General features: G+C 40.7%; 2 protein-coding genes across 30 annotated transcripts; one reads left to right on the forward strand and one right to left on the reverse strand.

The window, feature by feature from the left end:
* Positions 1-12,715: 12,715 nt before the first annotated feature.
* Positions 12,716-45,007, reverse strand: ZNF605 (zinc finger protein 605). 18 transcript variants are annotated; one of them, XM_070769255.1, is made up of 9 exons: positions 44,733-44,920; positions 42,054-42,086; positions 40,372-40,446; positions 40,149-40,270; positions 39,344-39,367; positions 38,101-38,261; positions 21,524-21,644; positions 21,194-21,286; positions 12,716-17,773 (listed from the first exon to the last, which is right to left on the reverse strand). In XM_070769255.1, the coding sequence occupies exons 6-9, from the start codon at positions 38,113-38,115 to the stop codon at positions 15,978-15,980; spliced, it is 2,025 nt and encodes a 674-aa protein (XP_070625356.1). In that variant the 5' UTR covers positions 38,116-38,261; positions 39,344-39,367; positions 40,149-40,270; positions 40,372-40,446; positions 42,054-42,086; positions 44,733-44,920; the 3' UTR covers positions 12,716-15,977. The 18 variants fall into 18 exon arrangements, with proteins under 18 accessions (XP_070625356.1, XP_070625355.1, XP_070625352.1 ...); XM_070769254.1 differs by having other exon boundaries at positions 39,317-39,367; XM_070769251.1 differs by having other exon boundaries at positions 39,132-39,367.
* Positions 45,008-45,098: 91 nt separating this feature from the next.
* On the forward strand, positions 45,099-115,928 carry LOC109571051 (zinc finger protein 26). Of its 12 annotated transcripts, XM_019977189.2 has the most exons (8): positions 45,099-45,181; positions 50,713-50,863; positions 51,028-51,080; positions 51,520-51,764; positions 69,356-69,482; positions 69,720-69,815; positions 71,961-73,040; positions 110,351-115,928. In XM_019977189.2, the coding sequence occupies exons 1-8, from the start codon at positions 45,178-45,180 to the stop codon at positions 111,808-111,810; spliced, it is 3,216 nt and encodes a 1,071-aa protein (XP_019832748.2). In that variant the 5' UTR covers positions 45,099-45,177; the 3' UTR covers positions 111,811-115,928. The 12 variants fall into 12 exon arrangements, with proteins under 12 accessions (XP_019832748.2, XP_070625337.1, XP_070625336.1 ...); XM_070769230.1 differs by lacking the exons at positions 45,099-45,181; positions 50,713-50,863; positions 51,028-51,080; ... (2 more) ...; positions 69,720-69,815; positions 71,961-73,040 and adding exons at positions 87,930-88,168; positions 88,382-89,864; positions 93,022-93,214; ... (1 more) ...; positions 106,955-107,081; positions 108,349-108,444 and having other exon boundaries at positions 109,838-115,928; XM_070769231.1 differs by lacking the exons at positions 45,099-45,181; positions 50,713-50,863; positions 51,028-51,080; ... (2 more) ...; positions 69,720-69,815; positions 71,961-73,040 and adding exons at positions 87,930-88,168; positions 89,752-89,864; positions 93,022-93,214; ... (1 more) ...; positions 106,955-107,081; positions 108,349-108,444 and having other exon boundaries at positions 109,838-115,928.
* Positions 115,929-144,179: the final 28,251 nt, after the last annotated feature.

Below are 144,179 nucleotides of genomic sequence, written 5' to 3' on the forward strand. Positions count from 1 at the left end.
GGTTCCATATATTCTTTTCCACTGGTCAGGTACTCCTGTCCACTCTCAGCTGGTGTTCTGCATGCACGTCTGTGTCTGAAGGTGTATTCCTGATGTATCCATGGAGAGAGATGTATTCCACATCCACCTACTCCTCTGCCACCTTGTTCTAAATTTTACTTTTGCAACTGATTCAACACTGTTTCCAGGAACAATCTTACACATTTCCTTGTCCTCCTGTAGATGTGTGTCTGTGTGTGTGCGTTAGTCACTCAGTTGTGTCTGATTCTTTGCAACCCATAGACTGTAGCCCTCCAGGCTGTGTCCATGGAATTCTCCAGGCAAGAATATTGGAGTGGGTAGCCATTCCCTTCTCCAGTGGATCTTCCTGCTCCAGGGATTGAACCCTGGTCTCCTGCATTGCAGGAAGGTTCTTTAACCATCTGAGCCACCAGGCAAGTCCATGAATGTGTATTCACCAGCAAAAAATCACAAGCAAAATGGAAAGACTAGCAACACATCAGAAGGAGTTTACAATAATCACACAGAATTAGTATCCAGGGATATTAATATTAAATATATTAAATAAAGATGTATATTCACCAGCAATGGATAAGAGCTCCCATTAGTCCAATGTTCACACGTTCTGTGAAGAACTTTTGCTTATAGGTTTTCAGAAAGTCTTTATTTATATGTTATTTATTTAATATATGAAGGCAATGGCACCCCACTCCAGTACTCTTGCCTGGAAAATCCCATGGACAGAGGAGCCTGGTGGGCTGCAGTCCATGGGGTCGCAAAGAGTCGGACACAACTGAGCAACTTCCCTTTCACTTTTCACTTTCATGCATTAGAGAAGGAAATGGCAACCCACTCCAGTGTTCTTGCCTGGAGAATCCCAGGGACGAGGGAGCCTGTGGGCTGCCATCTATGGGGTCGCACAGAGTCAGACATGACTGAAGTGACTTAGCAGTATTCAAATACATAAAAATGTCTATTGTGTACATATAAAATCACATGTGTATTGCCTGATCAATTTCTGTTCACATTTTGAGGATTTAAAAATCTGTATCTATGACAAAGACAAACTTGTAAACTTCTTTTTTTAAGGCCCATGTGTAGTATTTTTTTTATCACTAGATCATTTTTTAGAGCAGTGTCAGTTTTACATAAAAATTGATTGCAAAGTACAAAGAGTTCCTTTATATCCTCCATCCCCTATCTTCAGTGTCCCCTATATTTACACTTTATATATATATATATATATGATATTATACGTGTTTCAATGCCATTCTCCCAAATCATCCAACCCTCGCCCTCTCCCACAAAGTCCAAAAGACTGTTCTATACATCTGTGTCTCTTTTGCGGTCGCATACAGGGTTGTCGTTACCATCTTTCTAAATTCCCTATATATGCGTTAGTATACTGTATTGGTGTTTTTCTTTCTGGCTTACTTCACTCTGTATAATAGGCTCCAGTTTCATCCACCTCATTAGAACTGATTCAAATGTATTCTTTTTAATGGCTGAGTAATACTCCATTGTGTATATGTACCACAGCTTTCTTATCCATTCTTCTGCTGATGGACATCTAGGTTGCTTCCATGTCCTGGCTATTATAAACAGTGCTGCGATGAACATTGGGGTACATGTGTCTCTTTCATTTCTGGTTTCCTCGGTGTGTATGCCCAGCAGTGGGATTGTTGGGTCATAAGGCAGTTCTATTTCCAGTTTTTTAAGGAATCTCCACACTGTTCTCCATAGTGGCTGTACTAGTTTGCATTCCCACCAACAGTGTAAGAGGGTTCCCTTTTCTCCACACCCTCTCCAGCATTGATTGCTTGTAGACTTTTGGATCGCAGCCATTCTGACTGGTGTGAAATGGTATCTCATTGTGGTTTTGATTTGCATTTCTCTGATAATGAGTGATGTTGAGCATCTTTTCATGTGTTTGTTAGCCATCTATATGTCTTCTTTGGAGAACTGTCTATTTAGTTCTTTGGCCCATTTTTTGATTGGGTCATTTATTTTTCTGGAATTGATGAGCTGCAGAAGTTGTTTGTATATTTTTGAGATTAATTGTTTGTCAGTTGCTTCATTTGCTATTATTTTCTCCCATTCTGAAGGCTGTCTTTTCACCTTGCTAATAGTTTCCTTTGATGTGCAGAAGCTTTTAAGTTTAATTAGATCCCATTTATTTTTGCTTTTATTTCCAATATTCTGGGAGGTGGGTCATAGAGGATCCTGCTGTGATTTATGTCAGAGAGTGTTTTGCCTATGTTCTCCTCTAGGAATTTTATAGTTTCTGGTCTTACGTTTAGATCTTTAATCCATTTTATTTTTGTGTATGGTGTTAGAAAGTGTTCTAGTTTCATTCTTTTACAAGTGGTTGACCAGTTTTCCCAGCACCATTTGTTAAAGAGATTGTCTTTAATCCATTGTATATTCTTGCCTCCTTTGTCAAAGATAAGGTGTCCATAGTTGCGTGGGTTTATTTCTGGGCTTTCTATTTTGTTCCATTGATCTATATTTCTGTCTTTGCACCAGTAGCATACTGTCTTGATGACTGTGGCTTTGTAGTAGAGCCTGAAGTCAGGCAGGTTGATTCCTCCAGTTCCATTCTTCTTTCTCAAGATTGCTTTGGCTATTTGAGGTTTTTGTATTTCCATACAAATTGTGAAATTGTTTGTTCTAGCTCTGTGAAAAATACCGTTGGTAGCTTGATAGGATTGCATTGAATCTATAGATTGCTTTGGGTAGTATACTCATTTTCACTATATTGATTCTTCCGATCCATGAACATGGTATATTTCTCCATCTATTAGTGTCCTCTTTGATTACTTTTACCAGTGTTTTATAGTTTTCTATATATAGGTCTTTAGTTTCTATAGGTAGATATATTACTAAGTATTTTATTCTTTTCATTGTAATGGTGAATGGAATTGTTTCCTTGATTTCTCTATTTTCTCATTATTAGTGTATAGGAATGCAAGGGATTTCTGTGTGTTGATTTTATATCCTGCAACTTCACTATATTCATTGATTAGCTCTAGTAATTTTCTGGTGGAGTCTTTAGGGTTTTCTATGTAGAGGATCATGTCATCTGCAAACAGTGAGAGTTTTACTTCTTATTTTCCAATTTGGATTCCTTTTATTTCTTTTTCTTCTCTGATTGCTGTGGCCAAAACTTCCAAAACTATGTTGAATATTAGTGGTGAAAGTGGGCATCCTTGTCTTGTTCCTGACTTTAGGGGAAATGCTTTCAATTTTTCACCATTGAGGATAATGTTTGCTGTGGGTTTGTCATATATAGCTTTTATATATACACTTATATACACATATATACACTTTTATATAACTGAAGTATAGGGCTCCCCTGGTGGCTCACGGGTAAGAGTCTGCCTGCCAATGCAAGAGATGTAAGAGATACGGGTTCAATCCCTGGGTAGAGAAGATCCCCTGGAAAAGGAAAGGCACCCCACTCCAGTATTCTTGCCTGGGAAATCCCATGGACAGAACAGTCTGGCAGATTACAGTTCATGTGGTCGTTCAGAATCAGACACGCCTTAGTGACTAAACAACACACAACAACAGTCAACAATTACTGTGGTATATTTGTTACCTTTGATGCACTAATATTGATATATTTATTATTACTATTATTGAAGCCCACCATTCCCTATTGCAAAATTCAGACTTAATTTTTTCTTTTTTCTTTTTTTTTGCAGGCTTAAGTTTAAGAAAGGAGGGAAAACCAGTAGGCCATTGAGGTATGTCTTAAATCAAATCCCTTATAATTATGCAGTGGAGGTGACAAATAGATTCAATGGATTAAATCTGGTAGACACAGTGCCTGAAAACCTATGGACAGAGTTTGTAACACTGCACAGGAGGTGGTGACCAAAACTATCCCAAAGGGGGGAAAAAATGCAAGAAGGCAAAGTGGTTATCTGAGGAGGCTTTACGAATAGCTGAGAAAAAAGAGAAACAAAAAGCAAGGGAGAAAGGGAAAGATATACCCAACTGAATGCAGAGTTCTAGACAATAGCAAGGAGCGATAAGACAGCCTTCTTAAGTGAATAATGCAAAGAAATAGAGGAGAAAAAACAGAATGGGAAAGACTAGAAATCTTGAAACGAGATGCCAGTCCAGGTTCAATGCACAATACTGGATGCTTGGGGCTGGTGCACTGGGACGACCTGGAGGGATGGTATGGTGAGGGAGGAGGGAGGAGGGTTCAGGAGGGGGAGCACATGTATACCTGTGATGGATTCATTTTGATGTTTGGCAAAACTAATACCATTATGTAAAGTTTAAAAATAAAATAAAATTAAAAAAAAAAGAAAGAAAATTAGAGATATCAAGGAAACATCTCATGTAAGGATGGGAATGATAAAGGGCAGAAACAGTAAGGACCTAACAGAAACAGAAAATATTAAGAAGAGGTGGCAACAATACACAGAAGAACTATACAAAAAAAGTCTGAATGACCCAGATAGCCATGATAGTGTGATCACTCACCTAGAGCCAGACATCCTGGAGTGTGAAGTTAATTGGGCCTTAGGAAGCATTGCTATGAACAAAGCTAGTGGAGGTGATGGAATTCCAGTTGAGCTATTTCAAATCCTAAAAGATGATGCTGTTAAAGTGCTGCACTTAATATGCCAGCAAATTTGGAAAACTTAGCAGTGGCCACAGGACTGGAAAAGTTCAGTTTTCATTACAATCCCAAAGTAGGGCAATGCCAAAGAATGTTCAAACTACCATATAATTGCACACATTTCACATATTAGCAAGACTATGCTCAAAATTCTCCAAGCAAGGCTTCAGCACTAAATGAACTGAGAATTTCCAGATGTACAATTTGGGTTCAGAAAATGCAGAGGAACCAGAGATCAAATTGTCAACCTACACTGGATCACAGATAAAGCAAGGGAATTTTAGAAAAACATCTATGGGGAGGGAGGAGGGAGGAGGGTTCAGGATGAGGAACACATGTATACCTGTGGCGGATTCATTTTGATATTTGGCAAAACTAATACAATTATGTAAAGTTTAAAAATAAAAATAAAATTAAAAATAAAATAAAAACATCTACTTCTGCTTCACTGACTACATGAAAGCCTTTGACTGTGTGGATCACAACACACTGTGGAAAATTCTTAAAGAGATAGGAATACCAGACCACCTTACCTGTCTCCTGAGAAACCTGTACACAGGTCAAGAAGCAACAGTTAGAACTGGACATGGAACAACAGACTGGTTCAAAATCGGGAAAGAAATATGACAATGCTGTATATTGTCACCCTGATTATTTAACTGCTACATAGAGTATACCATTCAAAATGCTGGGCTGGATGAATTACAAGCTGGAACCAAGATTGCCTGGAGAAACATCAACAACCTCAGATATGCAGATGATATCACTCTAATGGCAGAAGGTGAAGAGGAACTAAAGAATCTCTTGATGAGGGCGAAAGACAAGGGTGAAAAAGCTGGCTTAAAACTCAACATTCAAGAGGCTTCCCTAGTGGCTCAGTGGTAAAGAATCCACCTGCTAATGCAGGAGACACCGGTTCAATCCTTGATCCAGGAGTATGCCACATGCCTCAGAGAAGCTAAACCTGTGCATCACAACTACTAAGCCTGTGCTCTAGAGCCTATGAGCTTCAACCACTGAAGCCCATGTGCCCTAAAGTCTGTGTTCCACAACAAGAAAAGCCTCCATAATGAGAAGCCCATGCACCACAACTAGAAAGTAGTCCTCATTTGCCACAACTAAAGAAAAGCCCATGCAGCAACAAAGACCCAGCACAGCGAAAAAATAAATAAATAAAATCAGGGCCTGAAAGCAACATCTGTACACCCAATGTTAACACTGACATCATTCACAACAGCTAAAATGGGTAAACAGCTCAAGTGTCCATCAATGGATGAATGGGTTAGCAATATGGGATGTATATATACAATTGAATATTATCCAGACTTAAAGGAAATTCTGACATTTGCTACAACATGGATAAACCTTGAGGACACTGTGTTCAGTGAAATAAGGCAGTCACATAAGGACAAATACTTTACCATTTCACTTGAATGTTACCTAATGTAGAAAGTAGAGAGGAGGTAACCAGAGGCTGGTGGAAGGGGCCTTGGGACATTTAATGGGTACAGAAGTTTAGTTTTGCAAGATGATAAGAGCTATTGAGATGGATGGTGGTAATATATTCAAAATATTATGAATATACTTAACACACTGGAATTGTTGTTGTTCCATCACTAAGTCATGTCCGACTCTTTGCAACCCCATGGACTGCAGCATGCAAGGCTTCCCTGTCCTCCACTACCTCCTGGAGTTTGCTAAAATTCACGTCCATTGAGTCAATGATGCTATCTAACCATCTCATCCTCTGTCACCCTCTTCTCTTCCTGCCCTCAGTCTTGACCAGCTTCAGGGTCTTTTCCAATGAGTCGGCTCTTCGCATCAAGTGACCAAAGTATTGGAGCTTCAGCTTAAGCATCAGTCTTTCCAATGAATATTCAGAATTGATTTCCTTTAGGATTGATTGGTGTGATCTCCTTGCAGTCCAAAAGACTCTCAAGAGTCTTCACCAGCATCACAATTTGGAAGCATCAACTCTTCTGCTGTTTTCAGACTTAAAATAGTTAGGGTGGTGCATTTTATATTATATGTATGTTAGCACAGTTTTGCACATAAAAAAGTAAGAGGCCTATGCACTATTTTTTACCTCAGTCTTATGAAGAACCTTGGAAACAGTGAAAGCAGGCGTAATACCTATTTTAGTCAAAACTCTCTTGATTGCAAGACACAAAATGCAACTAAAGCAGAAAAGAAACTTAGGAAACAGAGAATTTGAGTGTAGCTACCTCAGGGGAAAGTGGGTCCAGACCTCAAATGACACTAGGGACTTTCCTTAGAGTCACATGTCTGCTTGATTCTTGGTAATGATTTTACTTATTTATTTGACTTTGCTGGGTTTTCGTTCCTGCGTGGGTTTTTCTCTAGCTGCGGTGAGTGGGGGCTACTCTCTAGTTTCAGTGTGTGGGCTTCTTACTGCAGTAACTTATCTTGTGGCTCACAAGCTCTAGAGCACAGGCTCAATAGTTGTGCCACATGGGCTTAGGTGCTCCATGACATGCGGGATCTTCCCGGATCAGGGATCTAACCCATGTTTCCTGCATTGGCAGGCAGATTCTTTAGCACTAAGACACCAGGGAAGCCCTCTACTTCATTTTAAGTCTTACAACTCTCCACCCTGGCTGATGGCTGGGTTCTCCCTGCAAGGAGAGGGGATGGGTAAGAGCAGCTCTGCACTCAGAGTGAGGTCACTTCTCAGCACCTGTTTATATGGTTTTGGTAAATACACTTCTTGAGTCACCTGCCCAAAACCTGGGCAGTCACTCGCCACTGGGATAGAATACAGCTGCAGCTAGGCAGGCCAGAGTGCTGCCCAAAAGTAAGTAGAGTGTGCCAGGATTCCAGGCCCCAAAACAGGATGAAAGGACTGGACATACACTGCAAGACTCCACAACCCCATTTTAATTTACAGATAGGAAACTAGAGCTCAAAAAAGTTTAATTTGTCAAAAACTATGCAATAGTAAAATGGCTAATAATCCAAATGAGATATGCCTTTTGTGATCTTAATTTTTTCAGACCCTCAACCTTTCCAGCTTTAGTTTGTGACAAATGCCAGTAAGGACTTTGAGGTATCCGAATAAATTAGCTGACTTATACAGGGATGAAAATAACATAATTAACAGTAGTATAACAGAGAGCACTTCATGTCTAGGGAGATGGAGGAGTTCACGCCCAATCCTGCCACCTGGTGGGACTGTGGTATCAAAATAGCTTAGAGCGAGTGTGGAGCAGCACACTAAATAGACAAATGTAGGAGAAACAAGGGAGGCACCAGACACAGCTCACCTGTCACCAGCACAGCACTGACTGCACCAGAGCAGGTGGTTTCTCATTGCTTCCATAAGGAAAGCTCTCAACAAGGCAAATGAATGACATATAACACCCATACTTAGGCATGAGTCAAAGATGGGACCTGATGTTCAGTTCAGTTCAGTTCAGTCTCTTAGTTGTGTCCTAGCCTTTGTGACCCCATGGACTGCAGCACACCAGGCTTCCCTGTCCATCACCAACTCCAGGAGCTTGCTCAAACTCATGTCCATCGAGTCGGTGATGTCATCCAACCATCTCATCCTCTATCATCCCCTTTTCCTCCTGTCTTCAATCTTTCCCAGTATCAGTCTCTTTTTCAATGAGTCAGTTCTTCGTATCAGGTGGCCAAAGTATTGGAGCTTCAGCTTCAGCATCAGTCCTTCGATAGAATATTCAGGACAGATTTCCTTTAGGATGGACTGGTTTGATCCCCTTGCAGTCCAAGGGACTCTCAAGAATCTTCTCCAACACTATAGTTCAAAAGCATCAATTCTTCGATGCTCAGCTTATCAATTCTTCGATGCTCAGCTTTCTTTATGGTCCAATTCTCACATCTTTGATGCTCAGCTTTCTTTATGGTCCAATTCTCACATCCATACAAGACTACTAGAAAAACCATAGCTTTGACTATACGGACCATTGTTGGCAAAGTAATGTCTCTGATGCTTTTTTAATATCTCTGCTGTCTAGGTTGGTCATAGCTTTTCTTCCAAGGAGCAAGCGTCTTTTAATTTCATGGCTGCAGTCACCATCTGCAGTGATTTTGGAGCCCAAGAAAATAGTCTGTCACAGTTTCCACTGTTTCCCCATCTATTTGCCATGAAGTGATGAGATCAGATGCCATGATGTTAGTTTTTTGAATGTTGAGTTTTAAGCCAGCTTTTTCACTCTCCTCCTTCCATCAACAGGCTCTTTAGTTCGCCTACACTTTCTGCCATAAAGATGGTGTTACCTGCATATTTGAGTTTACTGATATTTACCCCAGCAATCTTGATTCCAGCTTGTGCTTCATCTAGCCTGGCATTTCGCATGATGTACTCTGCATATAAGTTATAAGCAAGGGTGACCTGCTTACACCCTTGACGTACTCCTTTCCCAATCTGGAACCAGTCTGCTGTTCCATGTCCAATTCTAACAGTTGCTTCTTGACTTGCATACAGGTTTCTCAGGAGGCAGGTAAAGTGGTCTGGTATTCTCATCTCTTTAAAATTTTCCACACTTTGTGTGATCCATACAAAGGCTTTAGCGTAGTCAATGAAGCAGATGTTTTTCCAAAATTCTCTTGCTTTTTCTGTTGGCAATTTGATCTCTGGTTCCTCTGCCTTTTCTAAACCCAGCTTGAACATGTGGAAGTTCATGGTTCACATACTGAAGCCTGTCTTTGAGAATATTGAGCATTACTTCGCTAGCATGTGAGATGACTGCAATTGTGTGGTCATTTGAACATTCTTTGGCATTGCCCTTCCTTGGGATTAGAATGAAAACTGACCCTTTCCAGTCCTGTGGCCACTGCTGAGTTTTCCAAATTTGCTGGCATATTGAGTGCAGCACTCTCACAGCATCATCTTTTAGGATTTGAAATAGCTCAACTGGAATTCCATCACCTCCACTAGCTTTGTTCAGAGCGATGCTTCCTAAGGCCCACTTAACTTCGCACTCCAGGATGTCTGGCTATAGGTGTGTGAGCACACCATCATGGTTATCTGGGTCATTAAGATCTTTTTTGTATAGCTCTTCTGTGTGCTCTTGCCACCTCTTCCTAATATCTTCTGCTTCTGTTAGGTCCATACTGTTTCTGTCCTTTATTGTGCCCATCTTTGCATGAAATGTTCCCTTGGTATCTCTAATTTTCTTGAAGAGATCTCTAGTCATTCCCATTCTATTGTTTCCCTCTATTTCTTTGCATTGATCACTTAGGAAGGCTTCTCATCTCTTCTTGCTATTTTTTGGAACTCTGCATTCAGAGGGACATATCTTTCCTTTTCTCCTTTGCCCTTCACTTCTCTTTTCTCAGCTATTTGTAAGGTCTCCTCAGACAACCATTTTGCCTTTTTTCATTTAGCAAGGAAATTAAGACAGGACAGCACCAGACGTGTGATGTGGGATCTGGGCCTAGCTGTGACATCTCTGCTAAGACTACCCTATATTCAGTGGGGATGTGGATTCAGCATCTGATGGGTTTCCAGCTTGAATTGTCTATGGCCCTACCCAGACCCTCCTCTTCAGAAGGTGGAGGGTAGGTGTGGGTGAACCTTCTTATATATGTCTCATCTCTTTTTTCTTGAAAGTTATGCTCTTGGTATGGCCAATCTCTAAGTATCCTATGCTTGTTTAAAAAATTATTTATTTCTGGCTGGGCTGCATCTTTGTTATTGCTTGAACTTTTATCTAGTTGCAGCAAGTGGGGGCTACTTTCTAGTTGTGATGTGTGGGCTTCTCATTTTAGTCACTTCTCTTGTTATGGTTCTCAGGGTGTTTAACACAGGCTCAGTAGTTGTGACACACAGGTTTTGATGCGTGGCAGATGGAATCTTCCAGGATCAGGGATCAAACCCATGTTTCCTGCATTGGCAGGCAGATTCTTTATCACTAAGAAACCAGGGAAGCCCTATCCTTCTCTTTTAAAACTCAAGAGGATTAGAGGAGTCCCCAGATTAGTTTGTAAAAGAAACAGACTATTTTTCTCTGTACAGACCCCAGGACCCACGCAGGTGAGCTAAGTTCTGGGCAGAGTATGAACTCATACCACCACTACCAACTGCTTTTTCTCTGTGACAAGTGTATCTGCATCATGACAGGTTGGAAAGTGGTGTGAGTTCAGACTGTTTGGAATACCTCGTTGGCAAGGAAACTAGAGTTTACTGTTCCTAATGATCACACTCACACATATGAATTCATCAAACTGTTTACTCAGTATATATAGATGGGTACAGATGTTTTCCTTTCAAATGCAGCACTGAGGAAGTATCAGCAGCAGGCGTGATTTGACACCACCATGTTCTGATCTCTGGATGCCCCAAGTCAGGGCAGAACCTGATCCTCAACAAGGGGCAGCAGCCTGGCTTCATCATCAACCACTGACCCCACCCTCACACGGGAGCACATGGTCCTGACTAGACATCACCATCACTGGATGCACTCTGCTTTCTATTAATGTTATACCCAGGAGGACAAAAATATATGATTTGCTTTTGTGCTCATAGCTGTCTGGTGATGTCATGGTTTGGGGACACATCCATACCACTTTGGATGGCTGCAGTACCAGCATCTCATCTCTGGTTTCATTGTTTCCTTCACATGGTCTCTAACAAGTAAGTGAAAGTTAATGCACTTTGCACATCTTTTTGTGAGTCTGAGCTTGATGTTTTTTAATGAACAATTTAAATGAGAGTAGTGCTTTAATTGAGATCCTCAATTTACAAACGTCACCTTATTTGTGTTTCTCTCCTTTTCATCTCACCAGTAACTGCTTCACAGCTACATTATCTTTGCTGGGCACCTTTAATGATTTGGGGGCTTCCCAGGTGGCTCAGGGGTAAAGAGTCCACCTGCCAATGCAGGAGACACTGGTTTTATCCCTGTGTCAGGAAGATGCCCTGGAGGAGGAAATGGAAACATACTCCAGTATTCTTGCCTGGATAATCCCATGAATAGAAGAGCCTGGAGGGCTACAGTCCATGGGGTCACAAAGAGTCGGATACAAAGGAGCAATTGAGCACACATGCACAAATATCTAAATATAATGATGTAGGTATTCAGGCATTAAATAAATTTGTTCCTAGTGTACTTCATCTTAGCATTTTAAAAGTCTTGATAACAAGATGTCAAGACTGCCTGGATGAATTGTGTAGTAATTGTGAAAAAAAGCTACAAAGAGCCCACAGAGAAAATAAAGAGTAATCATATAGCATCACCAAATCTGCAGACTTGGCCCTGGAACAAATCCACTACTTACCAAGGTGACTTGATATGGAGATTGAGCTTGCAGTGTTGAGAGGAATCTATCCCATGTGGAAGAAAAGCATACTTTAACTTGCATTTCATTCTTTTGAGCTAATCATGACATATCAAGGTCACACTGCCTACTTCTAAGTTATAGACAGATATCAGGACACAAACAGAATTTTCTAAGATAATCAGAGTGAGAAGGGCTTTTCCCTTCACTATGTGGCCAATAAGGGTCAGGGGAGAATCTCAATGGGGTAAACCATTTCACTATCATAAACAGATCACAGAGCACTATTACAGACAGGCCATTTGTGTGCAGTAGCAGAAAATGACCGGGTGCAAAAGGATACCCGATAAATGACAGGGAGCGTGCTACACTGGATCTATGCTGGCCTCTTTAACAGTCTACTTCAGCCTAACTTATTATGCTTCACGTAGGGCTTACCAAGCGGCTCAGTGATAAAGAATCCATCTGCCTATGCAGGAGATGCCGGTTCAATCCCTGGGTTGGTAAGATCCTCTGGAAAAGAAAATGGCAACCCACTCCAGTTTTATTGCCTGGGAAATCCCATAAACAGAGGAGCCTGGAGAGGCTACAGTCCATGGGGTCACAAAGAGTCACACACACACATGAATCTATACCTTAAGAACCTCTGTTTTAATCTTAGGAAAGTTGATTTTCAATTTGGCATGGTGTCTGTGATGGAATCTAGTATGGAGCCTTTAAAGAGGTTCTCTGGGGGTGATTCTGAATCCTGAAATGGGAAATCATGTGTATAGATGACAGACTGTGAATTATACAGAATTAAAAAAAGCCAAATATGGAATAAGAGTATTTTAATTGCACAGCACAAGTTTTTAAAATAAGAGTACAGGGAAGTACAGTACATTATTCCTTTCTTTCTTCACTCAGTAATGAGTTACCTTTTTCTTGCCCATACATATTTAACAAAAATAATAATGCTTTCTTGTAAGGTCAACCAACCCAGAGGTAGCACAAAGACCTCATGATGTTCAGTCTATTGCTGTGAGACCACCGGCATATGGAGCAGATGGTAACAATCTCCAGAGTCATTTATGTTTGCAGCAAAACAAAACACACAAAGAATTTATAATTTTTTACTGAATTATTAAAACACAAAGAGAAAATACTGATCTTGAGTGTGAGAAATCTCAAAAGATGTCAGCCTATGCCCCATGGACCAGTAACTGATACTCAAAATTTGGTCAAACGTTCATCATTTGTAACAAACGTTATACTTAAAATGATTAACTCAAGAATATTTAATAAACAAACTATTTACAGAAGTGTGTCTAGAATTAAGAAAATCAACCAGGGATGGTGAAGTCCCCAGAAGCAATTAACAACACCCTTATGTCTGATGAGCAGGGGGAGGGTCTGTGGTGAACATAGGAGCTTCAGCCACATGGACAGACACCCCCAGATGTGTGCCAGCAGGAGAGAAGCAGGGGTGACACACACCTCGCCTCTCCAAACCTAAGCAGAAATCCTAGGAAGCAGTGCACTCCCTCTGGGCGTACAAAGAAAGGAGGAAAATGGTGTGGACATGGAGAACACTCAGAGAACATGAGCACATGTACAGATCCATAACACAGACACTTTTCATCATATAGCTGCTAAAGATACAAGTCATCCCACATCTCTGACTCAGACAACACAAGTCTCTTCAACTATTTTTATAGATTCATACTTAAGTACTACTGTAGCACTTTACTTCTAAGTAGATCTTAACCCAAGGTATGCTGTCATTAGTTTGGTTTAAAGCAGTTCATTACCTTTTTAAGGAATTTTAAAATAAAGACAAAAATCTTTCATATTCACCCATGCATTCACCATTTCCAGAACCTTTCATTTCCAGAGTGGTGTTTTCCTGCAGTCCCCAAACTTCAATGTTTCCTGAAGGCAGGAACTCTCTCTGATTTTGCTTTTTTGAAGTCCTTTTTGGTTTCGTTTTTGACAGGCAATTGAACTCCAGGCTGTGGGGCAGGGGAGGTTCTTTATTTTCTTTTGTAACTTAACAGCATCATTCTGCTGTCCTATAGTTTGCATAGTTTCTGACCAGAAGTATATTGTAATTTTTTGCTCTGTGGGTGTGTCCTGTCCTTTTTTTTCTCCAGGCATTTTACAATTGCTCAATTAAAAAAAATTTTTTTTTGACTGGGCCACACGTCATGGGGGATCTGTTTCCCACAAGGGACTGAACCTTCACTCCTTGAATTGGAAGGCAGACTCCCAGCCACTTGGCCACCAGGGAATTCCCAACAATTGTTCTCTTTAACTCCAGTTTTCATCAACTGACTGTGATGTCCGTTGGCATCTTTATGTTTCTTCTGTGTTGGGTTCTTTGAACTTCTTGAATATGTGCGTTTATACTTTTCATCATATATGGGTATTTTTCAGCCATCATTTATTCAAATCCCTTTTCTGCCGCCTCTCACCTCTCTCCTCTAGACCTTCCATTACATGTATATTACACCACTTTTAACTAATTTCCTGTCCTCCTTTCCCCCCACCCACAGTGTTTTTCTCTGGGTATATCATTTGATAATTTTCATTCTTACTCTTCAGATTCATTGATTTCTTTCCTTCTTCTATGTCTAATATGTTCTTAATTCCAGTTGGGTTTTTTTATTTTTTATTTTTCAGAGTTGTTCTCAACCTGAGAAGTTCCATTTGAGCTTTTAAAAGTGTATCTTACACTCCAGGTTTCATCAAATTTATGTTTTCTTCTACTTTATACTTACAGTAGCTATTTGAATATACTTGTCTACTACTTCCCATCAATTCAGTCTTTCCTCTTTCTATTGACTGATTTTTCTTGTAGTTACAAGTCATATGTTCCTGCCTCTTGGTGTGCCAGGTAAGTTTCTGGATGTCAAACACTGTGGGTCCAGAGTAGCTTTTAATCTAGGTTAAGTGATTCTCCACTGTCCCCAAGACAACTCTGTTCTGGAAACTCCCCTTGATGCCCCTGTGCAAAAAGCTGCCTCCAAGTGGCTGGTGGGAACACAAACTGTCTCAGCCTGTGCTAAGCTCCAGGGCTTGTTCAGCTCCCTGCTACCCAGCTCCTCTCAGAGTCTCAGTTTTCTTCCACACACATGCAAATAAGGACTAAAGCCAAATACTCAAAGAGGGACTCACTGAGGATTTATACAGCCTCCTCTCTGGGGAGCTCCTTCTTACCCAGCACCCTTCACCTGCAAATTCTAGCTACCGAGGTTCCTCAAATGCCAACTCAGAAACCCTCTTCAGTTCAGCAAGACCATGTTCATTCAACTCCCTGACCTGCAGCCTTGACAGTGGCCCCCAGGTAGTAGGCTGGGCAGTCGTGGGGCTGTCCTTATTTTGTCCACCTCCTGCCAGGGATCATAAACCTGCACTTGACATATGTCTAAAAACCACTATTTCATAAATGGAGTTTCTAGCTGTTTAAAGCAGGAGAGTTTATGTGGTTCTTATTATACCACCCTAACAGAAAGCAGAAAGAAGTCTTCACACCTCAAACACAGCTACCACTTTAAAAATGCCTATTCTCTTACAAAAATTTATATACAATAAACATAACCTTCTTAAAGAATTATTTCAACAGGGATCATGCTTATCAAATTCTTCAATGTACTAAGACTACTCCTCTGCATGAGACCTATAGTATATAATACTCAGTTACTTCCTTTGTGTATGTATTATCTAGTGTACTCTGGGCTACAATTTCCCAATGAAATTTTCACTCACTTGTTACAACAATTGATTTTTTCTCCTGTTTAGGTCTTCTAAAATTTAATAGCCTGGCACTTTTGACTGAAAGGTCTATACTTAACACAATACTGATAAGACTTCCACACTGAGGAGCCATCAATATGCCACAAGTTGTGTTTCCTGGGAGAAGACTTTCCTATATCGTCTACTTAACAACAACAACAAAAAAAGGTTCTCTTTCTAAATTCTATGTGGTAAGACAGTCACTGCAGTGACAGAGTTTCTCTCCCATACATGTCCTTGGAATGTCAGGGACCTGACATCTGATGGCAGACTCCCCACACTCACCACATTCACCCCATGTCTACAGCATATGACTTCTCTGATGAATCAGGAGCTGCGCCTTCCTGTGGAAGACAGTCCCACATTCACTGCATCCATAGTACTTATCCCCTGTATGGATCCTCTGATGCCTCATAAGGTGTGACTTCCTAGTGAAAGACTTCCCACATTCCTCACATTTATAGGGTCTCTCTCCTGTATGAATTCTCTGATGTATAATGAGCTGTGCCTTCTCAAAGAAAGCTTTTGCACAGTCATTGCATCCATAGGTCTTCTCTCCTGTATGATTTCTCTGATGTTTAATGAGCTGTACTTTCTGAACAAATGCCTTTCCACATTCACTGCATCCATAGGGTTTCTCCCCTGTATGAATTCTCTGGTGCCTAAGAAGCTGTGGCTTCCAGGCAAAAGCTTTCCTACACTCACCACATTCGAAGGGTTTTTCTCCAGTATGGGTTCTCTGATGGTGAATGAGACTTGACTTCTCACTGAAGGTTTTCCCACATTCACTGCATTCATAAGGTTTCTCCCCTGTATGTGTCCTCTGATGGGACACCAGGCTGGACTTCTGGGTGAAGGCTTTCCCACAGGCACTACATTCATAAGGTTTCTCTCCAGTGTGAGTTCTTTGATGTGTCAGGAGCTGTGACTTTCCAAAGAAGGTTTTTCCACATTCAACACATCCATAGGGTCTTTCTCCTAAATGAACCTTTTGATGTTTAATTAGTTCTGACTTCTTAAAGAAGGCTTCCTCACAATTACTGCACTGATAGTTCTTCTCTCCCGTATGAGTCATTTGATGTTTAACAAGTTGTGGTTTTCTGATGAAGGCTTCACCACATTCACTGCATTCATAGGGTTTCTCTCCTGTATGGATCCTCTGATGCCTAATGAGGAGTGAGTTCCTGCTGAAGGCTTTTTTACATTCACTACAGGCATACGGCTTCTTCCCTGTATGAACCCTCTGATGAGTTATAAGCTGTGACTTCCAAAAGAAGGCTTTTCCACAATCACTACATCTGTAGGGCTTCTCGCCTGTGTGTGTCCTCTGATGTGTAATGAGCTTTAATTTCTGGGAGAAGACTTTCCCACAGTCACTGCAGCCATAGGGCTTCTCTATCGTATGGGTTATCTGATGTCTTTTAAGCTGTGACTTCCTGCTGAAGGCTTTCCCACAGTCACTGCAGCCATAGGGCTTCTCTCCTGTGTGAGTTCTCTGATGTAAAATGAGCAGTGATTTCCTACTGAAAGCTTTCTGACATTCCCCACACCCATATGGTTTTTCTCCTGAATGAGTCCTTTGATGAATAGTGAGCAATGACTTCTGGGAGAAAGCTTTCCCACAGTCCCGGCATCCATAGGGCTTCTCTCCTGTATGAGTTCTTTGATGTATAATGAGCTGTGACTTTTTATTAAAAACCTTGCCACATTCCATGCACAAACAGACTCCTGTGTGTGGTATATGGCTCATAATGAGTCCTGGCTCTTTACTGCTGACTTTTCTACATGTATTGCCATCAGAGTATTTTATTCCACCATAAGTTCTGGCAGGTTTAATACAAAATAATAATTTCCTATTAAGCTCATCAAGTTTCTTTCTTTCACAGTTACTTTTTAGAATAAGAAAATCAAAAGGATCCTTCAGACTTTTTTCACCTGTGCCACATTTATGGGATCTCATTCCTAAATGATCAAAGTTAATACCTAAATGAAACATTCTCTCAAAGATGTCATATTCATGGCCTCTCTCCAAACTTTTAAGCTTGTCTTGATTATCCTGATGCCACATTTTGAGATTATTATCTAGCCAGACTTTTTCTAAAAAGGAAAAAATGAACCATACTGTGTAAATTTCCCTAATCATTAAGCTTATTGAACAAATCTTCGGAAATGGAGCATGAGCCCAGTCCATTAAAAAAAAAAAAAAATCTCCCACATACAATATCTACTTATTAGGCTTTGAACTTTTTAATAGAAATGAAAACAGATTTTGAAATTACAAATGTTTATAAACACAAACTTTAAAATAAGGAAAAATGAAATATATTCAAGTGATCATGATGAGATAAAAAAGACAAGCAATTTCTAATCAAACACTGTGCTCATTCCACAATAACCTACTGATTATCTTCTATATGCCCAGACATTATTAACAGAAATCAGAAAAGGGCAAGTAGGTACTCCCATGAGGGAAGACTGAGTACTTCTGAGTATCACAGTATCAGATGTACTGAGTATCAAAGTGCAGAGAACAGCAAGATTAATACACAGTGCTGAATGTCACACAGGAAGAAACACTGAATACAATGACAGCAAACACAGGATATCAACTTTCATGTCTGAAAGGTGAGATATGTTAGTTTTCTGTACTATCAGTACATTCAAAAAGCATCCTCATTCAAAATCATCACCCAAATCACTGATATCTGCAATTTCACCATCATGAGAAATACTTTTTTGGAATTATCTAAGAGTTCTCCAGAGCTCAGCATCAACACCTTTATTAAGGTTTCTGATACTTTAATTGAATCATCATCTATATACTGAATCTGTATATGATGTAAATTACTCAAAACCACAAGTATACTTTGCATAATATTAGGACAGTTTTCTTTTTTACCCTGTAAGTACAGTTATCTGTGATCTCCCTTAATGATCTTTTAAGCTTGTTTACTTTATGATATTCTTTACTAAGAATGTGAGATAATACTCCCAAGATGAAAAAAATACGGCAAGATCTCAAATATAAAGCAATCACTCTTTTTTTGTAGGATAATTTATCTGGGGAGGGAAATAGCCTCATCTAACAACCCTCAGATATATCAGAATTTCAGAGGAAGAGCTAACTAGAGCTGTGGATATGGAGGAGAAAAAAAAAAGATTCAACGTTTTGAGCTTCAGTGAGTAAAAGATGATAACACTGTTCATGGGCATTTTAAAGACTAGAGAGGGAAGTTAGATACCATTTATATAAGCTTCTCATATAAGTGTGAGACACTTATATGTCCTACAGACATATAAGTGTGAGATACTCTTTAAGAGTTTATAAAAAATTGTCTCATTAAATGTAAGAGTAAAGAAAAATAAATTTTAATTCAAATCAAGGAATAAGATTAAGATATATATCCAAACTAATAAATTAAATGATATAAAACCATACTGAGGTTAAACTGTACCAAAAAAAATTATTAAAGAAATTTTTAAAAAATCTTGGCACTTTGGCAAACACATAGACCATGTTTTACTAGTATCATCCTTGGTAGGGGTACAGGTCTGTTTCCCCACATCTCTGTTTCTGTTACACTCTGATTCATTCAGCCTTCATTTCATCCTATTTTTCATTTGATATTCCCACTTCAAGGCTCATGCCCTCCCAATTCTAGTCTCCACACATCAATCTTTATAAAATGTACTCTAACCTTTTGCTTAAACCTCTTGTTTAAAAACCTTTGATAAATCTGGGCTTTTAACACAGCATACACACCCCTGCATGCCTGGCTCCTTCCAGCCCTCAACTTCCTCTCACAACACTGGGCTCCTCCCTGCCCCCAGTGACCCCAAAAGCCTCTCCCTGCCCAGCTTCCAGTATGCCTATTTCATATCATTTTAAGGGCACACTAACAAACACCCTGTTTATTCTCTTCATAGCACTTATCAGATAGGTAATCACCTTACTTCTGTCTCTCCCACTGGAATGTAATGAAGGTAGGGAACAGGTTTGAGTTTTTCACTGATGTACTCCCACTACATAGTACATACAAGCCCTCTATACAACCCTATTCACTTATCATTAAACTTCTAAAGCAATTCCTTTCTATATAGTTAATCCTGATAATTAACTTTGCATTTTGACACAAATGTATTATGTTCAAACTGAATTATTTTATATTATCTTCTAAATTATAATTCCCTGGTCCTGCAATGTTATTTCATGACTCATACTTTATCTCAACTCCTCTCATTTCACTAAATAGCAGTGGTTCTAAATTAATGGAGGAACATAAAGTCTATCTTGACAGCTTTTCCAAACTACGCATACCCAGTCCTAATCATCCATGTGAATGGTGCCGACATCTGTAATTTGAAGTATTTTCCCAAATAAGATGAAACACTTACTTAGATGAAAACCTTTGTACTAAAGAAATTATTTGAAAAATAAGACAGATCCTGCTTTACCTGGCCTCACAACAACCAATTAATGAAATATTTAGTAATTACACAGCATAAATGTCATAAAGAACAGAGAATAATAAGTTAGTTACCATCTTTCTATGTAGGGAAAAAACCTCAAGACCTAATTAGTTAAGAAATTATAGATAATTATAGATAGTGTGTGATCAGACCCAAGTTCCTACAATACTGCTCAGTAGGTAGAGATTTCAGAAAAGGCTGGGAGTCAAGAAACACTGTGGAAGTGAAAAAATAGAGCTTAAAGAGGGGGAGGGTATCTAATTGAAAAAGTGTGCACAAAAGCCCACATGCAGAGAAACATGTGAAAGACACAAGGAAGGAATTACTTCAACTGGAGTCAACTGTGACCTCTGGGCACAGGAAAAAACTTCACAGATAAGATGCTGCCATACTGTGAGGGTCCTCAACTCAAATGGAGGTAAAATATATCACACAGCAAGTCTTAAACCCCCGCAGACCATTTGAAGGGATAAACAAGAAGCTTTAGAAGCTAAACATCAAAGGCACCAGAAAGATGCCCTGGATGCTGACCCTGAAGTTCTTATCTGCAAGGAGGCAGGAAGAATGCTTTTAGGCATTAGACTTCTATTCTCTGTCCATGGACTCACAGTCTACTCTATGTGAGTTTGAAACAGAAATTTGATAAATTAGGGAGAGAAAAGCAAAATAATAAAGGAAATTCAAAGGTAACAGCATCACCTAAAACAGGAAAAAATTATGAATTCTTAAAGAGGAGAAAAGAAGCCTACCTCTGCAGGTGGGACTGGGGCAGGAGAGAAGAAAAAGTCAACTGGGGAAACTCAAAGAAGGGTCTGATCAAGAATGCAAGGTCCTGAATGACTGTGCCACTAGAGGCACATTTCATTACCAGCTCCAAAGGGGACACATCCCAATGTGGAGATCAGGACACAGAGTCCTGAGTCAACTCCAAAGATGGAGAAGCTTTAACCAGAGTTATTTACAAATAACATTTCAAAAGTACCAATCTATCATCAAAAACCTGAGATTTAACTTTCGCTGTCTGCCACTAAACTGATTATTTCTCACCTGAGAAGTTTTGACTTAGGATTTCTTCATCTAATAACCATGGGTTTTCTTGCTCCAGCTTGAAGATCATCTCAGGTTTGATAACTTGATAACCTGTCAATTGGAAACACAGAGAGTCCCAATTGCTTGGGCTGAGGGGACTCTTAAATATGAAGACTATTTCACCTCAGAGGCTATAAAACAAAGAAAGCAAATAAAAACTTTTCACTTGGGTGTCAAAATCAAAGACTCTTTGACATGTGAAACTTAAATCCAAAGTCAGTAATATCTTAGAGGTATGTGCATATCCAGTTACCGGGTATGCACTGTACTACATGAGAATGTTCTTACCCAATAAAACTAGATTGCTATAGTTCTCCAACATCACGTCTCTGTACAAGGTCTTCTGAGTAGGATTAAGCAGCTGCCACTCCTCCAATGTGAAATTCACAGCCACATCTTCAAACGATATCTAAAAAAGTATAATCCCTGTTAAATCTGAAGTCATTCTCTTTGCTGAATGTAGGCTTCCTTTTCTACAGCAACAAGTGGCCTGAAAGCTGGACCCATGATCTCCAACTCCTGGAAATGTGCTTTTGTTTAACCCTCACTGCCCCACGTCCTGAATATGGGCTGGATTTATCAAGTCACTTCCACTGAATGGAATAGGGTAGAAGTAAGGGATCTCCCTTCCAAGACCAGGTTACAAGAGGACATGACTTCTACCTTGGGAACCCTCTCCTGCTCTCTTTCGGGAAGTCCAAGGGCCACATGGTGAGGCAGCTCTGTGTACAAGCCTACGTGGCAAGGACCAGAGGTCTGCCAACACCCATGTGAGTAAGCTTGAAGTGTGTGACCTTCATACCACAGCAATTCTCAACATTTTGAAGACAGGGTCGTGTGAGATTCTCCACTAGAACCAAATGGGTGAGCCACTGGCAGATTCCTAACTCACAGAAACTGAGATAAATGTTTAAACTTCAGCCACTGAGGTTTGGGATAATTTTCTCTACACAGTAAAATGATATCCTAATCTTGCACTATTATACTTTGAGAGAAAAACAAAAGAGTTATTAAAATATTCATCATTATGAATTCATAAACTTATCCACCCATCTACCCATAGGATAAGAAGTTGGAATAGGCTGTCTTTAAACAAGCAGTGTTTCTCAAAGAAGGTGCCACTGGGATTTGGGAATAATTCTTAGCTGGGCAAGGGCTTCCCTGAGAGCTCAGTGGGTAAAGAATCCACCTGCAATGCAGGAGACACAGGAGATGTGGTTCAATCCCTGGGTCGAGAAGATTACCTAGAGAAGGAAATGGCAACTCCAGTGGACAGAGAAGCCTGGTGGGCTACAGTCCATGGGTCACAAAGAGTTGGAGAAGACTGAGCGACTAAACCACTTAGCTGGGCACATTTGCCCCATGCGGTGCAAGGCCTAAGGGACAGGAATGGTTCTTAGTCACTGTCAGAACTAAAACCACATCTACCTTTCTAGAACACTCTGCTCCCTTTGAGCAGTACTGGTCTGAAGTAGGAACTAGCTATCCTTTAGAATGCATGTTTTTTCCAGCAATTAAGGGGCCTGCAACTATGCCAGGTGCTAGAAATATAAAGATGAGTAGAAAAACATCATATTCTCCTATACTTTTCAGTCTTTTCTGGCCAGAGGCAATAAGGCATTTCAGAGGCCATGATACAAGTACATTCAGGGTATGGGGATAAAAGGCAAAGGAACCAGAATATCCAAAACAATTTGGAAACAGAACAGCAACATTGCAGGACTCACATTACCTGGTTTCAGGACTTCCTATAAATGCACATGATAACAAGGTGGTATCAGTGAGAGGTTACAGATGTTGGTGACCAGAAAAGAACAGAAAGCCCAGAAGTGGACCCCCACAGGTAAGCTCCCTGGCTTTTGAGAGGTGCACATACAATTCCTCGGAGCAGGGAGTTTTCAGCACATGAGCTAAAGTAACTGGATACCCACAAGCAAAAGAACAAACCTTGATACACATTACACCTTACCAAAAAATCAACTCAAAAAGAATCACAGGGCTTCCCTGGTGGCTCAGTGATAAAGAATCTGCCTGCCAATGCAGGAGACACAGGTTCAATCCCTGATCCAGGAAGATTCCACATGCCATGGGGCAGCTAAGCCTGTGTAACACAAATATGAAGCCTGTACTCTAGATCCCAGGAGCTGAAACTACTGAGCCCACGTACTGAGACTACTGAAGTCTACAAGCCCTAGGGCTTGTGCTCAGTCATAAGAGAAGCCACCGCAATGACAGGCCCATGCACCATAACTACAGAGTAGCCCCGACTTACCACAATTAGAAAAAAGCCCACACAGCAACAAAGACCCAGCACAGCCCAAAACAAATAAACAGATTTTTTAAAAAAAAGGAACACAGACCTAAATATGAAACACAAAACAATGAAATTTCTAGAAGAAAACAAGAGACAACCTGCGTGACTGGATTTTGCAATGAGTTTTTAAATACAACACTGAATACACATGGTCCATTTAAGAAATAATTAATAAAACTGAACTGTTTCAAAATTAGTTTTTTTTTTTTTCTCTATGAAAGGCACCATTAAGAGAAAGAAAAGACAAGGCACATACTAGGTGGAAATAGTTGCAAATCACTTATCTGAGAAAGCATGTTAACGGGACTTAACAACACTAAAACTATAACATCATTTAAAAAATGGGCAAAAGATCTTACCATATGCTTCACCAAAAAAGATGTAAGATTGAAAATATATGAAAAAATGCTCAATATCATCTGTCAATAGGGAAATGCAAATTAAAACAATAGAGTTGCTACTACATCCCTATCAGAATGGCTAAAATGAAAAAGTAACAGAACAGAACTGACAAATGACAGTGAGGACGCAGAGCTACAGCAACTCCCGTTCATGCTGTGGGAACACAGGGCAGGGACTCTGGACACTTTCATAGCTTCTCATAAAGTTGAACATACACCTACCCAGCAAGACCATTTGTAGGTATTTACCCAAATAAACTAAAAACTTATGCTCACCCAAAAACTTATGTTCAAACCTATATGCAGATAAACACAGCCTATTAAGAACTGGAGGCAACCAGGACGTCCTGCACCAGCAAACAGAGAAGCAAACCAGTGTCTCCACATATAGGACCTACTGTATGAAGCCATTCAGCAAATGAAAGGGGACAAACTGGGTCTTCCCTGGTGGATCAATAGTAAGGAATCCTCCTGCTAATGCAGGAGACACAGGTTCGATCCCTGATCCAGGAAGATCCCATATGCCAAGAAGCAATTAAGTCCGTGCACCACAACTATAGAGCCTGTGCTCTAGAGCCTGGAAGCTGCAACTGCTGAAGCCTGTGTGCCTAGAGCCTGTGCTCTGCAACAAGAGAAGCCACCACAATAAGAAGTCTTTGCACTGCAACTAGAGAGTAGCCCCCACTTTCCACAACTAGAGAAAAGCCTTGCAGCAATGAAGACCCAGCACAGCTAAAAGAAAAAAAAAGAACTCTTCCCTGAAATCCATCAGGGAGTTTGCATCTTTTGAAAAAGGGATAAACTACTGAAGAATGAGCAAAAAAAGTCAGTATGAAAGGTTATACACTCATGGTTACATTATCTAACATTCTGGCAAAGGCAAGACTATGGAGACAGAGAACAAATCAGTTATTGCCAGAGGTTAGGGATGCAAGAAGGTGACACCCAGGAATTTTGGGAGAGAGAGAACTATTCTGAGTCCTGACTGTGAGGTTAATTACATGAATTTATACATGTTTTAAAACTCACATGAGAATTCCGGCTCAGAATTTTTCAGGCTTAACTACAAGCAATTACAAAGGCTCTACCTGACAGGTTGTAGGGCAGGAAGTTGCCCTCCCACCCCAAACCCGACACCCAGCCTTAAGGGCGCCACCAGCTCCAAAGATAACTATACTGGGCCCCATTACTGAGTGTGCAACTGGCACTGATGTAGTATCTGTGTGCCCCTGCTGGCCTCCACCCCCAGCCGTGATGGAGACTGTGGAGACTGCCATGGTCAGGGTTGGAACACAGAGGCATGTTGGGGACGCTGAGTCTCTCACCTCATGAGCTACAGCTGACCCCACAGCAAGCTTCAAACCCACATAAAACAAGCCCCCCATGGGGGTGACACATTTGGACGAAACCAAGTTCTGTTCCTAACAAGACTGATGTCAGCTGTGTGGATGCTCACCAAAGAGAGTCTGGAACTGCCCCCGTCCAAAGCAAGAGACATGTTCAACCCCTTCTGGATCCAGGACAGGATGCTGTGGAGACGGACACTGTCCCAGGCTGGGCCCACATGCGTGTGCTGCCATGTTGTCAGAACGGGCCAAAACATTGAGGAAAGCTGTCCCACCTTCCAGATGCTGGACAAGATGGAAAACACTGCCCCAGGACAGGCTCCTGTGCCAGGATGTACTCCACAGGTGGACCTCGCTGGGCTTCTCATCCCATCCAAAGGGTTTCACTGGACCCTGACACTTTCCTGGGGTCTGCTCTGGCCATCCTTGTGGGTTCCCCCAATGCAAATCACACTCTCAGGCTCCACCTGACCACATTTACTTCCTTTTTGGGTTTTGAATTCACTGCATCTGATCACAGCCCCAGATTTGCTGTGGGGTTCAGTGAGTGTCTTAATTAACAGTTTAAGGAGAGACATAAGGGGCTGATGAGAGGTCAAGGTAACCCCAGTCTGGAGCACAGAGCTCAGAAAGGCAGCCTGGGACCCAGTGCAGCAGCTCCCATGAGGGCCCTTCTCACTATGCTGGATGCCTGGAAAGGCTGTCTGCAATCACAGTCCTCCTTTCACAGTCACTGATACCTCAGACTCTGTGGGAGCCACTGTGAGAGCCTTCCACTCCCTGCCACACCGTCCTGAAGACTCAACAAGTGGGAGATCATGTAAAACCATTTTATTTAATTTTTTTTAAATTTTACATTATTTAAGAAATTTACACCATGCTGTGCAGTATGTGGGATCTTAGTAGTTCCCTGACCAGGCATCAAACCTGTGCCCCCTACATTGGGAACATGACTTCTTAACCCCTGGACTGCCAGGGAAGTGCCCATGTAAAACCATTTTTAAATCTTTTAAAATCTCAGGAGTTTCTGCTAACCAATTCTTAAACATGATCGCTCCACTTAAATTACATAAAAATATCTGCCCCTCTGTGTAGGGACAAAGAGTCTTTCCAGATAGAGTCTGGATAAAAACAGAAGATGATTTCTTTCAAAGTTTTGATTATCAAATGAGACACACTGATGATAACAGAAAAAAGAAAATAAAGCCCAGCACCAGGAGAGGCACAGGGGAGGGAGAAGTATATAAATGATCTTTGTTTTTCAGACTTGCTCCTAGAGCTTTCCCTTTCTCCTGGGGAAAAAAAAAAAAAAAACAAGAAACAAAAGAAACGACTCCTGTGTTGCTCTGTCTGGATGCAGACTGACACCTTTCCGGCCTTCCTGTCCTTATGGGGCTGCTGGCCAGAAGCACAGGGTGGCCTTGGCCCATGCACTTCCCAGACACCACCGCCTGGGTGCTGTTGCCACCCCATGAGGTGGGAGGTCCTGGACAAACAGTTTGGAACTAAGCACCCCAGGCAGTCCCTCACAAACCAAGGACTGAACTAAATTATTCAGACCAGGCTGATGTCCTGGGAGGCCCACAGAAAGGCCCTGTTTAACCTCACTGCCTGATGAAAATGTATCCTGCTTGGGGACTCTGGGATTGCACTCCTAGTGTGTACCCCCAGCTATGGGAACCCCACTGTCTCAGCCCCGGCAGGTAGGCATTCCAGCCAGCTTCTACCTGCTTCCAGGGCTGTGCTAAGTGAACCACTGTCCTGTGCCAGATCACAAAAGACTCACAAAGCAACTCCAGAAGCCTCCTGATGGACTGAGACAAGCCTTCCTGATTCAGAAACAGCTAAGACCACCTGGGAGGCAGTCCTCATCATCCTGCTCCAGGGTCTTCCTCAGGGCCCTGTCTGCTGCTGCCCCAGGTTAATTCCCTGGTTCCTGTCTCAGTCCCTCCAAGTCTGACCTGCTCAGGTTCATGATGGGGGAGCCTGTTTCTCACTCAGGTCCTGAAAAAATTAAGCGGTGGAACAGAGGAGTCTGGCTCCTGGTTAAAAACCTACATGTGAATCCTCAGGTCTCACCACAAGTCACAAGGGGTTATCTCCAGGCCTCCTGGGTGATGCTGCCCCCACCTCCACCCCCAGACCTGAAGCACAACCTGTGCTCTCCCCAAGACTCGAGGGGTGAGGGGTGTACTATGTCTACCTGGAGCTTCTGGCACAGGCCTTTCTTGGGTACCTCGCTAAAATCCCCTTGTGGTGGCAGGGCAGAGTGGGATGGCAGGCAGGGAACCTGAAGACACTGTCCCTACTCTGACCCAGTATCCTGTACTTTCCACTCCCACCTCCTCTTCCCCTCCTTCTAACCCCCAAGTCCATAAACCTGCCAGAACCTTTTGTTCACGGCTCCCAGGCAGTGAGGACAAGACACCTCTACAACCGTGCTGAGCTATCCACACACGGTCAAGGCACCATTCACTCCTCAGGAAAAGGTAATGGGAAGTTAGCACCTTCATCAGCATCTGGTTCTCACCTGTGCCATCACAGCAATTAGAGGCTTTGATACCATCACCCTGATGCTGCAGTTATCAGCAGCTCAGCCCTCTCAGCTCTGTTGAACTCCTGACTCAGAACACAGCAGGAACAGGGAAAGGCCTACAGTAGTTTAAACAACAGAATTTTTAAAAGAAGAAAAGAAAGGGAGGGAGGCAAAGAGCATGGAGGTTAGCTAGGTGGATAGGAATCGCTTTGAAGAGACACTGCAGTCCTGTTTCTTGAGTCAACAAAGTCAGGAAGAGGGGTTGGGGAGGGATGAATTGAGAGTCTGGGGTTAGCAAATGCAAGCTATAACATACACATATATATAGGATAGATAAACCACAAGGCCCTACTGAATAGCACAGAAAACTATATTCAATATCCTGTGATAAACCATAACGGAAAAGAATATGAAAAATATGTGTGTGTGTGCGCATGTGTGTATGCACTTCCCAGGTGGCACTGGTGGTAAAGTGTCCACATGCCAATGCAGGAGGTGTAAGAGACACACTTTCGATCCCTGCATCAGGAAGATCCTCTGGAGGAGGGCATGGCAACCCATTCCAGTATTCTTGCCTGGAGAATCCCATGGACAAAGGAGACTGGCAAGCAATTGTCCACAGGGTCACAAAGAATCAGACACAACTGAAGCGACTTAGCACACATACATACATACATACATACACACACATACATATAAATGTGTAACTGACTCACGTTGGTGTACAGAAGAAACTAACACAACACTGTAAATCACCTATACACAGATCAAAAAAAAGTCAGGAAAAGGAGCTAAAAGCAGACATCTTCCTGTCCAGCTTTTGCCAACAGAAGCCAAAAAACTCCTAGCTAAAGTGTACTGAGGGATTCCCTGGTGGCCCAGTGGTAAAGAATCCACCTGCCAATGCAAGAGACATCGGTTTGATCCCTGATCAGGAAAAATCCCACATGCTGTGAAGCAGCTAAGTCCATATGCCCCAACTACTGAGCCTGTGCTCTAGAGCCTGGGAGCCGCAACTACTGAGTCCATGTGCCACAACTCCTGAAGCCCGCATGCCCCAGATCTTTTTTTCTTGTTAACAACCAAATCTTTTCTAAAACGAAGTTTAATAACTCAAGAATGTCTTTCTTATAGACCTGGGAGGTGTCTCTGAAATCAGCCAGGAAGACACATCCCTGTCTCCTGTTCTCTGGGAGAACAGCAGCCTGACTGGCCTGACTGGGGCATCTGGTTCCAAGCTGGAAAATTACCTCCCATCATAAAGATATGAGAAGTGTATTTTTCCTTTGGGTGAAGGAAAAAAGCTAATACAGTAGCCACTCCACTTCTCCTCAATGAAAGAAGCTACTGCAATGAGAGACCTGTGCATCACAACTAGAGAGCAGCCCCCACTCTTCGCAACTAGAGAAAAGCCTATGCAGCAATGAAAACCCAGCACAGGCCAAAATAAATAAATAAAATTTTTTTTAAAATGTATTGAAATTCCAACTGAGAGAATATTTATGGAGGCCGTTTTAAGGTTTTGTAACAACCAATTCTGCAAGATGATTCAGGTTTTCTTCCCTAAAAGCAGAACAGAAGTAGGGTGTGGGCCCAGGCCTGCTGTCCACTCCCATGTCCTCCACCTACACTGAGGATCCCCGCAAGGAATAGCCCTCGGAAATATGTTCACCCATTCCAGGACGTCATTCACCACGACATCTACATAAACAGTTATCCAAGCATTTTCTTTACATGTAATCATCAGGAAATGTTTGCTTCTGCTAAGTCAGTAATAGTCTGCTTTCTGACAGAGAAAACCATGCAGCTATTCCTGTTTCTCTTTCTATGGCAGCTTCTGGGGACACTTAAGGAAGCTTGCGGCTCAATTCCAACAGTGCAGGGCCTTACTTCTCACATGTCTGTGTCCCAACTTCAAGATTTTTGTATGATTCTATGGTCCACCTTGTATTTCTTTTGACCACCTTCCTTTCCAAGTTTACGTTTTCTCTGGCTTTAATTTAAATGTATTTAAACCTTTCCTGTTGGTTGCAGAAATGCCTGGAAGGAAGATGGCGGAGGAGTAGGATGGGGAGAACACTTTCTCCCCCACAAATTCATCAAAAGAACATTTAAACACCGAGTAAATTCCCCAAAACAACTTCTGAATGCTGGCAGAGGACATCAGGCACCCAGAAAACCAACCCAAGTCTTCGAAAGGAGGAAGGAAAAAATAGAAAAGACAAAAAAAGAGACAAAAGAGGGAGGGATGGAGTTCTGTCCTGGGAAGGGAGTCTTAAAAAGAGAGAAGTTTCCAAACACCAGGAAACCTTCTCACTGCCGAATCTGTGCTGAGCCTTGAAAGCGCAGAGGGCAACATAACAGGGAGCGAAAATAAATAAACAATTAAAAACCGCAGATTACGAGCCCTACGGTAACTCTCTCAGCGGAGAAGCAGCACAGACGCGTGCACACGCCACTAGCAAGCGGGGGCTGGGCAGGGAGGCACAGTGTGGGCTGCATCGCTTAGTGTAAGGACCTGGCCTGAACACCCCGAGCACTATCTGAGTGAAATAATTTGGGCTGGCAAACCAGACTGTGGGATATCTACCATGCAAAAAGCCAGCCCTAACCTAAGACACTGCCAGGCCCACACACGGAACAAAGGACTGAACAGAGATAGCCGGCTACAGACCATCCCCCTCCTGTGACAGGCAGCCAGAGCCGGAAGGAGGCATTCGCAGCCCCAGAGAGACATTATCTATAAAACTGTAAGCAGGCTTCTTTGCTAACTAAAACTTCTTGGGGGTCTGGATGGTCAACATCTGTCTGAGAAGGTGCGCCGGTTGTACACCTAGATAACTGAGCTGTGGGGAGGCGATAAGTCACAGCAATCGCGCTCGCCAAACACCTCGTCACCTGAGCTGCTCGGACCTGGGAAAGGCACAAAACGCAGGCCCAACCGAGTCTGCGCCTCTGAGGACTACCCGAGTGCCCGAACCTCAGCGGCTTGGACCTGGGAGGTGCAAGCAGCCCAGAGCCTGCCACAGATGGTTCCTGGCGGAGCAGCCTAGAGCCTGAGCAGTGTGGGCAGGGAGGCTACACGCGCCGTGAGCGGGGGCAGACCCAGTGTGGCTGAGGCACTGCAAGCACATGCCAGTGTTATTTGTTTGCAGCATCCCTCCCCACAGCGCGACTGAACAAGTGAGCCTTAAAAAAAAAAAAAAAATGTCCTCCACCATCCCCTTTGTGTCAGGGCAGAAACCAGACACTGAAGAGACCAGCAAACAGAAGAATCTATAACAGAGGGAACCGCCTTGGAAGCTACAGGCAAAGATTAAAACTCTGTGGTTAGTACCGACTATGTAGGAAGGGGCCTATAGATCTTGAGAAATATAAGTCGGACCAAGGAACTAGCCGAAAGTGAACTGAACCCACAATACCCACAACAAAACTAGAGAAAGTCCTAGATATATTTTTACTATTTTTACAATCATTCTTTCTTTTTTTTAAAGAATTTTAAGTCCTCTATTATTCCTTTAATTTTCACTTTTATAACTTACTATTACTTAGCAAAAAAAAAAAAAGACCTTATTTTTTTTAAAGCAAACTTCATTTATATATTTTTTTATAATTTTTTGACTTTTTTTTTCTTCTTTTCTTTAACATTGCGTTTTTGAAATTCCAAACTCTACTCTAGATTTTTAATTTTAGCTTTTTTGTATTTGTTATCAATTTTGTACCTATATTTTTTTATATAACTTTTTTGACTTTTTTTTTTCCTCTTTTTCTTTCTCTTCTTTTATATAACATTGTATATCTAAAATTCCAAACTCTACTCTAGATTTTTAATTTATGCTTTTTGGTATTTGTTATCAATTTTGTACCTATACTTTCTTTATAATTTTTGTGACTTTGTTTTTGTTTTTTTTCTCTCTCTTTTCCTTCTTCTTTTCTTTAACATTGTATTTTTGAAATTCCAAACTCTACTCTAGATTTTTAATTTCTGCTTTTATGTATTTGTTACCAATTTTTGTACCTTTAAGAACCCAATCTTCAGTACTCATTTTTCACTTGGGAGCAAGATTACTGGCTTGACTGCTCTCTCTCCCTCTGGACTCTCCTTTTTCTCCACCAGGTTGCCTGTGTCTCCTCCCTAACCCCTCTCTACTCTACCCAACTCTGTGAACTTCTGTGTGTTCCAGACGGTGGAGAACACTTAGGGAACTGATTACTGGCTGGATCTGTCTCCCTCCTTTTCATTCCCCCCTTTTATCCTCCTGGCCATCTCTGTCTCCTTCCTCCTTCTTCTCTTCTCTGTATAACTCCGTGAACATCTCTGAGTGCTCCAGTTGTGGAGTGCACATAAGGAAGTGATTACTGGCTAGCCCACCCTCTCCACTATTGATTCCACCTCATCTCATTCGGGTCACCTCTAATTCCCTCCTCCCTCTTCTCTTCTCCATGTAACACTGTGAACCTCTCTGGGTGACCCTCACGGTGGTCATTTAACGTAGATTTTTTAACGTTTTTTTTTTAACATTTAACGTAGATGTTTTATCAGTGGTGCTGTATAGAAGGAGAAGTTTTGAAACAACTGTAAAAATAAGACTGATAACTGGAAGCAGGAGGCTTAAGTCCAAACCCTAACTCCAGGGAACTCCTGACTCCAAGGAACATTAATTAACAGGAGCTCATCAAACGCCTCCATACCTACACTGAAACCAAGCACCACACAAGGGCCAACAAGTTCCAGGGCAAGACATACCAAGCAAATTCTCTAGCAACAAAGGAACACAGCCCTGAGATCCAAGATACAGGCTGCCCAAAGTCACTCCAAAACCATAGACATCTCATAACTTATTACTGGACACTTCATTGCACTCCAGAGAGAAGAAATACAGCTCCACCCACCAGAACACCGACACAAGCTTCCCTAACCAAGAAACCTTGACAAGCCACCTGTACAAACCCACACACAGCGAGGAAACGCCACAATAAAGAGAACTCCACAAACTGCCAGAATACAGAAAGGACACCCCGAACTCAGCAATTTAAACAAGATGAAGAGACAGAGGAATACCCAGCAGATAAAGGAACAGGATAAATGCCCACCAAACCAAACAAAAGAGGAAGAGATAAGGAATCTACCTGATAAAGAATTCCAAATAATGATAGTGAAATTGATCCAAAATCTTGAAATCAAAATGGAATCACAGATAAATAGCCTGGAGACAAGGATTGAGAAGATGCAAGAAAGGTTTAACAAGGACCTAGAAGAAATAAAAAAGAGTCAATATATAATGAATAATGCAATAAATGAAATTAAAAACACTCTGGAGGCAACAAATAGAATAACAGAGGCAGAAGATAGGATTAGTGAATTAGAAGATAGAATGGCAGAAATAAATGAATCAGAGAGGAAAAAAGAAAAACGAATTAAAAGAAATGAGGACAATCTCAGAGACCTCCAGGACAATATTAAACGCTACAACATTCGAATCATAGGGGTCCCAGAAGAAGACAAAAAGAAAGACCATGAGAAAATACTTGAGGAGATAATAGTTGAAAACTTCCCTAAAATGGGGAAGGAAATAATCACTCAAGTCCAAGAAACCCAGAGAGTCCCAAACAGGATAAATCCAAGGCAAAACATCCCAAGACACATATTAATCAAATTAACAAAGATCAAACACAAAGAACAAATACTAAAAGCAGCAAGGGAAAAACAACAAATAACACACAAGGGAATTCCCATAAGGATAACAGCTGATCTTTCAATAGAAACTCTTCAAGCCAGGAGGGAATGGCAAGACATACTTAAAGTGATGAAAGAAAATAACCTACAGCCCAGATTATTGTACCCAGCAAGGATCTCATTCAAATATGAAGGAGAAATCAAAAGCTTTACAGACAAGCAAAAGCTGAGAGAATTCAGCACCACCAAACCAGCTCTCCAACAAATACTAAAGGATACTCTCTAGACAGGAAACACAAAAATGGTGTATAAATTTGAACCCAAAACAATAAAGTAAATGGCAACGGGATCATACTTATCAGTAATTACCTTAAACGTAAATGGGTTGAATGCCCCAACCAAAAGACAAAGACTGGCTGAATGGATACAAAAACAAGACCCCTACATATGTTGTCTACAAGAGACCCACCTCAAAACAGGGGACACATACAGACTGAAAGTGAAGGGCTGGAAAAAGATTTTCCATGCAAATAGGGACCAAAAGAAAGCAGGAGTAGCAATACTCATATCAGATAAAATAGACTTTAAAACAAAGGCTGTGAAAAGAGACAAAGACGGTCACTATATAATGATCAAAGGATCAATCCAAGACGAAGATATAACAATTATAAATATATATGCACCCAACACGGGAGCACCCCAATATGTAAGACAAATGCTAACAAGTATGAAAGGAGAAATTAACAATAACACAATAACAGTGGGAGACTCTAATACCCCACTCACACCTATGGATAGATCAACTAAACAGAAAATTAACAAGGAAACACAAACTTTAAACGATACAATAGACCACTTAGACCTAATTGATATCTATAGGACATTTCATCCCAAAACAATGAATTTCACCTTTTTCTCAAGTGCACATGGAATCTTCTCCAGGATAGATCACATCCTGGGCCATAAATCTAGCCTTGGTAAATTCAAAAGATTTGAAATCATTCCAAGCATTTTCTCTGACCACAATGCAGTAAGATTAGATCTCAATTACAGAAGAAAAACTATTAAAAATTCCAACATATGGAGGCTGAACAACACGCTGCTGAATAACCAACAAATCACAGAAGAAATAAAAAAAGAAATCAAAATTTGCATAGAAATGAATGAAAATGAAAACACAACAACCCGAAACCTGTGGGACACTGTAAAAGCAGTCCTAAGGGGAAAGTTCATAGCAATACAGGCATACCTCAAGAAACAAGAAAAAAGTCAAATAAATAACCTAACTCTACACCTAAAGCAACTAGAAAAGGAAGAAATGAAGAACCCCAGGGTTAGTAGAAGGAAAGAAATCTTAAAAATTAGAGCAGAAATAAATGCAAAAGAAATAAAAGAGACCATAGCAAAAATCAACAAAGCCAAAAGCTGGTTCTTTGAAAGGATAAATAAAATTGACAAACCATTAGCCAGACTCATCAAGAAACAAAGGGAGAAAAATCAAATCAATAAAATTAGAAATGAAAATGGAGAGATCACAACAGACAACACAGATACAAAGAATCATAAGAGACTACTATCAACAATTATATGCCAACAAAATGGACAACGTGAAAAAAATGGACAAATTCTTAGAAAAGTACAACTTTCCAAAACTGGACCAGGAAGAAATAGAAAATCTTAACAGACCCATCACAAGCACGGAAATTGAAACTGTAATCAAAAATCTTCCAGCAAACAAAAGCCCAGGTCCAGATGGCTTCACAGCTGAATTCTACCAAAAATTTAGAGAAGAGCTAACACCTATCCTACTCAAACACTTCCAGAAAATTGCAGAGGAAGGTAAACTTCCAAACTCATTCTATGAGGCCACCATCACCCTAATACCAAAACCTGACAAAGATCCCACAAAAAAAGAAAACTACAGGCCAATACCACTGATGAACATAGATGTAAAAATCAATAACAAAATTCTAGCAATCAGAATCCAACAACACATTAAAAAGATCATACACCATGACCAAGTGGGCTTTATCCCAGGGATGCAAGGATTCTTCAATATCTGCAAATCAATCAATGTAATATACCACATTAACAAATTGGAAAATAAAAACCATATGATTATCTCAATAGATGCAGAGAAAGCCTTTGACAAAATTCAACATCCATTTATGATAAAAACTCTCCAGAAAGCAGGAATAGAAGGAACATACCTCAACATAATAAAAGCTATATATAACAAACCCACAGCAAACATTATCCTCAATGGTGAAAAATTGAAAGCCTTTCCTCTAAAGTCAGGAACAAGACAAGGGTGCCCACTTTCACCATTACTATTCAACATAGTTTTGGAAGTTTTGGCCACAGCAATCAGAGAAGAAAAAGAAATAAAAGGAATCCAAATTGGAAAAGAAGAAGTAAAACTCTCACTATTTGCAGATGACATGATCCTCTACACAGAAAACCCTAAAGACTCCACCAGAAAATTACTAGAACTAATCAATGATTAGTCAATACTAATCAATGATTATAGTAAAGTTGCAGGATATAAAATCAACACACAGAAACCCCTTGCATTCCTATACACTAATAATGAGAAAACAGAAAGAGAAATTAAGGAAACAATTCCATTCACCATTGCAATGGAAAGAATAAAATACTTAGGAATGTATCTACCTAAAGAAACTAAAGACCTATATATAGAAAACTATAAAACACTGGTGAAAGAAACCAAAGAGGACACTAATAGATGGAGCAATATACCATGTTTATGGATTGGAAGAATCAATATAGTGAAAATGAGTATACTACCCAAAGCAATCTAGAGATTCAATGCAATCCCTATCAAGCTACCAACAATATTCTTCACAGAGCTAGAACAAATAATTTCACAATTTGTATGGAAATACAAAAAACCTCGAATAGCCAAAGCTATCTTGAGAAAGAAGAATGGAACTGGAGGAATCAACCTACCTGACTTCAGGCTCTACTACAAAGCCACAGTCATCAAGACAGTATGGTACTGGCACAAAGACAGAAATATAGATCAATGGAGCAAAATAGAAAGCCCAGAGATAAATCCACACACATATGGACACCTTATCTTTGACAAAGGAGGCAAGAATATACAATGGATTAAAGACAATCTCTTTAACAAGTGGTGCTGGGAAAACTGGTCAAAAACTGGTCAACCACTTGTAAAAGAATGAAACTAGAACACTTTCTAACACCATGCACAAAAATAAACTCAAAATGGATTAAAGATCTAAACATAAGACCAGAAACTATAAAACTCCTAGAGGAGAACATAGGCAAAACACTCTCTGACATACATCACAGCAGGATCCTCTATGACCCACCTCCCAGAATATTGGAAATAAAAGCAAAAATAAACAAATGGGATCTAATTAAACTTAAAAGCTTCTGCACAACAAAGGAAACTATTAGCAAGGTGAAAAGACAGCCTTCAGAATTGGAGAAAATAATAGCAAATGAAGCAACTGACAAACAACTAATCTCAAAAATATACAAGCAACTCCTACAGCTCAATTCCAGAAAAATAAATGACCCAATCAAAAAATGGGCCAAAGAACTAAATAGACAGTTCTCCAAAGAAGACATACAGATGGCTAACAAACACATGAAAAGATGCTCAACATCACTCATTATCAGAGAAATGCAAATCAAAACCACTATGAGGTACCATTTCATGCCAGTCAGAATGGCTGTGATCCAAAAGTCTACAAGCAATAAATGCTGGAGAGGGTGTGGAGAAAAGGGAACCCTCTTACACTGTTGGTGGGAATGCAAACTAGTATAGCCACTATGGAGAACAGTGTGGAGATTCCTTAAAAAACTGGAAATAGAACTGCCTTATGATCCAGCAATCCCACTGCTGGGCATACACACTGAGGAAACCAGAAGGGAAAGAGACACGTGTACCCCAGTGTTCATCGCAGCACTGTTTATAATAGCCAGGACATGGAAGCAACCTAGATGTCCATCAGCAGATGAATGGATAAGAAAGCTGTGGTACATATACACAATGCAGTATTACTCAGCCATTAAAAAGAATACATTTGAATCCGTTCTAATGAGGTGGATGAAACTGGAGCCTATTATACAGAGTGAAGTAAGCCAGAAAGAAAAACACCAATACAGTATACTAACGCATATATATGGAATTTAGAAAGATGGTAACAATAACCTTGTATACGAGACAGCAAAAGAGACACTGATGTATAGAAGAGTCTTATGGACTCTATGGGAGAGGGAGAGGGTGGGAAGATTTGGGAGAATGACATTGAAACATGTATAATATCATGTATGAAATGAGTTGCCAGTCCAGGTTCGATGCACGATACTGGATGCTTGGGGCTGGTGCACTGGGATGACCCAGAGGGATGGTATGGGGAGGGAGGAGGGAGGAGGGTTCAGGATGGGGAACACATGTATACCTGTGGAGGATTCATTTCAATATTTGGCAAACCAATACAATATTGTAAAGTTTAAAAATAAAAAAATTTTAAAAAAAAGAAATACCTGGAAGCCTCATCCACCCACAGGTAAAACGACTGGAGGACAAACAACTTACCTGTGACTTCATCATCTTCCCCAGTTCTGGAAAATCTGTTCTCTCTGTGACTTCTCTCTGTCCTGATACTCTGAACCTCTGGTCAAAGATAGGAATGCACCCCAAGTCCTGAGGCCTCTTCTTTCTTATCTCACACAAGTCTTGATCCTGAGACCCATGGCCTAGAGTTGCAATGGGAATCTTATTTGAGATGATGTCATTCATTTGGGGACCTCAATCTTGGTTCTCTATAACTGGGAACTCAGACGGGCTATTTGCTAGCGCTAAGGAACAAGATGGAGAGTGAGCTACTGGCACATGTCAATCGAGCCAACCACAGCCAGGCCAGGCCTGCAGCACACTTTGTGCTCTGCAGCCCAGCTCCCACCTGGGAATGCCTGACGGGAGCCACCTGCCTTGTTGGTTCAACCAAAGGCTCCAGGGGAGCCTAACACTTGAAACCATTCTGCAGGGGCAGCAATAAAGTCTGGAAAGACAGTCCTGGCTCACTGACCCTGCAGCATCTTTTCCCGAGGGCACTTAAATGAAATGCCTGGCACTGGTGCTACAGAATAAAATGCAACTCACTTCCAGGCAAGATAGGGGACAGGAAAGAGCTTTTAGATCAAGATGGAGAAGCATCCTGGGGTGCTGGCCCTCTACTCCAAAATCAGTCTTGGAGCCAAAGGAAAGCATAGATCAGAGGAACTAAAAGAAATGGCCAAAAGAAGGTATGAGACCTCAGGGGAGACAGGCCTTGGGGAAGCTGACACTTGGGTGTGGGTTTGCAGCTGATCCACAGGGTTACAACCCAGAGTAGACACCACAAGAAGAGAGGCCTAAAGGAACCTTTACCATCCTTTCTTTCTGACCTCACGCTCGGGCAAACACTGCCTGCTCCTCCCTCAGAAACCAGCACAACAGCCCAGGCCATGGGCTCCCAAGGGGTGACAGGAGACAGATCAAAATCTCTGCTGAGTTTAGGCATCATAGAACTGGCAAGGCTCCCAGCTGCCTTCAGGGACATTTGCATCTCCCACCTTCCCATGTACCCTAGAGAAACTGCTCCACAGCCTGCTTCTTTCTAAGGTCTCTGGTCCCTGCTCAGAAGAGCTGCTTGCAGAGGGGGTGATATGGGGCTATCCAATGGTTCTGAGGTCAACACTGCTGGCCCTGGGGCCCCTTCCCTCCCCTCTGCTTCCAAGGCCTGGTCTCAGCCCTTCTCTAATACAATTACTGGAGCAGGAGAGTAGACAGATAACACCTTTAGGGTGATCCAGCTCAGAGTCTGTGAGGGTGAACAAAAAGAAAAAGACCCCTCAGATCCCTATTTCAAGAGCATTTACTGTAGAAAACGTGTAATTACAAAATCTTTCTCTGCCCCTTTGGGATGTACGTAAATCTTTTCTAAAACTAAGTTTAATAACTCATCAGTGTCTTTCTTATGGACCTAGGAGGTGTCTCTGAAATCATCCAGGTAGACACATCCCTATCTCCTGGTCTCTGGGAGGATAGCAGCCTGACTGGCCTGACTGTGGCACCCAGGTCCAAGCTGGAAAATTAACTCCCATCATAAAGACATGAGAAGTGTATTTTTCCTTTGGGTGAAAGCAAGTAGCTAAAACAGTAGCCATTCCAACTATCAGGTAAGTTTAGGATGAACTGTGTGTGACAGATGATCCCTTAAGACTGTGTTGCAGGTCTGTCTAGCAGGTTGTACCTGCATGGCTACAGAAAAGAACACCATCTCTTCCTGTCTCTTGCAATATTTTTAGCAGATTGTCTAAAGTGGACATCACATTCTGGTTTAATTTTTATTCAATAATAAAACTATTCTTTCTCTTCTATTTTTGTGGAGAAGTTTTCTGGATTGGTTTGTTAAACTGTATCCACAAAGAATCAAATAACCACATAAATAAATACAACTACTACTTTAAAAACTTTTTAAAAGATCACAAACTGTAAAACAGAGATCACCTTAGGCAGAATTATCGGAATAGATGGACCAACAGTTAAGATCAGCATGATCACAAATAAAATACTACATCTTCATGCACACAAATACTTACACTTTCAATTTCTCCACCACTCATGAGCCAGGTCACTGACATCAGCCAGACACCAGATCAGAGCCAAGGACGCCACAGGGGCGGGGTCACACAGGGATGTGATTTCCTTCATGAGGGTACACCTGAAAGGAAGTGTCCAAAAACACAGTTCCTGGTAAACCTGGGGACACGAGGGACAAACTCTGTCTCCTTACTGAGATCTGTCCAGTGCTGTGGTCCAAACCTGTGGTCTGGGAGTGACTGCTGGGCACCCGCTGAGATGTTCGTGTTCCTGGCTTGGTCCCCAAAGGCTAACAGGCTGCAAGGAAGACCAGATGTGATGGACAATCAATGGACACTTTTCCAGAAAGTAAACTGAGAAAGAAGAGAACATAATTCCTACAGGAGATCCAGAGCAGGAGCCTGTTGTTCTATTAAGAATGGCGGGAAGGGGAAGGAGGCATCCTGAGTGTCCCAGTTGAAGAGAGAGAGATGTGTGGACTCATCCTTCACAAGTGAGGGCAGAAAGTTATGCCTGGGTGTCAGCACACTGCCAGGTTTTGCTCCAGGGCCACTAACAAGAGTGGAAAGAACATTGGCCCCTTTGAGGTCCTTCCTGCCACCCTCAGGGTTGGGCTGAGGGCTGGAATCAGACAAAGGAAGTCTGCTTTCATCACCACCTGCTTAGGAGCCCCAAACTGCTCAGTCGGCAAGGGAAAGAGAAAGGAAACCCAGGAACACTGCTCAATGCCGGCCAGACCACAAACCAGCTCCCAGCATCGTCGATCGAGGGCCTTGAGAGATCAAGAGAAGACACAGGCCAGGGAGGGAGGGCAGGTCCCAGTGTGGACCAGGTACAGAGAGGACCTGCAGTGAGTCAAGAACCAGCGAGGCTGGAAAGACAGACTGGATTTTGAATTTTGACTGAAACAGTGGTAGAGGGCAGAACAAGGGCATCCAGGGCAGGAAGAACTCCTACTGGTGGGAAGGGAGAGTAATGCCATGGGTTCTGCCCACATGTGGGTGCAGCGGACACAAAGATCAATGTCCCCCAATGAGACTGGACTCTCCTCAGTCCAGTGTGAAAAGCGTGGTGCTTGAGAACAGGTCTCTCAAGAAAAACTTCCTTTGAGAGCAGAGAGTGACACCCAAGGGAAAAGCACCTCCTCCTGGGACATGCAGGGAGCTCTTTGGGGCTCCTGGGCAAGGGAATGTCCCAGTGGTCTAGGAGGCTGAGGGAAGAGACTCCAGAGTCAATGCTTTCCAAACCTGGGCTCCTTGAGATGCAGGCCCACCTGCCCTGGAAGCATCTATCTCATCTGGACCCCTTTTGGGTTGATGCACAGGAGCCCTCCTGCAGCTTCTCTGGAAAAGGGGACGTGCTGACTGTACTAACACACAAAACAGTCACTCTGTTTCTCCCCCAGGATCCAACATACTCCTGCACTCTGTTCTCACATCCACATCAGATCTCTCTCACTCACACACTCATGCTCACACTCTCTCTCTCACACACACACACACACCCCAGTGCATACACACACACTCACAGTCTCATTTATGGCTCAGGAAAGCAACAATTTGTTAAGGGTCTCTTACTACTGGGCCCTGCTCTGGACACATGGGAGAGACCACAAAATAAGACAGATGATCCCTGCCCTCTCAGGGGGGATACAAACATCAAAAAAATTTCTGACTGTCAGAGAGCTCAGAAGAAACTTCAAATGTGACAGACAAGTGGGTACATGGAGGATACTCCTTGGAGATGACTCTTAGCTGAGCCCTGAGGAGGTAGAGCCCCCTTTGGAAGGCCATAGGCCAACCACACCCATGTAGGTGCATCAGACACAAGTGGGAGGATTCAGAGTCAATGGGGTCACTGAGAATTCTTAAGAAAACATTCAAGTAAAAGGAGCCATCACTCACCAACAAGGCCACACAGGTGCTGGATGAGAGGGGCTAAAGAACAAAAGACAACATAGTTATTGAACAGAGGTCACAACCTGAGAGTCTTGCCCACACATGATCCATCCAAACCCCAAAACACCACGCTCACAGGCCCTGCAATCACCAACACCCACAGCCCCTAAAACACACGTTCCAAAGACCACCTCAATCACACTAACTGACCACCTGAGAATTCCCCAGCCCCAATAACTGAACACAAACCACTGACCCTCACGTGTCCACCATCCCTCCAGGGTGTCTGGGCCATCAGTTAGACACACTGTGGGTCCCCAACACTCTTCTTGCAAAGCTCCCAATCACCAACAACCAGTGACAAAACCAATCCACAGAAGTATGTGAATCAATGAATCCCAAAGTCTCTCACCACAGCTTAATCCCCAATCAGACAGTACAGAACCGTTTGCTCCTGGTCACAGCAGGCTCTCCCTCACTCAGCCCTGCGCATAGCCACAGGTATCCCAACAGACCCCTTAGTTGACTACAATCCCAGAGCCCCTTACCTCCGATTCCCACAGGTTTCTCAGTGTCACCAAGAAACCCCATCACTGGCTCCTCCAAATCCCACTCAAAAATCTCCAGGCTCCTCGTTGACTAGAAACTGTCACTGGAATCTCACATGCTGAGTCCCAAAGGACACCTGCAGACCTCCCATCACTCCCTTCTATGGGTACCCACCCACTCACCTTCACAGGTGCAGGCTTGCTAAATCCCATCACCACCTACCACCTAAACTAGCCCCCGTCACTAACCCCCACAGTGGTCCCCAGCCCCTCATCACATAGGGTTGCCAGCCACTCACCTCCTTGATATCCACTCTCTAGTCCACCCTGTGCTCACCCACCACTTGCTGATATCCCCACAGCTCATCACTCTGCAAGGGCCTCCAGAGCCATACAAACACCAACACCCCCAGCCCCTCCAACAATGCCAAATACCATCCCCGTTTTCCACTCACTCATAACCCCCAACAGGCCACCTATCAACTTAAGCGCAGACCCCCAACACTGATACACAGCCCCCAACCTGACATCTCGGTCACCAGATCCCCAAACACAGACCCAGACCACTCACCAGCCCGGGCCACCCTAGTCACTCCCCTCCACTAAAAAAGCTACCACTAAACTGTCAGGCCAAAACAAATAAAGGGCTTCCCTGGGGGTCCAGTCGTTAAAGAGTCTGCCTTGCAATTTAGGGGACACCAGCTCAATGCCTGGTCAGGGAAGATCCCACATGCCTCAGGGCAACTAAGCCCACACACCACAACTAATGAAGCATGTGCTCTAGAGCCCAGGCTCCACAACAAGACGAGCCACCACAAGGAAAAGCCTGAGCACAACTGAAGAGCAGCTCCCACTTGCCACAACTAGAGAAAGCCTGCATGCAGCAACGAAGACCCAGCACAGCCAAAATAAATAAGTGAATCTTTTAAAAAATGCAGACTTGGCAAAGAAATATTTCACTCCAAGAATTTATTATCATGGGTGGTGCAGGGTGCTGAAGTAGGGAAAACGCTGTGGCCCTAAGAGGTAGAAGCATTTCGGCAAGGTGTCAGGATGCCGGATCAAAGGGCAGGGTGACCAGATGGCAGATGACAGGACATTTCACCAGAGGCTGGCCATTTCTCAATGGGCGGGCGGCCGGGGGTGGTGGGGTGGGGTGTCAGGGCTGTAAGGCTGCTCAAGCTGCAGTGCACCAAAGTTCAGGAAACTGTGGGAAGAAGAGAAGCTGAACCAAAGAAGTTTGGTTAATAACTGCTTTGATGTGTGAGGACAAACAGTTCAGCTAATCATTGATGAGGTAAAGGATGAGAGGAGTTGGTATCATATTTATCCATGGCCTTGTCACAGGTAAACAAGAGAGTCCTGTGAGGGGAACAGGGTTCTTTGCAAGAAGGTGTTTCCTTGAACCCTGGGAAGGGGAAGACTTCTTAACCTTTCTGTTTTCCAGGAGCACAGGGAACAAAGTCTAACACTGCAGCAACCAAAAGGCCTGTCAACGAAATCCTCAGTTCAACCACTCGGAGCCCTCTCAACGCTGCCCAAACAGACTCCCCTCAAGGGCCTTATCATTCATCCCTTTGGGTCCAGTCCCCAATCCAAGGCACCCAAATCATGGATCACTAGAGCCTTAACTATTCCTACAAACCCTCAATCCACTTCCCCAGTGCACAGTGACACCAAGCAGCCCTTCATTCACTCCAGAGGGTGACCTCTGGGCTCCCTCTCTCCCAGCGCCTGCTGTCGCCGCCCCCGCTCCCCGCCTCCAAAAAAAAAATCCTTCCCTCCACTGGTTTCACAACAATTCATCCCTTCCTAACCCCAAATTATTGATTTCCACAGACATTCCAATATCTCAACCCTCAAGTGACCCCCAAATTAATCAGCTTCATGGTCTGCTTCACAGTCCCTTCATCGCCCACCACCACCGGAGGCCTCTCCCGGACCCCCAAATCTCCCTCCAGACTCCCACACCACCGACACTTACACCCAACCCTACAGACCCCAGTCCTCCAAACCTTGCCCCTCATCCCGCTCCCTCCCGCTCCGCTCTGCTCTGCCACCTCTAGCCCTTACCCCGCGCCGCCCCGCCCCCTATGCCGCCCTATGCCCCTCCCCCACAGCCTCACCCGCAACGTACCCCCGCACCTGCACCGGAATCGAAGCCTGCGCAGCAGGAAAATCCTTCCGAGCCTCCCCCAGTTCCCGGCTCCGGAGCTGGTTCGTACACACGCCGGCGTCGCCCCAGGCCGGTCCGCGCCGGGGTCATCACACGGCCCCAGTCGGACGCAGAGGCCACAAGCAGCCCACAGCCCCGTCCCCGCCCCAGCCCCAGCCCCCCACAACCTTACCCCTCTGGTCTACAGAACCGAGGCGGACGCGGCTGGGCCTCGGCAGTGTCCACGCAGAACTACATTTCCCAGAGTCCCACTCGCTTTAGAACTACATTTCCCAGAGGGGCTTGCGGCGCGCCCCCCTGAGGGACAGGTGTGCTCTTTCCTGTTGCAAAACGCTTTGTGGCTGAGCTGTAAGGTACAGGGGGCGCTTCCTTCATAATCTGCACACAGTCCTTTTCATTTTTGATCATGCGTAAGTGTTAAGACGCTTCAGTCATGTCTGACTCTTTGTGACCCCATGGTCTTTAGCCTACCGGGCTCCTTCGTCCATGGAATTCTCCAGGCAAGAACACTGGAGTGGGTTGCCATTTCTTTCTCCAATGCATGAAAGTGAAAAGGGAAAGTGAAGTCGCTCAGTTGTGTCCGGCTCTTGGCGACCCCATGGACCGCAGCCTACCAGGCTCCTCCGTCCATGGGATTTTCCAGGCAAGAGTACTGGAGTGGGTTGCCATTGCCTTCTCCATTGGTTGCTTTAGGTGCAGTTAATCTTCAGTTCCAGGGTACATTTGTTCCCATTTCTTTGAGGCCAATTCTCAGCACTGTGGCAACAGGACCCATTATGTTGTGGGTACAGTCTGGTCATCATGTAGTTAACTTTTTCACCCTGGTGTTTTTCGTATCTATAAGACTGCTCCCGGGATATGATTCAGAATATTATCTATAGCCCTTGAGAAAGAACTGAAGGTCCTTGACTATGCTTAATGACTATATTATTATTATTTGATCTCCTTTGACTGTTTTCCTTTGTTTCTGCATTTCTCATTTCTCCAATTAAACTTATTCTTTGACTAAAGTTTTCCACAGACAAAAGGCAGGCAGAGGACATGGTGGGTAAGGACTCTAGGGTCCTGTTCCATTTCAAAACCACAGAAAGAGAATGGAAGATCAGGGAAGCTGAGACTGAGAAGAAATTGTTATAAAAAAGACAATTTTTAAATGGAGAAATAATTTTTCTAAGCATATTCCATATAAATCAATGAACAAATTCAATATCTAAAATGATCTGTTTCCAAGATTGGGAATAAAATAAATAGGAGTACTTTTCTACCCAAAGCTTAGAACTTAAGTAGAAAAAAAAAATTAGACATGCAAGGAGGAAACAAAGAATGACGTGCTATAAAGGCCATAAGAATAATTTACATGGTTCAGATTACAAGTCCTACTGCAGTTCATAAATATGGTGAGATCAAAATTCACTGGGACAGACAAGAATGAATTTTGAGGCTTTGCAATATGACTTGAGCATTGAAAATGTCACACAGTGCTTTCTCATGCTGTGACTGTCCCAGGATGAATTCATGTATCAGGGGAATCAGTAATTCTAGAAATAGAGGACCTAAGAAATTTTATTTTTGCCTTCCTTACATCCATTCCTTTTCTTCTGATAATTTATCTCAATTTCTCTTTAGGAAACAAGCTTTCTCCTATGCTTGATCTATGTGGTTTCAGTGGAGCTCCAGACAAGGAAGTATTGGTTTTATACAATAAGCCAAGGGCTAGATCATTGGTCATTGTGACTCTTGTTCAGGGAAAGGAGACTGACTCTGTGAGAGTCAATCCCCATATATTTTCCAGAACTATTATGAAAGAAGTGTCAGTTTTCCTCTGCTACTTCATGAGGAAAGTTTGACTGAAAATGAGGCCAACCAGAAAGAATGGAGAAAGGGAGAAAGTAGTGTAATGCTGATTGAAGTTTTGAGTCAAGTCATTCCTGAAGCCTACTGCCTGTTCCTTTCAGTTATTATATAAGAGCTATAATTTATTTTATAATTTACACATTATATTGGAGAAGGAAATGGCAACCCACTCCAGTATCTTGCCTGGAAAATCCCATGGACAGAGGAGTCTGGTGGGTTACAGTCCATGGGGTCGCAGAGAGTCAGATCCGACTGAGCGATATATAATACCTATGTTATATACATTTATGATATCTTCCCAGGTGGTGAGGGGGAAAGAAAGTACATTTATATACATTACATATATGTTTATATATTATATATATACATTTATATATGAGAGCTAATACATTTTCTCTATTAGTTTAAGCTAATCTGAGCTATATTTCTGGCATTTGCATCCAAACGAATCTTAAAAATTTTAATGCATTAATTAAGCATGGTTTTTCTGATCTCACAGAGACAACAGTGAGTGGTGGTTTGAACCAGAATCTTAGTTCCCTGCTTCCCTTAGTTCCCAGTTCAAGAAATGAACCTGAGGTAGCTGGGGTGAAAACCAGGAATTCTAACCACCAGAGGTTAGAGGCTAGATTTGAAGCTTCTCTGGCTCTTGTCCCTGTTGAAAAACAAGTGTTTCAGGGAGACAAAAACTTGAAAACAGGCACAAAATTTATTATTAGGGACACAGCATAACATGTGAGAGAGCACACAGAGAAGCATTTTATTTATTTAAGACAAAAACAGGGCAGAAACATGCACCCAGAGAAGAGGGCGGGCATCCTGCTTAACAAGGAGTGTGCCATCCGAGGGTGGTTCTTCTGGGTCTTTGTTTTTCTCTGGCCAATTATCTCGCTTCTTTCTCCCCATCTGACCTGGACCAGAGCTCTCCCCAATTTGCATGTACATCTTTTGGCCTATTATGGGATAGCACCCCCTTCCTTTTTGACCCCTGAGGAGCCTTTCTGTGCATGCGCGGTCAGGGCAGGTCTCCTTGATCTCAAAAGTGATAGACGTGGTCGTCTTATCTATTTTCTTCAGCAGAGTTCGGCTCCTGCCTTAAACTGTTTGCTTTTTAGTGTCAAGGAAAACAAAACTTCAATTTACTCATCTTGACAAATTCCAATTGCTCAGCCCTGTAGCCCATCTACCTTGTACTTCATTTCCAGCATCAATTCCCATGCCAATTAAAACAAATGACAACAAAAACCTAAGCTAAATCGCTGAAAAATACAGAAACAAATAGGTATGCATTTATTCATTGTTGTAGCTTTACTTCCTTTTTGCATGCAGTTGCCCCGATCACTGTCCCTAATCTTCTATGAATAGAATGGTTATCTCTGTGTTGTATTCTATCATACCTTACACACTCTAATGTTCTCCTTAGTTTCCTCTTTGCTATACACTGTCATTAATTATTCTTACAGCTATCTATTTCTGTCACACACTTTCCCAAGACTTCCTGCCATTTCATTATAAACCAATATCAATCCTAGGACCTCGTCCCTAAAAATAGTTCTGCACTGTTTTAAGGCAGTAGCAGTTTTATATTATAACAAAAGGTTCAGAATTATGAATAAGGGGAATTAATCCAATTCCCCTTAGAATTAGACTAAGGTCTAATATGGTAAGATCTCAAAAGACAGTAGGATTAGGGATTATTCATTTAAATTTACTTAAATGACATAAAATGACAATTCAAATGGGAGAACAGCCTAAGAAAGATCTTAAGTGCTGAGTTTCCTTCCATCAGAGAACAGGGCATAGAGCATTAGGGATTTGTTAAGAATACAGTTTGTTTGGGAATTTTATGAGATCATAATAGCGACTGAGCAGTTCTGGGTTCAGATAGAAAGGCAAGATTAAATTGAAGGTAAGTGGAATAAAAGAGCTCAGGATTTGGATTTCTAGTGATGTAGACATTTACAGTACATTGCATTTTCACTTCAATTCAGTTCAAAGTATTTTCTAATTTTCCTGTGATTTCTTCTTTGAGTTAGCAATTACTTGAAACTGTGTTTTTTCATTTCCAAAAACCTGGGGACTTCCTACATTTTTCTAGGGTTTATTTCTAATTTAGTTCTACCATTGTCAGAAAATATACTTTTAATGGGTCAGTCTTTTCAAATTTATTGAGATTTATTTTGTGATCCAACATAGGACTATCTTGGAGAATGCCCCATGTGCATGTAAAAGTTATGTATATTTAATATCTTTAGTTACAGTGTTCTATATATGTCAGTTACTTTGAGTGGATTCACAGTATTATTTCACTTTTTTTCTGTCCTTGCTAATTTTGGATAATTTTTTTTCTTTTATCTTTACTATTTCCTCTGCTTTGCCTTTTTTAGGTTTACCTTGTTTGGGGTTTTTTTTAATATATATATTTATTTATTTTGCCTGCTCTAGGTTTTCATTGTTGTGTGGGGCTTTCTCTAGTTGTGGTTCACAGGTTTCTCATTACACTAGCTTCTCTTGTTGCAGAGCACGGGCTGTAGGTGCCTGGGCTTCAGCAGTTTCCCCAAGTGGTGGCAGGAGTTGCTGCTCACCTCCTTTGGCGTGCAGGCTCAATAGTTCTGGCACCTGGGCTTAGTTGCCCCGAGGGATGTGGGCTCTTCCTGAAACCAGGGATCTAACCTATGTCCCCTGCATTGCAAGGCAGATTCTTAACCACTGGACCACTAGGGAAGCCCTAGGCTTACTTTGTTCTTTAGCTTTTTGAGAATTCAATTCTTATTGTTTTGTTTTTACTGTTATAACTACTATAATTACTTATGCTATGCTATGCTTAGTCACTCAGTTGTGTCCAACTCTTTGCAATCCCATAGACCATAATCCACCAGACTCCTCTGGCCATGGGATTCTCTAGGCAAGAATACTGGAGTGGATTGCCATTTCCTACTCCATATAATTACTTAAGATTATGAAATCTCCTGTCATCATTGCTCGTAGTTTCTCCCACAAATTAATGCATAGTGTTGTCTACAGTTTTGTATTTCCCTATTTGCTGTCAGTTGAAGATAAGACTTTTTAAAAACAATTTTTTTTCAGACAGAAAGACCTTTTTAAATTATGCTTTCAATTTATAGTTAATATTGCCTAGCATATCAGTAAACAAAGGATATTGCAGCCTTCAAGCCATCACATTACAGCTACCTGACTGTGAGCCTTGAGGGGGTCTCAGGATGAGAAAACACAGACTACTGGCCCCAGATAGCTGAGGTGCATATCAAAGGAATGATTTCAGTGAGCACAGATTATTGTATCTTCCCATAGATGGAAAAGCAGTAAATCCCTTAACTTGAGCTATCTAGTTTTCTTTAATCAATAGTCTTTTGATGTTCCAACGACTAGATCTTTGTTGCAAAAACTCCTACCTATCCTGACTTCCCCTTGCCTCTTCAGAGCAGTCCCCTCTCAGAGTTATCTGAGCTGCTGTGTCCCAGGCTTAAGTCCTCAGTTTTGCCCACAGAATCAAACAGAACACTAACTTTCAGGTTGTGCATTTTTTTCCAGTTGACTATTGTTTGCTCTGTCTTAGACAACCGCACGTTTGTGTGTCCCAATATTGATGTACTTCTACTTCTCATCTACTATACTTTCTCCTCTATAAAGTTGGTAACTATTATTTCGTGCACTGATATTCAGTATAACACTGATATACTATTTTATAACCCTGTGCACTGCGCCTCATAGTCTCACACGGTGTCGTTCTCTGCTGTGCCTTCCTCTACGAACTCTACCTGGTTTGGCCTCAAGACCGAACCACCGGCCACTGTCCAGACGCTAGCTCTTCTCTGAGCAGCGGAGGAAACGACCTATACCGACTCTCTTAGAGCCCGCCCACCTTTCCCATGAGGCCTCGCCCGTCTATCCAGGTCCTCTTCCTGCACAGAGGATTCTGGGAGATGTAGTTTTCTGCCCGCCGCTGGTCGTCACGTGACGTACTTCCGCCTGCGCCGCCCTGCGGCTGTGAAGGAGTACGCGCTTAACGGGCTGTATCCGTCAGGGCTTCTGTGCTCAGGGGCGGGGCGGGGGCGTTCTGTTACAGAGACTGCGGAGCTAGCTGAGACGCGAAGTTATCCTGGCCCAGAAACGTCCTGTGCGAAACAGGATCTTGACCAGCTGAGCCCCCACGGTCGATCCCGGCGTAGAAGCAGCCAGCCCGGCCTCGGTCCCTCCTGCATCAGAGCTACAGAGCGGTACAAACTCATTGTCCAAGTTCCCTCTGCCCGGGCCCGGAAGCCCCTTCCCTAAGAGGGACTCAGCCCCGGAGGGGCAGGTGCCTGGTGCCCGCGGACCCCCTCTTGGTGGGCGGGGTGGGACCAGCAGGGATATCCTCAGAGTTCGGTTCTCTCCTCCGCAGCCTGCACGAAACAGCCCGGGATGGCCACCAGGTTCCCTACAGCTTCGTGTTCGGTAAGTAGGGACTTTTTCACTTAAGAAAGCTGACTCGGCCGTGAGGGCGGACCTCTTCATCCCTTCACGGTCACACCAGGGCCTGAACTCACATATTCCCCGCCATCCCCCTGAGTCTCCAGAAACGTTCCTTGTCTTCTGGCACTTGGTGTCCGGTGCCCTGTCCGTGGGCAGTTACTCTGCTTTGTTGTCTACAGCGGACCCTGAATTCTGAGGGCAGTGAGGGCCCTTGTGAAGGAAATGATCCTCTATCGTTTCAGGTTTTCCACACACAAGTATAGAGTTGTCTTCGCGTCCAGATTTCAGGGCATCAGCAGGGAAATTATCTCCTTTTTGTTCATTAGCTTGTTCAGATGTTTGTATACTGAGTACCCTCGTGAGCTGGATCCAGAGATTGATGCTGGCAGTGCAAAGAAATCACGTACGTTTCTTGTTTTAGAGGAGCTGTGGTCTGGCGCACAGAGTCGTTGGGCAGGATGGCGGGGAAGGAGTTTAAGGATTCAAAGCGGGAAGGAGCAGTGTTGTGAGAGGAGAGAGCCAGTGGACCCTCTGGACCGTGCAGGTGGTTGGAGGACTGAACCAGAGGGAGACTTAACAGCGAATGCTGAAATCCTGAGCTGTTGGTACACCGGTGATGTGTCCGGTCTTGAGAACACTGTTGGAAGAAGTATCCAGGGACAGAGTGTATGTAGCTTTTTTTATTTTTCCCTTTCCTTCTTTTAAGATTTATTTATCTTTGCCTGTGGCTGGGGGTGGTGGCGGCGGGGGTAGGTCTTCCTTGCTGCTCCGGCTTTCTCTAGTTGCAGTGAGTGGGGGCTACTCTCTAGTTGCAGCGTCTGGGCTTCTCATTGCGGTGACTTCTCTTGTGGTGCACAGGCTCTGGGGCAAGCGGGCTTCAGTAGTTGCAACATGTGCGCTTAATAGTTATGGTCCCTGGTCTCTAGAGCAGGGGCTCAGTAGTTGAGGTGCAAGGGATTAGTTGCCCCGAGGCATGTGGGATCTTCCTGGACCAGGAATCAAATCCATGTCCTCTACAGTGGCAGGTGGATTCTTTACCACTAGACCTCAGAGTGTAGCTTTGTAGGTATTTTAATATGTGGTGCCTACAGTTGAGTCTGTAGCTCAGGTGGGAGTTTTCAACTAACATGTACCGATTAAAGGCACCTATGTTAGTGCCTTTAACAATAGGAGTTATAGGTATAGGAGTAGAGCACCAAAAAGGACCAAATAGAGGCCTCAGGACAATGACAAGGGCTGCATTAAAGAGGGGCTGGGGTGCAGGAGAGGTGAGAGAACATTTGGAGAGTGGTTTTTCCCCTACAAACTTGAGAAAAGAGAACTTCTTAGAAGCCATGATGTGAAATTCCTTGAAAGTATTTCATAAGGCCAAAAGGTGCTTCTTGGATTTCAGAATTTATAGGTCTAAAGCACTTTTTCCAGAGCAAACAGAATACCGGGTGTGCTACAGATATTCACCTCCTAAGAGGTGAAGGAATTGCATTAGGCTGTGGACAGCAGGATGTAAAGAAGTGATTAGTAATAGTATAGGTGGTGGTGGTTGTTCAGTCACTCAGTCATTTCTGACTGTTTGCGACCCCATGAATTACAGCACACGAAGCTTCCCTGTCCTTCACTATCTCCCAGAATTTGCTCAAATTCATGTCCGTGGAGTCTGTGATGCCATCCGACCATCTCATCCTCTGTCACCCCCTTCTCCTGCCCTCAGTCTTTCCCAGCATCAGGGTCTTTTCCAGTGAGTCGGCTTTTCACATCAGGTGGCCAAAGTATTGGAGCTTCAGCTTCAGCATCAGTCAGTCTTTCCAGTGAATATGCAGGGTTGATTTCCTTTAGGAGTGTAGGTGGCACTAATGGTAAAGAACCTGAGTGCCAACGCAAGAGACAAAAGAGATGCAGGTTTGATCCCTGGGTCTGGAAGATCCCCTGGAAAAGGAAATGGCAACCCTTGCCAGTATTCTTGCCTGGAAAATCCCATGGACAGGAGCCTGGTGGGCCAGAGACCATGGGGTCAGAATGAGTCAGACATGACTGAAGCGACTTAGCACATGGACAGCAGGATGTAAAGAAGCAATTAGTAATAGTACAGTAATAGTATTTTTTTTAGGTGATCAAGTATGACAGGAAGGGTTTTGGTGTCAGGGGGAAAGGATTTCATTAAGGTGGCCTGAGGGATACAGTTAACCTCAAAAACCAATTAACTTTTTGTCTTTAAACAATAATTATACAGAAAGTACAATGAGAGAATGTATTTGCAATAGCAATTAAGAAATATAAAATAAATGAACATTATAAGTGTACTGCTGCTGCTAAGTCGCTTCAGTCATGTCCAGCTCTGTGCGACCCCATAGACGGCAGCCCACCAGGCTTCGCCTTCCTTGGGATTCTCCAGGCAAGAACACTGGAGTGGGTTGCCATTTCTTTCTCCAATGCATGAAAGTGAAAAGTGAAAGTGAAGTCGCTCAGTCGTGTCCGGCTCTTGGCGACCCCATGGACTGCAGCCTACCAGGCTCCTCCGTCCATGGGATTTTCCAGGCAAGAGTACTGGAGTAGGTTGCCATTGCCTTCTCCATTATAAGTGTACAGGACCTATTAATAAAGAAGACTTTACAATTATTGAATAACATTAATAGACACCACTCTTGGCCTAGGCACTTTGTGTGTGTGACATCATTAAAGTCTCAGGGCCCTTTGAGACAAGTATGTCCCCATTGTACAGCTGAGGAAACTGGTGAGGCTGCCCACAGTCCCAAACTAGTAAGGGAAATGAGACGAGGGTGGCAGAGCTAAGATGCAGACCCACGCAGAGTGTCTTCAGAGTCAGTGCTCTTATTGCCCTTAGGACCTAAGAGACTTTGACAAATGTAAACTGTATTTCCTTATTTTTGAGTGCATGTATTTAGCAAACATTTATTGACTCTTATGCCAGGTAATTTTCTAGGGTGTGTAGGGATGAACAAGATTAACAGGGCCCATAACCCCATGGAGGGTGTGGGAGGTGGTAAGACATATCAGAGGAACATCATGAACAAAACTGTGGGTGTTTGTGCACATGAGAGTGGCTGGGTGGCTACTTGTCTTGGGGCAGCATTTAAGCAGAATCTGATTGACAACTTGATGATCATGGGCAGATGAAGGCACAGAACATGACGCATTCCAGGCTTTGGAGGCAGCTAAGTTGGTGGCCTTGCCGTGAGAACCAGCAGATGCATTGTGTAGTGGAAAGAAGGCATATGGCCAGAATGGGGAGCATGTGAGAGCAGGGCTAGCTTGTGAAGGGCCCTTTAAGTGTGCAAACGATCATCTGGAGAGCCCAAGGAGTTTATTGTATTTTATGTTTTATTTTGAAATGATTTCAAAACTAAAGAAGTGGCAAAAGTAGAATAAAATAACCTCCTGTATTATATTAAAAAAAAAAAACACTCTTCACTCAGATTCCCCCATTGTTATTTTGCCAAGTTAGCTCTGTTATTCTTTCTTTACTTGTGTATGAGTGTGTTTGTGTATGTGAATTGATATAAAAAGAACCACAGAGACTGAAGTTCAATGTTACTTTCTACCAGAGTGGGTTTCCCCTTTGCTTTGTTGTACAGATGGGGAGTGACTGATCATTTCATCTAAACAGGCATCAAGCTGGTTTGGGACTGGATTGCTGCTTTAGTTGAATCACCTTGTTTTCAAGGGTGTGCTGATCGCAGGCTCCTTCCTCGCGTACTTTGTGCCCTTGGTGCCTCGAAACCATGGGAGAATCAGTCTGCCTTTCCTGCTCAGTTCCTGCACTGACCACGCTCAGCAAACACTTGGTGGGAAGAGCCTGCTGTCCAGGGTGGGCACCGCAGGGTCTACTGGTTTCTTTTTCTCTTGGTGTCATCCTCTGTCTCAGCTGAGCCCACCCTGCCTATTCTCAGGCTGGACAAATGCCCTCAGCGAAGTAAACAGCCAGAGCACTCTTAGCTTATCTCGGAAGAGCTCTCCCCTCTTTGGAATTTGGCTCATTTAGTTCTCCTTTCATCCGTGGGTCTCGATGTTCATGGATTGTAATTTACCATTAATTTTCTAGTTGTAGCAGCTATAGTCCAAATGTATAATTTTATTTATCGTGAATGAGTATTAGAAAATACTTACCATTAGATGAAATAAAATGCAATATCTTCGTATTTTGATAATACATTGAAATTATAAATTAATTTGTTGAGATATTTATACCATATTGAATCTATATATCATAAATGTTACTCAATTACTCAGGTCCTTGTAAACTCAGGTTTCTTTTTTCTTTTTTAAAAAAATATGAATATATTTGAAATATAGTTGATACACCATATTATGGTATTTTCAGATGTACTACATAGTGATTTGACATTTGCATACATTATGAAATGATCTCCGCCCCAAGTCTAGTAATCTGTCCCCATATGATATTATTGACCATATTCTTTATGCTGAATCCCCATGGCTAATTTGTTCTATAACTAGAGATTTGTACCTCTTAATCCCCTTCACCTGTTTCACCATCCTTCCACCTCTGGCGACCACCTTTTTGGTATCTGTATTTATGTGTCTGGTTTTGTTCTGTTTATTTGTTCATTTAATCTTTTAGATTCCACATGTAAGGTCATATGGTATTTGTATTTCTGTCTGATTTATTTCACTTAGCATAATACCTTCTAGTTCTAGCCATGTTGTTACAGATGGCAAGATTATGGGTTTTCTTTTAATGGATGAGTAATATTCTAGTATGTGTGTGTGTCTGTGTGTTGTATGTTTATCTATTCATCTGTCAGTAGATACATTGCTTCCTGTATCTGGGCTATTGTGTTTTCTTTTTTTATTTTTTAATTGATGGATAATTGCTTTACAGAATTTTGTCGTTTTCTGTCAAACCTCAACATAAATCAACCCCCTGCCTCTTGAACCACCCTCCCATTTCCCTCCCCATCCCACCATTCTAGATTGATGCAGAGCCTCTGTTTGAGTTTCCTGAGACATATAGCAAATTCCTGTTGGCTATCTATTTTATATATGGTGATGTAAGTTTCCATATTACTGTCTCCATACACACCCTCTCCTTACCTCTCCCCATGTCCATAAGTCTGTTTTCTATGTCTGTTTCTCCATTGCTGCCCTACAAATAAATTCTTCAGTACCATCTTTCTGCTGCTGCTGCTAAGTCGCTTCAGTCATGTCCGACTCTGTGCGACCCCATAGATGGCAGTCCACTAGGCTCCTCTGTCCCTGGGATTCTCCAGGCAAGAATACTGGAGTGGGTTGCCATTTCCTTCTCCAACGCATGAAAGTGAAAAGTGAAAGTGAAGTCGCTCAGTCGTGTCTGACTCTTAGCGACCCCATGGACTGGAGCCTACCAGGCTCCTCCATCCATGGGATTTTCCAGGCAAGAGTACTGGAGTGGGGTACCATCTTTCTAGATTCCATATTTATGCATTAGTATATGATATTTATCTTTCTCTTTCTGACTTACTTCACTCTGTACAATAGGCTCTATGTTCATCCACCTCATTAGAACTGATTCAAACACATTCCTTTTTATGGCCAAGTAATATTCCATTGTGTTTTTGTACCACAACTTCATCCATTCATCTGTCGATGGACATCTAAGTTGCTTCCATGTTCTAGCTATTATAAATAGTGCTGCAGTGAACCATGGGATACAAGTGTCCTTTTCAATTTTGGTTTCCTCAGGGTATATGCCTAGGAGTGGGATTGCTGGGTCATATGGTGGTTTTATTCTTAGTTTTCTGAGAAATCTCCATACCATCTTCCGTAATGGCTGTATCAATTTACATTACCACCAACAGTGCAGAATGGTTCCCTTTACCCCACACCCTCTCCAGCATTTGTTGTTTGTAGACTTTCTAATGAGGGCCATTCTGACCAGGGTGAGATGATATCTCATTGTAGTTTTGATTTGCACTTCTCTGATGATGAGCGATGTTGAGCATCTTTTCATGTGTTTGTTAAGCATCTGCATATCTTCTTTGGAGAAATATCTGTTTAGGTCTTTTCCCCACTTTTTGATTGGGTTGTTTTTCTGGCATTGAGTTGTACGAGCTGCTTATGTATTTTGGAAATTAATCCTTCGTCAGTTGTTTCATTTACTATTATTGTCTCCCATTGTGAGGGTTGCCTTTTCACCTTGCTTAGAGTTTCTTTTGCTGTGCAAAAGCTTTTAAGTTTAATCAGGTCCCACTTGTTTACTTTTGTTTTTATTTCCATTACTCTAAGAGGCAGGTCATAGAAGATCTTGCCTTGATTTATGTCATCAAGTGTTCTGTCTATGTTTTCCTCTAAGAGTTTTATATTTTCTGGTCTTACATTTAGGTCTTTAATCCATTTTGAGTTTATCTTTGTGTATGGTGTTAAGAAGTGTTCTAATTTCATTCTTTTACATGTAACTGTCCAGTTTTCCAAGCACCTTTTATTGAAGAGGCTTTCTTTGCCCCATTGTATATTCTTGCCTCCTTTGTCAAAAATAAGGTACCCATAGGTGCAAGGGTTTATTTCTGGGCTTTCTATCTTGTTCCATTGGTCTATATTTCTGTTTTTGTGGCAGTACCTTATTGTCTTGATGACTATAGCTTTGTAGTATAGTGTGAAGTCAAGAAGCTTGATTCCTCCACCTCCATTCTTCTTTCTCAAGACTGCTTTGACTATTCAGGGTCTTTTGTATTTCCAAATGAATTGTGACATTTTTTGTTCTGCTGCTGCTGCTGCTAAGTCGCTTCAGTCGTGTCCGACTCTGTGGGACCCCATGGACTGCAGCCTACCAGGCTTCTCCGTCCATGGGATTCTCCAGGCAAGAACACTGGAGTGGGTTGCCATTTCCTTCTCCAGTGCATGAAAGTGGAAAGTGAAAGTGAAGTCGCTCAGTCCTGTCTGACTCTTAGCAACCCCATGGACTTCAGCCTACCAGGCCCTCCATCCATGGGATTTTCCGGGCAACAGTACTGGAGTGGGGTGCCATTGCCTTCTCCCTTTTTGTTCTAGTTCTGTGAAAAATACCGTTGGTGATTTGATAGAGATCTCATTGAATCTGTAGATTGCATTCGGTAGTATAGTCATTTTCACAATATTGATTTTTCCTACCCAGAATATCTCTCCATCTGTTTTCTGTTTATGTCATCTTTCTTGCTTTCTTTCATTAGTGTCTTATAATTTTCTGTGTACAGTTCTTTTGTCTCCTTAGGTAAGTTTATTCTTAGATATTTAATTATTTTTGTTGCAGTGGTGAATGGGATTGAGTCCTCAATTTCTCTTTCTGATTTTTCATTGTTAGTATATAGGAATGCAAATGATTTATCTGTATTGATTTTGTATCCTACAACTTTGCTAAATTCACTGATTAGCTCTAGTAGTTTTCTGATAGTCTCTTTCAGGTTTTCTATGTGCAGTATCATGTCATCTGCAAACAGTGAAAGCTTTACTTCTTCTTTTCCGATCTAGATTTCTTTTATTTCTTTTTCTTCTTTGACTGCTGTAGCTAGGACTTCCAAAACTATGTTGAATAATAGCAGTGAAAGTAGACACCCATGTCTTGCTCCTGATCTTAGGGTGAATGCTTTCAGTTTTTCACCATTTAAAATAATGTCTGCTGTGAGCTTATCATATTTGGACTTTACTATGTTGAGGTAAGTTCTTTCTGTGCCCATTGTTTTGGAGAATTTTAATCATCAATGGGTGCTGAATTTTGTTAAAGGCTTTTTTTACATCTGTTGAAATTATTGTATGGTTTTTATCCTTCAGTTTGTTAATATGGTGTATCACATTGATTGGTATGCATGTATTGAAGAATTCTTGCATCCCTGGAATAAACCCAGCTTGATCATGGTGTGTGAGCTTTTTAATGTGTTGTTGAATTCTGTTTGCTAAAATTTTGTTGAGGATTTTTCATGTGTTCATCAGTGATATTGGCCTGTAGTTTTCTTTTTTTGTGTTGTCTTTGTTTGGTTTTGGTATCCGGGTGATGGCCTTGTTGAATGAGTTTGGAAGTGTTCCTTCCTCTGCAATTTTTTGAAAGAGTTTCAGAAGGACTGGCATTAGCTCTACTCTAAATGTTTGATAGAATTCTCCTGTGAAGCCATCTCCTGTGGGCTTTTGTTTTTTGGGAGATTTTTTATTGCAGTTTCGATTTCAGTGCTTGTAATTGAGTTGTTCATAATTTCTGTTTCTTCCTGGTTCAGTGTTGGAAGATTGAACGTTTCTAAAAATCTGTCCATTTCTTCCAGGTTATCCATTTTATTGCCATAAAGTTGTTCATAATAGTCTCTTATAATCTTTTGTATTTTTCTGTTGTCTATTGTAACCTCTCCTTTTTCATTTCTAATTTTGTTGATTTGATTCTTCTCTCTATTTTTTCTAGATAAGTCTGGCTAAGGGTTTGTCAATTTTGTTTATCTTCTCAAAGAGCCAGCTTTTAGTTTTATTAATCTTTACTATTGTTTCTTTCACTTCTTTTTCATTTATTTCTGCTTGGATCTTAATGATTTCTTTCCTTCTACTGATTTTTGGGGGTTTTTTTGTTCTTTTTCAAGTTGTTTTAGGTATAAAGTTAGGTTGTCTATTCAATGTTTTTCTTGTTTCTTGAGGTTGGATTGTATTGATATAAACTTCCCTCTTAGAACTGCCTTTGCTGCATCCCATAGGTTTTAAGTTGTCATGTTTTCATTGTCATTTGTTTCTAGGAATTTTTTTATTTGCTCTTAGATTTCTTCAGTAACCTGTTCATTAATTAGAAGCATATTGTTTAATCTCCATGTGCTTGTGTTTTTTACAGTTTTTTTCTTGTAATTGATATCTAGTCTCATAGCATTGTGGCCAGAAAAGATGTTTGATATGATTTCAATTTTCTTAAATTTACTGAGGTTTGATTTGTGACCCAAGGTGTGGTCTATCCTGGAGAATGTTCCACGTGCACTTGAAAAGAAGGTGTATTTTTCTGCATTTGGATGGAATGTCCTGAAGATAATGAGATCCATCTCATCTAATGTATCATTTTAAGACTTGTGTTTCCTTATTAATATTCTGTTTTGATGATCTGTCCATTGGTGTTAAAGTCTCCTACTATTATTGTGTTACTGTCAATTTCTCCTTTTATGTCTGTTAGTGTTTGTCTTATGTATTGAGGTGCTCCTATGTTGGGTACATAGATATTTACAATTGTTATGTCTTCCTCTTGGATTGATCCTTTGATTATTATATAGTGACCTTCCTTATCTCTTGTAATCTTCTTTATTTTAAGGTCTACTTTGTCTGATATGAGGATTGCTACTCCAGCTTTCTTTTGCTTCCCATTTGCATGGAATATATTTTTCCATCCTCTCACTTTCAGTCTGTATGTGTTTTGAGGTCTGAAGTGGGTTTCTTGTGGGCAGCATATATATGGATTTTGTTTTTGTATCCATTCAGCTAGTCTGTCTTTTGTTGGAGCATTTAATCCATTAATGTTTAAAGTAATTACTGATATATATGTTACTACTTCCATTTTCTAATTGTTTGGGGTTGATTTTGTAGATCTTTTTTCTTCTGTTGTATTTCTTGACTGTATAAGTCCATTTAACATTTGTTGTAAAGCTGGTTTTGTGGCCCTGAATTCTCTTTAACTTTTGCTTGTCTGAAAAGCTTTTGATTTCTCCATCAATTTTGAATGAGATACTTGCCAGGTAGAGTAATCTTGGTTGTAGACTTTTCCTTTTCAGTACGTTAAATATATGCTGCCATTCCCTTCTGGCTGGCAGAGTTTCTGCTGAAAGATCAGCTGTTAAACGTATGGGGTTTCCTTTGTATGTTACTTGTTGCTTTTCCCTTGCTGCTTTTAATATTCTTTCTTTGTGTTTAATCTTTGTTAGTTTGATTAGTATGTGTCTTGGCATGTTTCTCCTTGGGTGTGTTCTGTATGGAACTCTTTGCACCTCTTAGATTCGATTGACTATTTCCTTTTCCATCTTGGAGAAATTTTCAGCTATAATTTCTTTAAAAATTTTCTCACGCATTTTCTTTTTCTCTTCTTCTGGGAGCCCTATAATTCAAATGTTGGTGTGTATGATATTGTCCCAGAGATCTCTGAGACTGTCTTCAACTCTTTACATTCTTTTTACTTTATTCTGCTCTTCAGAAGTTATTTCCACCATTTTATCTTCCAGCTCACTGATTCATTCTTCTGCTTCAGATATTCTGCTATTGATTCCTTCTAGAGTATTTTTAATTACCGTAATTGTGTTGTTTTTCTCTGTATGTTTATTCTTTAATTCTTCTAGGTCTTTGTTAATTGTTTCTTGCATTTTCTCAATTCTGTGTTCGAGGGTTTTGATAATCTTTACTATCATTATTCCAAATTCTTTTTCAGGTAGTTTTCCTATTTCCTCTTCATTTATTTGAACTTCTGTGTTTCTAGTTTGTTCCTTTATTTGTGTAGTACTTCTCTGCCTTTTCATTGTGTTTTTTTTTTTTTTTTAACTTATTGTGTTTGAGGTCTCCTTTTTCCAGGCTTCAAGGTTGAATTCTTTCTTCCTTTTGGTTTCTGCCCTCCTAAGTTTGGTCCAGTGGTTTGTGTAAGCTTTGTGTAGGTTGAGATTTGTGCAGAGGGCGAGTGAGGTGGTACTCCTGTCTGCTGATGATTGGGTTTGTATTTTTGTCTTGTTTGTTTGGATGAGGCATCCTGCATGGGGTGCTACTGGTGTTTGGGTGATGCCAGGTCTTGTATTCAAGTGGTTTCCTTTGTGTGAGTCCTCACTATTTGATACTCCCTAGAGTTAGGAGTTCTCTGGTAGTCTAGGATCTTGGAGTCAGTGCTCCCACTCCAAAGGCTTAGGGTTTGATCTCTGGCCAGGAATGAAGATCCCATAGGTAGTTTGTTATGGCATTAAGTGAGATTAAAACAAATACCCGAAAACAAGAAACCAAAGATGAACCCCAGACAAATGGCAGTTACAAAATCAGGCAAATAATAATTAAAATAATGGAATATACAAACACACCTATAAGCACAGTCAAAACAGTCCAACAAAAATAAAGTACAGTAGATTGACCTAGTGAACAAAAGAAAACAAAAATGATATCTACCAGTTAACACAACTTAACTAAACCAAAAACTGGAAAATGAAACTAATGCAAGGTGCAAGTGGGAAATAAAGCAGTGAAACCAAAACTAACAAATATGAAAAGAGGGAAGAAAAGAAAAAATAGATATGTAAAGTTAAGCAGAGGTAGATAAAGAAGATTTATGTACATTAAAGATTAATTGTAAGGGGAAAAGAACAATAGGGAAGGCAAACAGTGAGTAAATGTAGAAAAAATAATAATAGGCTTAATTTTTTTAATTAAAACTAAAAAAAGAGAGAGAAAAAGAGAATAAAAGCAAAACTCCACAGAACCACAAAAGGCCAACATGGAGGCAGAGTTTTGTAACAACAATAAGAAGTGTGACTGAAAAAAAAAATCTCAAAAGCTTAATTAGATTCCATAGGGCTAGTAAAATTGGCAACTACAACAGAGGGAAAAAAGAAAGAAATCCAAAAGAAACTACCAAATAAGTAAAAATATAAGAATAGTAAATATTTTTCTTGAGTCAGTGCTGTCAGCATTCTTTCCCTTGCTGGGAGACACAGTCCACCTTGCCCCACTAGGGTGCCTTCCAACACTGCACTGGTTTCTGGACCTGATGTGGGGGGCAGCTCAGACTCTAATCTGGTCCTATTCCTCTGTGTTATTGTCTCCAGTGTCCACAACTATCAGAACTAGTGTGTTTTCTTTTGTGGGAGCTCTCAATGTCCTTTTATATATACCATAGATACAGAGTCTGCCTAGCTGATCATGTGAATTTAATCTGCAGCTGGTACAGCTGGTGGGAAGGTTTTGGGTCCTCTTCCTTAGCCACACTGCTCCTGGGTTTCATTTGTGGTTTTACTTCCACCTCTGCATGTGGGTTGTCCACTGGGGTTTGCTCCTGAGTCTGCCTTGGAGGACTTGGGTCTGCCCCAGTGAGGGCCAGGTGTGGAAGTAGTGCAGCTGCTTGAGTCACAGGGGTTTTGTAAGCATCAGGTACTCAGGGGGGTTGGCAGCTAGGGCAGCAGGAAATATAGTGCTCTAGAAAGGGACTGCAACCAGTATTGGCCAATACACTCCATCATTCTTGCCTGAAGTTGAACGGTTCTGTGAAGACCTACAAGACCTTTTAGAACTAACACTCAAAAAAGATGTCCTTTTCATTATAGGGGACTGGAATGCAAAAGTAGGAAGTCAAGAAACATCTGCAGTAACAGGGAAATTTGGCCTTGGAATACGGAATGAAGCAGGGCAAAGACTAATAGAGTTTTGCCAAGAAAATGCACTGCTCATAACAAACACCCTCTTCCAACAACACAAGAGACGACTCTACACATGGACATCACCAGATGGTCAACACCGAAATCAGATTGATTATATTGTTTGTAGCCAAAGATGGAGAAGCTCTATAGCGTCAGCAAAAACAAGACCAGGAGCTGACTGTGGCTCAGACCATGAACTCCTTATTGCGAAATTCAGACTGAAATTGAAGAAAGTAGGGAAAACCACTAGACCATTCAGGTATGACCTAAATCAAATCCCTTATGATTATACAGTTGAAGTGAGAAATAGATTTAAGGGACTAGATCTGATAGAGTGCCTGATGAACTATGGACTGAGGTTTGTGACATTGTACAGGAGACAGGGATCAAGACCATTCCCATGGAAAGGAAATGCTAAAAAGCAAAATGGCTGTCTGGGGAGGCCTTACGAATAGCTGTGAAAAGAAGAGAAGTGAAAAGCAAAGGAGAAAAGGAAAGATATAAACATCTGAACGCTGAGTTCCAAAAAATAGCAAGAAGAGATAAGAAAGCCTTCTTCAGCGATCAATGCAAAGAAATAGAGGAAAACAACAGAATGGGAAAGACTAGAGATCTCTTCAAAAAATCAGAGATACCAAAGGAACATTTCACACAAAGATGGGCTCGATAAAGGACAGAAATGGTATGGACCTAACAGAAGCAGAAGATATTAAGAAGAGATGGCAAGAATACACAGAAGAACTGTACAAAAAAGATCTTCACGACCCAGATAATCACGATGGTGCGATCACTCACCTAGAGCCAGACATCCTGGAATGTGAAGTCAAGTGGGCCTTAGAAAGGATCACTACGAACAAAGCTAGTGGAGGTGATGGAATTCCAATTGAGCTATTCCAAATCCTGAAAGATGATGCTGTGAAAGTGCTGCACTCAATATGCCAGCACATTTGGAAAACTCAGCAGTGGCCACAGGACTGGAAAAGGTCAGTTTTCATTCCAATCCCAAAGAAAGGCAATGCCAAAGAATGCTCAAACTACCACACAATTGCACTCATCTCACACGCTAGTAAAGTAATGCTCAAAATTCTCCAAGCCAGGCTTCAGCGATATGTGAACCGCGAACTTCCTGATGTTCAAGCTGGTTTTAGAAAAGGCAGAGGAACCAGAGATCAAATTGCCAACATCCACTGGATCATGGAAAAAGCAAGAGAGTTCCAAAAAAGCATCTATTTCTGCTTTATTGACTATGCCAAAGCCTTTGACTGTGTGGATCACAATAAACTGGAAAATTCTGAAAGAGATGGGAATACCAGACCACCTGATCTGCCTCTTGAGAAATTTGTATGCAGGTCAAGAAGCAACAGTTAGAACTGGACATGGAACAACAGACTGGTTCCAAATAGGAAAAGGAGTTCGTCAAGGCTGTGTATTTTCACCCTGTTTATTTAACTTATATGCAGAGTACATCATGAAAAACGCAGGACTGGAAGAAACACAAGCTGGAAACAAGATTGCCGGGACAAATATCAATAACCTCACATATGCAGATGACACCACCCTTATGACAGAAAGTGAAGAGGAACTAAAAAGCCTCTTGATGAAAGTGAAAGTGGAGAGTGTAAAAGTTGGCTTAAAGCTCAACATTCAGAAAACAAAGATCATGGCATCCGGTCCCATCACTTCATGGGAAATAGATGGGGAAACAGTAGAAACAGTGTCAGACTTTATTTTTCTGGGCTCCAAAATCACTGCAGATGGTGACTGCAGCCATGAAATTAAAAGGCGCTTATTCCTTGGAAGGAAAGTTATGACCAACCTAGATAGCATATTCAAAAGCAGAGACATTACTTTGCCAACAAAGGTCCGTCTAGTCAAGGCTATGGTTTTTCCTGTGGTCATGTATGGATGTGAGAGTTGGACTGTGAAGAAGGCTGAGCGCCGAAGAATTGATGCTTTTGAACTGTGGTGTTAGAGAAGACTCTTGAGAGTCCCTTGGACTGCAAGGAGATCCAATCAGTCCATTCTGAAGGAGATCCGCCCTGGGATTTCTTTGGAAGGAATGATGCTGAGGCTGAAACTTCAGTACTTTGGCCACTCATGTGAAGAGTTGACTCATTGGAAAAGACTCTGATGCTGGGAGGGATTGGGTGCAAGAAGAGAAGGGGACGACAGAGGACGAGATGGCTGGATGGCATCACTGACTCGATGGACATGAGTCTGAGTGAACCCTGGGAGTTGGTGATGGACAGGGAAGCCTGGCGTGCTGCGATTCATGGGGTCGCAAAGAGTCGGGCACGACTGAGCAACTGATCTGATCTGATTCTTGCCTGAAGAATCCCACTGACAGAATCCTGGCAGGCCACAGTCCACAGGGTCGTAAATAGTTGGACATGGCTGAAGTGACCTCACGCGCATAGACGCAAGACTTTTTCTCTTGTGGCAGCTCTGCCCCAGTGAGGGTTGAATGTGAAGGTGGTGCAGCTGTTTGGATAGTGGGTACCCTGGTGGTGCCAAGTGTGCAGGGACACAGACTGCCTCAGCCATAGGAGTTATTGGCCCTATCAGAGTCTTTTTCAAGACCTTGATAGCTGGTGATCAGAAGGCCTTTTCGCTAGTCTTTCTCTATAGCTCCACCTGTTCACACATTTACAGGGCTCCCTTGTCTAGGGTCCTTCTCTGTTGTTGGGCACGTCAGGCACATAGAGGGGTCCCCCTGGCTAGGGTCCTACTCTGTAGTTTGGCACATGAGTCACTTAAAGGAGCACCCTGGGTGGGGTCCTACTCTGTAGTTCAGTGTGTCAGGCGCTTGATGGGTTCAGCTGCCAATGCTAGCATGTAGGGAGATAGAGGCTATGGCGATGGCTTCACCCACTACACATGACTCAGCAGTATCGCCTTGCTTCCATGTCTGCCTGGCTTTCCTCCACAGGCATTTCCCACCACAGTCTCCTCCCTCACATCCCCTCAGTCCATTTCTCTGCAGTCAACAGCAGCCCTCGCCCTGGGATTGCTCCACAATCCTATGCACCAGCTCCCAGCCACTGTGCCTTCTAGGGGACCTGTGTCCCTGTCCAGGGTACATATGGCTGTGGCAAGGACTGTCTGATTTTCATTCCATTTAAGCTGCCACAGATCAGCTGTTTCACTCTCGGCCTTAAATGTTTCTCCTCTGACCCAGACAGTTGCCCCAGTGTGGAGATCGGACCCCTGCTTCAGTTCCCCCACCCTCTGAGGGCAGGTCCAGTCCTAATAATACACCTGTTTCTCCCCCTAGTTCCTTCATCCTACGAAGTTTTGCGTGGTTCTCTATATTCTTTTCCAGTGGTCAGGTACTCCTGTCTGCTGTCAGCTCGTGTTCTGCAAGCACTTCTGTGTCTGAAGGTGTATTCCTGATGTATCCGTGAAAAGAGATGTATTCCACATCCACCTACTCCTCCACCATCTTGTTCCCTATTGTGTTTTCTTTTTCTCTACATTTATGTATTTTATCACATGTATTTTTGGTTATGTTTTTCTCTATTTTTAAGTTTTATTCCTGAATACTTTATGTCAATTTGTGTTGTGGTTTTTCTTATTACATTTTCAAATTGGTTACTGTTGATGTATCAAATAGCTATTGCATGTTGATTTTGTTAAAAAATTGCTGCCCTCTTGATGTGTCTTCTTGATTTTCACGTTATGCCAGCTGTTTCTCTTAGGTTTTTTAGTCAGAAAATCATGTTTTTAGACAATGAGAGTAGTTTTTCCTCCTTGCTTAATGTTTATCACTGGTATTTTGCTTTGTGCCCACTGTGCCAGGTCTTCTTGGACAGCACTGACTAGTAGAGTTGATATGAAGATTTCAACTTGTTTCTGAAGAACAATTTCAAATTGTTCCTGATTTTAGAGGGAACACTTCTAATGTTTCACACAAAGTATGATATTTTTTATAGGCTTAGGGAAATTACTTTTACCTGTACTGAACTGAATTCTGATTTTTGAAGGTGTTAAGTTTCATCATAGTACTTTGTTTCTCTATTGAGATAATTGTTTTCCATTAATGTACTAATGTTACTTATTTTTTTGTTACAGTTTTGTTTTTTTGTAAAGTTTGGACTGTCCTTTAATTTTTTGGAATAATTTCTTTCGTAAACTATTGTTTATGCACGTATAGGATTCATTTTAATGTTTTTATCTAAATATTTGTTAGTATTTTTATCTAGGTTTTTAAAAAATATTCATTTTACTTATTTGACTGCACTGGCACTCAGACAGTGTCATGTGTGGGAACTGTTCTCTGAAGCCCTGCACCACTGGGATCTAGTTCCCTGAACAGGAGTTGAACCAAGGCCCCCTGTATTGGGAGTGCAATCTTAACCACTAGGTTGCCAGGGAAGTCCCCGTTAGGTTTTGGGTTTTTATTTTAGGATTTATTTATTCATTTATTTTTGGCTGTGCTAGGTCTTCATTGCCACTCTCGGGCTTTCTCTAGTTGTGGTAATTGGGGACTATTCTCTAGTTGCAGTGCTTGGGCTTCTCCCTGAGGTGGCTTCTCTTGTTGCAGAGCACAGGCTCTAGAGTGTGGGTTCGGTAGTTATTGATCGTGGGCTTAGTTCCCCTGTGGCATGTCAATCTTCCCAGACCAGGGATTGAACTTGTGTCTACTGCATAGGGAGGCAGAGTCTTAACCATTGGACGCCTAGAGAAGCCCTAAGTATTTTTAACAAGTGAAATTGTGCAAGTTGTGCTGTCTTGCCTTCTCTGTGAGATTATACAAGTTTATATAATGAGTTTACCATCATTTCCTGGCTCTACATCTATGGGAGAAATTTTCTGTTTCTTGGATATTGATAAAACTTACTTTTATAGGTAGTGTGGGGCTGTTTACTTTATGGAGAGGCTATACCTCTGATTACTATTTCAGTATATTTTATGATCATGGACTAATCAGTCTGGTCTTCCTAATTCTTTCTGGGAAAATTTTGACTACTTTGATTTTCTAGGAAAGTTTCTATCTCTTCTAAGTTTTCATATTTATTGGAACAAATGTATAAATACAGTCAACTCTGCTGTCATGTTTGCTTTAAAAATGTAAATTTGTTTCAATATGTTAGGGAATGCTGTGAGCTTTCTGATTTCAGGCAAGCCTATTTTCACCATTTTATAATAAACTACAGTGCTTCTGACACAAACATCGGGTCTTTTATAAGGTACAGTGCCATATTCGTGGTGGTATTTATATATTTCTTAACCATTAAACATGTACAAAACTCTACTGTTTTTATTAAGATTTTTTATTTTCTTTTTTTCATGTGTGGTGATAAAGGTGTTACACCCCAGCCCTGTTCTTCCCATAAGCCTGAGACTTTCATAGTGGTGATTTTTTTTTTTTTGTAAATACATACCACATTATAGCAGAACTGCCTTTGTATAGTGATTGCTTGCAAACTTTAAAATCGCTTCTATATCCTAGATTTTATGCACATAGTCTTGGTCATAATAATTTTCTTATCCTTATTTCTTGATTATGCGGTCATAATAATTTTCTTATCCTTATTTCTTGATTATGCTTGTCCCATTAAAAAAATTTTAGTAGTTCTTTTGTATTTTATTTTTATCAAGCTTAAAAATAGTAAAAGGCTTAAAATAGGGCTCCTGGTTGACTGCTTCCCCCACCCCCACCCCAGCCCCAGCATAGATGTTTGTTTCCCTCTACAAGACTAAAACCTTCTTGAGACCAGAATGGGTTTCACTCATCCTGAAATCTTCAGAACCCAAAAGATTATGTGGCACATGGAGGCTCAATTATTAGTAGTATTTTTAATTCCCTCTCAAAAGAAGTGGTGGCCTGGGCACAGGAGGCAGACTGTGGAGGATATTCTCCTTTCCTAGGTCCTCTACAGCTTCTCCATGTCTCCAACTGTAATTGCAGCCTATTGAGTAATGTGTGTGTTGTTACAGGAGTTGTTGTCATTCACGGATATATCTATGGAGTTCAGCTGGGAAGAGTGGCAGCTGCTTGATTCTGTGCAGAAACACCTGTACCGGGATGTGACTCTGGAAAACTATAGTAACCTGGTGTCTGTAGGTAAGTACAGCTTCATGAGCCTGTACAAGCCCAGATCATGAGTCATAAGTCACCATTGCCTTTTCTTTTGTTGATCTACCCTGAAGCCTCTGGAGGTCACATGTTTTTAGCCCCTACTGAACCCTCAGCTCCTCACTGTCATCTTCCCCAAGTGCAAACAAGCTGCTTTCTTTCCTCCCTCCTGACCTCTTAGTCCTCAGCAGTCTGACTACATTCTCTATGACTTTCCCTTAACAGGGTATCATGGTACCAAACCTGATTTAATCTTCAAGTTGGAGCAAGGAGAAGAGCCATGGATCATAAACTTCGAGGTTTCCCATCAGAGCTGTCCAGGTGGGTGAGCAGATACCATGAAGATGGGAGGTGGGGAGTAAACCATGTTGGCATTCAGGCAGTGTCATGTGTGGGAACTGTTCTCTAACCTCTTGTACCATTGGAGCAGCTCAAGATGAGCCCAAGAGTCCTCAGGTGAGGGCTATCACTTTCCTCCCATGACTCCAAGAGGCTGGTGGGCTGTTCTGTACACACTGCTCAAAGGTTGCTTTCTGGGTTAGTTTCCTTCCCTCAAGCACATTCCTTACTGTGGTCATGGGCCTTATTTTCCCTTTTGCCTCTGCAGTTAATTCCCTCAACTTTACCTGCAGTCTTCTCCTTCTCTCCTCTTGACCATCTTAGGAGGTTTCATTGCTTCCTTCACTCTTCTCACACTAGTCATTTGGAAATTACAACTCTTACCTTCTTGAGCACTTTTCTTTCTTTTTCTTTTTTGCCACACCTCATGGCTTGCAGGATCTTAGTTCCTTGACCAGGGATAGAACTCATACCCCCTGCAGTGGAAACATGGAGTCTTAAGCACCAGACACTGGGGAAGTCCCTTGGGCACTTTTCTGAAAAGAATTCTGAAACCTAGCCTTAAGTGGTTTTTATCACCTTATATTTGTTTCCCTGATTACTCTTTCTCTTCCCTTTCAAGTTGTCCAAGTTTGAGCTTCTCCTCTATATCGTAACTCTGGAAGGACTCTTCCATCCTGAAAATTGAACTTTTTCTGCCCAGTGTTGTAACAGCAGAGCTGTCATCCCCTCCTCTCTTCTTCCTGCACTCTGGTTCCAGCTTTATATGCTTCAGGACAGAGCTCTTGATCTCCCATTCTGCATTCTCAGTGGCAGAAATTGGAAGACACTTCTGAAATTGCTCTTCCTCTTCAGTTTTCCCACCATTTTCTTTTTTGGGGAAGAAAATGTTTAGCAAGCAGTCCTGAGGAAACAGGACAGCTTCTGAGGTCCCCAGTACAGCAGTCATGTCCTAGGGTGACTGAGGCTTGTGTCTGATGGCTGCTGTCGAGACCTTGCCCTGTTCTTGCTGCTTTCCTTTAACCTTGCCTTTCTATAACTCTCATCATCACAGTGTTCAGGCTTCACAGATAGACTTTCCCATTTTCTCTACATCTCTTGTCCAACCTTAAATGTGACCTTCTCCAGGGCTCTTTCCCTCATGTCATTCAATACCTTGTATGTGCTGTTGATGCCTAATTTTTACTGAGCACTGAACTTAAGTGCAGAGAAGGCAATGGCACCCCACTCCAGTACTCTTGCCTGGAAAATCCCATGGACGGAGGAGCCTGGTAGGCTCCAGTCCATGGGGTTGCTAAGAGTTGGGCATGACTGAGCGACTTCACTTTCACTTTTCACTTTCATGCATTGGAGAAAGAAATGGCAACCCACTCCAGTGTTCTTGCCTGGAGAATCCCAGGGACGGCGGAGCCTGGTGGGCTGCCATCTGTGGGGTCGCACAAAGTCAGACAAGACTGAAGCGACTTAGCAGCAGTAACAGCAGCAGAACTTAGGTGTAACTGCCTACCTGCTTCTATGTTTGAATATTTAATGAAGATCTCCAGTATAATAAGATCCAAAACAAAGTCCTTTGTCTTTCTCCAAACATGTCTCTCTCCCAGTGTTTTCAGTCTCAAAGAGCAGTACCCCCTGCTTCTCAAGTCTCAAATCTAGGAGTTTCTCTTGCTTCTGTCTAAAATGTTTTTACCTTAATTTTCTTATGGCTCAATCCCTGTTTTAATATCTCACTGTACCATCTTAAATGTTGTACCTAGCTATTATGTACCCTGTTGATTCACCATTTGAGTAAACTCCTGAAATGATAAAATTGGCATAAATAGTTGGCAATGGATTTTATCAGTAAGTGCAGGCTAAATTTTTTAAACTTCTATATAAAAAATACTTCTCATCACTGCTTATCAGCTACCCATTTCTGTAGAGGGATTTATTGTGGTTTGATTCACTTCCCCTTGCCCCCACACTTGGTTATATGGTGTGTGTGTGCACTTGGCCATTATTTCTTTTGAACCATTGTCAGAGGCCTGGACCAGAAGAAAAACACTCATTAAATAGCAGTTCTAAAGTGTTTTAATTCTAATCAGGTTTATTTATGATTTTTAAATTACTATGTTGTTTTTTTTTTCTTAGACGGTTGGGAAGAATGGTACCAGAAAAATCATAATGAATTTGAAAGTGTTCAGAGAAGCTATGCTTGTAATGCATTTGGAAAACTTCATCTGAGCAAAACCCACATTTCTTCAAGACAAAGACTCCTTAAATATAAAACACATGGAAAAAGTTTGACACAAAACTTAGCTTCAGCCACAAGCTGTCTAAGAAAGAATACTGATCAATTTCATGGGTATAAAGAATCATATTTTATTAAGCACCAAAGAACTCATAGTATAGAAAAAAACTGTGTATGTAACGAATGTGGGAAAGCTTTTCGTTGTAAATCACAGCTCATTGTACATCTCAGAATTCATACAGGAGAGAGACCATATGAGTGCACTAAATGTGAAAGAGCCTTCAGTGCCAAGTCAAACCTCAATGCTCATCAAAGAGTCCACACAGGAGAAAAGCCCTACTCTTGCATCGAATGTGGGAAAGTCTTCTCTTTCAGGTCACAACTTATTGTCCACCAGGAAATTCACACAGGAGGGAAACCTTACGGGTGCAGTGAATGTGGGAAAGCCTACAGCTGGAAATCACAACTGATTTTACACCAGAGAAGCCATACAGGAGTGAAACCATATGAATGCAGTGAATGTGGGAAAGCCTTTAGTTTGAAGTCACCATTTGTTGTGCACCAGAGAACTCATACAGGAGTGAAACCTCATAAATGCAGTGAATGTGGGAAAGCCTTTAGGAGTAAGTCATACCTCCTTGTTCACATTAGGATGCACACAGGAGAAAAACCCTATCAATGCAGTGACTGTGGCAAAGCTTTCAATATGAAGACACAACTTGTTGTGCATCAGGGAATTCATACAGGAAATAATCCTTATCAATGCAGTGAGTGTGGGAAAGCCTTTGGCAGGAAGGAACAGCTCACTGCACATCTGAGAGCTCATGCAGGAGAGAAACCTTATGGATGCAGTGAGTGCGGGAAGGCTTTCAGCAGCAAATCATACCTCGTTATACACAGGCGAACACACACAGGAGAGAGACCCTATGAATGTAGTTTCTGTGAGAGAGCCTTTTGTGGGAAGTCACAGCTAATTATACATCAAAGAACTCACTCAACAGAGAAGCCCTATGAATGTAGCGAATGTGAAAAAGCCTATCCCAGAAAGGCATCACTTCAGATACACCAGAAAACTCATTCAGGAGAAAAACCGTTTAAATGCAGTGAGTGCGGGAAAGCATTTACTCAAAAGTCATCTCTCAGTGAACACCAAAGAGTTCATACAGGAGAGAAACCATGGAAATGCTCTGAGTGTGGGAAATCCTTCTGTTGGAATTCAGGGCTTCGTATACATCGAAAAACTCATAAGTGAGAAATCAGAACAGAATAAATTTGGATGCATACTCACAGAAGTTGATCCTCAAGAGAATTCAGATGATAATAGAAACAGGATATATAAGTAGGAACACCTAAAAGTACATTCTAATCAAATTAGTCATGTGGGAGAGAGACCAATCATATTTGGAATGAATATGCAAAAGCTTTCAGAAATAAGTCATGCAAATCTTTATACACAGGAGAATGGTTGAAGGAATAAAGAGCAGTAATGGTATCATATACAGTAGCATAATTATGAAGATTTAATTTGGGAAATGCATATTAAGTCCATATGAATTTAATAAATCAGGAAAGCACTTTTCCACAGAAGATGTGTTACATGGGGAGTCATGTTCCAGATTTGATGCTGTTTTTGAGTGAAGAAAGTCCTTGGTGGAGGATAAAGTAGTTTTGTTTTATTTTTTAATATGTAACTAATAGGAAAATAGCAAAGAACGTATTTTGAAGGTTCAGGGGCATGGAGTGTGACTTTCCTGAGTAATACTGCATAGCATTTTTTTTAATTTTGGTATTTTATTTTTAAATGTAACTTGTTATATTTGATAATTTGTGGAATAACATCTTCCAATATTCTTTATATTAAATGCTAAGTATCAGTATTGTCTCTTTATTTCTTAGCAATATAACTAAAATAGTTTGAATTTTAATAAATGAAAGGATTTTATCTTACTCCAAATGATTTTACTTATTCAATAAGTGGGTCTGTCCATTTTTACAGGGCTGCTTTCCAAGAGCACTCATGGTAATGAAGATTGATTGTATTTAGCAATTCGGTGTCTGCTCCCTATTTATTGATAACAGTGGCTTAGAATTCTCTGGAGAGATACTCCTCCTATGTTGTGCACATCCTTGTGGTGTATCTCTCAGGGTGTCCTTCCCACCAGCCATAGGTGAGCATTCTGCCACGGTTGAGTCATGATGACATCTTTTCCAGGAGTTTGAGTCTCTAATTCAGTCTCACATGAACCAGAAGGGAAATATCAGAATTCATTCTTGTACCACAGTTTTAAGACCATCAAATAGTTCCTGCTATTTCAATTTCTCAGGATAACTTTGGATATTCTGAACCTAATTTTCTGGTGTTCTGTGCGCTTCCTCATATTTGCAATAAAAATATTATTTTCTGCTAATGTTAAGAAGAATGAGTTCTATTTCTTGTAACTGAAAGGCTTTAATTGGTAAATAGTGTCACTGGAATAAACTGTTAGTAAACTGTTGGATAGTAAACTGTTAAAGAAAAGTGGGGTTTGTGGTTTAGGTTTATTCCTAAGACAAGAATAAAATCTTTCAGATTTCTACTTATATTCCAAAGTGGATTTTTTAGCTCATAGTATGAAATAGTGTTGTTGCTTATGTACACCAAGAACCTCATGGACTCTGTTGGTAAGATTCTGGCAACACTCAGGAGCTATTGTCCTAGAAAACTTTTAAATTTATGAGGAAATCTGGAACATCAGATGAAATGGCTAGTTCTGGTTCCATCAGCTCTTAAACACAAGGCCAGACTTGAAGGCCTAAATCTCATCTCAGCGCAGAGTGTTGTCAGCAGTTCTCTGACATTGTGGAAATAATTGCTTACTCAAGAGTTGTAGGGTTGAGATGATGGAAATCAAAGACACAGTTGCTGAGGTACAGAGTCATCTACCTTAAGTGCACCAATCCCTTATGTATACATGTTAGAAAAAGTGTCTCTTGATAATCGATCATTTGAGTAGAGGATCCTGTGAAGAATCTGAGGACTCAACCTAGCAAACTCATGATACACTTTGCATGCTTGTCACTCAGGGATACAGCCTAGAAGTTTGCAAACTGCAGACCATGGTCCAAATACAGATTGATGATACTTTTATGGATGGCAAGTTAAGAAGCTTTTACATTTTTAAATGGTTTAAAATTTTTCCAAACTATGAAATGACAAAATTATTTAATTAAAATTTCAGTGTCCATCACTCGAGTTTCATTGGAACACAGCCAGCCATAACCTGGCTGTAAATTGCTTATACACTACAGTGGTAGAGTTGAGTGGTTGTGGCAGATACAGTGTTACCCCAGAACCTGCTAACTCCTGATGTAGAGGCCCTTCCTTCCCTGAAAAAGTGGATCATTGCTTGTAGGAGGAAGCTTATTCTGCCAGTACCCCATGTCTCAGTTACCAGCTGTGTCCAAATGTACTCTTTTTATAAGGACATTGATCATATTGACTTAGGTCTCATTCTATTGACCTAATTTTAACTTAATTATCTCTGTAGAGGCCCTGTCTCTAATCCACATTCTGAGATACTGGGGGTTAGGAATTCAATGTATTTTTGACAGGATGCAATTCAATCCATAACAGTCGGCCCTCCTGCCCCCCAACCCCACCAAATTCATGTCCTTCTCACATGCAAAGTGCATTCACCCCTGCCCAACATTTCCTCCCCACCCAATGTTAATCCACTCCAGCATCAACTCTAAATCCAGAATCTCATCCAAATCAGATATGGGTGAGATTTGGGATATGATTCATCCTGGGGCAATATTCCTCTCCATTTGTGAACCTATGAAACCAAAAGAGTCATCTGCTACCAAAATACAATAATCAGATAGGCATGGGATAGACATTCCTATTTCAAAAGGAAGAAATTGTCAGGATAAGGGGTGTTATGAGTCCCAGAGAAGCCCCAAAACTAGCAGGGTAAATTCCATTAGATGTTAAGGTCTGAGAATAATCATCTGTGGCTAAATGTTCTGTCCTCTAAGCCCAGTAGGATGGTGGCCCTGAATCTTTAATTCTGAATAGTGGGGCAGCTCTCTGGAATTGAAAAGGAGGCTTCGCCTTCTGGAACCAAGAAAGTGGCCCCACCCTCAGTCTGTGTCCACAGCTAGAAAGCTCTATCAACCTGTTTCCTGCCTGTAGAATCTCAGAAGTTTGACAGTTCCTTCATTTTAACCTTTCTATTCCTTTGAGTCCAAGTTGGTAGCATTTTTACCGAAATGATTGATTGGATTCATAAGTCACATACCCATAATCTTTTGAGCAAACAGTGTCTGGCCACATGCTTGGTGTTCTCTCCAGAGCTTGCTTTCTTGCTTTTTGCAATATGAGTAAGCTGAGAGTCTTCCAAACCTTTGCAGTCTAGTTCCTTTTGCTTAACAATACAGTCTCAGTTTATCTCTGTCCTCCCATGTTTTACTATCAACATCAAGGAAAAGTTAAGTCATGACTTCAACACCTGGCTTAGAAATCTCTGCAGCTAAATATCCCAATTCGTCACTCACAAGTTCTGTCCTCTGTCCACTGAAACACATGTCAGTCAAGTTATCTCCCACTTTTCTCCAATTTCCAATAACATGTCCTTCATTTTTATCTGACATCTCACCAGTAGTACCTTAACATTCTCGTATTTCTACCAATAATGCCCTCAAAGCAATCTGGGCTTTTTCTATCAAGTACCTCAAAACTCTTCCATCAGTTGCCAATTCCAAAGCCACTTCCAGATTTTTACGTATTTGCTAAAGCAACACCTTATTTTGCAACCAAAATCTTACACATTTTCTAGACTGCTGTAACAAGGTACTGCAAAACAAGTAGTTTAAGCAACAAAAATTTATTTTTCATATATTTCATAGTTCTGGGGGCCAGAAATCTGAAGTCAAGGTGCCAACAGAGTTGGCAGATTCTGAGGGAAGAATCTGCTCCAAGCCTCTCTTTGACTTCTGCATATTGATCTTTTCCCTTTGTCTCTCCACATCATTTTCTCCTATGTGTGTCTAATTTGTGTTTAAATTTTTTCTTTTTATAAAGATACCAGTCATATTAGAGAAGGAAATGGCAACCCACTCCAGTTCCTGCCTGGAAAATTCCATGAACAGAGGAGCCTGGTGAGCTACAGCCCACAGGGTTGCAAAGAGTTGTACACAACTGAACACACACATGCATGCACCAGTTTCATTGGTTTAGGGCCCACCCTAATGACCATTTGAACTTGATTATCCCTATAAAGACCCTGTCTCTAAAGTCACATTCTGAGATGGGGGGTGAAGACTCCAACATATCTCTTTTGTGGTGGAACAACTGAACCCATAACACTTGACAGGGAAACAGGCAACTTGCACAATACTCTAAACCAGCTGGACCTAACAGACAGGTGAGCCACTCGGCTCCACTGCAGAAGAATGCATACTCTCCAAGTACTGTGAAATATTGTGCAGCACAGATCACACGTTAGGCCACAGAACAAGCCCCAAAGGGTATCACAAACAGCTCTAAGGCTTTGGTCAAAACTGGGACCAAATAATAACAGGTTACAACTCAAAAGAATAAAATAAAAATGCATATATCTGCATTGATATATAATTGTATATGTATAAACAACTAGGGAAGAAGGGAAAACTCGTTTAAAAATTGACTATCAATAAATACAAAAGGAAATGACAGATTAGAAACTCACAGCTTGGTAGCCAGCACAGTGATTCTTTAAGGCAAGAGTCATCCATGAATGCTAAAACTAGGTGACAGTTTCATTAGTTTCAGAACATCTTTCCACAAAATGCTTACTGCTTATAGTTGGAAAACAAGAAATCTGGCATTTACCACCTTAATTAAACAAAACTAATATTGCAACTATTGGTACAATCAAATATCAGGGAACTGGTTGCTCTGATTCTCAGAGGAGGGCACAACATCATTTATATATTATTCCAGCCCAAAATGCATAACCTGAATCTAAATTATGAGGCAATACCAAACACCAAGTTTGGGCCATTTACCATGACAATGACATGCAATTTTTAAAATATTGAGGATGTAAAAGACAGAGGCTAAAAGGCTGCTCCAGTTTAAACACTTAAAGGGACAGGGCACTGCACAATGAACCCACATTGTTTCTTGGACATTTTCTGGGCAACTGATGGAATCTGGATAAGTTTTGTATGCTAAATAATAGTGCTGTGTTTGCATTAATTTCCTCAATTTTATAATTTTACTGTCATTAGATAATAGAACGAACTTGTTGGAGACACTCACTGAAGCTTTGGGGAGTGTAGAGAACTCACACCTGCAACTCATGCTCATACCTTTAAAGAAAAATATGTTCTTTTATAGAGAAAGTAGATGTGGTCAAATGTAAATGTTGTGTAAATATAGATAAAAGGTATTTAGGAATTCTTTACAATTTTTTAAATTCTGTGTTTCTGTAGTATTTATTCAACTTTTTAATAGCATGAAATTATTTGTAAATGATACAGTTAGGAAGAGAAAAATGAATTTAGCAAGGTCTTTGGATGTCACGTCAGATTATCCACATCAATTCTATTACACACCACAAAGTTTTCATAAAATAGGATTTAATACACTGAATTCATTTTCAAAAGTATCAAAATACAAAATAAGTTTTGTAGTGTTGGAACTGCTCTGTATCTTAAGTGTAGTCATTAATACATAAACATTTCCTACTTCAGGGGATTTTCCCAACTCGGAGATCAAACCTACATCTCCTGCATCTTGCAGGTGGGTTCTTTTATCACTCATGCTACCTGTGAAACCCTACATAAACACACAGGTGATAAAATAGAACTTAATACACACACAAATGAGTGTTAAGTAAAACTGGAAAACAGTTAAGTCTTGTGGATTGTATTACTGTCAACACTCTGGCTGTGATATTATACTACAGTTTTGCAAAATGTTAACATTGGAGTAAACTGGGGAAATTGTATAAGAGATCTCTTTGTGTTTTTTACACTGCAGGTGAATTTGCAATTATCTCAATAAAATTTTCAATTAAAACAAAATTAATCTAATAAAGATGTAAAAGGAGAATGAATAAACTATTATGTACAGTCAATGAAATAGTCAGTGGAATATTATATAACTATGAAATAAACTACAATTGAATAAACAATATGTTTATGTCCTAGATATACAGTATTGAGAAAAGTCATTCTCAGATGGCTGTGTATAACATAACACCATAGTTAAAGGCCAATAAAGTGAAATGGAATTATATATTACTTAGGCACATATGTGTAAGTGATAAGATGATGAATTAAAAAGCAAGATAATGATAACCAAAATATTTAGGATAGTGTCTGCCTTTGTGAGGAAGAGGTAAGTTGAAAAGGAGGAACTGCAAACAAAGATTCCAAATATTAATAATTTGTAATTTTCTGTTTCTCAGATAGATTCATGAACATTCATGAGAAGGCCTTTTAACTAAAATTACATAAAAAGGGACATAAATACAGGTAATTTAGATTCTTTAAAATAATAGGGAAATACTAAGGATAACCACAGGCCACTAAATATGACATTTTAGATTAAAATTTTCAATTTTCTTGCAAATTATACATTACCATAATTGACAAAGCAGAAAACTAAAACAATGAATAAATAGCAAATAAGGAAACTGAATTGCAGTCAAAAACTTCCCTCAATGAAATGTAACAAGCTTAGATTATTGAACAGTAAACTGTTACCAAACATTGAAACACTTGATCACCATTATGTTATACAAGCAGTACTAGAAATTTTTTAAAGAATAGATTACTCTCAAATTCATTTTACAATCCTCCATAACCTTCACACCAAAAAATAGACACAATAGAAAATTATGTTTCTTGGATAGACACAATAGAAAAAAATTAGAGGACAGCCTAATAGATTTAAAACTTCTGAATAAAATGGAATTCGAGTTTGTTTCTTTCCCCACACATTTGTTCATGTCTATATTAGGTTGAACTATATGAAATTACCAAAAATGAACCATTTTTTACATATGTGGCAAATTTTATTTTCCAAAGTTAACTGTAACAATATGTCCCATCTTGCATCTTCTTCTACAATGTGATTGTGCCAGTCCTCCCACTTAGAGTCTTGTTGGCTGGTGATTAGTCTGTAGCTAAAAGAGAGTGGAGAAAGTGCTTCTGCTTTCCTCACTGGAACACATGTTCTTGAAGCTTATGTGGCCCTGTGAGCAGCCCATCATGGAGAAACCTCAGAGAATCCCGGGAGAGAGACTGGGCTCAGGCTCCATGGAGAGGAAGAGATGCTCATTCATCCCCCACATCCTCCAGCACCACACTCCCCAGCTCCAGCCACGTAAGGACAGCAAATGCATGAGGAAACCTCCCTGAACTCCTGATCCACAGAAATCACAAGAGATGTAACCCCTTTGTTGTTATCTATGCTATAGTTTGGGGTGACACTTTAGGCAGCAGTACTGACTGGAATAGAAATTTGTTCTTTGAAGTGGGATACTACTGAAACAAAATCTTAAAACATCTGCCACTGATTTTGGCTCTGGGCGGTGAGAAGAATGTGGCAGACTTCTGAGGCAAATATTAGTGAAAGACTGAAGAGCCCTTTGGAAGGATATTAGAAGAGCCTAAAGATCCTAAAGGAGGTTGTTGATGGAGGCTTAAAGGGATATGAGGAAAGCATTATGGGAACATGGGAGAAAAGGTGTTTTGTTATAAGCCACAGAACGTTTCTCAGTACTGTCATTTAATGAATCAAGCAGGACCCTATGGGGTCTTCCCAAAACAGAACACCACTCCCATCCATGTCCTCCCCCTGCCTCTTATCTGTACAAAAACTTCAGCCTCTTAGTGTATGTGTGTGTGTTAGTTGCTCAGTTGTGTCCTACACTTTGCGGCCCCATGGACTGTAGCCTCCCAGGCTCCTCTGTCCATGGGATTCTCTAGGCAAGAATACTGGAGTGGGTTGCCATTTCCTTCTCCAAGGGATCTTCCCAACCCAGGGATTGAACCTGGCTCTCCTACATTGCAGACCGATTCTTTACTGTGTGAGCCACAAGGTAAGCCCCTTAGCCTCCTAGGCCTTCCCCAAGTTCCAAAGAAGAAATTTAGTCAGAGAAGTAAGAAAATGCAGAAAGAAAGGAAAATAGTCAAGCAAGACTAAATAATAATAGTTTAGCTGCTAAAGTCAAAGACCTTTAGTTCCCCTTCACGGGCTTCCCTTGTAGCTCAGACAGTAAAGAATCTGTCTGCAATGCTGGAGACCCAGGTTCAATCCCTGGGTCAGGAAGATCCCTTGGAGAAGGAAATGGCAATCCACTCCAGTACTCTTGCCTAGAGAATTCCATGGACAGAAGAGCCCAGCAGACTAAAGCCCATGGGGTCACCAAGAGTCAGAAACGACTGAGCGACTACACTTTCTTTCTTTCTTTCAGGGGCTATAGATAATGTTCTGAGCTATATCCTTTGAAATGTTTTGCAGATACTGAAACCTGCAGCAGACGGAAAAGTTAAGTATATGCTGAACACCAGGACGCAGGCCCCAGACAGATTGGAACCAGAAGATTGATGATGTTGAGCCCTGATTACCTCACCACCAACCAATCAGAAGAATGTCCACAGGCTGATCACAAACCTTGTAATCCCTCTCCTTCACCCTATCTTTAAAAACTTTCCCTGAAAGCCATCAAGCAATAGCCAACCATGCACCTTGCTTGGCCCCACATTGGGCACCTGCTGTAAACACTGCACTTCCCTTCACCACAACCTGGTGTCAGTAGCTTGGCTTTGCTGGGTGGTAGCAAGTGGACCCAAGTTCGGTTCAATAACATAATGACCTCTAATGGTAGAGCTGAGAGTTTTCTATGCACAGTGTTACTGTGCTACCTGCCTTATTCTCATGCTACTTCTCTGGTAGCTCAGACATCAAAGAATGCTGTCTGCAATGCAGGTAGACCTGGGTTCAATCCCTGGGTCAGTAAGATCCCCTGGAGAAGGGAATGGCTACCTGCTCCAGTATTCTTGCAGAAGAATTCCACAGAAGAGCTTGGCAGGCTATAGTCCATGGGGTCACAAAGAGTCAGACACAACTGAACGACTAAAAACTTTCACTTTTCATAACAATATGAGAGTGGAGAGAGGAACTGAAAAACGAACCACTCCATGAGGAATTATCAGTGGCTCAATACAGTCTTTTATTCCAGGAAAGCATTCTTAAAGCAAGAAAGGTTCTCAGGGATCAAAAGATCCTTAGGGAAGATTTCAGGAAAATCTCAGAGGGTACCTCATGTACCTCTTCAGAGGGGAAAAAAAGATCTTACAAGAAAGCCTCTGTGAAATTTCTCATAAAAAAAACAGACCTTCCATGACAAAGAAAGGGATAACAAAGACTTATCCCTAAGACAAAGTCTTATCCCTAAAATAATATTTTGAGGATATATGCATGCCTGCTCAGTCACTCAGTCATATCTGACTCTTTTGTGATCCAGTGGACTGTAGCTCACAAGTTTCCTCTGGAATTTCCCAGGCAAGAATACTGGAATGGGTTGTAATTTCCTTGTCCAGGGGAATCTTCTCAACCCAGGCATCCAACCTGTGTCTCCTGCATTGGCAGGTGGATTCTTTTCCAGTGATCCACCTGGGAAGCCCTACAATTAGCCATACTTATGTAATTTTGTCCTGTATTTTTCTTTCTACTCAAACAAGTTCCAATTTCACCATTTTTCTTTATTAGACACTCATTTTATCCCTTTAGTTAGCATGCCTCCAACCACAAGTAATGGAAATCCCATGGACAGAGGAATCTGGTGGGCTACAGTCCATGGGGTCCCAAAGAGTCAGACACAACTTAGAGACTAAACAACAATGGCTAATTGTAGGGTTCCCAGCAAGAAGAGGAACAAGTGAAAGCTAATTGTAAACAGAAAGATAGTATAAATATATACATATACACCACAAAGTTTTAAAAAACAGCCATACTGGGGCTTCCCTGGTGACTCAGTGGTAAAAAATCAGCCTGCCAATGCAGGAGACACATGTTCGATCCCTGGTCTGGGAAGTTTTCACATGCTGTGGAGAAACTAAGCCCTAGTGACACAACTATTGAGCCTGTGTCCTAAAGCCCAGGAGCCACAATTAATGAAGCCCCCAGACCCTAGAGCCCATGCTCTGCAGCAAGAGAAGCCACTGCAATGAGAAACCTGTGCACCACAACTAGAGAGTAGTCCCCACTCACCACAACTAGAGAAAAGCCCATGCTACAACAAAGACCCAGCACAGCCAAAACAATAACTAACTAAATAAAAATGTTTTAATGAAAACTAAATAAAAACAGCCAAATTACCTTGAAATGAAAAAGACAAATGCTGGACAAAATAAAAAAGAGATCTTTGGGCTCCCAATCATTTTTGGACAGGAAGGAGGCTGAAAAAGATACTCAACGGCAAATATGGATCACATTTTATGAATAAAGAAGGATGACTCAGCAGAACCAAGATCTAAGGTGCTGCTAAGAGGTATGGAGAACTCTACATGAGCAGTGAACTGGTAACATATACCTAGCATGATTTGGAATTTCTATGGATCAGTGGCTGCTCTATCCCCAGCAACTGCTGTATGAGGACTCCTGTTGTCCCCAGTTTGGAATAGTAGTGTCTTACTATTGCATTACATGTGTGTAAGATGAAGATAACAGGTACTTTGATTGAGAGAAATAGCACGTAAGAGTTGTATCCAAGGGAGAAGTCCTGAAGAGCCTCACCCCAGGCAGGGCCTGATTTCTAGAATGAGACTGATCAATCTGATGCCACAATGTAATGAGACATTTGGGGTCTTGGAACAGAAGATAGTTATAGTTTGCAGATATCAACTGTCAAAGCCAGAGGACTGTGGTAAGTTGTGTATTCCTAAGATGACTACAAGAGCACCTCTTACACAGCAACCTCTTTCAGTGTGACAATATGATTTTGTCACTTTTTCCATGGGGAGGAGAGGTCTGTGTCCCCTGCCTCTCGAATCCAGATGGGCTAGTGAATTGTTCATAGACAGCAGATTGCAGCAGAAATGAAGCTGTGAGACTTCCAAGCCCAGGTCATAAAAGGAGATGCAGTTCCCACCTTGTTCACAGAAGCTCTTCCTGATGAAGAATTTCAGCTGCCAGGTAAGCAGTCCAACTGCCCTGAGGCTGCTGTGCTATGAAGAGGTGCAAACAGCTCACACAAAGAGATGAACTAAAGAGGCCTGAGACTACTGGAAGAGTGAGAGATGCCTACACCACCCCAAGTGTTACAGCACCTGCTGGTCTAGCTCCAGCTATCAACTAATTGCAATCACATGAAAGATCCTAAGACAAAAATTGCCTAGCTGAGGTTATCTTGAATTTCTGACCCGGGAAAGTGTGAGATATAATAAGCCACTAAATTGTGACATGATCTATTATGTAGAAGAGTAACTGGACCAGTTAGAATCAGACATGAAAAAACTGATGCCAGTTTGGGAAAGGAGTATGACAAGGCTGTGTATTGCCACCGTGCCTGTTTAACTTAGAGGCAGAGTACTCACTGGAGAAGGAAATGGCAACCCAAACCAGTATTCTTGCCTGGAAAATCCCATGGACAGAGGAGTCTGGTAGGCTACAGTTCATGGGGTCACAAAGAGTTGGACACAACTGAGCGACTGAGCACACACACATGCAGAGTACATCATGCAAAATGCTGGGCTGGATGAATCACAAGCTGGAATCAAGATTGCTGGAAGAAGTATAGACAACCTCAGATGTGCAGATGATACCACTCTAATGGCAGAAAGTGAAGAGAAACTAAAGAGCCTCTTGGTGAAAGAGGAGAATAAAAAAGGTGGCTTGAAACTCAACATTCAAAAAACTAAGATCATAGCATACAGTCCCATCACTTCAGAGCAAATAGATGGAGAAAAAGTGGAAGCAGTGACATATTTTATTTTCTTGGGCTGCAAAGTCAGTGTGGATGGTGACAGGTGCCATGAAATTAAAAGATGTTTGCTCCTTGGAAGGAAAGCCATGACAAACCTAGACAGCATATTAAAAAGCAAAGACATCACTTTCCTGACAAAGGTTCATTAGTCAAAGCTATGGTTTTCCCAGTCATCATGTACGAATGTGAGAGTTGGACCATAAAGAAGGCTGAACAGCGAAGAATTGATGCTTTCTAACTGTGGCACTGGAGAAGGCTCCTGAGAGTCCCTTGGACTTCAGTAAGATCAAACCAGTCAATCCTAAAGGAAATCAACCCTGAATATTCATTGGAAGGACTGATGCTGAGTCTGAAGCTCCAATAAGAGCCAATTCACTGGGGAAAAAAGCTCTAATGATGGGAAAGATTTAAGAGGGTGGCATAGGATGACATGTTTGCATGCCATCACTGACTCAATGGACATGAATTTGAGCAAACTGCAGGAGATACTGGAGGGAGGACAGAAGAGCCTGGTATGCTGCAATCCATAGGGTCACAAAGAGTTGGACATAGCAACTGAACGACAACTGGACCAACACAAAAAAGGACAGTATTGTTCAACTTTATAAGTAAATAATATGTTCAAGATTGCCAGAGTCCAGCTCCAGCAGCCAGGGAATCGGCCTGAAGGGATGGGCGGTGTCGGCGAGAAACGAAGCAGCCTCTCAGTTTTCTTAGACTGCATATTTATTTCAAGCTTAAGATTCTCTTTTATACTTTTACAAAAGCATCAGGTCAGAGGTTTGACATTTTCAGTTCCCCCTGACCCAGATTTGTTGTCTCCATAAATCATTGTTGCCCCTCAAAAGGAGTTCCTGCCTCAGCAATTCTCTTATCTACTTCTCATGTGTCCTTGTGAATACATAGTAACTCATGCTAATGTCTGAGCTGCATACCACATTCCTCAGTTTATTTCTTATCTTTCTAAATCCTGTTTGCCCCTAGTATCCTGAGCTCACTTTCTCTAAAAGGCTTCTAACCACTAATATCTCCAAAATTCCTAATCTCTAGAAGCTATAGTAAAATATGCTAACATTACAACATTCCTTAAATCTTTAGCTTCTAACTATTTTAATTATTCCTAAGCCCTAAATTCAGCAAACTCCTTTGCCATAAACATTTCCCTCACAAATAGGTTTCAGATAGCAATCCCTCCCATAGCCTCAAGCTGCGGCCTACGTGCTCATCCTGGAACACTCTTTTGTAAAGGTCCTTGAACGAATGTCAAAGATTAACTTTATGAATTATTCTCTGAGCACAGCTGCAGAAGGCTTTGTGCCTTCTCATGCTCCTCTCAAGAACAATAAGCACCTTAATATTCTTTTCAGTCAACTCAGCTGTGGGGAGGAAAAAACAAGTCAGGATCACAAGGCCTAACTCCTTCATCCCGGGTCCATGCCTGCGGGACAAGGAGAGGGAGTTGGGGCTGTGCCTCCATTTTGTCAGTAATGCCTAAAGCGGCTCCCAACACAAGATAATTTAATATTGAAGTTTATTAATCTTAAAGCAGAAATAGGTTATTATAAAATACATATTTATTTACCTATACAGCTAAAGAAAAATATTCAATATATTCCAGCCATTCTTCAGGACCAAGTCCTTAACAAATTCAAAATGGAAAGTAACTTCCTTTTAAGGTGATAAAGGATATCTACAATCTTCTACTGCAATTATACTGAATTCATTTATTAGTTCGAATAGTTTTCTCTTCAGAACAGCATGGTAGGGGGTACTTCCCTGGCTGTCCAGTGATTAAGACTCTGTTGCTCCCAATGCCACTCAGGCTTGTGGGATCTTGGTTAGTTCCCCCACCAGGGATCAAACCCGAGCTCCCTGCAGTGGAAGCAAGGAGTTCTAATCACTGGAGCACCAGGAAATTACCAGTATTAGCCTGGTTAAAAAAAAAATCTGAATCCTGAGTATGGATCCCTTGTTCCTAACTCCTAATGATATTCCACCTTTAAGCAGCATAGTGGTTTAATAGTTGAAATGGATATTTTTTCAATTAGGCTAAATTAGGAAACAATTTTTTTAATTTATATTTTAAAACCTATAATGTATTTTTTCAGTTAAACATTTTTTTCATCTCGTGGAGGTAATATCAGTTTTTCCCTTTAACTTATTTACTTATGTTAATATATACCCTGATTACCCTTATATTTCTAGAATAGAATCCACTTGGTTTCCAGTCTACGAAAATATTTCTATTTCTACAAAATATTAACAAAATATCCTACAAAAAATTATCTGTTGATAACTTCTCAGTATTTTTGCATGGGCAGCAATAATCAAGTTCTGTCTGTGCTTCCTTTTAAATCATGATTTGTCCATTTTGGTACCTTTATGCTATTTAATAAATAGAAACTTCTCCTTCTTCTAATTCCTCTAAAACTATTTAAATATAAGAGTTCTCTGATCACTGGATGTTTGAAAGAATTCATTGGAAACGCAATAATGGATACTTTTCGGCACAGATTCCCTGATACTGTCTTCATTTTTATTCACGTCCAGGTTTTCTCGTTTCTCGGATCAAATCTGACACATCTACTCCTTGAGAACCATAAAGAATTTAGAATTTATTAATACAGAGTGGATTCTCAATCTCTTAAGTGTCTGTGGCTCTGCATTTTCTTTTTTCATCCTGCCTTTTACTCTCTTTAAAAAAAAAAAAAAAAATAGTGAAAATTATAACCTACCCCACTGCACTTGAGTTATAGATTAACTTCGCTTTTTTTGTGCTTTATTATCTGTTTTCCATAAATGTGTTACAATTATTTTTCTGTTTTCTCCAAGACCGACCCGCGTTCCAGCGACTCCTGACGCTGCGTGTCCCAGGGCCTCCTGGGAAGTGTAGTTCGGCAGGGCCTTTCCCGCGCGCACGCGCAACCCTCTGCAGCCGGCTTGGACCCTCTCTTTGTCCTTCGCCACCACGCGAGAGGCCACTGTGCAAGTGTCCGCGTGCTCGTGCGCGCGCTGTTCCCCAGCTAGGCTCCAGGCCGTCGGGAATCCCGCGGATCTGCCCGGGTCGCGCAAAGCCCGGGGGCGGGGCGGTCACTTGGGTCCAGGTCCCCGTCCGGCGCGTCCGTGGTCCGAGGCATTTTTTGCAGGTTCCGGGGCTGGATCCCTGTGGGGCGGGCGGCGGGGGCTGAGAGGGCTCGTGGGGGCCGGGTTGGGGGTCGTGCCAGGGCTGCAAGTGGGCGTCCGCATTTCGGCCTGGATCTCAGTGGCTGGGTTGCGGTAGGCACCGGTGGGCTTTAGCAGTGGGGGGAGGCCCTTCCTCCGCCGCGGCCAGTGCTGAGCATCTTGACGTTTCCTTCCAGACCGGCTCGTACAGGTGGTGTCTCCCACGCGCGTGCCCGGCCGCGCGCGACCTTCGGGACACACGGCCAGTCGTGGGGGCACCCTGGGCGTGTACGCGGGGCGACCCGATTGTTCGCCTCCATCCCGGCTCCACCCAGCTTGCCTCTGCTTTTATCAGTAGGATTTTTTCCGAGGCGTCTCTACTAACAAAAAAGCCAGACAACTTTGACAGTTGCTAATGCGGTGAGGACAGCGTTGGCCTCAAGCCTTGTCTCTGACTTTGACCCACAACTGCCACTTGAAACAGTCAACTCACAGTTCCTGGGTCTCAGGCTTTTCATCTGAAACCGAGGGAGTGGCAAGAAATGACCTTTTCTTCCCTAGCTTGGAAGCTTTTTGCAGTCATTAAAACACATTATTTTATTGATTACTTATTGATTCCTTACTGTTTATTTCAACCACATGGTGCTGGACTGAAACTACTTTGCTTGCCTGTTTTCTTGGATTAAGGATTTTAAAATATGTTCACTGTCGTCAGTTTAGAGTATTGATAAACAGATTCAAATGAAAATCATTCATGATCCCATCAACAGAAAATAGTCACTGCTAACGTTTTGTACATCTTTTAGTCAATAAATGTGTGTATATTGTTAATAACCTTATTTGTTCCCTTTAAGAAAAAAACAACAAAATTGGGAATATGCTGCATATCCTGCTTAAAGCCCTTACGATCCCAAGTGGGATATTTTTTGTCCCAAGTGGGGAGTTTGACCTTTCCGGGGGAGTTCTTTCAACTTGCCCCTGAAATCTTTTCTTTCTCTTATTTTTCTCCTTAGTCTGCCCTGCTGCCATCATCCCTGGACAGGGGACTCTATCATGCATATACTGGGAATATAAACAGGGACGCCCAAGACATTTGCCCATCCCTCTTTCTACTGCTGCTGTGGATCTTTGGTCACAGGCCCTGGGGTAGACTGCATGGAACCAGTGGCCCCAATCTACCATTCTTGCATATATCATCTGTTTGGGGCACATGAACTTTTGTGCAGTATTACTTCTGTAATGAATGCTGAATGCATCGAAAAAGACAGCGTGGTATATAGAATATCTGGCACATAGTTGTTTAGTTGCTACATTGTGTCTGACTCTTTGGGGACCACATGGACTGCAGGTGGGCAAGGCTTCTCTGTCCTCAAGATTTCCTAGGCAAGATTACTGGAGTGGGTTGCCATTTCCTTCTCTAGGGGATCTTCCCAACCCAGGGATCCCACCTGTGTCTCCTGCATTGGCAGGCAAGTTCTTCACCACTGAGCCACCAGGGAAGCCTGGCACATGATAGGTGTGAGTAAATGTCACTTTTCGTTGTTCTTTTTCCCTTGTAATTCCACAGGACTTGATGCTGAGTGGGAACTTTGGGATGATGATGAAGGTGCCCCTTCCTCCTGCAGGTGAACGTGAGCATGTCATGGGGAGAACTGCAGTGCTGTGCAGGAAACTGCTGAGGTAAACTCAAACCCATGAAGTTAAAAGGGTCAAATTCTATAGCGGAGGGGGTAGGCTTCCATTTGCTGAAGGAATACATGGAAGTCAAGGGGAAGAGCACTCAGGGAGAGCTCTCTCAAGAGCCAACCTGCAAAAACATTTGTATAAATTAAATGAAAATAAGGTCGAATCTATTGTGCTGAGCAGTTAATATCAAATTTTTAAAAACTACCACACTGATGGCTTATCACACTTTTTCCACCTCAGATTCTTATGCCTCATTTCAACATTTCTCTCTACTCTTGATAAATTTTCTCTGAAACCCAACTAAACTTTGCCAAGTAGTTTCTGACAAAGGAAATTTAAAGATCACATTGTGAATTTGGCTGCCTGCTTAATTTTTATTCCATGAAATAAAGTGAAAGTGTAACACAAAGGAAATGACCTATTTATTTACTAGAGGTGTATCATCCTTGTCTGGGGTATGTGTGTATGTTTGTATTATGATTGACTTTTCTTGAACCACACAGAGGTTATTACTTTTTTTTAATGGTTAAATCTATTGGCTTTTAAGTAACATTTTTTTACTTTTGCCTTTGTAGCATGTGTAGGGACATTTTCCCCCAAACTACACAAATACTCACTTGTGTTTTCTTTAGGCACTATCATGGTTTTCATTATTTTAAGTTCTGATCCCTCTGAAAGTACAGTTGACCCTTGAAAAATAGGGGTATGAAATGCGTGGGTCCACTTATATGCAGTTTTTTTTCAATAAATACCACAGTACTGTATGATCAGAGGTTGGTTGAATCTGCAGATATGAACCTTGGATATAGAGGGCTGACTATAATATTATTTGAGGATTTTTGAATGCATGGGTGGTGAGGTGGGTTAGTGTCCCTAACCCTCAAATTGTTCAAGGGTCAACTGTAGTTTGTTGTAATATATGAGATAGATATCTGGCTTTATTTTCTTTCAAGTGTTAATCACTTCTCCTATTCATTAAGTAATCGGGTTTTACTTTGGGTGTGAAGTGCCACATTTATTGCGTGAGAGATTTACATATTGGGGCTGTTATGGTTTATTTAGCTGTAAATCTTTTGTGGAGACAGTATGAAATACTTTTTTTAATATAATTTTACAATATATGTTAATATTACATGGACCTATTTACACTCATTATCTTGTGTTTCCCAAAAATGTCCAAAGCTGTTCCTGTACCTTTTTTTCTTCCAGGTGAACTTTAGAATTGCTTGTTAAAAAAATTTTTTTTGAGATTGTGATTGGAATTGACTAAAAATATAAATCATTCAGGGCTGAATTATGAAGTTTTTCTGTCCTAGAAAGACCAATTTGTGTGTGAGGAAGTCTGTTTTTATAGTCCCCATCGGTGGTTTTAGTTTGCTTTAGCCTATGAACTGTATACATTTCTTGTCATGTATATTTCTATATTTTATGTATTTTTTCCTGATATACATATTTTTTTTCTACCTTTTTATTTGTTTAAATAAGAAGCTGTTGATATTACAGTACTATGTCTGTTGACCTGGAAAGATGGTTTGCATAGTGGGAAGAAAGCAAAAACAGTTTTTAAATGTGACCTTATATTTTTGTTAAAAATATCCAGATTGTTTATACCACCTCTTAAGAGTGGTTATGTTTGGTCACAAGAAAGAAATTTTTCTTATTTAGTTTATATACATTTCTAAGTTTTGTCATCATATTTTACTTCTGTAATAATTATGACTCTCTTTGTTTAGTTCTTATGTGTGCCAGTTCCAGTTCTAAAATGAATATATTTTCACAATTTAGGGTATGTAAAGGAATCATTTCTTGTGTAACTGGAAAGAACTTCAATATGTATTTCTGAGTTGATACCAAGGGCTGAATCACAGGAAGACATGAAAGGGAAGAGGCTGGTGTTTGAAGTGCTGCTTTAGTGTGTCATAGGGATGAGCAGGCTGTTCTTCATTTGTGTTTCTGTGGAACTAAGGTGACAGAATGTGTGCATGGAAATAAGAGCTAATTCTGAGATGTAGGGTGAGTGTGTGAACATATCTGTACATGAATACACACAATAACTGTATGATTTTGGAAGTAAATATCTTGAATGTAGGACTTCCCAGGTGGTTCAGTCATAAAAGAATCCACCTGACAATTGAGGAGACGCAGGTTTGATCCCTGGGTCAGGAAGATCCCTGGGGAAGGAAATGGCAACCTACTCTAGTATTCTCGTCTGGGAAATCCAACGGACAGAGGAGCCTGGAGGGCTATAGTCCATGGAGTTTGAAAAAGAGTCAGACACGACTAAGCAACTAAATGTCAACAACCCTGAACATAGCAAAAAAGAGAATAGCATTCATTGCTGATACTTAATAGTTGTGCAGTCATTGGCACACTCTAAGTTTCATTTTTTGTTCTATAAAATGGAGATTTTTAATGCTTTTTTGTCAAATGCCTTTTGGGTTGTCTGTGAGGGTTGTTATAAAGTGTTTAGTATTTTGTCTTATATACTGAAAACACTCAGATGTGAGAGCTATTGTTATTGCCAGAAACTAGTCACTTTCCCTTTAATATCTCATTTATTCCTCAGAATCCCCATGGCATTACATAGCAACTAAAGATTAATTCTCCAGAAATATATAATCTCTGTGCTTCAAACAACATAACTTTAAGCATATAATCAAAACATCAACAGAAGTACAAGGAAAAACTGGCCAATCTGAATTTAACATACTTCCTTTAGAAATTGATATGATTGGCAGACATAAATTAGGAAGGTTATAGATTTTAAACCTTAGTTTTCTATTTGTTCTTACCCAAAGTCACAAAGCCAGGAAAAGGAAAAAGTTGATTAAAACTTAGATCTATAAGCTTTCCAAAAGTCTATGTAACACAAAGCTGCCTTGTCCTTCCCAGCACTGTCCCTCAGTGTCCTCAGTGGACATTAACTGAATCTCAGGATTACTTCTGCTGAGTAATCTTTATCTGTGTGCAGAGACATGCACTTCTGCCATTCTTTTGTATCACATTCTATTTCTATCCCTGGTAGTCCTGTGTCAGTTATACAGAAAAGACACTCTGGCATTAGATGATTATCAATTCCTATTTCCCAGCAAGAAAGGAAGGGATTTTAGGTGCACTATGAATATACCAATTGAAGTGCATTGGTCCCCAGGTTCACAGATCCTGGTTCCCCACAAATAAGCCTGCTCGTGTGAGACAAGAAAGGCATTCCCAGCAGAGAAATTCATTCCTGGTGTTAAAGACCTCACTCCAGAGCTTCAGGGTAGAAGCAGAGGCCACAGGACTGAACAAAACTCAGACTTGCTGACCATCTCACACAGGCTGCAGAAATGACCATGTTACAGGTGAGTTTGTGTTTATTCCTCATTATTTTTCCAGGGGATTAGAAGGAGTATGTAAGAGTGAAAAACGAAATATTACATTGTTAAGAAGTCAGGGGAAGATACCCTCAGAATGGAAGATCCAAACTGGGACAAAATAAAGCAGTGATGCAATAACTATAGGGCCTTGAGAAGTTCTTAAAGTTTCGATTTTTATAAGCCTTAGTGTCCTACATAATTATTGAATGAGCTATAAACTTCTCAAATTCTTGACAAGTGTAATAAACATATGCATTGTACTATCTAAATGAAAAAGCAAAATTCTTCATGGAAAGTAAGTATTTATTGGTCACTCCCTGGGGAAGCCTTTAAATAAATGATATAGTGGTAATGTCCTCAGGAGAAACATTGTAATAAATACAAGAGTATTGTAGCCATTTTTCATGGTTTTCCACAGAATGTGACCCAAGGGTAGTATGCCAAAGCCGAACTTAATCACCATAATTATTTATTTATTTACCTCTTTAGTTGTGAAGCAGAATTCACATGGAGAAAAGTTCATAAAATATTAAAGTGCAGCTTAATGTGTTATCAAATGAATACCCATGAAACCACCATTTCATTTCAAGAAATTGAAATCACAGTTTCAATCCCAATCACAGCTTCTTCCTGACAGAGGGAACCAGGACTCTAGCTTCTGTAACCATTTCCTGGCTTGTCTGTTTAGTTTTACTCCTAAGTGTTTATCCGCTAACACTGCAGTTGGTTTTGTCTGCTGTTGTGCATGCTCATTTGTGTTTTGCTTCTTTCACTTTCATTTGTTTCTGAGATTCATTGCATTTGCAAGCTCTTCAATGTAGACAGCTTCTTCTTTTTCAAGAAATATACATTCAATTTCCTCAGTTTATTTTTTTCAAAGCTTTAAAAAAAAAAGTTTATCTATTTGGCTGTGTCGGTGTTTAGTTGTGGCATGTAGGTTCTTCCTGCATTTTTTCAGGATCTTTCATTGCAGTGCACAGACTTTCTGGTTGTGGCACATGGGCTCAGTAGTTGCGTTGTATGGCCTTAGTTACTGCACAGTATGTAGGGTCTTAGTTCCCAAACCAGGACTCAAACCTTGTCCCCTGCATTGCAAGGCAGATTCTTAACCACTGGACCATCAGGGAAGTCCCTGAAGGCAGCTTCTTAATATCATCAAATCCAGCCATTATCAAGTTTCCATTAGTCTCATAAAAATTGTCATTTGTTTGCGTCAGACTCAAGTAAAGTTCATACAGTGCAGTTAATCTGTCTCTTAATCTTGACACTGCGTATTTTTTTCTATCCAAATCATGTGTTGAAGAGACCAGGCCATTGATCTGTAGTTTCTCACTATCTGAAGGCTCTGAATAAGTGATGTGGTGGGTAATACATCCCCATGCTGTTACTGGTGTGTTGTCACCCGGGTTTCCTGTAAATTGGTAGATTCAGAGATGTGCTGTCCAGTACTGAAGCCACCAGCCACATACGACTGAACTTAAGTTAATTCAGTTAAATCCTTTTGTCACAGTTGTCCCCTCTCAAGTGCTTAGTAGCCACAGATTGGACAGCCATGAACTGGGTAGCACAGGTAAAGAACGTTTCCATCATCACAGCAAGTTCCACGCTGAGGTTTGATCAGGTTCAAGTGTGACTTCTTGGCAAGAATGCTTCAGAAGTTGTTGTGGTACTTCTTTCAGGAGTTGCACGATGCCCACAGGTCTCTCTTTGTCTTGCTATGGCTTTAAATGATCACTGCTTGTATGGATCATTTCATTAGAAGCTGCAAAACGATAACACCCTCCTTGTAACATTTTTCTTATTTACTAACTAGAATGCTGTTCTCTAGTACCACAAACTACATCAAGGCTCAGTTTGTACATCTTCTGCCCTACAATTAGTAGCTTAAAATTTAGTTATCATAAAATTTTGTTATAATTTTAAAGTATGGCCAAAACATAGAAATATACTAGATTTTTGCATATTGTCTTGGTATTCAGGAACTTCATAAGCCCATTTAAACTAACTAATCATTTTTCTTTAGATTTGGTTAGATTTCCATGTTTATAAAAATATCAGCAATACTTTTTTTTTAATAAAAAGAAATTCCACTGACTTCCTAGTTTGCTAAGACTTTCTATAACAAATAAATGTTGATTACTTTTCAATTTTTGGTGTGTTGTTTCATCTGTTTGTTCTTTTTCATACTTTTATATTCTCCCTTATGAAATCTAGTCCTTCTTTTTGAAAAACATAAATGTGCTTTTTTAAAGCTGTTAGATTTTTCTGTTATTTGTAGCTCCTGTGATGTACATTCTTCCACTTACAGATATGTTTTATCTGTATCTACTGAGATGATGATATGTTTTTCCTTAATCTATTAATATAGTAAATATCAATTATTATTTTTTAAATATTAAATCAACCTTGAATTTGGGGGATAAACTCCAGCTTATTTTTGATATATTTTCCTCTTTATATTTTGTTCAGTATAGTACTTTGGTGATGTTGTTTAGGATTTTCAAATCAGTGTTCATGTGTAACTTGGCCTTTGCTTTTCCCTTCTTAGCAGTATCCCTATTGAGTTTTGTTATCAAGATCATGCAGGTGTCAAAAAGTTTATCAAAAGTTTCTTCCACATTATATAAGAGTTTAGCAAAATTGGAATTACTTCAGCATTAAATGTTTATAAAATTAACTAGTAAAGCCATTTTTTTTGTGAGTTTTAAACTCAGGAAACCAGTTTTCCACATGGCCAATGCATGATTTGTAAAATCATAAATGAGTAAATGATCCATTTAAGAAGCAAGATAAAACAGTAGATTTTAATGTGACCGTGTGAAAAGTTTACCAATATGAATGAAGATTCTACATTGCAGCTCATTTTTGTGAGACCAGTTGATTAGTTTTGATGTGATATCCAAGAAGAATGTCCACAATGAACTAATTCTAATTGTTGTAGGGTCTTTTGGATTTTCTTTATGCAGTCATGCCATCTATGACAGTTTTACATGTTGTTTTCAATATTTATACTTGTTCCTCGCATTGTATTGTTCTGACCTCCTGCAGTACTTTGTAGACTAGAGGTAGCATTAGGAACACCCTTGTCTCATTAGGAACACCCAGGCCTGCACTGTCCACTACATAGCACATCACAGGTGCTCACTTCTGACACCAGCCACCTGGAATTAGCACAGACTCTGCAGAGTGAGAGCACCATCCCCAACAAGAGTGCCTTCACTTTAGTTGATAGCTGTAAGTTCGAGAGTCCTCAGGCCACACACAACACTTCTGTCCAACTGGCTGCAAATTTGGGGGGTTCCTATGACCCCCTCAGGTTCGATGGAACAGTTCACAAGACTTAGGAAAGTGCTATACCTAAAACTAGTTTTATTACAAGGCCACAAATTAGGACCAGCCAAATGAAGAGACACAGAGTGAGGTCTGGCAGGGTCCCAAACAGAGAGCTGCTGTGCCCTCTCCCTGTGGAATCAGGATACATCATCCTCCTGGCCTATGTCTGATTACCAGCCAGAAAGCTAACCTGAGGCAGAAATATCCAGAGTTTTTACTGGGTGTTCACTGTGTAGGTGTGATTGATTAAATCCCTGGCCATTTGATGGAACTCAGCCTCCAGCCCTGTCTGCTCCATGGAGGTTGGACTGATAGCATCTCTCTGAAAGCCCCAACCCTCCAATCCAATGATTGGTTTTCCAGCATGGCCAGTGCCCACCTGGAGACTCCAGCAGCCCACCATGAGTTACCTTGTTCCATAAACTCAGGAGGGACCCACCACTAATAGCACAGAAATCTGCCATCCCAAAAAAATGGCACAAAAACCAGTTGTATAACCTATACCCATTAGCTTCACATACTGTTAAAATTAAATAAAATATAAAAGTCAGTTTCTAGTCACCTTTGACATATTCAGTAGACACTGGTGGCTGTCAGTGACTATATTGGATGGTATGCTGCTAAGTTACTTCAGTCGTGTCCAACTCTATGCGACCCCATAGACGTCAGCCAGGCAAGAACACTGGAGTGGGTTGCCATTTCCTTCTCCAATGCATGAAAGTGAAAAAGTGAAAGTGAAGTCGCTCAGTCGTGTAAGACTCTTAGCGACCCCATGGACTGCAGCCTACCAGGCTCCTCCATCCATGGGATTTTCCAGGCAAGAGTACTGGAGTGGGGTGCCATTGCCTTCTCCTATTGGATGGTATAGATATGAGCATTTCTGTCATCACAAGAAATTCTGTTGGACAGTGCTGTTCTAGTCCTCAGAGACCAAGCACTCAGTGTTTTACCATTAAGTATGATGCTAGCTGTACATATTTTATAGATTATGATTATCAGATTAAATTTCCTTCTATTTCTAGTTTGTTGATAGTATTTTACAATGAACAGATTTTCACAATATGCCTTTTCTGCATTTTGAAATGATAATGGCTTTTCTCCTTTATTCTGTTAATATAATAGTGATTTCAGAATCAATATCTTACATAATTGAAAGAAACCTCATTTGGTCAGGCCACATTATACTTTTTATGCATGTGTGTGTGTTAGTTGCTCAGTCGTGTCCAACTCTTTGCAACCCCATGGATGGTAGCCCTCCAGGCTCCTCTGTCCATGGGATTCTCCAGGCAAGAATACTGAAGTGGATAGCCATTCCCTTCTCCAGGAGGTCTTCCCAACCCAGGGATCAGACCCGGGTCTCTTGCATTGCAGGCAGATTTTTTACTGTCTGAGCCACCAGGGAAGCCCCTTTTCTGCATGGCTAAATTCAATTTGCTAACACTTTATTAGGAATTTTGATTCTCTAAGAGCTTGTAATGTTCTTTTGTTGTGTTCATGTCTGATTTGGGATTAGAGGTCTGCTGGCCTTATAAAATGAATTGAGAAGTTTGCACTGTTTATTCTCTGAAAGAATTTATATGAGATCATTTTATTTATTCCTTGAATGTTGGGAAGAATTCACCTCTGAAACCATCTAAAACTTGTGGTTTTTTTGAAGGAAGGTTTTAAATTGTGAGGGTCAATTCCTGTAATAGTTAAAGGACTAATTCAGACCTTCTTTCTTCTGTCACTTTTGAGTACATTGTCTTTCAAGAAATATATCTATTTTATCTAAGTTGTCATGTATGTTGGCATAAATTGATTAATATTGTTATCTTTTTAACACCTTTATTGAACTATGTCAGTAGTATCCACTGACATCACTGACAAGTGTATAACTCAGTAATTTTTTTAGTAACTTTATATTGTATAACCATCATTGCAATCCAGTATTAGAAGGGTTCTATAATCCCAAGAGAATCTTTGTGACATTTGCAGTCGGTTCCTCCTCCCATCCCCAGCCTGAAGCAACCACTAATTTTCTTGCTGTCTATACAGGTTTTCTTTTTGGAAATATCATATAAATGGATTTTTATAAAAGTGTAATCTTTTGTTTCTAGCTTCTTTCAATTAGCATAGTATTTTTGAGGTTCATCTATGTTTTAGTATATGTCAGAAACACATTCTTATTGTTGAATAGTATTCCATTATGTTGAATATATCATTTTTTATTTATCCATTCACCACTTGATGGACACTTGGAATATTTATACTTTTTGGTACATTTGTTATATAAATATAATTTTTATCAGTAGTACTAATATGAACAATCACTTATAAGTATTTTATTAATCAAAGTATAGGTGATTTACAATGTTGTGTTACTTTCAGGTTATAGCGTTTATATCTATATGCATATATATATTCTTTTTCAGATTCTTTTTCATTACGGGTTATTATAGATATTGAATATAGCTCCCTGTGCAGGTCCTTGTTGATTGTCAATGGGATTTTATATATAGTAGTGTGTATATGTTAATCCCAAACTTCTAATTTATCCCTTCACATTTCCGTCCTTTCCCTTTTGGTAGCCATAAGTTTGTTTTCTATATTTGTGAGTTTGTTTCTGTTTTATAAATAAGTTCATTTGTATTACTTTTTTAGATTCCACTTATAAGTGATGTCATATAATACTTGTCCTTCTCTGTCTGACTTACTTCTCAGCAGGATAATCTCTAGGTCCATCCATGTTGCTGCAAATGGCATGATTTCATTCTTTTTTGTGACTGGTATTCCACTGTGTACCACATCTTTATCCATTCATTTTTCCATGGACATTGAGGTCACTTCCATGTCTTGGCTATTGTAAATAGTGCTGCTGTGAACTTAAGAGGTGCATGTATCTTTGCAAATAAGAGTTTTCATCTTTTCTGGATATATGCCCAGGAGGGAGATTGCCAAGTCTGTGGTAACTCTATTACTAGTTTCTTAAGGAGCCTCCATACTGTTTCCCAGTGTGGCTACACAAATTTACATTCCAACCAACAGTGTAGGAGGGTTCCATTTGCTCCATGCCCTCTCCAGCATTTATTATTTTAGACTTTTTGATGATGGCCATTCTGTCTGCTGTGAGGTGATACCTTATTGTAGTTTTGATTTGCACTTTAAAAAAAAATAATTAGACATCTTTTCATGTGCTTTTGGACCATCTATATGTCTTCGTTGGAAAAATGTCTACTAATGTCTTCTGCCCCATTTTTTGATTGCATTGTTTGTTTTTTTGATATTGAACTTTATGAGCTGTTTGTATATTTTGGAAATTAAGACCTTGTCAGTCACATCATTTTCAAATATTTTCTTCCATTCTGTAGGTTGTCTTTAAATGCTGTTTCTGGTTTCCTTTGCTGTGCAAAAGCTTTTATGTTTAATTAGATTCAATTTGTTTATTTTTGCTTTACTTCCATTACTCTAGGAGACAGATCCAAAAAACTGTTTTTGAGGTTTATATCAAAAAGTATTCTCCCTGTGTTTTCCTCAAGGAGTTTTATAGTATCCAGTCTCACAGTTAGGTCTTTAATCCATTTTGAGTGTATTTTCGTATGTGGTGTTAGAGAAGGTTCTACTTTCATTCATTTACGTGTAACTGCCCAGTTTTCTTAGCACTGCATATTGACAAGATTATCTTTTCTTTGTTTTATGTTTTCCCCTACTTTGTTGAAGATTAATTGACCCTAGTGTGTGGGTTTGTTTCTGGGCTTTCTATCTAGTTCCATTGATGTATATGTCTGCTTTTGTGCCAGTACCATAATGTTTTGATTACTGTACCTTTGTAGTATAGTCTGAAGTCAGAGGGTATGATTCATCCAGCTCTATTAAAGATTCTTTACTGGTTATTTGGGGTCTTTTATGTTTCTATACATATTTTAATACTATTTGTTCTAGTAATAGTTCTGTGAAAAATGCCCTAATTTCATAGGGGTTGCATTGAATCTGTAGATTGGGTATTATGGTCATTTTAACAGTATTGATTCTTCCAATGCAAGAAAACATAGTGTATCTTTCCATCTATTTGTAGCACCTTTAATTTTTTTCGTCAGCATCTTGTAGTTTTCAGAGCACAGGTCTTTTGCCTCCTTAGATAAGTTTATTTCTAGGTATTTTATTCTTTTTGATGCAGTGGTAAATGGGATTGTTTCCTTAATTTCTCTTTCTGATATTTCATTATTAGTATATAGAAATGCAATGGATTTTGGTGTATTTATTTTGTATCCTGAAACTTTACCAAATTTATTGATGAGTTCTAGTAGTTTTCTGGTGGCATCTTTAAGACTTTCTGTGTATAGTATCAGGGACTTCCCCAGTGGCTCAGCAGTGAAGAATCTGCTTGCACTGCAGGAGACTTAAGAGTAGACAAGTGTTCAGTCCCTGGGTTGGGAAGATACCCTGGAGAAGGAAATGGCAACCCACTCCAGTATTCTTGTCTGGGAAATCCCATGTGGTCCCAGACTGAGGAGCCTGGTGGGCTGTAGTCCATGGGGTTGCAAACGAGTCAGATATGACTGAGCAACTAAACAACAATGTATAGTATTATATCTTCTGCAAACTGATAATTTTACTTCTTCTTTTCAGATTTGGACTCCTTTTATTTCTTTTTCTTCTCTGATTGCCATGGCTAGGACTTCCAAAACTGTTGAATAAAAGTGGCAAGAGTGGGCATCTTTGTCTTGTTCCTGATCTTAGAAGGGATACTTTCAGCTTTTCACCATGGAATATGATGGTAGCTGTGGGTTTGTCATATATGGCCTTTATTATGTTGAGGTATGTTCCCCCTATGCTTACTTTGTGGAGTTTTTATCATAAATGGGTGTTAAATTTTGTCACAAGCTTTTTTTGCATCTATTAGGATGATTATATGGTTTTTATTCTATTGTTTGTTAATGTGGTATATCATGTTGATTGATTTGCAGATACCGAAAAATCCTTCTCTCCCTGAGATAAACTCCTTTTGATCATGGTGTATGATCCATCCCTTTACTATATTGTTGGATTCACATTGCTAGTATTTTGATGAGGATTTTTGCATCTATGTTAATCAGTGATATCAGCCTGTAATTCTCTTTATTTGTGTGTGATACCTTTGTCTGGTTTAGGTATCAGGGTGATGATGGCACCATGAATGAGTTTGGAAGTGTTCCTCTGCAAGTTTTGGAATAGTTTCACAAGGATAGGTATTAACTCTTTAAATGTTTGGTAGAATTCACCTGTGAAGTCATCTGCTCCTGGACTTTTATTGTTGGTAGTTTTTAAATTACTAATTCAATTTCATTACTGGTAATTGATCTGTTCATATTTTCTATTTCTTTCTGGTTCAGTCTTAAGAGATTATACTTTTCTAAGAATTTGTCCATTGCTTCCAGTTCAGTTCAGTCACTCAATCATGTCCAACTCTGCATCCCCATGGACTGCAGCACTCCAGGTTTCCCTGTCCATCACCAATTCCTGCAACTTGCTCAATCTCAAGTCCATCAAGTTGGTAATGCCATCCAACCATCACATCCTCTGTTGTCCCCTTTTCCTCCTGCCTTCAATCTTTCCAGCATCAGGCTCTTTTCTAATGTCAGTTCTTTGCATCAGGTAGCCAAAGTACTAGAGCTTCAGCTTCAGCATCAGTCCTTCCAATGAATATTCAGGACTGACTTCCTTTAGGATTGACTTGCTTGATTTCCTTGCAGTCCAAGGGACACTCACGAGTCTTCTCCAACATCACAGTTCAGAAGCATCAATTCTTTGGTGCTCCGCCTTCTTCATAGTCCAACTCTCACATCCATAGATGACTACTGGAAAAACTGTAGCTTTGACTAGATGGACCTTTGTTGGGAAAGTAATGTCTCTGCTTTTTAATATGCTGTCTAGGTTGGTCATAGCTTTTCTTGAAAAGATGCTTTTCAAGGAACAAGCATCTTTTAATTTCATGGCTGCAGTCACTATCTGCAGTGATTTTGTAGCCCACCAAAATAAAGTCTGTCACTGTTTCCATTGTTTCCCCATCTATTTGCCATGAAGTGATAGGACCAGATGCCATGATCTTAGTTTTCTGAATGTTGAGTTTTAAGCCAACTTGTTCACTCTCTTCGTTCATTTTCATCAAGAGCCTCTTTAGTTCCTCTCCACTTTCTGCCATAAGGGTGGTGTCATCTGCGTATCTGAGGTTATTGATATTTCTCTCTGCAATCTTGATTCCAGCTTGTGCTTCGTCCAGCCCAGCATTTCACATGATGTACTCTGCATAGAAGTTAAATAAGCAGGGTGACAGTATACAGCCTTGACATACTCCTTTCCCAATTTGGAACCAGTCTGTTGTTCCATGTCTGGTTCTAACTGTTGCTTCTTGACCTGCATACAGATTTCTCAGGAGGCAGATAAGGTGGTCTGGTATTCCCATCTCTTGAAGAATTTTGCACAGTTTGTTGTAATCTACACAGTCAAAGACTTTGGCATAGTCAATAAAGCAAAAGTAGATGTTTTTCTGGAACTCTCTTGCTTTTTCGATGATCCAGCCGATGTTGGCAATTTGATCTCTGGCTCCTCTGCCTTTTCTAAATCCAGCTTGAACATTTTGAAGTTCACAGTTCATGTACTATTGAAGCCTGGCTTGGAGAATTTTGAGCATTACTTTGCTAGCGTGTGAGATGAGTGCAATTGTGCAGTACTTTAAGCATTCTTTGGCATTGCCCTTTTTTGGGATTGGAATGAAAACTGACCTTTTCTAGTCCTGTGGCCACTGCTGAGTTTTCCAAATTTGCTGGCATATTGAGTGCAGCACTTTCACAGCATCATCTTTCAGGATTTGAAATAGGTCAACTGGAATTCCATCACCTCCCCTAGCTTTGTTCGTAGAGATGCTTCCTAAGGGCTGCTTGACTTTGCATTCCAGGATGTCTGGCTCTTTGTGAGTGATCACACCATCATGGTTATCTGGGTCAGGAAGATGTTTTTTGTATGATTCTTCTGTATATTCTTGCCACCTCTTCTTAATATCTTCTGTTTCTATTAGTTCCATAGCATTTCTGTCCTTTATTGAGCCCATCTTTGCATGAAGTGTTCCCTTGGTATCTCTAATTTTCTTGAAAAGGTCTCTAGTCTTTCCCAGTCCATTGTTTTCCACTATTTCTTTGCACTGATCACTGAGGAAGGCTTTCTTATCTCTCCTTGCTATTCTTTGGAACTCTGCATTCAGATGGGTATATCTTTCCTTTTCTCCTTTGCCTTTAGCTTCTCTTCTTTTCTCAGCTATCTGTAAGGCCTTCTCAGACAACCATTTTTCCTTTCTGTATGTCTTTTTCTTGCATTTCTTCCAAGTTGACCATTTTATTGGCATATAGTTACTTGTAGTGGTCTCTTGTGAGCCTTTCTATTTCTGTAGTGTTTGTTGTAATTTCATTTCCGAGTTTATTGATTTGGGCCCTCTCCCCTTTTTTCTTGATGAGTCTGGCTAAAAGTTTGTCAGTTTTGTCTCTTCAAAAAACCAATTTTTAGTTTCATTGATCTTTTCCTTTTTTTTTTCTTCCCTTATCTCTATTTCAAGTACTTCTCTTCTGATCTGTATGATTTCTTCCTACTAACTTTGGATTTTGTTTTTCTTTTTTTAGTTGCTTCACATGTAAGGTTGGCTTGTTTATTGGAGATTTTTCTTGTTTTCTGAAGTAAGCTTGTATCACTATAAACTTCTCTCTTAGAACTGCTTTTGCTGCATCCCGTAGGTTTGGGGTCATCATGTTTTTATTTTCATTTGGCTCTATGTATTTTTTTTTTATTTCCTCCTTGATTTGTTCAGTGGTCCATTAAATCACTGGCATATTATAGCCTCCATGTGCTTGTATTTTTTGCATTTTTTTTTCTTGCAGTTGATTTCTTCAACCATGTTGTGGTTGCAAAAGATGCTTGATATGATTTCAGTTTTCTTAAAATTATGTAGGCTTGTTTTGCAGTGATCTGGAGAATGTTCCACATGCTCTTGAAAAGATTGTATATTCTGCTGATTTTGAGTGTAATGTTCTCTATGTTTATATTAACCAGTTTAGTCTAATGTGTTCTTTAAGGCCAGTGTTTCCTTACTGATTCTTTAGTCTACATGATCTGTCCATTGATGTAAGTGGGGTGTTAAAGTCCCCTATTTTATGTGTTTGTGTGTGTGTGTGTAATATATAAAACCAGTGGCCCAGCAGTAAAGAATCCACCTGCAATGCAGGAGACACAGGAGATGGCAAGTTCAAACCCTGGGTCAGGAAGATCCTCTGGAGAACGAAATGGCAACCCACTCCAGTATTCTTGTCTAAAGAATCCAGTGAACAGAGGAGCATGGTGGGCTACAGTCCATAGGGTTGCAAAGAGTCAGATATGACTGAAGTGACTGAACACAGCAGCACAGCACATTACTGTGTTACTGTCAGTTTCTCCCTTCATGTCTGTTAACATTTGCATTATACATTGAGGTGCTATGTTAGGTGCACATTTTTACAATTATTATATCTTCTTCTTGGATTCATCCCTTAATTATTATATAGTGCCCTCTTTTGTGACACAGAAGTTCTGGATTTGTTTCTGTAGGTCTCCTTTTTCCTGTCTTTTGTTCTCTTCTCTTGTGATTTGATGACTCTCTTTAATGTTAGGCTTGTATCCCTTTTTCTTTTCTGGTGTGTATATCTATTACAGATGTTTTGATTTGTGGTTACCATGAGGTCTTTGTATAGCAATCTGTATATATAAGTGATTAAGTTGCTCATCTTTTTAATTTCAAATGCATTTTTTAAAGCCTGCATTTGTGTTCTCCTCCCCTCACAATTACTGTTGTTACCATATTTTACATCTATTTTATGATCCCTTAACTGCTTATTGATAAATGATTTTAAGCTTTGTCTTTTAACCTTACCAGCTTTATGTGTGGATTACCAGCTTTACTGTGTGTTTGCCTTTACTGGTGGACTTTCTCGTTTCTTAATTTTCTTTTTCACCTTGAGACATTCCTTTGTCATTTGTTGTAAAGCTGGTTTGGTGGTGCTGAATTCTTTTAGGTTTTCTTTAGTCTTTAAAGTTTTTGATTTCTGTCAAATCTGAACAAGATTCCTTGGTAGGCAGAGTATTCTTGATTGTAGATTTTTCCCTTTCATCACTCTCAAAGTGTGTGATGTGCTGTTTACAGTCAGGTTTCTTATTTTCTGGTGGTATTTTGAATTTTTAAAAGAGTATGTTTATGCTTTCTTGTCATCTTAGAAGACTTTGGGACAGAAATCCATCTTGATTTAAAATCCAGATATCACGACTTCTCTAGTGGTCCATTGGTTAAGAATCTGCCTGCTAATGTAGGAGATAGGGGTTCGATCCCCAATCTGGGAAGATCCCTCATGCCATGGGGTAACTGAGCCCATGCAGCTACAGAGCCTACACTCCAGAGCCTGCGAGCCACAACTACTTAAGCCTGCTTGCTCTAGAGCCTGCATGCCACAACTACCAAAAGCCCATGCCCTAGAGCCTGTGCTTTGCAACAGGAGAAGCCACCTCACTGAGCAGCTTGTGCACTGTAGCAAGCGAAAGGCCACGCACAGCGACAAAGATCTAGAGCAGTCAAAAATAAAAATAAATAAATAAAATTAATTTTTAAAATATCTGGATATCTTTCTGCAACCTAAATTAAGTTATATCACTTCCATCCTGTAAAAGCTCTAATGGCTAATTGTCAGCAGTGATATGGTAACCACATCTGCCTTGCTCCTACTGTGGCCTGCAGTCCAGTCACTACAATGTACCCTGTGACCTTGTCTGACTGAACTGTTTATACTGTGTTACCCCTAGCAGTTTGGGTCCCCATTTTGGATCTGCTGTCACTCAGAATGCTTTTGTACCCCCTTTTCTCTGGAAACCACTACTAATTTCCTAAAACTTTATTTCATGTATCATCTCTTCAATAGAGACTGATATGACCATAGATGGAGTGCTGGGCTCCCTCTCTGACCCATGTCATGCCCTCACTGGCCTTTCTGCCTCAACTCTTAAAGCAGCTTGCTTTATTTATAAGTGTACATATTTGTGTATGTCTACAACCTAAGAAGTTTTTGAGGATATTGTTTTATTATCTTTCTTTTGTCACTGCCTCTTCTGGTGCCAAATTTGACATTCAATGAAAACTTTGTTGGTGGTTTGGAAAATTTAAAGTCATGTATTTCAGCTCTCATGTAAATGAGAGGATGAAAGAATGCATAATTGCCTTTTATCTCACAAAAGAGAGTGCAAAAGTTGGGACCCAATAGACATTCTGTAACTTGCCATGATAAGAATGATGTGTTTAAGCTCTGGTACTTGTTTCCTACATCACCTGGTGATTCCTGCTTCTGATTCACTAGGATTGTGCTCTTACAGGGGTCATTCTCATTTGAAGATTTATCTGTGGACTTCACCCAGAAGGAATGGCAGCTACTGGACCCCCATCAGAAGGACTTATACAAGGATGTCATGTTGGAGAATTATAGCAGTCTCGTGTCACTAGGTAAGAAAAGCTACCCAGGATTTCCCTGGCAGTCCAGCAGTTAGAACTCTGTGCTTCTACTTCAGGGGTCCTGGGTTCAATCCCTGGTCAGGGAATTACAATCCTGAGAGCTTTGTGGCATGGCCAAAAAAAGAAAAACTTCCCAGAAGACCTCATATTGTATCTAGTACCTTGCTTGTTCTTCTTTAGTTTCTGAGAGTTCTGGGACTTGCAAAATTTTTAATGATTTGGACCTAAATTTTAGAGATCAAAGTTCTTGGACTATGACAGTCCCAGGGAAAGTATTTGAACCTCACTTTCCAATAATGAAGTCTTAATTTCATTGTGCCGCCTCTGAAGCTAATAGTAATAGTTGTAGTTAGGCTCCTGAGGCTTCGCCAACAAAGGTCTATATTGTCAAAGCTATGGTTTTTCTAGTTTTCATATATAGATGTGAGTGAGAGTTGGACTATAAAGAAGGCTGAGTGTTTAAAAATTGATGCTTTTGAACTGTGGTGTTGGAGAATACTCTTGAGAGTCACTTGAACTGCAAGAGGATCAAACTAGTCAATCCTAAAGGAAATCAATCCTGAATATTCATTGGAAGGACCGATGCTGAAACTGAAGCTCCAATACTTTGGCCACCTAATGTGAAGAGTCAACTCATTAGAAAAGACCTTGATTCTGGGAAAGATTGAATATGGTTGGATGGCATCACTGACTCAGTGGACATGAGTTTGAGCAAGCTCTGGGAGATGGTGAAGGACAGGGAAGCCTGGCATACTGCAGTCCATGGGGTCACAAAGAGTCGGACATGACTGAGTGACTGAACAACAACAAAGCTCCTGAGGCATGTAATTTACCGAATTTCACATATTGTTCTTATATTGACTCAATTGTAAGAGCAATCCTGTGTGGCAGATGTGTTGCACTTTTTTTTTTTTTTTTCTTTTTTTTTTTCTAATGAGGAAATTGAGACAAAGAAAAAAGTTAAGTATTTTTCCCAAGGCCTGACAGCTAGGAAATGAGCCTGAATTTGAACCAGAGCAGACCAACTACAGAGACTCTGAAGGGTTTATGGTTTTGGACTTGAGTTATAGAAATCAAAGATTCTTAGACCATATTATCCACTGGGAAGACTGTTACCATTCCTCTGAGGATTGTTTACTTTGTTGGTATTCATGTGGGTGGCTTCACTGGGTCAACTAATTCCAAACCTTGCTCCTTCTTCAGAGGCCTCAAAGGCCATGCAGTAGGGGCCAAGGTCTTTGTGATTTTCCCTGAACAGGGTATGAAGTTATGAAACCTGGTGTCATCCTTAAATTGGAGCAAGGAGAAGACCCATGGACAGGAGATGGAGAAATTCCAAGTTCAGGCTCAATAGGTGAGTGTATGAAGACCAGACAGAGGAGAGAAGGTGGAAGTCATTCTCAGCAGGGTGGTGGTTGGCATCCTTGAAATGTGCCTTAGAGGGCTCTGTTCAAAATCTCAAACCCTTAGCGGTGATTCAGGACAGTTAACATGAGCTACTGAAGTGAATCACATTACATGTGGCTTCTTTGCTCGTAGCTTGAAGTGAAATGTTTCCAGCTGGTTTGGCCCATGACGTTATTCCCAGTCTTTCACATCTGGGACTTTGACTTCTTGTTAGGTATTCTGTCTCCTGATGTGGTTAATCTCCTTTTGTCCTCCCTTCTCTCTGTGGTCAAAGACACCTGTGCTTGACCATCAGGGCTTTATTTTTCCTCGCTTTGGGTGTCTCTGATGTGAAACCCTCTCTGTTCAGCCTTATTATGTCAGAAAGTGGATTATCATTCCTCCCAAACTGTTGGTCCACTTCTCCCCTAGTTGGTCAAGTTCTGTTGTGCTTTTTCTGTAGCTTAGACATGGAGTATATGGAATTACCTCTTTTCTACCTTTTTTTTTTTACTAAGTTTTTTACCTTTGGAAAACATCTTTTGAAAGACTTCTCTATTCCCACTTAAAACTAAGGCTAGTCTGAACTTCCCAAATTACTAGCTAGTGTAGATCCCAGTTCTCACCTTCTTTTGTGAGTTACGTGGCACCACCAAGCATCCAGCACTGCTCTGATCAGCTGGGCCCTCCTCCTCGTTTCCTATTGTGTGACACTGACTTAATTCAAGGTGCCTCAAAAGCAGACCCTGAGATACTTAGTGGGACTGTGATCTCCACAGTGTTAGTGGGAGAAGGGGAAGTGAGATGGGGTGAGAGAGGAATGCATGAACAGTGTGCTTCTGGGAACCCTCTGAGGAACCAGAAAGCTAGTACCACACTCTGCCTCCTGTCCCTCAGTGACTGAGTATTGCCCCAGGGAATATTAGGGCTCCAGAGTATCTGGCATCCCTGCACATGGCCCCAAAATGCACTTGCAGCCCATCTCTCCATCTCATGGTGGAGCGATGTGGGCACGCTGGTTGGGCCCCACAATTGGCCTGAGCTGCAGTGTCCTCTGAGTGTGGCTGAAGGGGGGCAGATGACACTGAGGACCTGTGGAGTGAGCCCATGTAGCCTGTTCAGCAGTTACTCCCTTTGCTCCAAGTTGGTGGTCAGTTTCATTTAAACTTAATCTACTGTCTGCTTTCTGTTCTTGTTTACAGTGTTTAAAGTGTTTTTCAATACCTAGAGGTTAGACATTGCAGTCATACTAGGAAACTAAACATTAAAAGGCATTAGTTCCCTCAAATAGCATTTCTAGGTTTTTATTCAATAAACACGACTATGGAAAGACTTATGGGATTTTTTTTTTTCCTTCATAGATCAAGTCTTTCAAGTAAATGGTCACATGACTTGGCACAAGGATAACAAGAAGTTTAAAAATATGAAACAAGATCATGAATGTGATGCACTTGGAAAAAAGTTTAATCTGAGCATGAACTTTATTCCTTTAAGGAAATCAAACAAAGAAGGTGACATAGATGGATTAATTTTAAAACATCATTTAGATTTTCTTATTCCGAAAGCAAACTATGGAAGAATGGAACCAGCTGACTTAAACATATTTGATAAATTATTTCTCCATACCAAGACTGAGGAAACTGATACTTGGTTAAAATACTATGCATGTGATAAAGTTAGCTATAAGAAGTCACAGATCATCATATATCACAGAAGTCGTTCAGGGGAGAAGCTCTATGAATGCAGTGAATGTAGGAAACGCTTCAGTAAGAAATCAAGTCTCATTAAACATCAGAGCAGACATATAAGAGAAATAGCCTATGGCTGTGGTAAATGTGGCAAGACTTTCCCCCAGAAGTCACAGTTTATTACACATCATAGAACTCATACGGGAGAGAAACCTTACAATTGTAGCCAGTGTGGGAAAGCCTTCTCCCAAAAGTCACAGCTGACATCCCATCAGAGGACACATACAGGAGAGAAACCATATGAATGTGGTGAGTGTGGGAAAGCCTTCTCCCGGAAGTCACATCTCATATCACATTGGAGGACACACACAGGAGAGAAGCCCTATGGATGCACTGAATGTGGGAGGGCCTTTAGTGAAAAGTCAAATCTCATCAATCATCAAAGGATTCATACAGGAGAGAAACCTTTTGAATGCAGAGAATGTGGAAAAGCCTTCAGCAGGAAGTCACAGCTTGTCACACATCACAGGACCCACACAGGAACAAAACCCTATGGATGTAGCGATTGTAGAAAAGCCTTCTTTGAGAAATCAGAGCTAATTAGACATCAAACAATTCATACTGGAGAGAAACCCTATGAATGCAGTGAATGTGGGAAAGCCTTCAGAGAGAGGTCTAGTCTTATTAACCATCAGAGAACCCATACAGGAGAGAAGCCTCATGGATGCATCCAGTGTGGGAAAGCCTTTTCCCAGAAATCTCACCTCTTATCACATCAGATGACACACACAGGAGAGAAACCCTTTGTATGCACTAAGTGTGGGAAGGCTTTCAGTAGGAAATCCCAGCTTGTCAGGCATCAGAGAACTCATACAGGTGAAAAACCCTACGAGTGCAGTGAATGTGGGAAAGCTTTCAGTGAAAAATTAAGCCTCACTAATCACCAGAGAATTCATACAGGAGAAAAACCGTATGTGTGCAGTGAGTGTGGGAAAGCCTTTTGTCAGAAGTCACATCTCATATCACATCAGAGGACACACACAGGAGAGAAACCCTATGAATGCAGTGAATGTGGGAAAGCCTTTGGTGAAAAGTCAAGCCTTGCAACACATCAGAGAACCCATACAGGAGAAAAACCTTATGCATGCAGGGACTGTGAAAAAGCCTTCTCCCAGAAGTCACAGCTCAATACTCACCAGAGAATTCATACAGGAGAGAAACCATATGGATGCAGTCTTTGTCAAAAAGCTTTCTTTGAAAAATCAGAACTAATTAGACATCAGAGAACTCATACAGGAGAAAAACCTTATGAATGCAGTGAATGTAGGAAAGCCTTCAGGGAGAGGTCAAGTCTCATAAATCATCAGAGGACACATACAGGAGAGAAACCCTTTGAATGCAACGACTGTGGCAAAGCCTTCTCTAGGAAGTCACACCTCATACCACATCAGAGGACACACACGGGAGAGAGACCCTACAGTTGCAGTGAATGTAGAAAGGCCTTCTCTCAGAAGTCACAGCTTGTTAATCATCAGAGAATCCATACAGGAGAGAAACCTTTTCAATGCAGTGAATGTGGGAAAGCCTTCTCCCAAAAGTCACAGCTCATTAATCATCGGAGAACTCATACAGTAAAGAAATCCTAAGAATGGTGTTAATGTTAGTCTTTGACAGAGATCTTCATCAGTTATGGTAAATCTTTCAGATAATAGTTACATCACTTTATATGTCTGAATACACTTTTAAGTTAGGAACTCTAAATAGGTTATGTCAGGGAAGCTTTCAGCAGACTAATGTGTTTATTATATTAGACTCCTTAGAGGGAGAATGACCCTATGAATTGCAGTGGATTTCAGAAAGCTTTCAAACTGTCATCAAACCTTTTACAGTAGAAAATTAACAGTACAAAAGAATACTGTGACTATCAGAAAGCTTTCCAGAGATCAAATTTCATTAGCCATTGGAAAAATTACCACTGAAAATGAACCCTATTCCAGTGAGTTAAGGAAAACTTCATGAATACAGCAAGTGAGGTGATATTTTCATCAAGAAATAACAGCTCATTGTACATAAGAAGATGCCCTCAGGAATGAATTCTTTGAAAATACTAAATATAGGACAATCTTCGGCAAGTAACCCCACCATATTGTGTCCTGTGGGTGTACCTAACAGTTTAAAGACATTAGAAATACATGCCCCTTGAAATAATGCTATAATAGAAAGCCATGCACTCTTTATAGACATGGGTACCAAAAATAACTGGTTCTAAATTATATTAAGGCTCAAGTATGAAGTTTCTAAAAACGTCAATAAATTGAGTCTTTGGAATACAAAATTTCTCCATGGTATATAATTATGGCTTATTTTCCTGTGTCACAGGTTGTGTTTTGTATTTTGGAATTACAGATGGTAATGTAATTGGGAGCATGAGATGTACATGCCTTGTAGTGCCTCTGATGTCTATCAAGACATACTATGTGCCACTGGTTTTTCTATTTTAATAATACTATAAAAATGGTAACTCATAGGACATGTCTTACTGCTCAGTAAGTAGCATGTAATATCAACACATTTCCTTATGATTTGTTAGTTTATAAAAGGCTCTATTGTTGTCAGTGACCTTTCTCTTTAGTAGCAAAAGCCAACATTATATAAAGTCTTTTGGATCCTAGACTCTGAGAAACAGTTTATATAAAACCTTGTTAATAAGTATTCTAGTGTAGAACTGCAGAATGGTACGAGTGAATTGTGAGGAGTGAGCACTGTGGCTCTGCACTCCTGCTCAGTGGCATTAACTTGGAGCAGAATGCCCTCCTTGTGTAACGAGGTACCTCCATGCATCCAGTGTGTGTATCTTAAGTGTTATGTCACCCAAGAACAACTTGTATTTTAATTTACTGTGATGAATTGTCATGAATATTGTGTGCTGCTATTATGTTTTTGGTGTTTTCTAAAATATCCTGTAAAAATTAGATGAAGAAACTAGTTATTTGAGAGTCACTATCCAGAGAATATAAAGGACAGAAGATTTTGTGGTGAGAACCATATTTTTTATGTATCCCAGGAAGCCTATTTTGCCTTCCTGCAGATTTCTGTGATTACCAGACAGGTATCAGAAAACAAGCTTTTTATTATTTCATCATTGGAAATATTTGTGTTTCACTTGCCTTTCAACTGTCATATCATGCACAAGAGAAAGTTCCCATGTGTGCTTACCATTTTATAAGGGTGTTCCTTCTGGAAATGCATGACCCATGCCTACGTCTATTTAGACTTTTGTAGTAATTTCTCTATAATGTTGTTCGACAAAATCAACTATGTTTTTTGTATGATGGTGAAAATCAGAAAAGTCTAGTCTAGTTTCCACACTTGGAAAAATCAGGTCTTCTCTCATGTGCAAGTCGTTTTAACAGTGTGGTGTTTGGTAACTTTGATTCTAGCAGCATTTTTTTCTTTACCTACAATTTTACATCATTGTTGTAAAATTGGAATATTAAATAAATGAGGGTAATTTCATGAACTATTGTACCAGAATTTCAACAAAATCCTATTTCCCAAATTTTTATTCATACATAAATGTATGGACTTTTCTCACTAATACCTTAAGGTCATTTTACCAGGTTGGTGAAACAGACCTATGTAAAAGAACAAGTAGTTACAGTGTGGTGTTTTACTTTGTGGGTTGTTGTTGTTGTTTTCCATTTTTTCTTTTCCATCTATCCTGGGTCTCTTTCCTCAGCCCAGTGATTGACTTGTTGGGTCTTGGATTGGGCCCAGGAGTCTGTTGTCTAAAAACTTCCAAGTTTTTCTCACTCCTGTTCTAGATTATTTTTGAACTATTAAGCAGTTAATCGTAGAACTTCCTTTATGAGATGATGAAACTTCACTGGCCTTTTGATTGAATCCCAAGGGCGAATGTGATTCCTAAGGGTCTGATGTCAGTCATCCCGTGCCAGGGCTGATGCTGGCAGCAGGGCTTTTGTTTATCAAAATACCTGATGTTCCACATCCCAAGTGTGTGGTGTAGAACTCACCTGGCATTTTGTCTTCTGAAGGGCCACAAGAGGCCTCTGATTCTGAAATTAGAGATTCTTAGTGTTACATTTTTAAGACACCTTGGTAAACCACAAAAATATGTTTCTCCTCACTGATTCTACTACAAATGCTGCATCAAGAAGAAAGCCAATTTTAAAGTTAGGCTGGATTTACCTATGGTTTTGTGAAGCTCAATAATTGAGAGGAGGAGCATCTCTTTCCCTTTCCTCTTTCACCACCCAGGTTCCTCCCCTGGTGTGGAAACAATCCTGCAGGGCATACTTTCTATTATATTCCTTACACTAAGTACTGGATCTTCTGGAGGTCCTATCTATGAATTCTGAGACCTATACCAGGATTGCCTTGTGTTCAGTTTTTCTTTGTGGGCTTTGATATTTTCAGACACCATTATCTGTATGGGTCTATATGTTCCTGATATTTTGATTTCCTTTGACATTTTGATCACATGTATAACCCTGAGATGAAATGAACCCAAAGAATACCAGACATATCTACCAATATCTGCATTACATAGCAAAGTATACATCCATAGATATTTGAACTCTACACTCAAGATCTCAGTCATTTGGTCATTTACTCCAGTATGTGCCCAGATTGTCAATTTCATTGAGTTTGTTAGCCTACAAACATAATACCAACAAGTTTTCAGATGCTGAGCACCTAGTGCTGGCCTGCATGCCAGTTAACTAATTCATCCATGACTTTTGCAGCTGTATGCATATTTTTTGCCCTTTTCATCCTTTCAGTCCATTTTTTGCACTTATATATATACTAGTTATTTTAAGATGCAATTCTGACTATACACTCTTGTATTGAAATACCATATGGCTAATTGTAGACTTGGCTTCCCAAGTGGCTGAGCAGTAAAGAATCCACCTGCCAATGCAGGAGACACAGGAGACATGGCTTTGGTCCCTGGATCAGGAAGATCCACCTGGAGAAGGAATGGCAACCCACTCCAGTATTCTTACCTGGCAAATCCCATGGACAGAGGATCCTGGTGGGCTACAGTCCATGAGGTTGCAAAGAGTTGGACATGACTGAGCACATGTGTGTGCATGCACACACACACACACACACACACACACACACACACAAATTGTGGACTTAAGCTGTAATATCCTCATGGTATATGAGGACTTTTATACAAAACCATACCTGTTCATAATTTCTGAATACTTTATCTTTCCTCTTACAGTTTTGGTTTTGTTTTGTTTTTGCGTTCTTAAACTATTTGAGAGTTCTACAATCTCTCATTTTACACTTTTGTGTGTGTGTGCTTTTTTGTCGATCTACTGCCACTGAAATGCCTTTGTTCCTTGTTAAATACCTATTCAACCTATGTGAACCTGTACATGTATTTCACTGGTGATAAAATCGTTGCATGTTTTATCTTTCCCATTAGGAAGCTTCTGGAAAGCTAGGACTCTCTTGTTTGTCTATATAATTTTAACAACTGAAGCTTTGGTACATAAATGTGAGTGGTGTCAGTGGCTGTGTTCTCTACCACATGAGGAGGCATAGCTGCAATGAGAGAAGTGTGAAGCCACCATGGAAGCCAAGTCATGAGCATCCTGGCTGGGTTCCAGGATCTGGTTCTTGTCTTGAAGTCTGGGTTCATCTCTGCCATTTTCCTGCCTGGACTTATTGGATTTTTTTCTGTGAGATATCCCAAATATCCTTATAATAAATCCCCATGTTTGTTTCAGCTGGTTCAAGTTGTGTTCATTATTACAACCCAAGTGCTGCTCCTCACTGACAGCAAGATCAGACTGTATCATAAGTTGGGGCCTCTGGAAGCAGATACTGAGGTGTGCCGGGGTCCAGCCCCGGTTGGATCCAGGGATTCCCTCAGGATGACGGCGTTGGCGATTAAGGTATAGCAAAGGCTGAGAGATTTATTAGATGCTCAATAATAACTGGTTTACACGGGAAATCAATAAAGTTCGTGACACCAAACTTGCTCTGACCACAGAGGCTGCAGGCGCCCTCTCAAATAGCGGAAGGTGCCCCACCTTAGACACCTTCTCGAGTGGGTCTTAGAAGCCCAGGCAAATAAGTGGTTGCAGAGGACCCCCGTGCTCCAAATTATTTTGGCATGAAGGAAGAACAGAGGAGAAAAGGAGGAAAAGGAAACAAGAAAGAACGACACGGGGAGACCAAGCTTCGGTGAGCAAGGCCCATAGATTTATTTTCAACAGGGGCTTTTATACCCTAAGTTGCACATAGAGGATAATAGGGGGTGTGAAATCATGCAAAGTCAGCAGTCTTTGATCCTTATCGAAACCAGTGTTTCTTTTCTGCAAACTTATCGTATACAAATAGTTTCTGTGATTTACATCATCTTCTGGCCAGAAGGCCTGTTAACATTTTATGACTCTGATAAAGGTTTGTCAACCATAAGACTTATTTTCTCTAAGAGTAATTATTTTAAAGTTTGGCGCCATCCTCCGAAGGTGTTAGATAAAGTTGCATTCCTACAGGGCAGATGTGCAGTGGGTTTACAACAAAGGAAAGAATTTATTACCTTAAGGGTATAAAGTTGTTAACACCAAGGCCACTACTTATTTTTTCTACATACCAACTATATTAATTAATACACTTCCAAGGATACAATACAGGGGATGTGGAAGCTTGGCAGCAAGCATTGGCTCAACAATGAAATCTTCTACTAGCTCTATTCTAACAATTTCTAACTCTCCAAGAGGCTCTATACTATTTGAATATCTTAAGCTTCCCATGCCTCTCGCGGCTGGGAGACTGTAAACAATTGTATGCATAGCTGTAGGAGTCCGGGTAAGCCTGTCAGGCAAGTTAGAGAGCCATCTGAAGGGTTTGTGAACGAAAACACTCTTGTCGCGCCCAGGAACTTTATTAACTGGAGCTGTAAGTTAACTCTTTTTCAGAAAGAGAGATGGTGGTGGGGGATAGCCCCCCGTAAAGTCAGAGGTGAGAGCACAAAGCAGTAAAGTAGGCAGACTCTGGTTTTGGAGGTAGATGCTCAAGAATTTCCAGGGGGACTCCTGAAGCTCAATCCTGCCTTTACGTATGTCAAGCCTCCTTCCTCATGACCTTTGCCATGGGCGGAGTTCCTCACGCTGGCTCCTGGCAGAGGTGAACTTTGAGGTGCAAGATGTGTTTTGAGAATCAACATGAAGTAATGGGAGAAGAGAAAGGAATGGATTGGTCAGAGGAAAATCACAACTGCACTGTAGGTTGTGGAGACCTTGGCCAGACCAGCAAAGGCTCTGAAGAGAATCACTCGTAAAAGTGTCACATATTTGGCCATGACATTCAGGCCCTTACAATCCTGAGCTGTCAGTCAGTAGAGGCAGGCTGCCCTGAGGAGAGAGTGATCTCAGGTGAAGCAGCCCTTTTCCCCTGAGACCAACTCTGGATAAGCTGGCAAGTGGAGGAAGTCCCTGCCTCTGGGCATCAGGTTGTTCCTGGAAGAGGGATCTGGGTGGTTCAGCTCCACAACTGCACAGAGCATCCCTTCCAAGGTTGGGTTTGCCTAGAGAGAGACTAAGAAGAGGAAAATCAGGAAGAACTACAGCCCTCCTGTTGCAACTGTTTGCTCTCACCTTTTATGCATTCCAGATTCTCACAGCTACCACCATTGCTGACATCAGCGTGAGCCAGATCCTCATTCCTAAGGGCTCTGAGCCCTGGTCACCATGCCCTTCACACACCCAAGCTGCTGTGTTTCTCCAGTTACCATCACAAGTGGGCAAGGAAACTCCAAGAAGGATCTCAGTGTGTTACCCGCATCAACTCAGACTCCCTGCCCTGTGTATGATGGCAGCCCATTCTCCCCATGATGTATCAGACACCCTGCATAGACAACAGCTCCTCTTTCCTGCTGGTCCCTGGTTATAAGGAGCACAATCCTCAAGTCGTTTCTGTCTTTATTAATTAAGTGGAAAACGCTCTGCCCCTGGTGAAATGTATGTCTCCTGTGGGGTTCAAGACCTCTTAACTCTGCAGCCTGGAGTGGGGTGTCCAGGAAGCACAAGGGCCCCTGGAGGGCCTTTGGTAGTGGTGGTTGGTGAGGCCTACCCTCACTGCTGGGTTCTTCCACTCTGAGAACACAGCACTGGCTTTTGTCCATTTCGTAGACTGGACTCTGAAGGGCAGCACCCTGTCCTGGCAAAATATTGCTTCTGAGCTGGGGCTTCAACTGTGCTTTCACTAGGCTGTTCCAAAGCTCTCTTGCAGAAGCAGCTTCTGGTACATGCAGTGGGTCCTTTTGTGCTGGACATAGTTTTGCACATTCTTTAATGCAAAGTGGGTCCTCTGGACTGATGCAGTGTATGTGGGATAGCATACTGGCTGACCAGACATTTTGTAAGCCTTTGGATAGTGGTGCTGGCTGAGGCCCTGGGGGCAGGAAAGAAAACACATGCCTGGAATATTAGATTTTCCTGTGAGGACAAACACTGGCCTTTTGAGGGCCAAAATAGTCAAGTGCTAGTTGGTCTTTCCTAGTAATGGTACTATACTGGGGACTCAGTCTTCGTCTCTTATTTTAGATGTTCAATAGTGGCCAAATCAGCCCTGGTGGAAGAGACTGCTGTTGGACAGGATTGACATTCTTGGCCATTAGAGTAACCCCTGCATTGGATCCCTGGTCTTTGGTTAAGGGCCACCATGGTGAGGAGGCCAGATGGATGGCTCTGAAACTTACTCCCCAGATAAGATAGTAAATGAATATATATATATTGCATTCCAGGTAAAGGGCTCAGCAGGGAGGGTGGCAGAGATTAGTGTGTTCTTAAAGATTGGCAAGGTGACCATTCCTATCATAATCCTGTTTAATTAGGTAGCATAGATGGTGTAGAAGCCTAACGAGGCCTAGAGAATGACTATAGACTGGACACAAGCTCAGTCAAGTAGTGATCCAATTTGCACACGTGGCATTGTTTCTAAAGCAGATTTTCATGCCTTTAGATACATAATATGCAGCCTTTGATTTCACAAATGCATTCTTTGTATCGTTCTTAGGAAAAAGGAAAAATTTTCATTACCATGGAGCAGACAGCACTACACATTCAGTTTTACTCCTGGATTGTTATAATATAGCTTGAAGAGATCCAGACTATCTGAACATGCACAGAAGCATGCTCCACCGCAGCAGTGAAATCATGCCAGTCAAACAAGTTGTGCAGGAAGTTGCCAGTAGCTTGGAGACCTGATGCACCACATGCATTCCAGAAGCTAGGCAACACCCTGAAAAAGATTAGCAACTCGCATCCCACTCCAGTACTCTTGCCTGGAAAATCCCATGGACAGAGGAGCCTGGTGCTGCAGTCCCTGGGTCCACTGAGAGTCGGACACGACTGAGCAGCTTCGGTTTCACTTTTCACTTTCATCACTGGAGAAGGAAATGGCAACCCACTCCAGTGTTCTTGCCTGAAGAATCCCAGGGATGGCAGAGCCTGGTGGGCTGCCATCTATGGGGTTGCACAGAGTCGGACACGACTGAAGTGACTTAGCAGCAGTAGCAGCACTGAAGATACCATAGGACTCACATTTCTGCACATTGCTTTATAGGTTTTTGTTAAATTTTTAAAAAAATAATTTCATTTGTTTTATTTTTGGCTGTGCTGGGTCTTCAGTGCTGCATGGGCTTTCTCTAGTTGTGGCAATCAGGGGCTACTCTAGTTACCGTGCGCAGGCTTCTCATTGAGGTGGCCTCTCTCGTGGTGAATAGGATCTAGGCATGTGGGCTTCAGTAGCCTCGGCTAATAGGCTCAGAGTTACTCTTAAGCACGGGCTCAGTAGTTGTAGTGTATGGGCTTAGTTGCTCCACAGCATATGGGATCAGGGGTCGAACCTGTATCTCCTTCATTGGCAGGCAGATTCTTTACCACTGAGCCACAAGGGAAGCCCCTGCTTCATAGATTATCCAGGAAGTTTGAGTAGGCTGGTTTTCTAGTAATTTATATGATGTATTGACATCAAGTTATAGGTATTTTCTTACTAACTGGAATCTTCTCTGTGCTTACATTGAATTGTTCATTAATAATATCAATAAATTCTGTTTTCTTATTCCATCTTGGCAGAAGTATGTCTATTAGCTTTTACAGTGAGCAATATTTTGATTTTGTTGATCTATTGGTACCTTTGTTTCTGTTTAGTTAATTAGCTGAAAGCTGAACTGGGCAGAGGCCAATACTAAGATATCAGAAATGCCCTGCCATAATATAAATACTGAAGGAAATATGGTTGTTGATGTAGATTTATCATGAGTAATTTACTCACCAATTTCCCCAATTTTGACCTCCAAGAGGGACTAGAAGACACTTCTGCCAGGGCCCTGAGAAACTGCTGGGTGATGGGATCCCCAGCATCCTAGGAAAATGTGAGTCCTTGAGGTCAGATCATGGTCAGATCATGGTCAGGTCACAATGAGCCTATAAACGTCTAACAAAACAAATGTTAGGGCCTCCCTGGTGGCCTAGTGGTTAAGAATCTCCCTTTCAATGCAGGGGACACCAGTTCAATCCCTTGTCAGGGAAGATTCCACATGCTTTGGGACAACTAAGCCGGAGCACCACAATTACTGAGCTTGTGCTTTAAAGCCTGTGAGCTGCAACTCCTGAGGCTATGTATCATGGAGCCTGTGCTCCACAAGAGAAGCCACTGAAATGGAAAGCCCACACACTGCCACTAGGCAGTAGCCCCTGATTTCTTCAACTAGACAAAGCCCACACATAGTAACAAAGACAGAGCAGCCAAAAACAAATAAATATATGTTTTTAAATGTTATTTTCTGTTAAGAAGAAAGAAAAGAGGAGGCATTTAGTTCTGTCTCCATTCCTCCTTGCAGCTTTTAACACTGGCAAACCCTGTAAGCAAAGCAGCATCATTATCCCTCACTTTATTTGTTCAAGGTCCTGAGCCTTGACTTTCACCCTCTGAGGTCCAGACCCTGCTTAAGAACAGGGGTTCCCTGTGTGGACTGGTCACCCTGATTGAGAGTTTTTGTCCAGCATCTAGTCTGGGTCCTCCCACCAGTGCCCATGCCTGACTGAGGAGGCAGATCTCAGCTGGAAGGGCCCTTAGAGTCAGGTCCCCAGGTTTTGTCCAGCAATCATCACTGAAGGAGCCAGGTGTCCAGGACCCAGCTGGCCCCCAACTTGTCCCTGGGCTCCCCATTTCACCCATTGTCCCAAGGCCAGAAAGTCTGAAGGGCCCCAGGGAGAAGGCCACCAATCCATCTCTCACCGAACTCCCTCTGACCCAGGACCCCTGCAAGTCTGACTATTGACCTAGTAGGACTTCTAACTGCTGGGTTAATGGTCCCTCCTTAAGGGCCTTGTGGTAATGATCATGTTCCGGTGGCCGTCCACCTACCTCATCTGTTACAACTACAGTGGGCTCAAGGTCATTGTGGTAATCAGAATTGCTTGACCTACAGAAGTCTTTGGAAGTGGTTAATTGATTATGGGATCTTAAGGACCAAAATAGAGGGACAACTTATGAAGGACTTATCTTTGTAATATCAAAAATATAGAAGTTGGATGTCATTGAGGACAGACCCTGTCATTGGTTCACAAGTACATACAGTAAAATTTAGGGACAGTCAACGGGCCTCTTTCTTGTGTGTCAGACTGACTGCTTCTAGGTAGCAGATAAATGTTAATACTAGTGGACTTACCCATGATCATGATTCCATCACTACACTTTCTCTGCCTTAAAATATATTGTTGCATTTGCACAAAATGAGCCTCTCTGTCCTGTTTGCTTTCTCTGTCTCTTTTAGGCATCAGTGTGAAACACAAAACTCCACACGCTTCATGTCCATGACCAAAGTACCAAGTTCAACCACATCACCTTTCCTTCACACTTTCTTGTCGCTGGTGTCCCAGTTTTGTGTCCTGTTGGGATTCTAACAACCAGACAAGTGAATTCCTTCTGCCAAGAAACATTCATATCCATGTTCCCAGGCATCCCTCCTCCTACATAAAGCAGATTTCCAAGTATCTTGCTCATAGCTTTGACCACTAGGAAGGTCTTCACAAAATGGGGGCTCCACGTATCAGTGGTGCCTTTCATATGGTGCTGATGTATCTGTGAACCAGGCCTGAGTTGTCTCCTCCTCAGCCAGTGGTCATAGGGAGGTCCCCATGAATGACATAGGGCTCTGGACTCCCCATTTATCCATTTTACTTTATGGACTTTCCAGGGCCCAATTCCAAATAGATCATTTCCACAATATGATGAGATGTAGCAGCAGTCAACAAACCTGATACTCCATCTGAGGATGGCTCTCACTGGTCAAGGACCACATGGTGGTGACAAGGTTGATCTCTATTAGAGTGTGTTGCCACAGAATCTATTTCTCCAGTGATATAGTGAAATAGTTCTCTGCCACAGAAGTCAAGGTCTTCCTCCCAAATCTGAGGCCTTTGTAAATTTATTAGAGACTGAAGTCCACTCCACACAGTATCCCATCTCCCTCCTGTCCTAACAGCAAGAGTGAAGCATCTCACAGTTTCATCTGGAGGAAATCTTGCACCTGCGCTGGGCCTGCTGCCAAGCTCTTGATTTGAGCTTCACTCAAAATTGGAAACTGTTCACAGTAGAATTTTCAAGTGTGTTCCAAAATGCCTTCCTAATGCAGAGAGCTCCACTAAGTGTTATACCTCTTTGTGGTGTCAAGTGTGAATTTAAATAACTTGTCCCTTACTTTACAGGGCTGTCTCAGCATTCCTAGTTCACTAAACTTCTAAAAACATCATTGATATCAGGCTTCTAAATCTTTGTGGGGTTTGCCTTACACTTCTGGGGCATATGTGTGTTACCAGTGCATCTGTATTTGCTACCCTTTACAAAATAGTGATAGAGCTGTCCTCCACAGGGCCCAGGCTCTGATCAATTGCTGCTTTCTAATGGAGTTAGACCTGCTATTTTAAAAATTATTCCTTTAAGGGCTTCCCTGGAGGCTCAGTAGTAAAGAATCTGCCTGCCAATCCAGGAGACACAGGTTCAATCCCTGATTCAGGAAGATCCCACATATCATGGAGCAGCTAAGCCCCTGAGCCACAACTATTGAGCCTGTGCTCTAGAGCCCAGGAGCCCCAACTACTGATGGCTGAGAGCCCTAGAGCCTCTACTTTGCAACAAGAGGAACCACTGCAATGAGAAGCACATGCACTGCAACTAGAGAGTAGCCCCTGCTCACTGTAGCTAGAGAAAAGCCTGCACAGCAATGAAAACCCAGCACAGCCAAAAATAAATCGAAAATTTTTAAATTGTTCCTTTAACAAGTTTTAGTCTACCTATCTTCATTCTTTCTTCAGAACCACATTTTAAAAAATAAATTTTATTGATAAAATATATCTATTTTAACATAAAGTTCAAGTTCCATGCCTTTTTGGGGGGTGGGGAGGCACCTCACCACACAGCATGTGGAATCTTAGTTCTCGACCAGGAATCAAACCTGTGCACCTTGCGTGGAGTAGAAGCATGGAATCCTAACCACTGGAACACATGAAGCCCTGAGTTCCATGCATTTTGATAAATGTCTGAGTCTATATAACCACCACTGCTACCAAGATGTACAACTTTCCAGCACTCAAAATGTTTCCTATACCTCTTCCCAGTCAGATCTCACTCCTACTGCTAACCGCAACCATTGATCTCACATTCAACCCTGTGGATTATTTTTATCTTTTCTAGAATTTCATATGAATGGAATTATACAATAAGTAATCCTTTGTGTCAGCTGAATGTTTTTGAAATTTGTGGGCATCAGTAGCCTGTTATTTTATTGCTGAGTAGTTCATTCTATGGTTACACCAGTTAGTCCATCCGTTCACCTATCGATGGACATTTGGACTGTTTCATGTTTTCAACTCTTAAGAATTAACCAAAGATGCAACATGATACCCAGAATGGCCAGACTCCAAGACAAAATGTTGGCAATGGTGTGAGAAAGCAAAACCCTCATACACTGCTGGTGGGGATATAAAACAACATGCAACCACTGTGGACAACAGTTTGGCAGTTTCTTCAAAAGATTAACATGAACTGACCACAGGATTCAGCAATTCTCCTTTTAGCTATATGGCCAAGGGAAATGAAAATATCCATAAAAGCTTGTATACCCTGCTCATAAGATCAGTTTAATGAAGGTTTGATTTGTCTTTGCTTCTGGTCTCTGTTGCTGAAACTATGATCTGAAGGTCAAAGAATAAGAAAAAGTCAATACAAGGAGAAACCAGAGGGGGTGTACCTATACATTCTTATTCTTAAAAATCTGTTCAGGAGTTTACCTTCATGTGACAGAGTCTGGGAGCCCATGTGAACATAAGACTTCTGATGTGTCCTTATGTAATCTCTGGGTCACTTAAATTTAAATAGTATGGCAGAAACCAACAAAACATTGTAAAGCAATTTTCTTCCAACTAGAAAGTAAATTTAAAAATTAAGAGCAGGATGTTTCATTAAATATATGTTGTTGGGACCTTCAGCCAAACATTTTGGACAAAATAACAGCATTGCATTCCTTGCTGTTGTTGTCATCTAGTCTCTAATTCATGTCCAACCCTTGCACTCCATGGACTGTAGCCCACCAGGCTCCTTTGTCCATGGGATTTCCCAGGCAAGAATACTGGAGTGGGTTGCTATTTCCTTCTCCAGGAGATCTTCGTAACCCAGAGACAGAACCCATGTCTCCCGCACTGCAAGAGGATTCTTTACCATTGAGCCACCTGGGAAGCCCCATTGCACCCCTACGTTACACTAAAAAACATCAATTCCAAAAGGTGTAATTTGTAGTTGCAATATAAGAAACAACAAAAGCATCATATACAATCATATGGATACTTATAATATTATGGATGAAAAAGATTTTTAAAGCATATTAAGGAGATCAATTAAAAAGCATAGATTTCACCTCACAAATTCAATGTCATAGGCTATAAAATTGTCTTCTATTACTTGACTATGGTTTTATTTTTAACATTTAAATCTTTTGTCTATTTGACTAATTTACAGTAAATTGATACATTGAAGGAATGCACATTTACAAAAATATACTTATTGAATATATTCAATTATGCAAAAAAATTTATGAGCCTATACATACCATTTACCACAGTTCTAGGCAATGAGGTAAAGGTCCAAATAAGACAGAAAAGGTTTCTCTTCTCAGGATCTGATATTCTAATGAAGGAACATAGACAATAATCATTAAATTTTTAAAAACAGAAGAAGTTATCTAGTATAAATAAATGCTATGATAAAAACAAAACAGGTCAATATGATATAGAATAATTTGAGTATGAGAGAAGCTGCTCTTGATTGGAGTAGTTTTAAAGAACCTTTTGAGAAGATAAATTTGAGTGGAGACCACAGAATGTCATAGGCAGAGGAAAGAGAAATCGGTAAGAATTATCTTAGTATGTTTGAGAAACAGAAGAAAAATAGCAACAAAAATACAGTATAATCATAGCTAAATATGAATGTGTACTGGTTTTGTACATAAACATGAGTTGGGACTTTAAAACTTTTTGCTCCTTGTTTATCATACCTCTTTTCCAATTTTCATGCTTTTCTGTGGGTTACTTGAATATTTTTTAGAATTCTACTGTTAATTATTGAAAGTATTTTTGAGTGTCTCTTTACAGCTTTCTTTCTTTTTTTTTTTTTTTTGTTAGTGGTTTCATTAGATATTACACACCCTAACTTAACATAGTCTACTGGTTTTTGACATTTTCCCATTTGAGTGAAGTGCATACATTGGATTTCCATATCAGATGGTGGTGTAATTTTTTGTTTCAACATTCAAATGTGATTTTTAAAACACATGAGAATAGCCCATTATATTTACCCTTACTTCTACCCATTTTTAAAATTTATTTATAATATTTGTAAAAAGAGTTTTGGCTATAAGAGTTTGTTTAGTTTTAACAATCTTTGTATGAAGGCAACGGTAAATAAGAAATATAATTGTCAAGACAATCACTAAAATTAAGACTTGATGTTGTGAGTAATGTTTTAAAACCATCTGTGTGGGTCTGGCCCTTATGATTGATCAGTTAGTTGTTTAGTTAGAGTTTTTAAATTAGTGGAAGAGGGCAGATTATTAGAAAAGGTTTTAATTTTTTTTGTAACAATTGTATATTTAGAGAGGTATTATCATGTATGTTTTGTAAATGAAATTTGCTTTGTTTTCAGTTGTAGGCACCATTATTGAAATGAATAGGAGTAACACAAAATTGAGTAGAATTTTAATCACATTTTAGCATCACCTGTTTTTGTATATCTGTTAATTGATTACTAACCCATGTGATAGCTGTTTTTAGTTTAGTTTTGTTTTTTTTAATATCTTTATTTATTTGAGCCTGAGTGGCCCACATAGTATGAGCATCTTTAGTCTAATTTTGAATAAAATCATGTGTTTGAATTGAGGTTTGTAAAGCAACACCAGTGACAGCAGCAGTGGTGTAAATGGCTATTAATTTCAAAATGTCAAAATCGGCCATCTAATGAATTGTTTAGATCATCAGAGCAATTTAGTAAGTAACCAGGAAGCAAGTCTAGCCATGGGACCTTTTTATCAGGGCCGCTGGAGATTTATTGGTAACCAAAACAAAGGTCTGGCTAGTCAAGGCTATGGTTTTTCCAGTAGTCATGTATGGATGTAAGAGTTGGACTGTGAAGAAAGCTGAGCGCCAAAAAATTGATGCTTTTGAACTGTGGTGTTGGAGAAGACTCTTGAGAGTCCCTTGGACTGCAAGGAGATCCAACCAGTCCATTATAAAGGAGATCAGTCCTGGGTGTTCTTTGGAAGGAATGATGCTAAAGCTGAAACTTCAGTACTTTGGCCACCTCATGCGAAGAGTTGAGTCATTGGAAAAGACTCTTGATGCTGGGAGGGATTGGGGGCAGGAGGAGGAGGGGACGACAGAGGATGAAATGGATGGATGGCATCACCGACTCAGACGTGAGTTTGAGTGAACTCCGGGAGATGGTGATGGACAGGGAGGCCTGGCATGCTGCAATTCATGGGGTCGCAGAGAGTCGGACACAACTGAGCAACTGAACTGAACTGAACTGAACAGATTATGTCGAGATTGAAGAATCAAAAGGGAGTCATTTTTTAAGGAAATAGAGGAGTTAAGACAAGTACATAATTTACAATTTATGTAAGTTACAGAACATAAAGTCTTATTGAATTGTAAAATTTTTATAGCTATAACAAAAGGAAGTGAAACACAGGCTTGTATAAAATATGATTGAATATAGCAAAAGAAATAATTTTTATGGCTATGACTAGTACTCTTGCCTGGAAAATCCCATGGACGGAGGAGCCTGGTAGGCTGCAGTCCATGGGGTCGCTAAGAGTCAGACACGACTGAGCGACTTCACTTTCACTTTCACTTTTCACTTTCATGCATTGGAGAAGGAAATGGCAACCCACTCCAGTGTTCTTGCCTGGAGAATCCCAGGGACGGCGGGGCCTTGGTGGGCTGTCGTCTATGGGGTCGCACAGAGTCGGACACGACTGAAACGACTTAGCAGCAGCAGTAGCAGTTTTTGTGAAATGTCTGGTCTAAGTCTCAAGTTTTTCAGTGTTTGTAGCAAGTTTTTAGATGTCTCATTGTTCAAGCCCAATCTGTTTATCAGGAATGATTGGGGGGGGGGGTGCATTTTACCATCAAGCCATCTAAGAAGTCTTTTGTCATGGTAATGTTTTATTGTAGTATTAGTAACCTTTTATGTTACTTGAGTAACATAATCATATATAGTTCTGTCAATATCATCTGAGCAGTTAGATAACCACATACCATGGGGTCTCCAATTGACAATTGTACAATTAGCCACAAACATTAATTTTTTTGATTTGGCCTCACATTTGTCCCAATGAACAGGAATATATTTAAAGTTTTTATTAGTAAACTTTTTGTATAGTGTTTTTCGGGGGTTTTTTCTAACTTTTTTTCTAAAGTTTTAGTAGTATAAACATGGTTTATGGACAAAGAAAGGGCAGTAAATAATCTAAGTATAGTGTCTGAAAGTCTTTTTTTTGGAGACAGGACGAAAGCCCAAGTTTGTCGGCTAACATTTATGTATAATTTTGTTGGGCTCATACACAAAAAAAGGACTTTATAACTTAGAGAGATATTAATTAGTTTTTGTTTTTGTTTTTATAGGGTGTGAGGGCCCTTTAAGGCTCTAGGGTGACGGCATATGTATGGAGTCATTGGTTAATATGACTGGAGTTTTTTCTGTCTATTTTACAACCTGAAGTAAAGGGGGGGTGGGTATGTAAGTCCAGTAAGTGTGATTAATCGGTTCAGTTTGAGCAGAGGAGGCGCAAGCAAGCAAAGTGAGCATAGTGAGGCTTTTAGGACTTTGAGGCATTTTTTGTTGAGAAACCAGATTTTTAGTTTGATTAGTAAGGGTTTTTATTTGTCTCCAAGAGGGGAGATTATAAGGTTGATATCACCAAGGGTGGTGTTTTTTGGAGATCTTTAGAGCCACCATGGCCCATATTGGATTTTTTTTTTTTTTTTTTGAAGGGGGGTTGTTGTTTTGCCTCTATCTCAAAAGCCGGGAACCCCTTGGGTCATATCTTTTGAAGAGGAAGCCATGTGAGTTTGTTGGATCTATCTGGGGAAATATAGCATACCCTTTTTTCTGTAAGATTAATTTTTCAGATGTTCATTGTTTATTTAACCCATCTTGATATAAAATGGGCAGATGAGGAAACGAGTCTTTTAATTTTTTTGAAATTTTTTTTTGTTCTTGTCAAGATATCTTCTTGTGGTAAGTTAAAAAAAATTAAAACAAATAAACCTGTACTAACAATAGTTGTTAATACAAAACAAGTTGTTAATGCAAAAACAAGACCAGGAGCTGACTGTGGCTCAGATCATGAACTCCTTAGTGCCAAATTCAGACTTAAATTGAAGAAACTGGGGAAAACCACTAGACCATTCAGGTATGACCTAAATCAAATCCCTTATGATTATACAGTGGAAGTGAGAAATAGATTTAAGCGACTAGATCTGATACACAGAGTGCCTGATGAACCGACAGAGGTTCGTGACATTGTACAGAAAACAAGGATCAAGACCATCCCCATGGAAAAGAAATGCAAAAAAGCAAAATGTCTGTCTGGGGAGGTCTTACAAATAGCTGTGAAAAGAAGAGAAGCAAAAAGCAAAGGAGAAAAGGAAAGATATAAGCATCTGAATGCAGAGTTCCAAAGAATAGCAAGGAGAGATAAGAAAGCCTTCCTCAGCAATTGATGCAAAGAAATAGAGGAAAACAACAGAATGGGAAAGACTAGAGATCTCTTCAAGAAAATTAGAGATACCAAGGGAACAGTTCATGCAAAGATGGGCTTGATAAAGGACAGAAATGGTATGGACCTAACAGAAGCAGAAGATATTAAGAAGAGGTGGCAAGATTACACAGAAGAACTGTACAAAAAAGAGCTTCATGACCCAGATAATCACGATGGTGTGATCACTGACCTAGAGCCAGACATCCTGGAATGTGAAGTCAAGTGGGCCTTAGAAAGCATCACTACAAACAAAGCTAGTGGAGGTGATGGAATTCCAGTTGAGCTATTTCAAATCCTGAAAGATGATGCTGGGAAAGTGCTGCACTCAATATGGCAGCAAATTTGGAAAACTCAGCAGTGGCCACAGGACTGGAAAAGGTCAGTTTTCATTCCAATCCCAAAGAAAGGTAATCCCAAAGAATGCTCAAACAACCGCACAATTGCACTCATCTCAGTACTCTTGCCTGGCAAATCCCATGGACGGAGGAACCTGGTATGCTGCAGTCCATGGGGTCTCTAAGAGTCGGACACGACTGAGCGACTTCACTTTCACCCACTGGAGAAGGAAATGGCAACCCACTCCAGTGTTCTTGCCTGGAGAATCCCAGAGACGGGGGCGCCTGGTGGGCTGCCGTCTCTATGGTCGCACAGAGTCGGACACGACTGAAGGAAGCAGAGATCAAATTGCCAACATCCGGTGGATCATCAAAAAAGCAAGAGAGGTCCAGAAAAACATCTATTTCTGCTTTATTATTATGCTAAAGCCTTTGACTGTGTGGATCACAATAAACTGTGGAAAATTCTGAAAGAAATGGGAACACCAGACCACCTGACCTGCCTCTTGAGAAACCTATATGCAGGTCAGGAAGCAACAGTTAGAACTGGACATGGAACAACAGGCTGGTTCCAAATAGGAAAAGGAGTACGTCAAGGCTGTATATTGTCACCCTGCTTGTTTAACTTCTATGCAGAGTACATCATGAGAAATGCTGGGCTGGAAGAAGCACAAGCTGGAATCAAGATTGCCTGGAGAAATGTCAGTAACCTCAGATATGCAGATGACACCACCCTTATGGCAGAAAGTGAAGAGGAACTAAAAAGCCTCTTGATGAAAAAGAAAGAGGAGAGTGAAAAAGTTGGCTTAAAGTTCAACATTCAGAAAACTAAGATCATGGCATTTGGTCCCATCACTTCATAGGATATAGATGTGGAAACAGTGTCAGACTATTTTTTTGGACTCCAAAATCACTGCAAATGGTGATTGCAGCCATGAAATTAAAAGACACTTACTCCTTGGAAGGAAAGTTATGACCAACCTAGATAGCATATTCAAAAGTAGAGTCATTACTTTGCCAACAAAGGTCCGTCTATTTTTCCAGTGGTCAGGTATGGATGTGAGAGTTGGACTCTAAAGAAAGCTGAGCACTGAAGAATTGATGCTTTTGAACTGTGGTGTTGGAGAAGATTCTTGAGAGTCCCTTGGACTGCAAGGAGATCCAACCAGTCCATCTTAAAGGAGATCAGTCCTGGGTGTTCTTTGGAGGGCCTGATACTAAAGCTGAAACTCCAATACTTGGGCCACCTCATGCAAAGAGTTGACTCATTGGAAAAGACCCTGATGCTGGGAGGGATTGGGGGCAGGAGGAGAAGGGGACAACAGAGGATGAGATGGCTGGATGGCATCACTGACTCAATGGACATTAGTTTGAGTGAACTCCGGGAGTTGGTGATGGACGGGAAGGCCTGGCATGCTGTGGTTCATGGGGTTGCAAGGAGTCGGATATGACTGAGCGACTGAACTAAACTGAGCAATAGTTGTAGGTTTAGAAAATATCTTATGTTGGATTTAGTAAAGTCTGTTTTAGATAAGGAAGACAGCAGTGTTTTGTGTATTTTTTAATTTTTGTATTTGTAAGTTAGTAATTTTTTATTACTAAAACTAATAATTTTAGTGTGTGATGTGTTCATTTGACTATGTCTTGTGTCTGTGGATTATAAGGAATGTCTGGAATATGTTTAATAGAAAAGGATTGTAGAAATTGTTTGAAATATCTTGAAGTGTAGGCAGGGCCATTATCTGTTTTAATAGAACTATGAGTTTTTATTATAGCAAAGCAGGCTAATAGGTGAGTTATAAAGTGATGTGTAGATTTACCACGAAGAGGTGCGGCTCATATAAAAGAACTGGTGTCGATACAGACATGTAGGAAGGAAGATGGAGAAAGTTTAGGACAATGAGTTACATCCATCTATCATAGTTTATTAGGCTGTAATCTTTGAGGATTAATATCTTGTGTAATGGGTCGAAGATGTAGGGGTTTACAAGTAGAGCAATTATTAATAATTTTTTTAGCCTGGCGGTATGGGATTTTTTATAGCTGGTGTAGGGAGCCAACACTGTTGTGTAACAGAGCATGTTGTTTTTTAGGAGTAGCAAAAGAAACAAGTTTATCAGTCTGTTTATTACCATGAGTCATAGGACCAGGAAGGTAGGAATATGTCTGAATATGGGTAATATAAATGGGAGAAGTATGGTTTTTAATAGTGGATTGTAATTTTTTTAAGTTGTTGAATAATAGGTTGATTGGAGTTTATAGTAGAGGTTTTTATTTTTTAACACAAAAACTGACTATAAGCAATCAGAGACTATATTAATGGGGTAAGGATGTAGGCAAATAACTTGAATAAGAGTATATAATTTATTTTGTTGAGCAGAATGGAATTTAGTGTAAGAGACTTTATATTTTTTGAGAGACCAGAATGAGGCTTTGGCGTTTTTAGTCTCATCTATATAGAAAACTTTAGCTTGTGGTATAGGCTGTGAGCTGACAATATGGGAAATAATAAATTTAGTATTTTTGAAGAAATTTCATAGTTTGTTAGACAGATAATGGAATAAATTTCTCCAAAATATTTTAGAAAGGCTATTTGAAGATCGGTGGAAGTTTGTAATGTGTTTTTAAATTGAGATTTATTGATAGGTATTACAATTTTATGAGGATCAAAGCCAATTAGAGTTTTAGTTTTAGGTTTTTTATTGATAATGATGAGAGTAATTAAATCAAGGTAAGGTGTAAGTGACTTTATTTTTTTTAATGGGTATAGATCTATTTTATTGGATGTTTTTGTTGGGCAAGAAGTTTTGTGGGAGAATGAAGAGAGGGGAGTACAAATAATTTTAGAGGTAAATGTAATCTCATGTGAGTAAGAAACTTTTTGGTAATTTATTTTGTATAAATAGAACTTTTATCGTGTTTATTTAGAAAGTGAATGAGGGCTATCTAAATTAGGATCTCTTTTTAAAGTATTAAATAGATTAGTTAGTTGATAATTAGCAATGTATAATGAGGGTATAATCTAATTTATATCATCCAAGAGTTTTTGAAAATTAAAGTTGATAATTTATCAGTATGAATCTGAGTTAATTGAGGAATAATATGTTGTCTATCAACAATAAATCTTAAGTAATGGTAAGGTCTAGAGGTTTGAATTTTTTTAGGGGCAATGATTAACCCAGAGTTTCTAAGCATTGTTGAACTATATCAAACGTATGTTGCATTTTTAAAACAGATGGAGCCGAAAACAATATATCATCTACATGATGAACAACAAGAAAGTCAGGAAATTGTCTTTTCACAGGCTCAAGGGCTTTAGCCACGTAGTATTGACACATGGTGGGAGAATTTATCATTTTTTGAGGCAGCACATTCTATTGATATCGCTTATGAGGCCTGATGTGATTAGGAAAAGGGAGAGAGAAAGCAAATCTCTCTAGGTCTAAAGGGTGTAAAGGTATATTTAAAAAGCAATCTTGTAAATCAATAATAATAATATGTCAATTTTGAGGAATAGTAGTAGGTGATGGGATTTTTGGTTGTAATGTACCCATAGGTTTTATAGATGTATTAACTTTTTTAAGGTCTGTTAAAAGGCGCCATCGGAGAAGGCAATGGCACCCCACTCCAGTACTCTTGCCTGGAAAATCCCATGGATGGAGGAGCCTGGTAGGCTGCAGTCCATGGGGTCGCTAAGAGTCGGACACGACTGAGGGACTTCACTTTCACTTTTCACTTTCATGCATTGGAGAAGGAAATGGCAACCCACTCCAGTGTTCTTGCCTGGAGAATCCCAGGGACAGGGGAGCCTGGTGGGCTGTCATCTATGGGGTCGCACAGAGTCAGACAAGACTGAAGCGACTTAGCAGCAGCAGCAGCAAAAGGCGCCATTTGTTAGATTTTTTTTTTATATAACAAAAATAGGAGAGTTTCAAGGAGAGTAAGATTTTTCAATATGTTTTAATTTTAATTGTGTGTCTATAAGTTTTTTAGCAGCCTGTAATTTTTTTTTTTTTTTTTTTTTTGGTAAGGGGCCACTACTCTGTTTAAATAGGCTCATCATTTTTTAAAGTTATTTTAATAATTGTTTTGTTTGTTAAATGAGCAATGGCCCCTAGGAAAAATGTGGGATGTATATCTGAGTCTGTCATTGTATACATCTCTTTTTATTAGATTAAGGGGGGCATTTATCACATAAGGTCTTAATGTTGTAGGTTGGCCTTTTGGTCTCTCACATGGGTATATCTGAACACTTTAATAGACTTTTTGTATTTTAGTTTGAGAAATTTTTGCAATTTGGCAAAAGACCTTTTGTATGGGCCAGAATTTAGGCCATAAGTGTTTGGAAATAATAGTAATATCAGATCCAGTGTCGAGGAGACCAGAAAATCTTTTACCATTAATTTTGATATTTACATTTGGTAGGGCATATTTAGATACCAATAATGTCCATAAGGATTGTTTTTTATTTGTACTGTCGAATCTGTCTGTCTGTACATTATTAGAGGAGTTAATAGAAATGTAAGGCAAAAGAAGTAATTGAGCAATTTTGTCTCTCTTTTTGAATTGTCATAGAATCTGAAATGACATCATAATTTGAATTTTAGTTTTATAATCTGAATCAATTATTTCAGGGTGAACAGTGATTTTTTTAGAAGTCAAACTAGATGGGCCAAGCAAAAGACTGAAGGTTTGTGGGGGCAGGGGTCCAAAAAGTCTGGTAGGTACTCTAGAAGGGACTGTTTGAGGGTAAAGGAAAAAATCATTTAGGGCTGGTATATCGACGGCAGCACTGTCAGATATTGAGGGTTTGAGGGAAACGATAGAATTTGTCTCTGGTTTTTGTGGTAAGGGACCTGAGGTGGGGGGGGATCCCCTGTTTGGAGATTTTTGGAATAGGTTTTTTCATCAATATCAAGTTTAGATTTATAATCCTTGGCCCAATGTATTTTTTTATGGCAGCGAGGGCACATTTTTGGAGGTTTTTTATTAGCCTTTTTAGGGCAGTCTCTTTTTAAATGGTTTTTATTTCTACATGTAAAGCATCTTTTATTTTCTTTTATAAAGTCAGCAGCCATTGTCTCAACTAGCATTTGTATCTTTTGAGTTTTTGATCTTAGACTGTGACAAGCCTTTAAATAATCAATAATAGTCTCAGTCTCACGAATTGAAGCGATAGCTCTTTGACATTTTTGATTTGTATTTTCATAAGCAAGTAATTTTTTTAGCTGTTTTTTGGCTTTTTTTATTACAGTATGGGAAATAGCAGTTTCTAATCTAGCTAAAAAATCAGCATAACTTTTATTAGGTCTTTGTAATATTTTAGTGTAACTACCTGTAGTTTCCCTTTGAGGAGTAATTTGATCTCAAGCTTTAAGGGCCACTGTTTTTAATTGTTTATGTAACAAGGGAGGGCACTGTATTTGAGCTTTTATGGTATCAAATTGTCTGGAGCCAGTTAACATTTTATAAGTAATTTGGTTTTGGGGCGTGTCAGCTCGAGCATTTTTGTTAGTATGATCTTTGGCTATATCAGGAAACCACATTGTTTATTGAAGATATTTTTTCTGTTTAAGGAGAGTTTTTATTAAAGTTTCTCAATCATAGGGAATAAAGTTTTTAGTAGAAGATGTCACAACATTTAGAAGCTTTCTAGTAAAAGGCGAATGTGGGCCATACATAGTTACAGCCTTTTTTATTTGTTTTATGTGAAAAAGATTAATACCGTCATATTGAGGTATTATGCATCTTTGAGTGTCAGAATTTTTTAAAACTGGAAAGACGGAAAAACCATCAGCGTCAGAAACTTGTGATTATAAAGCCAGTAATTTAGAGAGCTTCTGTTGTGGAGGAGAGTGAATAAGTGTTGCTTTTTTGTAAATATGAGTCTGTGTCAAGGACTTATCATAATTGTCTATAAGAGCATTGTCAGTTTTGGTGTCAAAAAACGTCTAAGGAGAGTCGTCAGAATCATTACGTTTTAACAAAGGAGAGACTTTTGGATTCATGTCTGTTGGCAGAGGAGGAGGAATTGGAGCAGCCAGGGCAGGGCTAGTAGGAAAAAGGTGACGTATTTTATGCTGTTCTAATTGGGTCTTTTGTAAAGTTTTATCGTCTAATTCATATTTATGCAATAAGTGTTCTGTCTGTCATCGAATATCGTGAGGGCTAGAATTATCTTGAAATGGCAACATTATGGCTTTAATGAGAGCCCATAGAGGCCAGAAATCAATTGGAATATTTTTTCCTTGTCCAGTGGCTCATTCAACATTTTTTTTGACCCAGTGCCAAATTTCTAAATCAAAACTGTCTTTATCAGGGAACCAGGGATTATGTTCGACTACTGTTTGAAGGCAAGCCTCTATTCGTTGGTGTGAAACCAGAAGTCCCTGAACTTTAAACAAATGGTGAAGTAAAGTAGAGAAATGATGGGGCTTTCCAGACTTTTGACCCATGTCTTAGTACTTACCAACCTCAATAGGCCCTGACCTCCTGGAGTCACTCTGTCTGAAATGTCACATATATCAGAGTCCCTGTTCAGGCACCACTTGTTGGGGTCCTTTAATGGACCAGAACCTGGTGGTCCGGAGTTGACGATAAGAAAGTGAAACAGAGGAAGAGGCTGATATTTCTTGGTTTATGCAGAAAATCAATAAAGCTCTTGGTACAGAGCTTGTGTCGCTCACGAAGGCACCAGGCGCCCTCTTGAGGGGGTGAAGGCACAGAGCGCCTTCTCGAGAGGGTCTTAGAAGCCCGGACAGAAAAGTGAGCACGTGTCTCAGAGAGAGAGAGGGAGAGAAAGAAACAAAAATGACACAGGGACCTGAGCTCTGATGGAGCAAAGGTGCTTTAATGATTTTTCTGTGAGTATATATAGGCTGTACTACAAGAAATTTTTTTTGACAATGATAAAGATCAGAAAACCAAACGTACAGTAACAGTTACCAAGGGAACAAGGGATAATAATGGTCACAAGGTCAAGAGACAATCTATATCTCAAGGAAAGGGGGGCGAGACTAAGCAGTTTTGTTGTAAAGAGAATGTTTACTAAAGGAGACCCAAGCCTGTATCACACAATGACCTCAGTCCTGAGAGCTGCATGCGGTTCTACTCGCCTCTGGCAGAAGCTGGTAAGGAACAGAGAATTTATGAGAAAGAGCACGTAGGAATACTCCTGTTAAACATTCCCTGAAAACTGTTGTTTTTTTCTTTTGAGGCTCTAACCCTCTTCTTTTTACCAGTTCCTTTATAATTACAGAATTTCTTCTAGCTGGTCTTTATGGTTAGGCCTTCTGGTGACAAATTCTTCATTTTCCTTCATCTGAAGGTCTTCATTATCTAGAGGTCTTTATTTCCCCTTCATTTCTAAAGAGAATTTTTGCTAGATGCAGAATTAGGAGTTTACAGTTTGGGTTTGGTTTTTTTTTTTTCAGCACTTGAAAATTACTCTGCCATCTCTTTCTGGTTTCTGTGGTTTCAGATGAGAAATCCATGTTTCAGATGAGAAATCCATGTTTCAGATGAGAAATCCATGTTATTTAATTGTTCCCCTACAAGGAGTACACTTTTTTCTCTCTTCAAATTGAATAGTCACAACTGAGTTTCTAGTGAATTAGTATAGAGAATTAGGCCAGATTATTCTAAAGTTTATCCAGAGATACAAACTCATAAGACTAACCTAGAAAAATCAGGAAAGAAAGTAAAGGGGGACATGCTCTCCCAAAAAGCTATAGTAATTAAAACAGTATGATATGTATAAGAATAGATGAATAGATCAGTAGGACAAAACAGAGGAAAGAGACATAGATATAAGGGGATTTAGTATTAGAAGAATGTAGGGTATATTTTAAAATTTGGTGTGCAGAAACACTTTATAAATGAGAGGAATTCTAAGTCAAAAGGGAAAAGACTGATAAATCTGAATGTATAAAGATTTCAATGTACAGCATGCATGTGTATACACACACACACACACACACACACACACACAACCCCAAAGGGAAAATACAAGTAAATATTTATGCAAATATGTGTCTGATACATACATATGAAAGTTATAAAATCTAGCCACCTAAGAATTCCTTTGTGTGTGCTCAGTCATGTCTGACTCTTTTTGGACCCATGGACTGTGGCCCTCCAGGCTCCTCTGCTATGTAATTTCCCAAGCAAGAATATTGGAGTGGGTTGGCACTTCCTGTTCCAAGAGATCTGCTGGACTCAGGGACTGAACCTGCATCTTCTGTGTTTCCTGCATTGGCAAGTGGATCCTTTACCACTAGCACTACCTGGGGAACCCTAAGAACAGCTGCAAATCAATAATAAAAATACAGGGATAGTAATGGAAAAATAGGCAAAGTACATGAACAGGTATTTCAAAGATAAATAAGAACTAGTCAATAAACAGTTGTTTATTCTCACCAAAAAAGTAAATTAAAACAAGTTATTTTAACTCATCATATGAGTTTTAAGTTTTGATGATATCCTTTTGCCACTCACTGAGCCCTCACTCTGTGCCAAGCAATGTGCTATAGTTATGGGTATAACTCATAGTGCTTCTAGTCTAGTAAGGAAGATAATTACTAACAAAATAATCACAAATACACACAAGTAATTACAAATTAAATTGCAAATTGTTGTAAATTTTAAAGAGAATACATATAGGATCCAAGGAGAGTTTACAATCAAAGGAACCTATTCTGAGGAAGAGTTTCTTGGGCTGCAATATGAAGCATAAACTTGAAATGTACCAATTAACTTATGAGAAACGCTGGACTGGAAGAAACACAAGCTGGAATCAAGATTGCTGGGAGAAATATCAATAACCTCAGATATGCAGATGGCACCACCCTTATGGCAGAAAGTGAAGAGGAACTAAAAAGCCTCTTGATGAAAATGAAAGAGGAGAGTGAAAAAGTTGGCTTAAAGCTCAACATTCAGAAAACGAAGATCATGGCATCTGGTCCCATCACTTCATGGGAAATAGATGGGGAAACAGTGGAAACAGTGTCAGACTTTATTTTTGGGGGCTCCAAAATCACTGCAGATGGTGACCGCAGCCATGAAATTAAAAGACACTTACTCCTTGGAAGGAAAGTTATGACCAACCTAGATAGCATATTCAAAAGCAGAGACATTACTTTGCCAACAAAGGTCCATCTAGTCAAGGCTATGGTTTTTCCTGTGGTCATGTATGGATGTGAGAGTTGGACTGTGAAGAAGGCTGAGTGCTGAAGAATTGATGCTTTTGAACTGTGGTGTTGGAGAAGACTCTTGAGAGTCCCTTGGACTGCAAGGAGATCCAACCAGTCCATTCTGAAGGAGATCAGCCCTGGGATTTCTTTGGAAGGAATGATGCTAAAGCTGAAACTCCAGTACTTTGGCCACCTCACGCGAAGAGTTGACTCATTGGAAAAGACTCTGATGCTGGGAGGGATTGGGGGCAAGAGGAGAAGGGGACAACAGAGGATGAGATGGCTGGATGGCATCACTGACTCGATGGACGTGAGTCTGAGTGAACTCCGGGAGTTGGTGGTGGACAGGGAGGCCTGGCGTGCTGCGATTCACGGGGTCGCAAAGAGTCGGACACGACTGAGCGACTGATCTGATCTGATCTGATCTGATGAAAGGATAACCTTTTCAGAGATAGAGGAAATTAACGTGCTCAAAGGTCCTGCAATGCATGTCATATAGAGAAAGAAGGTTAGCACATTCAGAGAGGAGGGGCCTAAGAAAAGTCCCCTTGAAAAGACAGGGGTAAGATCATGCAGACAACTGGGGACTATGCTAAGGACCATTATCTTTAGAGCAAGCAAAAGCCATCATATTAGATTAAACAGAGGAATATATTTTTGAAGTTTTTATTTATTTGGCTGCATTGGGTCTTAGTTGTAGCATGTGGGAACCTTCATTGTGGCACAGGGACTCTGATTGTGGTGCACAGTCTCGGTAGTTGTGATGCCCAGGCTTAGTTGTCCCACAGCATGTGGGATCTTAGTTCCTTGACAAGGGATCAAACCGGCATCCCTTACATTGCAAGGTGGATTTTTAACTACTGAACCAGCAAGAAAGTCCCCAGAGGAATATATTTGGAATTGCTTTTATAAACATCAGGCTGACTTCTATATGAAGAAAAAAATTGGAAGAAATGGATGTGAAGATATAGCAAGGTTGTGGGTGAGAAATAATAGTTTGGACAAGATTGGTAGTTGAGATTAAACATAGACATGTCAATCTCAACATGTTCCCAAACAAACCTATTTCTTCTCTCCTAAATTTTTCTTTTCATGTGTTTATCACCTTTGTAAAATATGATGATTTACTAAAAGACCTGAGCAACTTGTATAAGTGGAAGTTGAAGTCACAAGAATGGATAACAGTGGTAGCAGAGGTTTTAAAGAATGAACTTCTGGTAACATTTCACCCAAGTCAGAAACCTACTTCCTCCATCTCCCCAGTCTGCCATGTCCAATTCATTACCAGGTCCTTTAAGTTCTTCCTTTATTTTCTTGACCCTGTTTACCTTAGTCCCCAGCTCCTGATCTCCAGGATACAGAATCATTGCCTTCATTGTTGTTCCTGGATCAAGACATTTTTCTGTTGATACTCAGCATCACACTGTACATAGGATGTAACAGCCTCTTCAGAACTCTTCATTGTCTTCTCATTCACAGCAGGCATGTTCCTTCACATGTCCTTGTGAAGCATTAACTTTTTCAGTCTCTTCTCTTTTCATACTATCTCTCCTTTGCCCTTTTTTAAACAGGCCAGTGAATTTCTTGGTTCCTCTTTTCTCTTCCAGTTTTTATACTGGACTGTAACCAAATAAAATCTTAAGGGACCTCCCTGGATAGTCCCACTACCATGTTCTTCACATGCCTCTTGTTTGTAGAAAAAATTTAGTCTCTTAGGCCTTCCCAAAGTTCCAAAGAACAAATTTAATCAGAAAGGTGAGAAAATGCAGAAAGGAAAACAAACGAGAAAAAAAAAAATGGCTTATCCATTAGACAAAATCAAGGACTTTTAGGTCCTTCTCAATGCAAAAGTAGGAAGTCAAGAGATACCTGGAGTTAACAGGCAAATTTGGCCTTGGAGTACAAAATTAAGCAAGTCAAAGGATAATACAGTTTTACCAAGAGAACGCACTGGTCATAGCAAACACCTTCTTCCAACAACATGAGAGAAGACTCTACACATGGACATCACCAGATGGTCAATACCAAAAGCAGATTGATTATATTCTTTGCAGCCAAAGATGGAGAAGCTCTATACAGTCAGCAAAAACAAGACCGGGAGCTGACTGTGGCTCAGATCATGAATTCCTTACTGTCAAATTCAGACTAAATTGAAGAAAGTAGGGAAAACCACTAGACCATTCAGGTATGACCTAAATCAAATCCCTTATGATTACACAGTGGAAGTGAGAAATAGATTCAAGGGATTAGATCTGATAGAGTACCTGAAGAACTATGGATGGAGCTTTGTGACATTGTACAGGAGGCAGTGATCAAGACCATCCCTATGAAAAATAAATGCAAAAAGATAAAATGGCTGTCTGAGGAGGCCTTACAAATAGCTGAGAAAAGAAGAGACATGAAAGGCAAAGGAGAAAAGGAAAGATGTACCCATTTGAATGCAGAGTTCCAAAGAATAGCAAGGAGAGATAAGAAAGCCTACCTAAGTGATCGTGTAAAGAAACAGAGGAAAACAATAGAATGGGAAAGATTAGAGATCTCTTTAAGAAAATTAGAGACACCAAAGGAACATTTCATGCAAAGATGGTTACAATAAAGGACATAAACAGTATGGACCTAACAAAAGCAGAAGATATTAAGAAGAGGTGGTAAAGAATACACAGAAGAACTATACAAAAAGTGTCTTGATGACCCAGATAACCATGATGGTGTGATCACTCACATAGAGCCAGACATCCTGGAATGGGAAGTCAAGTGGGCCTTAGGCAGCATCACTATGAACAAAGCTAGTGGAGGTGATGGAATTCCAGTGGAGCTTTTTCAAATCCTAAAAGATGATGCTGTGAAAGTATGGCACTCAATATGACAGCATGTTTGGAAAACTCAGCAGTGACCATAGGACTGGAAAAGGCCAGTTTTCATTCCAATCCTAAAGAAAGGCAATGCCAAAGAATGTTCAAACTACCGCACAATTGCACTCATCTCACATGCAACAAAATTCTCCAAGCCAGGCTTCAACAGTACATGAACTGTGAACTTCCAGATGTTCAAGCTGGTTTTAGAAAAGGCAGAGGAACCAGAGATCAATTCCCTAATATCTGCTGGATCAGCGAAAAAGCAAGAGAGTTCCAGAAAAACATCTACTTTTGCTTTACTGACTATGCCAAAGCCTTTGACTGTGTAGGTCACAACAAACTGTGTAAAATTCTTCAAGAGATGGGAATACCAGACCACCTGACCTGCATCCTGAGAAATCTGTGTGCAGGTCAAGAAGCAACAGTTAGAACTGGACGTAGAATAACAGACTGGTTCCAAATCAGGAAAGGAGTATGTGAAGGCTGTATACTGTCACCCTGCTTATTTAACTTACATGCAGAGTACATCATGCCAAATGCTGGGCTGGATGAAGCACAAGCTTGAATCAAGATTGCTGGGAGAAATATCAATAACCTCAGATATTCAGATGACACCACCCTTATGGCAGAAAGCAAAGAACTAAAGAACCTCTTGATGAAAGTGAAAGAGGAGAGTCAAAAAGTAAGCTTAAAGCTCAACATTCAGAAAACTAAGATCATGGCATCTGGTCTCATCACTTCATGGCAAATAAATGGGGAAACAATGGAAAGAGTGACAGACTTTATTTTGGGGAGCTCCAAAATCACTGCAGATGGTGACTGCAGCCATGAAATTAAAAGATGCTTACTCCTTGGAAGAAAAGCTATACCAACCTAGACAGCATATTAAAAAACAGAGACATTACTTTGCCAACAAAGGTCCATCTAGTCAAAGCTATGGTTTTTCCAGTAGTCATATATGGATGTGAGAGTTGGACTATAAAGAAAGCTGAGCGCTGAAGAGTTGATGCTCTTGAACTGTGGTTTTGAGGAAGACTCCCTTGGACTGCAAGGAGATCAAACCAGTCAATCCTAAAGGAAATCAATCCTGAATATTCATTGGAAGGACTGATGCTGAAGCTGAAACTCCAATACTTTGGCCACCTGATGCAAAGAACTGACTCATTGGAAAAGACCCTAATGCTGGGAAAGACTGAAGGCAGGAGGAGAAGGGGATAACAAAGAATGAGATGGTTGGATGGCATCACTGATTCAATGAACATGAGTTTGAGTAAGCTCTGGGAGTTGGTGATGCACAGAGAAGCCTGGCGTGCTGCAGTCCATAGGGTCGCAAAGTGTCAGACACAACTGAGCGACTGAACTGAACTGAATGAGGGTTATAGATACTGTTCTGAGCCAAGTCCTATGAGCTATTTTTCAGATAGTGAAAGCCTCACCAGGTAGAAGAATTTAACCCTATGCTGCCCACCAAGTATGTTAACCCCAGAAGGTTGATGATGTTGACTCCAAATTACCTCACCATCAAGCAATCAGAAGAATGTTCATGAGCTGATCATGTGCCCCATTTAACCTCTCCCTCATGTTTTTGTCTTTAAAAAAGCTTTCCCTAAAATCCTTCAAGATGTTCAGGCCTTTTAAACACTAGTTGCACTGTACTCGTTGCTTGCCACCTGAAATTAACGCTGTACTTTCCTTCACCACAACCCAGTGTCAATATATTGGCTTTACTTGTCATGGGCCAGCAGACCCAGGTTTGCTTCAGTAACAATTTTGGCACCCACAATGGGGCAGAAGTCCCAAGTGAGCATCTTCCCTGTGTCATATCAGTCCCGGGCTGATGGAGGCTCTTGGATCCCAGCTGCCTGAGCACCTTTGTCTCAGGCACAGCCCCAAGTGCCTCCCACAGATCAAGTGTCACTGGCTCCTGATGCCTTCAATTCTGTGATGAAGGAAACAAGGCTTTGATTTTGGTCTCTCTGCTAATAGACAATTGACAGTTGACAATTTGGTGGTTGACAGACTTAATGTAGGAGGGTAAGTCACTTTGGTGCATATAACCAAAAACTCCCTTCCTCTCCACCCTGGGCTTTTCCTCTCCAGAATAAGCCCATTTGTTTTGTATTGGTGTGGGGTACCCTGCTGGAGTCAGGAATAGTTGTTAGGCTTCTATTTGTGAACCGGTTCTTTGTTTCTTTGAATGCAAGCATTTGGCTTTGGAGGTGACACTTGTGTTTGGTTCTTGTTGTCTTGGTAAAATGCCCTCTGGAGTAC

Source organism: Bos indicus, chromosome 17, assembly GCF_029378745.1.
Source record: "Bos indicus isolate NIAB-ARS_2022 breed Sahiwal x Tharparkar chromosome 17, NIAB-ARS_B.indTharparkar_mat_pri_1.0, whole genome shotgun sequence".
Lineage (NCBI taxonomy): Eukaryota > Metazoa > Chordata > Mammalia > Artiodactyla > Bovidae > Bos > Bos indicus.

What these genes read in the sequence shown, in the direction of transcription:
- ZNF605 (XM_070769242.1), bottom strand. Translation starts at nt 38,304, where the DNA reads ATGAATGACATCATCTCAAATAAGATTCCCATTGCAACTCTAGGCCAT. An exon ending in TAGCAATCTAGTTTTATTGG is followed by an intron (nt 21,287 to 21,523) that starts GTAAGAACATTC and finishes TCCAATTGACAG; the next exon opens with GTTATCAAGTTATCAAACCT. An exon ending in CCTAAGTCAAAACTTCTCAG is followed by an intron (nt 17,774 to 21,193) that starts GTGAGAAATAAT and finishes TTTCCTTTTTAG; the next exon opens with AAAAAGTCTGGCTAGATAAT.
- LOC109571051 (XM_019977189.2), top strand. An exon ending in TGCATCAGAGCTACAGAGCG is followed by an intron (nt 50,864 to 51,027) that starts GTACAAACTCAT and finishes TCTCCTCCGCAG; the next exon opens with CCTGCACGAAACAGCCCGGG. An exon ending in TCCCTACAGCTTCGTGTTCG is followed by an intron (nt 51,081 to 51,519) that starts GTAAGTAGGGAC and finishes TTCTTGTTTTAG; the next exon opens with AGGAGCTGTGGTCTGGCGCA.